Consider the following 144,179-nt stretch of genomic DNA (forward strand, 5'->3'; position numbering starts at 1 on the left):
CATTGTACAAATACTTCATGGCAAAGTTATAAATAGCTTTCAAAGGCAATATTATAAAAGATGTAAAAAAGAGTTTAATTTCTGGTGTCAGTCTCTTTAAGGTATGGAGTTCCAAATTATGGAAAGATCTCTCATCCCAGGTCCTGAGCATTCTGGATAACAGGTCCCATACCTGTAGTAGGTGGAATGTGAAGAAATAAAAACAGAAAATGCAGGAAGAAGGATAGTGGTGGGAAGCAAGAAAGCCATTTGAAAAGAATATCAGAGAGCATGCAACAAAAAAACATAGGAGCTTGTTAGGATGTTGTAAATTGTATGTACATGCATATGGATGCAGGCCGTAGCCTTTTTGGTGACTATACCTTACTTCCTTTATAATCTGACCGGGGGAGAGTCACACACAGGCAGCTGTTTGAATTTGCCACTTTATGGATGTAGTCACAGGACATTTCTCCCTCCTGCTGGTTACATAGTGGCAGTGCAATAATTCCAGGTACAGTACCTTGTTTCTATTGATGGTGGCGGAATGAGTGAAGTTTGAGGTGCTACTGCCTCTCGCAATATAATATGCTTGAGTGCGGTACCCAGCCATGGTCTCTTGACAGTATATAGTGCTTGGTGTGACAGAACCCACTGCCTCTCACTGTATATGTGCTTTGGGTGCCAGTAACTGTAATCTGCCAGTATAATGTACTGTTCTGGTGTCAGTACCGTATATAAAGTGCTTGACATGTCAATACATGTATTATATAATTAACCGTCTCCCTGCAACTGTATGACAGGAAAACCACCCAACTTGACATAGAGGGATAAGTGTAGACACTATGTTGATTGAGCAAATAAATCCCCTTCTATGCATCTTATAAACATATATACTCACATACACATTAGCACATACAAACATGCTCACACAATCATCAAAGCAGTATGTTTTATCACCATTTGTACACTGGACAGACCATTGATATGACAACATTTATTAAACAGTACATTTAAAACCTAATTGATGTCACCTTCTTCAGTCAAGCTTTTAATGCATTCATCTTTGTGCCTCAGCAATCAGAATTGTTCTATAAGGTGTTCAGGGTCAGAAGCCATGAGGCTTGAAAATGTCATGTAGCTCCAATATTAGGAGCTCTTATTTTCCTATTACTTCCGATGTGGGGAGCAGAAATTGCTATTTGCCTCAGGGGCACTCTCAAGGCCTTACATTTTACAAGCTATTAAACATACTTATATTACAGGCTATTAAGCACATCTTAGATTGTGATGAAGTTTAGAAAATGTCAGAGTGAGTATAATTACTAAACTGGTGATGGTGACGGATTTGAAAACCTTATACAACTTGACAAGGGGTCTTGATTTTCTTTCAAATCACCTATTTCCCCTTTCCAGATGTTAACGAAAAGATAAGGCTGCCTAAAGAATGGCTCTGCCAGACTGATCAGAAATAGGGTCCAATCTACTGGTTCTGCTCACCCCCAGATCAAGAAAATATATTCCAGCATTTGCTAAATTGTGCTTTAACAGGACAGAGAACATCTGGAAAACATTAGTGACAATGTGTTATATTAAAGTCATGTGTTGTCCATTCTATTCTGTTATAATTTATGTTGCAATTAACAACATATTTTGTCGATATATTTTCCTAGTCATCCCACCTTAAGTCAGTTTTGGATATAAGGTTGAGTCTGGCTGGGACCAGATGAAAAACATTTGTACAGTGCGCCACGTGAAAGTTTTAAACTGACCTGCGACATTCTCCTAAGGCTGCAGCTATGTAGCACACGCGTGACCAGTGACAATTCCTGAAGAATGCAGTAGGCAATGTTTACTGAGCAACATGCACAAGTATGTGATCTATTGCCAGTACTGTACCCCAATCACATGGAAGCTTGACTGTATGGCAATACCTAGCAGTGAAACCAATTGCTGTGAGTCTTACCTCAACTTCAGCATTTGTCCTTTCCTGTCGGCCCTAAGCAGATCATCATACTATTGATTGAACTATCTCCTAGACACGTCAGATACACTGGAAGAACCTCAAAACAAAAACCAGTTTCTTCTCACAGTTAAAACAGTTTATTGTGATATTAGGCATAGCATGTTTCAGATCACTTATAATTCTTGCTCAGGTGCAATTATGTATACACTCAAATATATACACCCACTTTCTGTTGGATAAGTATGCTTACAGAATAACCATTGCACATTCCCTTGCCTATGGACAACTGCTAAGTACAGCACAAAATGCATAAGGCTGTGTGACATGCCTTATCCATTCCCAGCCGCAAGCACAGGGCAGTGAACCTGCCCCCCCCCATTATTCCGGTAGTTTGGCTTTGGTGGGATTTAATACATCTGCCTAGTCCTCCTGAGCCTAACTAAACTATAACAATCTAGTCAGTGTAAGGATGCTTTTACAGAATTGTAGATGCAGACATCAGATATTTCCTAACCCTAGTCCTTTTTACGAACCCAATTAGTAGGCAATGAATTAAGTCTTCTATCAATTTACTTAGGGGTTCTGTTGTAATAATGGCCAATGTTTCAACACAATGTCCTGTAATTTCTTAGTATAGGGGCATATTCTGAAGAAACAGTATTCTGGCTCTTTAATTAAACTAAACGTGTGAAAAAAAAAGAATATGCTAGTGGTTTATAACTTTATACTTTAGAAGGAATTAGCTTAAAAAAGTAGTGTTTAGGTTAATTTATTTGAACATTTCTTCAAAAACGATAATTGTCCCGCCCATCTGTTCCACTTCCTGCTGCCTTCTTTCCCAGGCTGTGCAGAGGAGTCTGCAGCACGCAGCACTCAGCACACTGCACTGTAGGATGTGAATCAATCAGCTAGGCTGAACTTATAGCACGGATGTAACTAGGGGTAGCGGGCAGGGGGTGGTGCTGGGCAGGTACACTTTGAAGGGTCTTCTGCCTAAACCTAGTCCAGGTTCCCTTGCTCCCTCTGCCACTCTGCCTCTTGTCACCACTCCCTCCACCATGAGACATAATTGCTCATTGCCTAGGACGCCTGTGGACTTGGCCAACCCTGCCAGATAGGAAACTGAAGACCGTCTTTGCTTGTGTGACTGCAGGGCTGTGATTGGATATCCCCCTCCTACTGTGCTTCTGGCATGGGCTGTTAGGACACCTCCACCCCTCATTGGGCTCTTCAATAAGGGCAATATGTCACCTTCAATGATTCTCTTTGTATCTGCAGAATCTGATCTGTCAACCTGAGTAGACTATATATTATAGCCTCTCACAACAAATTTTATCATTGATTAGTGATGAAAGAATCTGCCCTGTTTTGCTTCACTGCAAAAAATGCAAATGCATTAAAATCAACGGGCTTTTTTCTCAAGTTGTTTCTCACACCAAATGCATTAAATTCAATGGTCATTTTTACTTGCTTTTTTTTTTTACTTTTTTTTTTTGCTGCAAATTTTTGTATCTTTTTTTAAATTTCTGCCAATGGCGAAATGAGGAATTGTTCAGCGAATTAATGCATGGCAAAAAAATTTGCTCATCACTACCATTGATTCATCTGTGTGTAGTTCCCAAAAAAACTATGATGAAACAGGAAGGAAACAGAAGTCATAGTAAACTTTATTGTCATCTCAGCAGTATACGAATACACAGTGAGACGAGACGACGTGGCTCCAGCTAGTACATATCACAAAAAGGCACTTAAAAATACACAATAAATATGTAAACATGAAATCTGCAATATATTGGCAGAAATTGGATAAATACATGTGTAAACCTTTAGAATTGTGCAAATAAATTAACAGTTCACAAAGTTAAGTTCTCAGTTCAGGTGTGTCTGGAATGTAGTGGGAGGGCAGGCCGTGAGTTGAGGAGTCTGATGGCTTTTCGCTCAGCCTGGTTGTTCGGGCTTTAATACTGTAAAAGCATCTGCCGGATGGGAGCAGCGTGAACAGTCCGTGTGAGGGGTGTGTGGAGTCCAGTGCAATGCAGGAGGCCTTTCTTACAGCGCTTGTGGAAGATGTCCTGCAGTGGTGGAAGAGCTGCTCCAATGATGTTGCCAGCTGCTCTGACAGTCCGCTGTAGACTTTTCCGGTCAGCAGAGCTGGCACTACTGTACCAGATGGAGATGCAGCTCGTCAGGACGCACTCTATGGTGCCCCTGTAGAACACTGTGAGGGTGGGAGGCTGAAGGCTGGCCCGTTTCAGTCGTCTTAGGAAGTGAAGACGCTGCTGAGCCTTTTTGGTGATTCAGGCGGTGTTGGTGGTCCAGGTGCGGTCATCAGAGATGTGGACTCCCAGGAATTTGGTGTTCTTTACTGTGGAGCCGTTGATGTTGAGTGGTGTGTGAGCAGGGCGAGTTCTCGTGATGACCGGGGTTAGTGCAACAGGGCGGTAGTCATTCAGGCAGGTTACTGAAGATTTCTTTGGCACTGAAATGATGGTGGTGGAGTTAAAGCATGTGGGGATGACCATCTGGTTTAGCGATGTTTTGAAAATGCCAGTGAAGACGTCGGCCAGCTGATCGGCACAGTCTCTGAACACATGACCAGGAATGTTGTCTGGTCTGGCAGCCTTTCCTGGATTGACCTTGGTTAAGATGGACATTAGTAGGTGAGACATCCATTGTGTCAAATATCTGCCTCTGTGTAAGCACGTTGGTAAGCTGCTTCACCCTTCATCCTCCCAAAGACTCTAGTTACAAACCTTTATGACATGGACGGGGTAGAACAAACAAAATGAATAATCAACACTTTCCATAACAAATATCCCTAATATTGGTAGTACCAATATATATGATTACAAGTACAAGTAGTTATTTGATCTCTAATTTTACTGCAATTTACTGGAAAAGATTGCCCAGAATTCTGTTTTCTACAAACAACAGGCTATCACAGTCATCACAGTGAATAGCAATTACTCTGCTTTGGTTACATAGGTTTACACAACATACAAGGTTTTTTTGTTTGGGTTGATGAGTAATTGTTCTACTGATGACTAAATCCTCTTTTTAGCTTTGTTGGCTGTCTGAATCATATAATAGGACATGTGTGGCCCTATCACAGCATATCATATTCACTTTAAAAGTTGGATGGGAGATGTTTTGATTGCCCAGGACAAGATTTTGTTGGTGCCCCCTCCCCCCACTGCACAGGGCATTCTCTAGGCCCTTTTTGTCAGGTCTGGCACAGTGCTGCAATTACCTGGTGCTGTGCCCCTCCCCACCTACCTGGCCCTCTGCTTCTGTCCACATGCTTTCAGATAAAGAGAGTGGCTGGGGAAGGGGAACTTCTCTATGACTGTAGAGGAAGCAGACTCTGTGGTCTGTCCCCTAGGCCACCACCCACAAGATCTGTTTCTTCTATAGTTACGCCAGTGACTCAACAGCTCCTTTTTTCAGAAAGCACATTTATTTTTTTGATAGAAAATCTCTTAGAGGAACAGTAACACCAAAAAATGAAAGTGTTTGAATGGAATGAGAATATAATGTAATATTGCCCTTTACTGGTAAAACTGGTATGTTTGCTTCAGAAAGACTACTATACATTATATAAACAAGCTGCTGTGTAGCCATGGGGCAGCCACTCAAGCACAGTATACACAGTAGATAACAGATACGTTTTGAAGAATACAGTTGTATACTACAGCGCTTATCTGTTATCTGTGGTGCATCCTGTACCTTTTCTCCTTTTTCAGCTTTGAATGACTGCCCCTATTTCTACATAACCACTTGTTTCTATAAACAAAAGCAGTGTTTCTGAAGCAAACATACCAGTTGTACCAGTGTAGGGCACATTAAATTGTCATTGCTTTAAAAAGCTATAATTATTTGGTGTTACTGTTCCTTTAAACAGGTGAACCTCAATATAATAAGACAGACCATCACAAAATGGTCTGCACTTATTGAAGAACACATGATCCCTTGGTGTGCCACTATGGACTAACAGCCATGGGGGCAGATAAATTAGAAAACTGGCAAAAAAATAAACTTTGTGATTAAGAAATTTATCATAAACATATACTGAAACTACTTAAAGGAAAACTGTACCCCCCAAAATGAACACTTAAGCAACAGATAGTTTACATCATATTAAGTGGCAAATTAAAGAATCTTACCAAACTGGTCTATCTATTTAAGTAAATCTTGCCCTTTTACATCTCTTGCCTTTGAGCCACCATTTTGTGATGGTCTGTGTACTGCCTCAGAGATCACCTGACCAGAAATACTACAACTCTAACTGTAACAGGAAGAAGTGTTGAAGCAAAAGACACAACTCTGTCTGTTAATTGGCTCATATGACCTAACAAGTATGGTTCATTGGTATATTTGTGTGCACAGTGAATCGTACAATCCCTTATTTTTTAAAATGGCAGTTTTCTATTTATGATTACCCAATGGCACATACTACTAGAAAAGTATACTATTGTGAAAATGGTTTATTTACATGAATCAGGGTTTACACATGAGCTGTTTTATGCAATATATTTTTATAGAGACCTACAATGTTTGGGGAGTATAGTTTTCCTTTAACAGTCAGTGCTTTATAGGGCCTCATATACCTCTTAGGCCCTCAGCAATTAAAAAGTCTGCTTCTTCTGTTGTTATGTCCCTAATTCCACAAGTATCAATGCAAATAATAATACAGGATAATAATACATAACAGTATGCATAGTATTATATCATCCCTCTATTCCCCATAGAAAACCCAAGGGCTTGTTCTGTAATGCTATACGAGGAGCATTTCACTTCCAGATTACATTCCCCAGTGATGTCGGGCCTTTCCCATCAGGATGCTAGGACATTTTACCAGCTGGTTTATTTTAAGGAGATTATACCATTACATATAGAAAATGATAAGAAGCTGACATGGAAAAGACTAAGATTTAGGGAGACTGAAACTGTACCTCCCAAGAATAAAGGACAAAGCAAACGGGTATTATTTCTAGTTACATAGCTAATTTGGGTTAAAAAAAACAACTGTATACAAAGTTCAGCTCTTCAGTGCATTTTACACCCACATTTGAAAGAAAAACACACATCAGTTATGTACTTCAGTAATCTGCGGGAAGTGCAGAGTTGCAACTACTGAGCTCCTTTGCACTCTGCGCCCACCAGCACTCCCTGAATGACGTGTAAGTTAAGGGGTGGGAAGGGGGAAGCCCATGTGTTTTACCCCAACCACCCCTTATGAAAACAGTGCGGTATTCATTGGTGAAACACAGGCCTTTGTGCTAAGTATATAGCAGGGTACAAAAGTGCAAAAGAACAGGTCCATATGTATCACCTGCCTTGCAATATTAAATGAGGCCCCAAGCCCTTCTTTAAGGTGTTAATGTAATCTGCCATGAAAACATCACCAAGCAGAACATTCCACAGCCTCACGTCCCTCACACTGAGGTGCAATTATATATACATTATATTCATATTTACCTTATACAAATGAAAAAGAGATCGCATTCTTAACAATGACAATTACAGAGCAGTGCCAGTAGCGCTATGCATTGCAGATAAATCACTTATATTTGAAATGGAACACCTCAAATTTTTATAGGAAGAGCCCTCCAAGACATATGTCTTAATCATAATAAAGGAAATACAATCTGTTTAATGATGTGCAAGAATTCCTCTGAAATCAGGTGTGGAATGCAAGTGCAGAAAGCAGGTCCCCTCATGCGTAAAGCCAGGAATGGGCTGTCTAAGCATTCAGTCCACTGCAAGGTTTCTGTGGCGGAAAGTACTTTACCCTATGGGAAACAAGAGTTACAGATTCACTATAAAGTGAGGATGTTAGATCTTTAAGGTGGCTTACAGGCGACAAGTCATCTCTGTATTGTATAGTTTTTACTTTACTGTTTATTTATATTTTGGTAAGCTGCGCATTTATTGATCCCTGCAACAGTCACTGAAATTGTCATTCATTGTTATACAGTAAATATAAAAGAATAATACATTCTAATGGGTAATTAATTGCTGTGGGTAATTAAACGTTTGCAAAGTTGACTTATGTTGTTACTGGTTTTGTGGAAAATGACAGTTACTGTATGTGCTTAGACTGTAGGGAAGAACACCAATCCCCCCCTTTTCTTTTAAACTTGAATTGCCCAAATAAAGAACTCGGAGGCTAACTTGTGGATGAAGGTCGGACACAGCTTTTATTAAACATGTTTTATATAAAGATCCTTGCACCTTTATAAACACATATTTGTTAAACCGACTTAACCCTTTATTCAACTCGAGAAAACACCAATGCCGGCCATTGCAAGAGCAATGGGCATGTGATAACCATTATTTTTTAATAAAGTGGTAAGGCAAGGATCAAAACTTTTTTCGCTGTGACAGTTTCTTAGCAGAATAGTAAAAAATTAAACATACATCAACAAAGTAAAAGAACTGCTTAGCATGTCGAACAAAAAAAACAAAAAAAAACAAAAGGGGGTGGGTGGGTGGGATGCTGCTGCTGATGAACCCCCTAATCTTACCCAGAAAACGCTCGTTGCATAGGGGAGGGAGGCAGGCAAAAGAGAATGCGCACTTGCGCGCAGCACTATTAGAAGAGGACGGCGCCAAGCGATGACGTCATCGCAGTGACGCGCAGGGGGGCAGGTAAGCGCTCCCTCTCTCCCTCACAGTCACGGCGCGCCTCGCTAGGCGCTGCGCCGCATTAGATAACATGAGCTCTGCAGCTACAATTAGGTAATATCAAATAAAAAAACGTAATTGCAAAAAAAAAATGCTACCACAGTGTGCCTGCACTTTTAACCAGGTGTTTCATTCTCCATTGCGAATTTGTGCTTATGGAGCCTATAGTACAAAACAGGGGGCCCAGAGCAGTTGATGGGAAGCCCCACCTGAATGCCTTTTAGGGTGATATTTATGTGTAGAAGTAGTTGAGTTGAAATTGAGCAGCTTGGGTTCAGTCAAACCAGGCACCATGTGACCAGCCAGTGGGTGGATAATTTACAAGTTAGTCGGTGTGTATGCTCAGCTTTCTGTTGCCATGGCACCCTGTAGTGTTTACCTGAGGGACTGCTGCTCAGGACAGGAAGGGCCTTTGTAAGAACAATCTTTGAGATACCACCAGTAATCTTCTTTTTGCAGCTATGTAAACGACACAAAAAGCAACTTGGGGTTAGCATGTTAGGTATTCCCAAGCTTGTTCAATATTTCGATTTTTTTCCCTGGACTGGTGTTTCAGTTTGGAAAAAATTGCACCAGTCCACCAATCTAATTCACCTAACTCCATGACACCATCTTCCCTATATTTTTTTAAAGTTCCCTTGCAGCTTCTAGGCACAAGCCAGAGAGCTTTAAGAGGGCCTTGGAAAATACTGAAAAGATGGCATCACAGATCGTCATAGGTAATAAAGATCCCCAGAATGATGTGTTTTCTGAACAGGAGCACTGGCCTGGGGGAAAAACTATGCAATTTAGTGCCTGTACACAATGGGGTCAGCGACTCCCATTTGAAAGCTGGAAAGAGTCAGAAGAAGGCAAATAATTCAAAAACTACAAAAAAGAATTAATAAAGGCCAGTTAAAAAATAGTTTAGTGTAAAGCTAAAAGATTTCTAAAAGATCCGATCATCATCGTGAGACCACGATTATCTCGAAACGATCGTACCATCATACGAATTGTCAACTACAATAATCATATAGCTATGCCAAACTGTAACCAATCAGATTACTATATTATTAACGTAGTGGTTCACCTTCAAATTGTCTTTTAATATGTTATAGAATGGCTAAAGGTCCCCATAGACGCAAAGATTTTTCTTGCCGTACGTCCGATTTTAGCGAAGTCCGTCAAATCCTTCGAAATTATCGTGCGGTTATTGGGATTCCAACGATTGTACATCTTACGATTTTTCAGCCGACATCTGTCAGAAAATTGATCAGCCAGGTTAAAAAATCTTTATTGGTCCCAGTGCAATCTATCTATGTTTGCAGGGACAAGCAGGCAGCTACCCTTTGTTTTCCTGGCAATATCGCCTGAAATGTTCTTTTTAATGCTCTGTTGGCTGCAGCATCCTAATCGTCTTTTTCTTTAACTTGTATGCTAATAATAATAATGAGCAGTCCCGTGTCTGCACTCTAATAACATTCTCAGCATTTGTAGTTCTTAGTCCAACCCTTTTGCTCTAGTCAGGCCTGGATTTGTGACGAGGCCACAAAGACCTGGGCTTAGGGGGCAACATTTGAGCGGTAGCATGCTGCCCCCGCCACATCCTATGGAGCACCACAGACTCAAAGTGGGACATTCACTAAGATTCGTTATTGCGCCAGAGTCCGCTTCGCCGAGCTTCGCCGCACTTCGCCAGGCGTATTTTCGCCAGCGCTACGCAAATTCACTAAAATCCGAAGTTGCGCTCAGGGGAAGCATAAGGTTGCATAGTTGCGCTTGCGTTAATTCGCCAAGCAAAGCAGAGTTACTCTAGCGATGGTTAATTTGCATACGGCGCCAAATTCAAGTTACAATGGAGGTATATGTAGCAGCACTTCACAAGCCTGGGAAACCTTCAAAATAGCAAATAAAATTTTTATTTTGCCCTACACATGTGCCTGTATAGTTAAGTTGCCATGAGTTAGGAAATGTAGGGGGGAAGGAGGGTAGCCCCAAAAAATTTTTTCAGCCTATCATCCATAAAAAATGAAAAAACGCCAGCGTTTTTTGTGACTATCTACTCTATTGCACTTCGCCTGGTCTGAGGTGGCGAAGGAAGTCTGGCGTAAAAGGTAGCGTTCAGAATAATTTGGGCGTTAGTGAATTTGCGTAGTTACGTCCGTTGCGCAAATTTGCCAGGCGTAAGGGTGCGAAGTAATACTAGTGAGTTTACGCCAGCGTCCGTGAATCTGCGAATTAACAAAAATGCGCTACGCTGGCACATTCACGCTAGAGTTAGGAGCTTTGGCGTTTAGTGAATTTGCCCCAAAGTTCCTCAGTGTTCTGGTGCATGAGAGAGTTCTTGTGCGCACGCGGAGGAGGAGTTGCCTGGGGGGCGTGCATGCATGATACGACCCTGACACTAGTAACTGACTGCCTATGGAATGGGATCCCTTATCCAGAAAACTCTTAAAGGAGAACTATACCCCCCAAACAATGTAGGTCTCTATAAAAATATATTGCATAAAACAGGTCATATGTAAAACCCTGCTTCATGTAAAGAAACCATTTTCATAATAACATACTTTTCTAGTAGTATGTGCCATTGGGTAATCTTAAATAGAAAATTGCCATTTTAAAAAATAAGGGCCGCCCCCTGGGATCGTACAATTCACTGTGCACACAAACATACCAAACAAACTATACTTCTTAGGTCACATGAGCCAATAAACAGTCAGAGTTGTGTCTTTTGCTTCCACACTTCTTCCTGTTACAGTTAGAGTTGTAGTATTTCTGGTCAGGTGATCTCTGAGGCAGCACAGAGACCATCATGAAATGGGGGTTCAAGGCAAGAGATGTAAAAGGGCAATATTTACTTAAATATATATTCCAGTTTGGTAAGATTTGGTTCTTTTAATATGCCACGTAATATGATATAAATAATAATAATATAATATGATATCTGTTGCTTAAGTATTTTGGGGGATACTTTTCCTTTAATCACAGGAAGGCTATCTCCCATAGAGTTCATATTAAAAAAAATAATTAAACTTTTTACAGTACCTTAATGGTAACTAAGCTGCATGAATCAATATTGGTGAAAAAATAGTCCTACTGGATTTATTTAATGATTACATGATTTCTATCAGACTTAAGGTATGGAGTACAAGCATTCTGCATAATAAATCCTATACTTGTACTAACATAAGACTTTTAGGGTTCGTCCACACGAGGAGATTCGGGGAGATTTTGTCGCCTGGCGACTAATCGCCTCATCTTCTGAGCGACTATCTCCCCGAACTGCCTCAGCGTGTTTTCCCATAGGCTATAATGAAAAGTCACCAGTGCTAATGCACACACGGTGATGCGTTTGGGAAAACACGCTGAGGCAGTTCGGGGAGATAGTCGCTCAGAAGATGAGGCAATTAGTCCCCATGCAACAAAATCTCCCCGAATCTCCTTGTGTGGACGAACCCTAAAAATCTTATGTTAGTACAAGTATAGGATTTATTATGCAGAATGCTTGTACTCCATACCTTAAGTCTGATAGAAATCATGTAATCATTAAATAAATGATGGACTAACCCTTATTATTATTATTATTCCACGGTCTTACAACAAAACAACATTCATTCATTTGGAAGCAGTCATGCGTAAAGCTTTAATTTCTCTAAAGTGTTTTAACCAAGCAGTACCTGTGCAACCGGTAAACAGGAAATGTCAATATTCAAAAGGACAATTGTTTGTTTTGTGTCCTAGTCATGCACATGCCTAGTGGAGAGTGGTAACGAGTTAGGGACAGTCTCCTTAGAAACCAAACAAACAGACAGTAGGAGCACAGACATGCCAGGGAGAAACTGGCTCTCCTGCTGCTGTTGTTAAAGCTACAGCAGATTCCTACTAATCCTATCCAAAAAACACATCAAGGACCCTACCGTGCTCCCTTGATTTACTGTTTATTTTGACTGCACCACGCCACCACATATTGGATTTGTAATAGCTATAATCTCTCTGGAAACTTGTGCAATTGAATGCAGAAGTCATGTCTCACACGTAAGTAGAAGCGATTGGCAATTCCAATTGGTTATTTAGTTTCAGGAAACAGGAACATCCCTTATGTTATCTGTATAGGCTGTTTCTTTTTTTGTTCATTTTTGGACAGCTCATAATTCCCCATTTATTTCTCTTTTCCTCTTCTGAATGCTTTATGCTGCAAGTAGACATTACTAGCTTGTTCTTCGTGTTATTTTTTCAAGTCTTGATTTTGGTTATGAATGGGAATAATTCCCGTTTCTGTCATCCTGAACATTTCCAGCACAGCTCTGTAATGGTTTTTAACATGGCAATAATATGATGAACTTGAATTCAGCATGTCTGATGCCCAAAGCCATGCATTCAAGCTGGGAAAGTAATTAGTTAGTTAATCCAATATATGGAATGCTTTATTAAAGGAAATTGGATGTGGTTAGGAGCAAACTTTAGTGGTTTAATTCCTGGGCCTCCATTAAACTTTTGAAACTGCACTGGTTCCTTAGAATTATTTTCATAAGGCAAGGGTCATACAGGCATGTGGCACTATGTGACAAGGAGCTAACTAACCTTGCTGTAGCTTAAAGTACATAAAGTAATGGCACAGTTCTGCCATGGCTTATATGTCACTTGCAGTGCTAACTTTAACCCATATATGCCCAGTGAAAAGTGACTGATCACTGGCATACATGACCTGTAGCTTTACCCAGTGGGTGTCTTGGTGGTGTGGGTGCATGTAATCACCTACACATAATAACAAATTAGCCATGTTATATTTTTATTGGCTATTATTATTATTATTATTATAATCATGTATTATGAAATTGAGATACATTTGTAGAGTCTAAACAATTCAGATGGGAGAAGACCTTTTATTTATACTGGGTCTCTTGCAAAAGTTCTTTCTTTTCAATATTCACTTTTTTATTTGTTATTTCTGTTTGGCACACAGAATCCCCTCTTAAGGGTTATGGCACATGGGGCAAAAATCAGAAATCAAATTTTTCTCTTCATAGTAATAGTTCTGACATTTTTGGTGCTCACATAGGTCAGGTGATTACCACTTGGAAATGCTCAGTGACACATTTCAGTCACTTTACCTTCTTACCATAGCCCTCATGCTACCATTATATGTATCTGGCACTGTATATCAAAATGCAACGTCATAAACAGCTCATACACAGTGATGGAATTCAGTTAATCACATTTGGGCACAATGGGTGGGCCTAGGGCTAGGTCAGGTAAAAATTGGAAGCTGACCATAAAGCTCTCTATTTGGTTTGGCAGCTTAACCAATTCGGACCATATTGTCTGAACATGTATGTCAGCTCAGAGGTCATATCAAAAGACCATCCTGTGTTCCAATCTAATTGCAGTTTTATTTTAAAATCCATCTGTCATGCCATAGAAATACTTCACATGTTCCAATCGTTTGGGTTGTCAGCCAAATGAATACAACTTTAGAATTTGTGAATACAACATGTAAATGGCCAGTACATCACACAGTAATTGTCTGTTCAGCCCACATGCCATTTATAGGATACCTTATAAAACACCTCTAGCAGCAATTAAACACAAAAAGTCTTCAAGTGTGTCCTGTAATGTTTCTTAATAGCTGCAGCAAAGCCTGATGAGTGAGTGTCCCGGCTTTATAGAAAAGGTTCATAACACTAACCGGACAAAAGTTAGTCTTTAAGCTACTTTTATTTCAAATGAATGATATGTTAATGTCATTAGGACATATGACCTGTGTAATTGTAATAACAGTTATACCCTAAACAATTCAAATTAATAGATGTGCCCACCAGGCTATTCCACTCCCAAAGTTCAATAAAAAGTCAATTAAATGTTGTTCTTCCATATAAAGATCTTGTATATAAAACTCACTATCCCCCACAAATTATACAGCTCTTTAAATACAGATATATCAACCACAGCATTCCTTGCCAGCGCCCTCAGTCTGCCAACAACGATCGATAGTGCATCACTATAATACACCTCAAACACACAAGCAAAACGAATCCAACGTGTGTAATTGTAATTTAAATTAAAGTTAATTATGCTTTCTTGGGCTCCTCTCTTGCCCAATGTGTCCTTGGATGTAGCCCCTTTACAGTTCCTATGCTTACTTATGGTGCTTATTTACCAACAACCAAATTTATGTTTTTTCCACTCTTAGAAAAAACACATTAAAATTGTATGTCGTTTTTTACACTGCGAAGCATGGTAATGTGTGGTGTATTATGTGTGGTGTAAATTATTTTTTTACACATCATAATAAATATGCCCCTAAAAGTGCTAGAGGGCAGCAGTTGTATGTAATCCTATGCTGGGAGTCAGAAGGGAGGCATCATTTAAACAAATATTTAAATACCTGTAACTGATGCTCTGTTTTATAGGCCATGCAAGCACAATGTTTATGTTGTACTGAACCATGCAATTGACAGATACTTAAAATATAGTTATACTCATCAAAATTCAATAACTAAAGGGGGAGATTTAAAAGCTGGGTAATAAAAGATGATAATATTCGTTTTGCATTCCTAAATCAGTCCTAAAATTTGTGAGTAGAGAGAACTTCACTCAAAGGTAACAAATGTAAGAAAACCATGGCACAATAACAATATGAATCATATATTTAAATTACCATATTACTTTATATTTAATTAAAGGATTGCCACAAACCTGGCCACGCATAACTAAATTTCATAGCCTGAATCATGCATAGCATTGCCCATGTGAAGGGCCAAACAGCACTGATACATTATTTGGTCCTCTGTTGTCTATTCCATATGAGAATTTCTGACTTCCAAGTTGCAGCTGTTGTATTAAAGGCCAGCCCAGCAATAGGCAGACTGTCAGTGACAGATCAGTATTGAATGAAAAATAAAAGTCAAGAAAAGTTTGTCTATACATTGGCAACAATAATGCAAGTCCCGTTGCTTCTTTCCCGAAACAAATAGCCATCATAAATACTCAAATGCCTTTTTGATGATGCAATCTTTGCTTATTCCATAATGCCTAAAGCAGTGAATTAGCTTTCTGGCACAAAACTTGGTTTAGAACCAGTCATGCACCTTATTTTTAATGACTATTTTCTACTGTTGGAAGAAACTTGTCTTTATTAAAGGGGGTCCACCATGTCTACTAAACACCATGGGGACTCACAGTAACCATTTGGTCCTGACCCATAGGTTAAGAATTCCATGCATAAGCATTATCAGAATGCCTTTTTTTAACTTTTGCCATCTTGTTTTTGTAAAGGTCCCTCTTTGGTTATGATGTACCTGGCACAGCTTCTTCGGTACAACTCAGTTCTAGGACTTTTCACGGATTGCTTCTGCCGATTCCTTGAGGATTTAAGGGTTAAAAATGTCACCTGATGCCATTATGTAGCCCTAAGTAATCAAGATTTTACATGTGCCACAGCATCTTCATTGTGCACCTTTTCTAATTATACATTGATGCCTGTCACAATTTTATATTAACTTGTTTTATGGGGATATCCTCTTATGCATAATTTTGATTGAAAAGACCTTTATTGAAAAGCTCAGTTAAATGTGAAGCAAGAAATTAAATTCTTTCTATTCGCCGCACATTTCCAAGGCATGTACTTGCCTAGTGTGTGGTACCGGATTGATTTATTGAGTCACACTGTCAAACTCTCACTTTTCTTATCATCTGATCTACTTTATCAAACTATCTAAAAACATTATGTTTCGCCAAGCAGAAGCCGTCCACTAGACTCTGGGCATTTGAAGATCTAATGTGCTGCAGCCAGGCTCCTCAATGGGGCTTTTAATAAGTTCATTGCCCTTCACGCTGGTTATATCTCTGTAAGACTTGCCTCTTCTCTCATCCTTCACAGGAATGAACAGATTTGAACACGGGATACATAGCGCTCCCATTAATTCAGTGAAGACTGAGAGAGATTTGCCAGAGTTATTTTTAAAGGTGAAATGTGTGTAGCGATCAGGAGCGTTCTGCCTCATTATATCACAGCTATTCCTTGATACGGCAGATTTGTTTAATAGAGGAGAATCAGTAGATTAAGCATTTATGACTAATCTTCCCTACATATAAGCCTTGTATTATGTCTAACCTGGATAATATATGGATCGTTAGGGCATTCACTGTTAAACAGCTTTTTTTCTGTCAGTTATAACAAGCAGTGAGGCAAAGGTGCTGATTATGCATTCATGGCGATACAAAGACTATCCATTCTTATGAGAATGCTTAAAGATATGCACCGTGCAGACTTTTTATTGATCCCTTTATGGCATGTTTGACTTAGGGTACATAGGATACTATTGTACATATATATTTTTTTAGTGTACAACAGTTAAAGAAGTATTAGAGACATAACATAATGGTGTTTATTTACATGTAGAAATAATAAAGCTATTAGTATGCACAGTGTTGTAATTCTCATATGTACCATAATACAATTCATGAGTGAGTGCACTTGAAAATGCACCCAACCTCTGGTACTGCCCCACAAGCTGACCTAAAAAACAAATGAGCTATTGGCTTCCTGGTTTTTGTTGGCAGGAGCCACCCTATGAATTCAGTTTTTCTATTAACAGACACTTGATTCTACTCAATTCTATTCATTCATTCCTACACTCTTGCAGATAAAAGCATCTACTTTCTGACATCTAACACCATTTTACTCCAACCACTTTATGTAATGGAGTTTAAAAAGTTCTGGTAGTTTGTTTTAAATGTAGCTGTATTCAATTACAGTATGTGATGAGGGCATGTCTCTTGGGTTTAGAGGTTTTGTGGGTCAGTAGGTTTCCTTTTTGCATATATCAGAGGAAATGTTTGTATTCTGCGTAAGACACATTTGCATAACGCCAGTTTTCTCACACCTTCAAGGGACTGGTTTTCTAATTTCATTGTTTCAAGCCCCCTTTGAGGCCAACATTTGTTTATACCTACATTTAGCTAATAACAAGGTTTTAGATATAAATAAACATGGCCAAATCCAGGGGTGACAAGGCAAGAAGCTTAACCAGAAATCCATCTCTTTTAGTGTAAAGAGAACAACATTCTTTTGTGTCTTTATGCATTTGGAATTTAAGATGATTAATGCATCGATGTATAATTTTTGACATTGCCATTGAAATCCATGTAGAAGATGCAGTTATATAAGATATACATTAGCACAATACCATGGTTTAGGTAGGCTGTTTAAGCCAGGGTGATACTTTGTTTTATTCTGTTGTTAGAGAAATCTTTAAATATATTTTATCCCAGATGAGAGACTTTAGTGTATGGACACACATAAGTTTTAAAAAAGCCAACTGCTGCATAGTGTTAGTGCCATTGTGTAAACTTAAAACCGCTAAGTGTATTTTAGCAGCGTGGACCATGCCGTCATTGCTACCAATCTTTCCACTGACCCACAATATATGGATTTTCTTTCTTCTTGTTCCCACACACCCACACATAGTTATCCACTTCATTGAGAATCTACATTTTTCAAGGAACTTTATCTTGATTCCTAAATCCCCAGAATAAATCTCTCCACATTTTTCAAGCATGCTACTCACCTTCTCTCTATCTGATTTATTCTTTGCGTCAGACTAATAAAGTACAATCTAATCCAATACCCAAGACACATACAAAATTTAAAGATGGTATACTGATATTTAAAGGGATACTGATGCCTAGCACACACTAAGGGCATATTTATTATGCTGTGAAAAAACAGCAGGATAATACACCACACATTGCCAGGCTTCACCATCGCCAAAGGCAGTGTAAAATAGCAGCGTCAAATCCTTCTTGCCGGCCGAATCTGAATCCTGCTGAAAAAGGCCGAATCCTGGTCGAATCCCGAACCGAATCCTGGATTCGGTGCATCCTTCGGTGCATCCTCTTCTAGGATCCTTCACCCAGTGCTTACTGGCTGTCTTGACATGTTATATGGGACTGTTTGAGAGCAGGTGCCTTTATGTAAGAGCTGAAAAGGACAAACATTCCTCTACTGACTGGGATTCCCACATCAGAGGGGTTCTTTCCCAACCCTGTGGTTTTTCATTACTGCCTCCAATGTCAGGTTTCCTCTGTGCCTTTGTTTTCTTGCTTCAGACACCAGAGACGGGGAGAATCAGGATGTTCTGCTAGTTCTTAGTTGTGCTCATAAACTGCATTTGAATTTAGCTACAGCAAAAGGTGAGAGGGACTGTCTCTGCTTTAATGTCTGCGTGATAAGAAAGGGGCATTGTGCAGTGCCCCTTAATTACTGTAATATGATACAACACGAAAAACACATACATACTCATAAACACACACATCTACTTTGAATTTGTGCAGTTCCAGAGCATCCCGGGTATCTTTTTAAAAACCGGGAGCCCCTTAACAATAGTGAAATCATATAACCGATAATATGTCTGGACCCCCTTTTGCCGACATGTTGCCTATTTTGTTACAACCTTGATACTGTGAATAGAATGACCCGTGAATTGAAAAGGGACTATATATTCATAAACAATAATCTGACAGATATATGATCTCAGGCTTTTCCCTTTTGTATACACATTTGTTTTGCTTAGCAAGGGTATTATTACATTTCAGTTAGGATTTCGAAACAGTTCTGTGAAACAGAAGAAAACGTTCATTTTAAGCTATCGGGTGATGACTTCAGGTTGAATCTAGCAAATGGTAACTTACTGAATACATTTTTTGTCTTGTTGGTATATATATATATATATATATATATATATATATATATATATATAGATATGCATCTTCTAGGGTGTGCTGAGGTGAAGCCATTAAGAATCTTCTCCTCACAGCACAAACATAGAAAGAATTTGGCAGGGTAAGGCGTCTGCACATTAAAGCTGCCTGAAGACATTCCTAGCTGATGCATTGCCAGTCTCACTATTATACCCAAACAAAGCATGCACCATGGTGATACTGGATCCCATTGCATATATGCAAACTTAGCCCCACCTCAGCTTAACATGCCAGGGACCTGTAACCCCTCCAGCCAACAAAAGCTATTGAGATCAGAGATCTGCAGCTGCCGTGTGCACCAGCTAAACTGAATAGCCAAATGTGTTAATATTACTCTGTTATTCTTCACGTTGAAAGACTTTAGAAATAGAGAGCCAAGTTCATTTAAAAGGATTACATGAATTAAGTATAAAACACTTTTTTCAAGAGCTATTTTATTATCACTATACAAGTAGTTAAAGCTCTCACTATCATTACATACTCAGGCGTGCTAAGGTGCATTGGCACCTGCTTAAAGGCTGCTTTTGGGATCTTTGAATAAACATGGGACAGATAAACACATTAGAAGTTTTTGGTGAGCAGGCAAGATGGTTAACTACATAAAATCATCAGTCAATGAAGAATAGGATATCCTCCAACTGTGTTTCATGGGATTCATGTTTTTGGCCAGGGCAATTTGATCATCCATAAGCTCCTTGGGGGTTGTAATTAAAAAAGAAAAGGTGATATTGCTTTTTCTTTGTCAGCCAATTTCCTGCCCACCTTCCTGTTTACAGAAGAGGTGCTGATAAAGCAAAATAACAATCCAAAGATCACGAATAAGACCTCATATACTGACCTGATCCTTAGTTCAAAGGCTACAGCTTTGGAAAGAGAGGGAGTTGTTCATACAGAGCTCATTATCTTCCTTTAAACAAATTAATCTGTTTGTAAGTGGGGCAGGAGGTAAATTCATTAAAAAACAAAAGTGTTTTCCATAAGTGCTTTATAATATCAAACAAAAAAAATGTTTTTTTTATTTTTTAAAAGAATAGGCAGAATAAATTTTCAATACAAGCCCTGTCTTTCTGTCTATAGGGAGGTCTTATGTTTACTTTATTCTAATACATGCAGTGAGTTTCACATATATCAAAGATGATGTGAAATAAAACAATGCCCCAAATAGACAGATTAATATTAAAAATGTTTTGGGATCTTAACCAAGCAAGTGTTGAACTATTTTGTACAACACCATGGGAATGCTGCTGTTGTGCTCAACACACACACATCTATGCAACCATTTATTTCCTTTAGAGTGCAGCATTGGTCAGTGTAATGTACTTTTAGTAGAAAATCCATACTTATTCAAATAGGCTTTGACTTCAGTCAAAAATCCATTAGATTAGATTAGTTTTAACATGATCTACATGACATAAAGACAAAAAGGATATGGAATCCAGTCCATCCACCTCTTCTCTTCCAGTGCGAGGAATTTATGGAAACTCAATGGAAAGGTAGTTATTCCTACAGCCAGTGAGGGAACTGCTAGTGAAATTAAGAGATGGAAGCTATGGCACATTAAACCAGTCACAGCCAATAATAATGGGTATATTCTTTCTACATGGTTCTTGAAAATAATCATTATCCCAGCTGTTTTACTACAATTTCACACCATATCTTTTTTCATGTAGGTTTTATAACAAGATGTGGGGGGAAGCCCAGCAAGCTCTGTGTCACCTCCTTCAGCAGGAGATGCCAGATGTTCCACCGAAGCCTGAGAAGGATCGCATGGCAGCTGCTCAGTTGCTTAGCACCTTGTACATCAGATATTTGCAGATTTTCCGCAGCCTGGAACTGGCGTACGATCAGATGACACACCCCCAGAAGCGGAGGGTGGTCAGGCTTGTGCTAGATGGGGTGATGGGACGAATCTTGGAGCTAAAGAATGAGCTTGTTGAGTTGGAGATATCTGAGTTTCACTATTTTGACGACATTCTGCAGGATTTGAAAATGGGACCAGTGAGTGTTTCTCTTCTTAAAGTGCCGTCATAATTTGTCTGTCAGGCCACAACCTTCCTTATCACCACTTATAACTCTCATATTGTGTTATAAAGTGGTGTTTGGCCTATTGTCCATGGTATAGCACCATTTTTTTGTGTAGTCATTTGGAAACAGTAGAGATGAATGATGCATTCGCTGGAACAATTCCATAAGTGTGCCTATATCTTGTATAAAGGAATACCATCACACTATTTCATTGTACTTAGCTCAAATCTGCAGGAAGATTATGGTACAGTGACCTTTTATGGCAATTATTTTAAACAAGCTGACTTTGGAAGTTCATACAAAATAACAAATTCTACATTTTAATATCGTTTTGAACTCAGCAGGATTGTGGCCAAATAATTCAGTAGGCTTAATGGCCAAAACAGCAGTGCCATTAAATTTGCACTTAAACTCTGTATTAAAAACCATAAATTGTGTAATACATAACTGAACTGTTTTCTTTTTCTGTTTTTCTTTTTATGAAAATTCTCTGTGGTTTATTTTATGTAACAGAACTTGTAAATCTGAGGCCATATCTAAACAATGTTTAACGGCAATACAACAAAACCAAGTGAATGTTGAAGTAGCCTTATAATATTCCTGTCTGCTGCCAATATCTTGATGTTTAGGGTGATATTTCCAGCAGAATAACTGCATGAGTGCATCAAGTCATATCCTATTGTCAGGTCATTTATTTAAGTATAAAGGATTATGTGACCATTGTTGATATTAATTTATTTTGGTTATTTGCCATAGGAATGCCTTGAAATCCCCATACCAAAATACTTCATCAAGGAAAAACTGAAAGTGTTAAAAGAACGGGAGCGAATTCTTTCAGAGATCTTACAGCGAACTGGAACTCAGGAGTCTGAAACGGTTAGTACCTGTTTAAATAGAACCATGTTTCACATTCATATTAAAGGAAAACTATACCCCCAAAATGAACACTAAAGCAACAGATAGTTCATGTCATATTAAGTGGCATATTAAAGAATCTTACCAAACTGGAATATATATTTAAGTGAATATCGCCCTTTTACATCTCTTGCCTTGAGCCACCATTTCGTGATGGTCTGTGTGCTGCCTCAGAGATCACCTGACCAGAAATACTTCAACTCTAACTGTAACAGGAAGAAGTGTGGAAGCAAAAGACAGATCTCTGTCTGTTAATTGGCTCATGTGACCTAACATGTATGGTTTGTTGGTATGTTTGTGAGTACAGTGAATCCTACGATCCCAGGGGGCGGCCCTTATTTTTTAAAATGGCAATTTTCTATTTATGATTACCCAATGGCACATACTACTAGAAAAGTATATTATTAAGAAAATGGTTTATTTACATGAAGCAGGATTTTACATATGAGCTGTTTTATGCAATATCTTTTTATAGAGACCTACATTGTTTGGGGGGTATAGTTTTCCTTTAAAGTGATTTCCGATGTATAGCTTTATGTGGATGTTCTTCATCCCTACCCTATACAGCTGGTGTCTCATTAAAGCTTCCATTCAGTTAATCCTTTATCTATAGTTAGATATAGCCAAAACTTAGGCCTGGACTATGTCCTATCTAAGATACCAGAATAAGAGCAGTCTTCTGCAGTCTGTAACTGATGGAATTACATGGCTTTATAAATGTGTTGATTCATGGATAGAATTCAATAGGTTTTCTAAATGTGAATCAATTTACTGGTATGCATTCTAATGCTAACATATTACACACGTATAGTATTCCTTCCAGTCCTCCCTATCCCATTGGAGCTTACAATCTGAGGTCATTGTGCATTCACAATGATCAGTTTCAGTTAGATCCAATTGACCTGCCAGTGCATTTTTGATACTGTATGTCAGAGAAAACCCAAGCAAATACAGTGAAACCAAATAGTTTCTATGAAGTTCCCAGAATCAAGGACCCTAGTAGTGATGAGCGTGCATGTATTTGTGGGGAAATGCTCCATTGACTTTAATGCAACTGGAGTGAGAAAAAATGTCACCCATAGACTCTTGATATATTTTGCTACAAAAAATAGCTGCAACAAAAAAGTCACCACAACAAAAAAGTCCCCTATAGACTTTAATGCATTTTGTGAATTTTTCAGCAGTTTTGCACATTTTTTGTCAAAGCGAGGGGAGATTCGCTCATCACTAGACCCTAGCACTGCAAGACAGTAATGCAAACTACTGTGCCACCTGCAGCCAACATGAACAGTTTCTCAGATACAGCAGATCTATGCAACCCCCAATCCCAACTCCTCTCCTTAATAAATCACTTGCACAGCGCCACCTACACACTCCTAGGTGCGCCTCTGTGCAGGAATGTTACGACACATATACTTGAGGAGACAGATAGTGATGGGCGAATTTGCGCCGTTTCGCTTCGCCGAAAAATTTGCGAATTTCGTCTCTTTTTTGGCGCCGGCGCCCGTTTTTGACGCCGGCGCCCGTTTTTTCGACGCCGGCGCCCGTTTTTTTGCGCCGGCGCCTGTTTTTGGCGCAAATTTTCGCGCGCGTTTCGCGAATTTATTCGCTGGTGGCAAATTCGCAGCGAATTCGCGCCTGGCGAATAAATTCGCCCATCACTAGAGACAGACAGAAATGTTCAATTAAAGTACTACTTCTGTGTAAATTGAGAAATTCTGCTGCAGCTACATTGCATTGGATGTGAGTGTGGAGCTGCAGGCTTGATGTCAAAACCCTCTGATATTTGTACTATCCAAATTCTTTGCCTATCAAGCTGTATTCCTGTGTGTCTTCCAGTCTTCTCCTGCTTGTTTATTTACATACTGTCAGGATGGAACACATTTATGATCCGCAATCAGGGATTTGGTTAGCTAGACATCATTTGTTATGCCCACTAGATTCAGCATATAGAAACATAATGGGAAACAATATACTATGTAAATAGTGTTAGCTTCTATTTATTTATACAATAAAGTATGCATAGCTAATTGTCTGCACAAAGCATTCCTTTTCTGCGTCTATGCATTTATACATTTAAATGGGAGTTGTCGTGCTGATTGAGTTCAGTAGAAACATTGCATCATTAGAACATTTCCTCGATTGCACGATTCTGTTGATCATTACAAAGAATGATTCTGGTGCATAATGTATAATCAGATTTAGTGAGAAGGGTTATTTCACTGCTTAATTAAGGACAGTGAATAGAGCTACAAGTGTATTCCAATGTATAATTATTGTAAATGTTCCATATAAAGTAAAACTTTGCTAATTACATCTAAAAAAGGCTAATATATGTATATGTATTATGTATTATATGCAGTATTATGTATTATGTCCCAATCTATAATGGTGTAGCTACTAATGAAGGAAAGAAATAAAAAGTTATGAATATAAAAAGTAGGGGAAATTAAAACAATATTTCCTATGCATGAATTTAATATTGATTTTTGCCAACCCACAAAAGCATTTAGTGGCCCACGTGTGTATGGACTCACAGTCCACCTTTCATCATCATCATCATCTTCATCATTACACTGGCATGTAAGGCAACAACAAAGGCTTTCCACTTCCACCTGTCTTTGGCCAATTTCGTGACTGTGCCCCATGTTTGTTGCAACTTCTTAAGTTCTGCCACCCCTGTATATCTCCATGTCACTCTGTGCTGGCCTCTCCTCTGCTTCCCATCCAGTGTCCATTGAAGAGTAATATTGGTGGAGTCTGTGTTACACCTTGGTACATATCCAATCCACCATGTCCATACCACGTTTAAGCAGGACTTAAAAAATTTGCTATGTACAATATAAATTAGAAGTGCAATAAATAACCTTATGTGTAATCTAATGTTAAATTGGGAAAATAGGAAATGGGAAATGAAATTTATTTTTTTATTTATAAGAATTTAATAATTTATGGTTTTATTATGTTCTACATTTCCTGTTATGGAAATATATCTTCAACAATACAGATAGATACAAATAGATACAAATTGATATTTTACAATTCACCTCTGGGAAACTAAAGGTGGCTATAGACGTAACAATTATGATCTTTCTTGGAAAAGATCTTTCCAAGAAAGATCGTTTGTTTCAATACACACGTGTAGAGCTGAAATGTCAGATATACAGTACAGGTAGAAACAATAGAATTATACCTGTATCTGATGATTCAGCACTAACAATGGCTGATGTTTGGGTCCCTTCAAAGGCAGATTGTTTAACCAGTATGAGCTACATTTAAAGGTATTTTGTATAAGCTTATGGCTGTAAACATGGGGCCCAGGTGCACACGCCCCAGACCTTCAGCAAGGGGAGTCAAACACCAGGAAACTTCAAAAGAGGCTTGGCACAAGCCTGGACCCACATAATAGTGAAGCCGGAGTCAAGTTGTAAAAGAGTTAAAAAAGCTTACATTTATTTTCCATAATTAACAACCAGGCCTGGTTCTTAATTATGGAAAATAAATGTAAGCTTTTGAAGATATATTTCCATAACAGGAAATGTAGAACATAATAAAACCATCAATTATAAAATTCTTATAAATAAAAAAATAAATTGCATTTCCCATTTCCTATTTTTCCCACGTTAAAGGCACCCGATCAAAACTTTCCGTCCAGCCTGATTGACAAGACAACCGATATAGCTTCATGTAAATAAACCATTTTCATAACAATATACTTTTTATAAGTCTGTGCCATTGGGTCATTATAAATAGAAAATTGCCATTTTAAAAAATAAGGGCCACCCCCTGGGATCATAGGATTCACTGTACTCACAAACATACCAACAAACCATACATGTTAAGTCACATGAGCCAATTAACAGGAAAAGTTCTGTCTTTTGCTTCCACACTTTGTCATTTTGTCAAAATGTAAAAAAAAAAATAAAGTCCTCTTCTACAGGTAATTCACAAATTTGAATAGAAATGGTTGTCTGATGTTCATTGTCTCAGCCTGTAACAATTGGCGCAATTGTTGGCCCAGATAAAATGACATGAGAAAGACTTCTCACCTTATTTAATTCCAGACTTTCCCATATAGCCAGATGCAATTCATTAAGAAAAACTAAACTCACTGTCTATCACATGAAAACTCTATTGATGTTGATGGGAAAGAGTGAAACTCAATTAGGAGAAAGGTTTTTTTCTCCACAAATTGAGTCTTACCCTCTAAATTACATTGACTTACATTTCCTCTCATTATTCAAAATTTCATGTATTTGTCTTTGTTTGTAGGTGTTCCCCCTTAAGCCATGTCAGTAATTTCTACTGACTTTTTCTTGATGTTTTGGCTTTGTTTACCCTTCCAAATCTGATGAGATTACATGGTATTTTAATAATTCTAAATTATTGTGCTGGGGCTTGTTGTACAGGACAATAAAATCTGGGTGAACTTTATCTTTTTTGTATGGGTTCCCTGATCAACCTGAAAATACAGCCTATTTGTGCTTTTGTTTTAGGCTCTATTTATGATAAACAAGTTCATATTCTTATGTTTAATTAGTTATCCTGGCAGGCTATTCCACTAATCTATCCTCTTTATTAAATTTCGAAACCTTGCCTTCTGTATTATATAATGCTAAATAACATACACTGTAGTCTAAGAAACAGCCATAGTGGAAAAGTATAATATACAATAGGGCATGTGCAATATGGCATCAATGGTTGCCTTCCTTTTAAAGGGGCACAATCATCAAGATAGATACTCCCTTTGCAGCACGCATATTAGGTGTGATAAATCCAGAAGACAGTGAAGGGGTTAAGTGGTGCTTGGGGGCCTGTAACCTAGTTCAGGGAGTTTTTTTGTGAAGATTTGTACTGCACTTTATCAGGCAGCTCATTAATCCTCTCTCCTCTTTCAGGAATACCTCATACTAATAACTCTCTGGGTGCATGGCAGGAAATATCTGTTTGATTCTTGATCTGTTCCACTTGTAATTTATTGTTAGTCCTTTAAATACTTCAGCTGATTTTTTAGGGAGGAGAAGAAAAACAGTGAGAGAGAAACCATAAAACATTAGTAAAACACAATCATTGCAAAACTACACAGAGACTAAACCATTTTCTTACCAGAACAGAAAAAACAGCACCTTCCACCCTGTAATAAACCATTAGTAGGTACGGGATTATTATTATCCTTTATGAATATACTTTTGACATATTTATGTAGCCCTTATACAGAGATTGTTCATCATTCACATCAGTCTCTGCCCCAATGAAGCTTAAAATCTGTATGGCTCATTTACAAATGCAGTGCTATGTGCAAAGAGCAAAGAGCAAAATTCAGATTGCTGTGTTCTTTTACCCACAGTATAATGGTAGTAAGTAGCATTGGCAGGGGCAGATTCAATATCGGCAAATTTTAGCCATGTGCAAATGCGCTATGAATACACTAATTCACTAAAATTGCGAAGTTTCTTCCTGGGCGACGAATGCTGGCGACTTTTCTCTAGGGTCACTGCGGATGTGCGAGCATATCATATGTGCAAGCGTTCATTTGTGCCTACCGAAAATTTTCTAGTGATCTTGCGCTTAGGTCAATTTGCATACGGTGGGAAATTTAAAGTTGTATGGAGGTCTTTATTATAAATGTTGGTGCAAATGCTTGAAGTTACCAATTTTCATTACACATGTCCAGGGAACCTTAATAAAGACAAGAGAGTTAATATAATTCCCTACACTTGAGCCCACTGTAAAATGAATGTTCCATATGTTATAAAATGTGTCAAGAAAACCAGTTACCCAAAAAAAAGTTAGGACTTTTGCAGCCAATCCCACTTAAAAAAAAGGAAAAGTCACCAGCGTTTTTTGAACTTTAATGCATTTTCGGCACATAGGATATTGTCAGGGAGCCGGGAGCTCCCTCCAGGGAGGTAGTCTGGATCAAGGAGGAAGCCCTCTTGAGGGAGCAAGGTCGCGGTATCCAAAGGGTTAAGCAGAATCAAGGTCAAAGTCCAGGCAAGAGTTCAATGGCAGGCAGATCAGGATCAAATAACAAGAGTCCAGGCAGGGGGTCAAAACCAAGGCAGGAGCAGGAATCAGGATACAGGAAACACAAACAGGAACCCAGGATTAATGGCAGCAAATCCTATTCTTGGGCGCCGTCACAGTGTTTTGGGCGCCCTTTTATGATGAGATCCCGGCACCAGAGATGACATCATCATACAGCGACGCTGCAGCCATGTGTTCAGCATGGGCGCCGCCATCTTGGATCTTCACTGTGACCGCCGGGAATGTAAACAGCGCCGTCGGATACTTCTGGGTCGGGTACGTCTGGCAGTCCTGACAGTACCCCCTCCCCCACGGGGGGCCTCTGGACCACCAGGACAAGGCTTTTGGGGAAACCTGGCGTGGAAATCCCTCACAAGACGAGGAGCATGAACATCAGAGTGTCCTTCCCAGGAGCATTCTTCAGGGCCAAAGCCCTTCCACTTGATGAGGTACTGAAGAGAACCCCTGGAGATTCTGGAGTCAAGGATCTTTTCCACCTCATATTCTTGTTGACCATCCACAGAGATAGTAGGAGGGGGAGACTGGTCAATAGAAAAGTGGTTGGAGGTAGCGGGTTTCACCAAGGAGACATGAAACACGTTGGGGATTCGCATCTCAGGGGGAAGCTGAAGTCTGACAGCCACAGGATTGATAATCTCCAAGATGGGAAATGGACCCACAAACTTCGGACCCAACTTGGGAGATGGCACCTTCAGACGAATGTTTCGGGAAGAAAGCCAAACTTTATCACCAACCTTGAAGAGAGGAGAGGACCTACGTCTCCGATCCGCGAAGGTCTTGTGCACAAGAGCACTCTTCTCCAAATTAGACTTGGTTGCAGCCCAAATAGCGGACATATGGGCCGCATGGTCATCAGCAGCTGGGACATCAGTCAAAACAAAGTCTTGCGGAAAGGCTTGAGGATGTTGGCCATACACAGACATGAATGGAGATCTTCCAGTGGATGAATGACAGGCGTTGTTATGAGCAAATTCCGCCCACGGGAGAAGGTCAGACCAATCATCTTGGCAGAGGGAGACATGATTTCTCAGGAATTGTTCTAAGGCTTGATTCACTCGCTCCGCTGCCCCATTCGTTTGGGGATGATAGGCAGAGGAGAATTGGAGAGCAATACCCAAGACCTTGCATAAGGAACGCCAAAACTTCGCCGTGAACTGGGAACCTCTGTCAGAGACAATCTCCGCCGGGAAGCCATGCAGGCGGAAAATGAATTGAATAAACAACTGTGACAACTCCACTGCAGATGGAAGCTTCCGTAAAGGGATGAAGTGGGCCATCTTGCTAAAACGATCTATGACGACCCAGATCACGGTGTTCCCACTGGAGGGAGGAAGTTCGACTATGAAGTCCATTGCCAAATGCGTCCAAGGACGAGAGGGGACAGGCAAAGGCTGTAGTAACCCGCTAGGGCGAGAATGGCTAGGCTTGGAAGTGGCACAAATGGTACAAGCAGCAACAAAGTCTTTGACATCTTTACGAATAGTCGGCCACCAGACTAGACGCCGTAAAAGTTCTAGAGTCTTAGCAGGACCAGGGTGTCCCGCTTGCTTGGAGCTATGAGTCTGTTGCAGGATAGGCAGACGAAGTTCAGGAGGTACAAATGGCATTCCGATGGGAGTATCAGGAGGAGCAGAAGATTGACCAGCCAGAATTTGATCAGCAAATTGAGGGTATAAAGAAGCGATGATCTTGACAGGACGAATAATTGGCTCTCGTCTTTCAGGAGTACGATCCACCGGAGTGAAACTTCGAGACAGAGCATCGGCTTTCCGATTCTTGGAGCCAGGGCGATAAGTCAAGACAAAGTTAAATCGAGAGAAGAAGAGAGCCCACCTTGCTTGTCTGGGATTCAGCCTCTTGAGAGATTGAATGAACTCAAGATTCTTATGATCTGTGTAGATCGTGACTGGGATCAAGGAACCTTCAAGGAGGTGACGCCACTCTTCTAAGGCAAGCTTGACAGCCAGGAGTTCTCGATTTCCTACATCATAATTATGTTCGGCAGGAGAGAACTTCTTAGAGAAATATGCACATGGGTGCAACTTTCCATCAGAGGGATGTCTTTGGGACAAGATAGCTCCAGCTCCAACTTCAGAAGCATCCACCTCGATGAAGAAAGGTAACTCCGGATCAGGATGGCGGAGAACCAAAGCGGAAGTGAAGGCATCCTTCAGGGATTGAAAGGCTTCAATAGCAGACGGGGGCCACAAGCTGGGTTTACCCCCTTTTCGGATGAGGGCCAGGATAGGAGCAATGCGAGAAGAGAACACCTTAATGAATTGCCGGTAGTAATTGGCAAAACCAATGAATCTCTGGATTGCCTTAGTGCTCAGCGGTAGGGGCCACTCTTGGATTGCAGACACTTTCACAGGATCCATCTCGAAACCCTCTGGGGAGATGATATAGCCCAGAAAAGGAATCTTGGACACTTCAAACACACATTTCTCCAGTTTGGCAAAGAGAGAGTTCTTCCTCAAACGAGAGAGTACTTCCTTCACCTGGGAGCGATGGCTTGCAAGGTCCTTGGAGAAAATCAGGATGTCATCTAGGTACACGACCACAAACTTTCCCAAGAGATCCCGGAAAATGTCGTTCACGAATTCTTGAAAGACAGCGGGGGCATTGCAGAGACCAAAGGGCATTACGAGGTACTCATAGTGCCCATCACGAGTGTTGAATGCTGTCTTCCATTTGTCACCTTCACGGATGCGGATGAGGTTATACGCCCCACGGAGATCCAACTTAGTGAAGATTTTAGCCCCCTTCAGTTGGTCAAAAAGTTCTGCGATCAGAGGCAAGGGATACCGGTTCTTAACGGTGATTTTATTAAGACCCCGGTAGTCAATACAAGGACGTAGGCCTCCATCCTTCTTCTCCACGAAGAAGAATCCAGCCCCTGCAGGAGAAGTAGAAGGGTGAATAAACCCCCGCTGGAGATTTTCTTGGATATATTCCTTCATGGCAGCGGTCTCTGCTGGGGAGAGAGGATAAGTGCGACCTCTAGGACGCATGGTTCCGGGCAGGAGATCAACTGGACAATCGTAGTGACGATGAGGAGGGAGAAATTCTGCAGACTTTTTACAGAAGACATCAGAGAATTCCTTGTAGAAGGAGGGAAGCGTCTTCAAATCTGACGTAGAAATATTCACCCTCTGGATGGGTTCAGCAGGAAGGCAATGCTGTTGGCAGTATGGACTCCAACGGGAAACCTGCCCCGAGGACCAATCAATGATAGGGTTATGCAGGCGTAACCAGGGAAGCCCCAAGACGACTGGAACAGAAGGACAGGAAATAATCAGGAACGATAACTTTTCTTTGTGTAAAGTCCCAACCTGCACAGGCAATTCCCCAGTCGTCATAGAGATAAACTCGGATTCAAGGGGTCGGTCATCAATGGCGGTTACTCGAAGTGGAGGAGTCAATGGAAACAGGGGAACATTCATATGCTTGGCAAAGAGAGCGTCCATGAAATTTCCGGCAGCTCCAGAGTCAATAAAAGCTGAGCCAACAATGGTCTTAGTGGACAGACGGATCTGTAAAGGCAGAAGAAACCTGTGAGAGTTCTCTTGTGACTTGGGAGTAACGCCCCCTACATGAGTCTTTCCAAGGTTACCTTGAAGAGAGGAACTCTGAGGCTTCACAGGACAGGAGTTGGCAAAGTGAGATTGACCCCCACAGTAGAGACAAAGTCCAGCCGTACGTCTCCGGAGTTTCTCCTGTTCAGAGAGACGAGCTCTTCCGACTTGCATAGGTTCCTCCGGAGGAATAACAGAAGGCTGCTGGGGGGTAGGAGGTAATAGAGGTCTTTGAAAGCGAGGAGCCAACATGGGTTGAAATTTCTTGACTCGGTCCCTATCAGCTTGATGTTCTCTCTGACGGGTGTCCACCTTGACAGACAAAGCAATGAGGTCTTCAACCTGCGTGGGTAATTCACGAGAGACCAGGTCATCTTTGAGGCGGATAGAGAGACCATTGTAGAAGGCAGCATGATAGGCATCATTGTTCCAACAAGTCTCTGCAGCGAGAGTACGGAATTCAATGGCATATTCTGCAACACTGCGATTTCCTTGGCGGATCTGGAACAGACGAGAAGCAGCGGTCGCCACCCGACCGGGAGCATCGAACACAGTCCGGAATTCTTGAAGGAAGGCTTTGGAATTATCAATTAAAGGAGACTCCTTCTCCCAGTGCGGAGATGCCCATTCGAGCGCTTTCCCTGCCAGACGAGTGATCACGAAACCAACCTTTGCTCGCTCAGAGTTAAATTCTGCAGGTTGCAGGGCGAACTGAATCTGGCACTGATTCACAAAACCACGACAGGCTTGAGGGTCGCCACTGTAGAGAGGCGGTGCAGGAATACGTGGACCAGAAGTGGAGGACTGTGTAGCCATGTCGGCAGCAACTAGCGTGGGCGTTGACGGCGTTGGAGTAGTCGGCGTCAGCATAGATAACTTTTCCAAAATCGCCTCCAGCGTGCGTCCGACATAATTTTGCCGAGCTTCGTACGCCTCCATGCGAGTATGCAGACCTCGAAAGGCCCTGCCGAAATCTGGCTGAGCTTCCTCAGTGGGATCCATGGCCCAAGAATAATGTCAGGGAGCCGGGAGCTCCCTCCAGGGAGGTAGTCTGGATCAAGGAGGAAGCCCTCTTGAGGGAGCAAGGTCGCGGTATCCAAAGGGTTAAGCAGAATCAAGGTCAAAGTCCAGGCAAGAGTTCAATGGCAGGCAGATCAGGATCAAATAACAAGAGTCCAGGCAGGGGGTCAAAACCAAGGCAGGAGCAGGAATCAGGATACAGGAAACACAAACAGGAACCCAGGATTAATGGCAGCAAATCCTATTCTTGGGCGCCGTCACAGTGTTTTGGGCGCCCTTTTATGATGAGATCCCGGCACCAGAGATGACATCATCATACAGCGACGCTGCAGCCATGTGTTCAGCATGGGCGGCGCCATCTTGGATCTTCACTGTGACCGCCGGGAATGTAAACAGCGCCGTCGGATACTTCTGGGTCGGGTACGTCTGGCAGTCCTGACAGGATATGATGTAAGTGATAGAAGATTGAGGAAGATCTAGCTTCTTTTTAGCACTTCTCCTGGTCTGAGGTGGCGGAGTCAACTCTGGCGAAAGAGGTAAGGTTCAGTAAAATCCGCACTTTAGGGAATTTGCGGAGTAATGATCGCTCGCCAGAGCAAAAAGTCGCCTGTCGATAGAGTGTAAATGAATGCTAGCTACAATCCCATTCGCTATCGAATTGGTGCCTGTGCCTGAAGTGAATTGGCGATGTCCCTGCGAGTGGCAAGTCTGGCGAAAAGTTGCTAGCGTTAGTCACTTTACCCTTTAGTGAATCTGCCCCTTAGTGTCTGATTTGTTTGGTGCAAGTCAATCCTGGTTATTGCTTTTGAGAAAAGGGAAACTGTCACAGGGAACCCTCTGATAGGGTCACTATAATCCCTATAATGTGTCCAAATCTGCATATGTTTTTATATGTGCCTGCTAGTAGTAAATAACTGACAATTTCCTCCTTATCCACCATATCTAGGAGGCATACTATATTTTTTCCTGCAGTGTATATCTTTCATATTATTACATTCAAAGTTTCCCTTACAGTCCTGTTTTAAGGAGACACCAAGGAGTGTTGTTGGACTATGTAGAAGAGCAAAAACCAGACTTCTTTAGCAAAATGAAGACATCATAAGACCAAAACTATAAGTCTAGTTTGTTAACTTTCCATTAGATGAATACATAGGAATTCTGGCTCACTGATTAAAGCATTTACCATGTGTTTTTAAAGCTATCAAGGTGCACAGGCATAAGGGACATGTAATAAATGTCCTCCCACACATATGTATGAAGGTCAGACATTATTGATAGATATGCAGTGTACAAGGTTGATCTCTTCTTTCTTCATGCTCAGGCAAAAGCTGTGAAGCAGATGTCCCTGGATGAAGCTGTTCGTGTGATCCAGGTGTCGGAAAGGGCACGCCAAGGGCGTCTGAGAGCAAAGTTCATGACAGAGATATATCTAGAAGAGAAAAGGGAGAGGCTTGCAAAACTGCATGGCGAGAAAGCTTTAGACCCTGAGGTAGCTGCACCTCTCATTCAGAAGGTAAACCTCCTTTTCTATGGCTATTTACAGTTACCTTATATACAGGCTCTGTACCCATCTCCCTCTAAATCAACAATGAATATGTAGAGTTATATTCATGTCACTTGACCCTGCACACCATTTGTTGTTTCTCTACTTGATAGAAGGTGCTCCCAACTCTATAATTTTGTACAAATGAATATGTAGAGACGCAATCCCCACTCTAGGGGCATATTTACTAAAGGGAGCATTTTCCCCTTGTATAACCCTGCCAAAGTTCACGTGAATACGTCAGGTGTATTTTAGTGATAATATTGCATATGTATAAGTCATACTTATGTCACTGCAAGTGTAATGTGCCAACATTTTGCTGGCATAAATTCTCTAAGTTAATTAACCAGCATATTTTTTCCATAGAATTGTACTGTATAGAGTTTCACGCTGGTGAACTTTCAACTAGTAGAAAGATGCAAATGTGTTCTAATGAGAAGTTTATACTACAAAACTTATTGTGCTAACATTTTAGTAAATTGCAAAGCCAGCTGAAACCTGGCAAGCTTCTATATAAGTCAATGGAAGGCTTACTTTCAACATTCAAGCTATTTTATTGTTGAGATTTATACACATTTCACTTTGTAAAAATGTATGGAATTGCAATGTATTCTTTGACAAACTACTGTAGATAAAGTGGATGTCTTTATAAATTACTTTATTGGGTTAGCACCTCTGTTTACAGAAAGTTTTACTGCAATGTACATTGTTTTGTAGTTGGCTAAAATCTTTAGAAATATTAATTTCTAATTTAACACAGGAAAACCTGCCTAACATATTGGCCATTATGATGATTTATTAATATAGAACTAGCACATTATTCAGCACTTTACAGAATTTGTTCATCATTCATCAGGCCCTGCCCCAGTGGATCTAACAATCTAAGATCTTTATCTTGACCAGGAGCCAATTAACCTATTTGTTATTTTGGGTTAGGAAGCACATGGAGACACAGGGAGAACACACCAATTTTTTGCAAACAAGACTCTGACCAGGACTGAACTCAAGACCACAGCACTGTAAAGCTAGTAAATGCTACCTGCTGATTGGCTGCTATGGGTTACTCCCCCGGTCAAACTTAGTGCCTTTTATTACATAACCCCAATACTGGTCTTATTGATTTTTCACTAACGTTTATGGCATCATGGTGCTGTACAATTCTTCCCAAAGGTATCTCTGGATCTTGCTTTATTAACAAAAGCAGAGGTACCATTTCAAAAGTAGGATAAAAATTACAACAAAATAAATAAAAATGAAAAGGCATGGTATATATTTCTTGACCCAAGTGCATGTGGCCCCTTCCCAAGAAAAGACATATGTGCAACACATTTCAGTGGGGTTTCACTCATGATACAAAGTGAGAACTATGTTTCAGAAAGTAATCTCATCAGGGTTGTAAGAAGAAGGTAGAAAGTAAAGGGGGCTAGGGAGGTAAGGGCAACCAGGCTAAAGAACAGGAGAAGCAGCATGGCTTTGTACTTGATAAAGCACATGTCAAATATGATATTGCAAATATTTTCCTGCTAATAATGTTGTAGGGGATCCTACAATTGTATTGTACATGCCATATAGAACCATTTTCTGTGTTTATACACTGGGGGCATGGATGCTCATGCTAATTTCTCTCCATCTTGTCCATACCGCCTGTATCACCCACGCTCCTTTCCTCTGTGTTTTCCTCAATTGCCACTTGCTCTCTAGAACTCAGGAAGCTGATTAGATTCCAGCCATATCCTCTCTGATTTTCCGTTCTCACCACAGGTCTGGCAAGGCTACATCCAAAGGAAGAGAACCAAGCAGCACAGAGAGACGGAAATGATTTTCCTGGGCATGGTAGGTTCACCAGAGGCCAGTGTTTTTCAGATACATTCACTGCCAGACCACAAACAAAAAATCCTTCACTATTCTTTCAGTCTTTTTCTCCTCTTCTTCACCCAAATAAGAGAACAGACACATTGATTTCTAGCAGCATTAGAATTAGCTTCTTCTAAAGAGGCAGAGAAAATCAGAACTGCACATTTATATACAGTATAAAGGAATTCCTTTGAGCTCTCCATTTAAAAACTAATTTTTGTGCCAACTGAATGAAATAAAAATAAAGAGCAAATGGAGGCCCTATATGAGAAGGCCATGCTCATATGACAGATTGCACTTTTAACATGATTTACAAAATGGCTCAGATTTTTTTCAACAATGAAAAAGATAAAGTCAACAAGTAGGGGCACATGTACTAAAACTCAAATTAATCAATTTTTTTAATGAAAATAAACACAACCAAACTCCCTTCCTTGATTTTAACTAATTTATCAATAATTTTTCAGTGACAAAATGGCATGACAAAATCGAGCGTCAATTCGTATCATACGAGTGATGCACCGGAAACTCAATTTGTTTGAGTTGTCACAGCGAAAACTTAAATTTTTCAGATTATCGGACGAAACCTCCGATTTTTTCGGAGTTTTTTTTTCCAAGAAAAAATCGAGTTTTCCCCCATAAAAGCCTCAACCAGAAAAAATGTATTAAATGGGCCCCATAAAGTAAAGTAAATGTCTTTAATTTCAGTGGTCAGGGGGAACAGGCCCCAAGCTGAGGCTAGCAATAGATTGCAATAGATTGCTGTGGTGTTCCACAATTATAAATTGGAAGGGGGGCTGCAAAGTACAAAAAACGGCACAATCCACTATTTTTTTTGTACTTTGTATCCTGCCTTCCAGTATAAATTAATTGCTGGAGCTGCCTCCATGTAATCGTGAGGGGGGGGATGGAAGAAGAACTTAAGTGTCCCCCCCCTTAGCCACCCCCCTCACTTGTGCATCATTCAGACACACAAGGGAGATGCAGGCTACAAGGAGGCTATGTCCTTACCACCTGTCTATAGCAGGCATTAAGAACAGGGCTGGCCTATTCCTGCCTACGCTGCGCTTTTTTTATCTGGTACAAGTTGCATAGCACAGCCAAACCTGGGGCAAAAGTATTCTCTGCATGAATGCCCTGAGTCTTAATAGTGTCTCTTATGATAGCTATCCATTTACTGATTAGCTAGTAGAGAGCAGTGAGCTCAGTAGCACCTATACAATTCAAATATTTCACGTGTTGTTCTTTGGGGGGTTGCATTAAAGTATTAATCGAATGAAAACTGATGAAAAATATATGTTCTAGGGTGTATAAAGATTTGTAAACTGGAATTTATTTTTTGTAATGTGCTTTTGCTTCTCACATTGGCCCTAGCATATGCATGAAAGTCATGGAAGTTGGACAATTTGTTTTGGAATCAGAACTGTCCCAGTTTTTGGGCTGAGATTTTCTCACTTTGCATTCTGATGCTGAGCTGAGCTTCACATTCACAACACAGTATTCATGGTGCATAATGGTGTGTGCATTTGATACATCACAAAAACCCAATGCCATTGAGCCCATTAGTCTTTTGGGTTGTGGGAGTCCAAATGAGGTAAAGTTCATCTGGTGTAAGCTATTTACTACAGTGGAACTGCAGGAGGCTCGGTGGCCATTGTGATGTCAGGAGCTCATGCCAGGAACTTGTACAAAATTGTTGACTGATTTAATACACATTAAGGGGGTGTATACCCTGCCTGGAAATGCAGCCTTTTGCATAGCAAAGCACTTTCCTTCACAAAATCCTGTTGCAAACCAGGCTGTAGCATTAACCCTTTCTAAAGCATCCTTTCACAGATTGGTATTGCTCCCTTATGAAAGAAGGAATGTATTTCTGGCAACTATGTGCAGAGCCTGATCCTATGGTTATGAGAAGCCAGATGAGGTTGAGCTGGAATCCTGTTAATACGCAGAGCCATTTGCCTGTATCTGATTATACACTGATGGAATTTGAGACATCTGCACAGCCCTTTGTTTTCTGCGTACTTTCTGTATTCCTATTCCATAGGGAGCAATGTTTCAATCCTATCCAGGTACACTGAGGTGAAGAGGTTTCATGTCTATTAATCAGCTCCCGACAAAGCAATGAGGAAATGCTATAGTGGTAAGAAGAAGAAGAGACTCAGTAAAATATATAAACTGAGAGTAGGTGGACATAGCTGAATAAAAAAACCATACTATAAGTAAAAAAGCAATGTAGCCTAAAAAATATGATATGTTCTGCAGCACTTTAAAGATATTATATATCATTCAAATCAGTCCCTGTCCCCAGTGAGTTTACAGGTCCCTATCACATTCATGGACACTATGGTCAGTTTTATGCATGGCTCTATTGGAGTGTGGGAGGAAACTGGAGTACCTGGGAAACTGGAGTACCTGGCATAGGGAAAACATGCAAACCCCTTGCAGACAATGTTCTGGCTGAAATTGAACCCAGGACCCAAGCAATGCTAACTACTGTGCACTGTCCTGCCCACATATAGATAAATGTGTCTCAAGCAAAGGGGTTTGTATACAACTGTTAGCTGCTTATTTCTCCATGTGTCAAACATATTGCATGTATGAATATGAAGGCTGGTTTCACAAATATTGGCTTTATTAGCTGATGAATTGAATAAAATCTAATGCACTTATTGGCTTGAAAATATTACAACAGATAAACACCATGAATTCTACCTATAAATCTGTGTCACCAATGTTTCATCGGGCTGCTTCTGCCACCAAAAAGGTAGCATGTACATTAAAATAGGCAGGTAAGTTGGGACAACCTTGCCATTAACTAAGGTGAGGAGCTTCGTCTGAGATAGCACAACCTGAGGGATATCAAAGTGCACCGTAAATAAGGGTTCTTTTACTACAGGTACCAGCAGTGGTACCCTATAGACTAAGCATTTCACTGCACCCATAAGGAGGTAAAAGCTGCACAGTGTGCAGAACTCATATGCATAAGGGGGTCCTGTACATAACACTTACCTTGAGCAGGGGCTCGGAAGTACATTGAGTCTTTTGGTACTCATTCAAGCATCTTCTGTTGCAGTGCCCAGCCTGATCAAGGTATGCTACTGTATGTCTTTTATTGAGGCCCCTTAATGATTTCTGTGTGCAAGGGGAGGCCAATTTATGCTCAGGGGTGTCCCGCATATATTCATTGCTGTTAGGCGCATGCAGTATTGCATACGTAGACAGGTGTAGCTCTTTGTGCTCCTTTTCTTGGAAGCAAATACTTTTCAAACAAAAACAAAAATACAGTATATAGGTTGCTTTGCACCACTACCCCCTTTCATGGCCCTGGCATTTCAAGTACACTAAGGGCCAAAGACACCCGGCATCACAGGCACAATAAAAAGTCGTAGTGGTAGTTTACAGCAGCCTCTCTCATGTCTGCCAGAATATAAAGATTGCCAGTCCAGCCCTACTCCCCTCTCCATAACAAATAAGCTCTGGATTTCCTGAATAAGACTACCAGTGCCATCTCTGGCAGGTGTTCTTGCTGTTTGCAGGTGGCACATTGCTCAACATTCACTTCCTGGTGCACCAAGAATACACTATGTAAACACAAACTCCTCTGCTTTTATCCTTTATGCTTCTCAGTGTAAATACCAACAATCCACAAAGTAAACTGGGAAAAATGGTCTGCAGCACACTATTCCACCAGACACATCTCCCTTTTATAACGGACTATTCTGCTTTAGGCCAAGGGCAGATGGAGCATTAACTCCGCTGCTCTAAACCTGGGTATTTTTTTCAAAGTGGATCTGTTTCATTCCCCATCTTCATTGATTTAAATAAGATTCGATTGCATACAGTCACACGCTTGCAGATCGGAGGAGTCCTCTGCTCTTCATGCGTGTGACTGTATGCAATCAGGAGGACTGCCCAAATACGCAAAAACAGGGGTTTTCAAGCCAACCTCCACTACACTGCATGTGACTGCACACAAGCGGAAGTGGTTCAAATAAGTAATGATGATAGGGCATGGAGCAGATCCACTTCTCTCAGCTTAAAAAGAAATACGCAGCTGTAGGGGTTAATTTTAACTCTTGGAACTCCCATGCCCAGATAATTCCCAAAGTTGCTTAATGGACCAGTGAAGAGTTATAATTGCGCCTGCTTGGTGCATGCAATGGTTTTATCTATTTCTGTTCCTCGCAATGTCATTTTTCACTGTCTGGTATATGAGACATAAAGCGAACAGAAAAAATAATGTGTATGTGCTAAAAACTAATGTCTTGTACTTAATGCAGCAGCTCAGGATGTAATAGAAAACTGTGTGGCATTAATATAGCGTGATACATTGTCGTCTCGGAATAAAATGACAGACTCTCCACACTACTGTGTATAATGGCTTTGTACACATGCAGGGAGCTTTCTCTGACTTCTGCAGCAGTTTTAAATACATTCTATTTTTATCTGCTGAATTTGCCTGACAAATTATCTCTTATGGACACTTTACATAAATATTTATGCCTCTGTTTGTGTGGGGGCAGAACAGTTTGATTTACAGGGTAATGCTATGTTTAATGACCCACTCTAAGCTTTCTACAGAGCCAGAGACACATATCAAATATAGTGCACATTTAAAGGCAACATGCCGAGTTCTTCCTGTGCTCTGCTGGTCTTGTTTAACCCTACCTTTGCTCCACTAGGCACTTCAGATTCACTGAGTTCTCTTTACTTTTCATCTGTCCCTCTGCCCTTAAGCAGTCTACATACATTACCTTTTCCATTGTGATTCAAGGCATCTGAACAGTAAAACAGTCACTTAAAGTAATGGGCATAGTTTAGACAGATTCAAAACCATTTTTTATATGTATAGTTCCTATTTTTGCATGCCGCCCCCCAAAAAAAATTCGCCAGCGTGACGTTATTTCGGCACTTCGCCGATTTACTAACGGGCGCTGGCATAATTACGCTAGCGAAGGAGATAGATTCTGGCGCAACTTTGCACTCTAACGCCAGACAAATTTTTGCTCTGGCGAAGAGCGTTACTACGCAAATTCACTAACTTTTTGATTTTACTGACTGTTACTTCTATCGCCAGACTTGCCTTTGCCACAGAAGACCTGGTGAAGTGCAATGGAGTAGATAGGAGTTTGTCAAAAAATAGTTGAAATGTTTTCTAAGTCCCAAAAAAACGCTGTCGTCTTTTCCTTTTTACAGGATGATAGGCTGAAAAAGAGCGAAATTTTTTTGGGGGTACCCTCCTTCCCCCCCTACATTTGATAACATATGGCACCTAAACTATACTGTGGGCACATGTGTAGGGCATTATAACAACTCTATATAATTTTATTAAGGTTCCCTGGCCTTGTGTAATGTAATGTATTTGCTGCAGCATATACGGCCATTGTACTTTAGCTGCACGCCGTATGCAAATTAGCGAACGCAAACGTAACTTCGAACTGCTGATCATATTTTCGCTGGTGCAACTTAGCAAGCGTTCGGTAACTTCGGATCTTCGTTAATTAGCTTTGTCCAGGCTAAATTACGCCTGGCTAAGTGTTGCAATGTGAGCGAAGGGGAATTTTCGTAGGTAAGTAAATTTGCCCCATAGTTGCCCCATAGTTCTCCAAATTCAGTTCCATTTTTTTTTCAATAGAGTTTTCATGTGATAACCAGTGAGATAAGTTTTTCTGAATTGAATTGCATCTCAAATTGAATCTTGTCGATGACATGTTCATGTGATAAAACCTTTTCTCATCCAATTGAATCTGGCCCATTAATGGGTAAAATGGTAATGACATAGTAAAGGCAATATATTATTTTTGCATGCCATCCCCTAAGTCCTTAATAAAAATATATAGTTGAATAAAAACTTGCTCCCTTGTTTAGTGGTATACTGGGACACCATTTATACAAACCTGAAAATTATGGTTTCAAGAGATATTGTGCCCGATTCAATTCAGTGAGAAAAAGCTAGCTTACGGTTTATCTTGTGAAAAGTAATTGACTTAGTAGAAACTATAAACATGTTACCATAGTGCTTTGGTAAAGCCAATATATTTATTATTACATTGCGTCAGACAATCCAAACTAACAGTGAGAGGTATCACTTATCACTTATCAAAATCATGCACTGCTAATATTGTTTAAAAAGAAACATTTTATTCCCTTGTGGTTGGCATTTCATGGGCAGCGTGGTCAGAAATGGTCTTATGGTGCAAGTAGAGGGCACAGAGCATGGTTTGCAAGGCAATTGCAATTATTTGCACAGTAGCTGTCAACTGGTATCCATTAATGGAATTAATTATCTACAGCAAAATGGACATGGAAACCTGTTTTGTGCTATTTCTAAACAACATAGGTCTTTGAAATGTCAGTAGAACTGTCAATAACCAAATCTCCTGTTAAAGGTGGCCATAGACTTAAAGATCCGCTCGTTTGGCGACATCGCCAAACGAGCGGATCTTTCCCCGATATGCCACTAAACTGCGTGGCTATATCGGGGGTAATTCGAGCGTTCGGCCGTATGGCCGAACGATCGAATTACGATGCGCCAAGCGGCTCCGACGGGTCGGTCGGGTAAAAATCCAACCTTCCCGATCGATATCGTGGCCAGATATCGATCGGGATGACCCGTCGGAAGCCCCCATACACGGGCAGATAAGCTGTCAAATCGGTCCAAACGACCAATATCGGCAGCTTTATCTACCCGTATATGGCCACCTTAACACTGAACGTGAAGTAATTGGCCAGATCTGTGAAAAATCCATTTACACTAAATGACACTGTGGTATTTGCAAAACCACTGAAAAATCATGGTGAAAGCAAATTACTGAGCCTGAACAGAATGCAGCTGTATTTTCATCTCCCAGATGCAAGGTGACATGAAAGTCATTATGGGTTATGAATAGTTTCTGGTCACTCCATCATTCCAAAAGCAAAGGGAAACCAACAGGGTGCTAATCTTTTATTATAGCTGTTGGTGGTGGTCAAGGAAAACTGAAGGATCGTAAATATTTTATGGGTCTTGTTGCAGGTTATCTTGTAAAGTTTAATCCAAGTTGTAAATACTGTAGTCTTATATGTAATGTTATGTAAATGAGACACTGATGATATTTATCTATTATATGAAGATTCAGTGAGATGCAAGCAGTGGTAGATCATAAAATTGGTGCGGTTAGTAGTACCTATTTCATAAATTGAATTGGTTAAAGAAAACTTTTATCCCAATATATAAGAGAAAGTGTTACAGTTCTTGTAGAATATGAAAATACATCAGATCCTGCAGGATTCGTAGTCTGGAACTGTGCTCTGTATTTTCCTTCTCCACATGCTAGCCTCTCTTGCTGCTCCTCTGTGACACAGTCCTGAACATTTTAATGATGGCTCAGCACTGCTGAAGTTACTATTATGAAGTCTCTGTGGGTGCATTAATAGTCAGTCTTTCACAGCTAATGGCCTTCGACTCTCCCCAACCTTTTCCTTCTCTCATATACTATCTGTGCAGATATGTCTCTCCATAACGGCCTTCTAATGTTTAATGTTCTCTGCCGGTGCCCAGCACGTGCTTGGAACAGATGTTCTGGGTCATTAGCCCAGAGAAGCAAGAGCTAGAGTGGTCCTGCAATTTGGAGAATGTCCATTAACATGCATCCCGCATTGCTTGCCCTCCTCAAAACCTTTCCAGCCATCACATGTAGCAGTGGGAAAGTATGATATATGGCAAGGAAAGTCCTACATACACTTACTTAATGTGCCAGGCCAATTCTTCTCAACGCACAAATATTTTTCTAAGCTAATTGCCTTCCTGGTCACTTTATCATCCTTTTGAGGTCTGTCTCTGGAGCCCAAATGATATTTATCTATTTTCATCTAATAAAAGTAATAGGTTATGCAATATTTTGACCAAATCTTGAACTATGGGTAGAAAGAATCCCTACAGTAGATTAAAAAATATAGAGTAAGAAAAAGCAAGTTATTCTTGATTTAGGCCACTGGTTGGCATCCCACAACCATCTAAATCAATTCTTGTAAGAATGGTGATTAATGAGCAATTTGAAGATTCTTTTGATTTTAAGTATACCATCCTTGTAATGTACTGAGTATGTTATAGACTAGATTTGGTATTGATAGTTTTTGTATTGCTCCTATGGAATATTATACTGTTCTGAAACCTTGTGTTGTTTGAATTGGTGAGCACATTTTCTTCTTTCATTTTCCTTGTACCTTTAGGTGGAATTTTATCCTTTTGCATTTTACATTGTCTATCACTAGAGTTAATTTTATAGTAGGAATGCTATGTTGTTAAAACAACAGCAATATAAAAATGAACTACCGTATACACTTGAGTATAAGCCAAGTTTTTCAGCACCCAAAATGTGCTGAAAAATTCTACCTCGGCTTATACTCGAGTCAATGGCTGTGCAACGCTGTAAGGGCACCAGGAAAATACCTTTTGTTGGAGTCGAGGTTGCTGAGGACCCTGAGGAATTAAAAACTGTTGCTGTACAACATTGTTATGGGAGACACATACCGGTATCTCCCACAAAGTCCACCTTCACTCCCCTCAATAGAAGCGTCTACGTCAGGGGTGCCCAGGACGCCGATCGCAGTCTACCAATAGATCCCGGCAATGTTCCTGGTAGACCGCGATCTGGGCCCGGCGTCAGGTGAGTCCTGTTCCTCACGAAACAAGGGCAACATGCAGTGCGAGGCTTAACGAGCTTGGAATTACCCGCTATCGCTTCCCATTGGAGAAACGAACTTCCAAAAGGGCCAGCAAGGTGCCACGTTGCTGGAGGCGGAAGTGCAGAACAGATGACAACTTCCTACCGGTGTCCTCCTGCTATACCACCACCGTCCTGAACCCCCCTCTCACCCCCCTCTGGCCCGTGGAGCCCGATGCCTTCCTGCGGGACTACCTGAAATCAGAGCTGGTGGCTGCAGCACAGGAGAGTTGCCAGTTCCATTACTTTTGCTGTGGGGGACACGGCACTGCTCCAGCAGTGGCTCACTAAGAAGAGTTGCTGCAGAACCACACGGTGGGCCGCCTGCTGGAGGGCCTGAGTCTAGGGGAGGTACTGCCCGTGTTCTGCTCCATGTGGCTCCTCAACGCCCCCGGGGAGCCCATGCCTGATGAGCTGCAGTTCGAGCTGGAGATGGAGTACAGCAGTGTTCGACAAGTCCGCCTCCCCACCTGTGCGTCTGGCACCTTGCCCAACTACACGATCAGGTACTGGGGGTGGGGTACACCTTGGCTCCTGCCCAACTAAAAGATCATGAGCTGGAGGGAGAAGAGACGAGCAGGAGAAAGGGAGAAGAGCAGCAGGGAGGGAGGGAGAGGAGAGGAGAAGAGCAGCACAGAGGGAGTCAGAGCCGGGCCATTGGTCTGAGCATGGAGGGCTACTCTGCAGAACCCCCCCCCTTCCCCCGCTATCAAGGTAGATCTCCTGATGAGGGCCAGGTGTCGAGAGTAGATCCCAGGGTAACAAAGTCTGGGCACCCCTGAACTCCAACTTGTGTGTCGATTAATGGGGTGAGAGGCCGCACTCTCTGCCAATGTGCGTTCCGGCACCCTGTTTTGCGCTGTTCACCCTGTGAATGCATTTCTCACCCCTAGGCTTATACTCAAGTCAATAAGTGTTACAAGTTTTTGTAGGTAAAATTAGGTACCTCGGCTTATACTCGGGTCGGCTTTACTCGGGTCGGCTTATACTCGAGTATATACGATAAATACATAAGCTGCTATATTGTTTGCCTGTGTCCTTCCACAGACAGATGCAAAACAGTGCCTCTAATGGTCAGAAATATATTTATAATTATGCCTGTATATTCAAAGGAAGAATGTTCATTGCATATTATAAGTATTACCTTTATACTGTATATGTTCAATAGATAATAAACAGGCATAATCCGTAAGTATAGGTACTGTAAGTGAAAATAATGTAGGCAAAGGAACACAGAGATAAGGAACAGCACGGATACTTATCGCTGATGTGTGTTGCAATATTGATAGTTTAGTAAATGATGTCTGGGCTAATTTAATACAAAAGTGCAACCATTTATTCTATTTTTGGAAACAGATTTGTAGACAAAATGAGTGGCTTTAATATTATTTTGTTGAATCAACAGCCCAAAATGTCCAAATCACTGTAAAAATAAGGAAAGTGAAGTTAACAAAAACTATGCAAGAGACAGAAATCAAAGCAAATGATCAGATTACCTTGCTCGTGAAAAATATTAAGAGTGACTTAAAAGCATCATTAATTGGGGTTAAAGTTTCCGAGGTTGAATATTTATGGGGATTTTAGGAACTTTAGATGCTTTTGTTTTAGGAATAGAAGAATAATTTATAGGACTACAAAGCAAGTTAAAAAAATTAGACAATGTACTAGTAGAAGTCATTACAAAGGCAATGATATCTAAAGCAATACACCAGGCCCCATTTTACTAAACACTGCATGGAAGGTTAACACTACAGGCCAAGCTTAGAAAGGGGATACATCTACTTTCTTGCAGACGGTATCTGGTAGACTTGTGTCCACACTTTTATTTGTCTGCCAATCCATAACTTAATAATTTGCTTTCAACATTTAGATGAAACCAAATGCTGCTGGTTTGGAAATATGGGCCAGTCAAACCCCATCCTTGCTTTTTGTGTTTTTTTCATATTGTTTACAATATATAATAATATTTTGCAAAATATATAGCTTTGTAGTTGTCAGTCTTGGGTGTGTTGCAGGACTGTACATGGTGTAAGAAAATAAATGGGCTTTGCAATATGATAGTTTATGATACAAATGTAGTTACTTATCATGCTCAGGATGATTGATATGGTGTCTGTGCAATCTGTATATGGTACGCTTTCCCTTGTGCTTCTTGTGATACTTATTGGCTATGTGATGCAACCTTGGTTCTCTATGTGGTTTTCCAGCAAAAAATGGTATACAAATTAAATATACAGCATGTGAACTACACCACCATACATTGTTTCCTGTTTGGAATATCCATAAAAACATAATGATTCAAATATTGATAAGAGTCTAGAGTAAAAGTGTAAAAACACTCTAAAAACATCAAATGTTCTATGAGGAAATTAACCAAGACTGGGAGACAGAGTGTATATTTAGAACCGGAGGAATAATAATACAAGAGATTGTGCCCTAAAGCTGAAAGGAAGAATGTTAGGAAGTACTACTGTACTTTGTTTAAATGGGCTAAGAACTGCCATGGAGATGGTAACAAGCATTGCAATAAACAGATGTTAAACTGCCTGGGAGAAACACAGGGGTAAAACCCTGGATTAATTTAAAGACTAGAAAAGAAAATTGGCAACTTAAATGCACTTACTGGTCTTCAACTGTTGTTGACTTCCTATCATTAATGTTAAAATTGTTTACAGTATTTATTTACCAGAATATACTCGTATGCCAAGAAAATTATTTGTAGGTTCCGTTGTTTGGCAGATTAATGCAGATATAAATGTTATATTTTTCTTGTTCCTCGTTATTTCTCCAGAATAATTAGATAGCATAATAAATAAAGGGAAATCACCCTGAATGCATACAGATTTGCCTGATTAGGCTGTTTAGTATCCAGTGCCATGCGATTAAGGTTATTTATTTGTTGTAACTTTTGTAACGAATTGCTTGCCTTTAACTTCATTTGGTGAGATTCAGCAGATGTGCCACACAGTGCAGAGGCTGCAAGCACATCATTAGCCTGCATGGTGTACTATCTGGGGGCCCTGCTGCTAACTGTAATTTACCCTCTTGACAGCATGTGCCACCTCTGTGTCTGAAGCAAAACAAACTGATGGAGTCACAGTAGTGTTGTGCAGCCGAACAGCAAACTCGTTTTATAGAAATGGATTGGTGAAGCATTGTATTTCCACAGGGATCTATCTGCCGTCATGAAGCATAATAGTCATAAAAGTCTGCCTGCTTTGAAATATTTTTTTACAAGTACACTTTCAATTGGTATTTAAACTTAATATTTTTTGCTTTGCCCATGTAATTTGTATTGTATCATAATCTAAGTCTGATCATAAGTGACCACATTCTTTCCTCTCCTTTAGTGTTACAGAACCTTTGCATTTAGCTTTAGAAGCAAACAAGCTAGTCTGATGCTGTGCTGAGTGCTGAGAAGGGTCACAGCCTCTCCTGCATATTCTCACTATTTATACCATGCTGCTGTTTGGTGACAAACACTACCCTAGCAGTGGTGCTTTGGGGCCTGTGAACCCTGTAAATGTTATCACAAGTCTGCACTAGGCTGTAGAGACTGTGAGAATTTATATCAGTCTTGGCAGAGATTAGAGTTGGAGGAAGTGCTAGAAGATAAATGCATAGAACTTCACCTATCAGGTTACAAAATATACATGCAGTGAAATTTTCAATATTGGATTATTTTACTTGAAGCACCACTTAGTCAAGGGAGATAAGCAAGAAAAATGATTACTAAAAAATAATGAGATAAATTATATAGATAAATTATACTCTCTTAGTCTCTTAAAACGTATGACATTCTCAGATCCAAAATAAATATAAAGATTATTAATACATTTTATGAATTAATAAAGAATGGAAAATGTTCTTTGTGCTCTTGAATGATTTCATGGGAAACTGGGGTATAGGAGACCAGCAATCTAGAACAAAAGTTTAACATGTATAACAGATGCCTTATAAAATATTAGAGATTACTAAAACACTTGGCATTCAGTCAGGGTCACCTCTCTGAATGTGAAATACATCCCCAAGCAGTTAATTTTGCAGTGAAATGTTCAGCACCTCAAAAACAGAGCGCTCAGATGTAAAGGCAAGGGGTAGGCAATTAGGGAGGTAAGTGCTGTGCCATTTATCCATTGCTTTACAAGAAAAAGAATTTATACCTTTCTATTAAATGGGCCGGCACTCAACAGTTTGCTAAAATCAATTTCATTTTACATATGAATGTATATACATAATACACAAGAGCCATGAATATTCTGTTAATTATATCCTTATGATTCCTAGTTATGTCATCATTTATAATTGGTGCTAAGTGACGTGATTTCTGGCACATGGTACTTAAACTTGTGTATTATATTGAATAACCCTCAGCCTTGTGTTTTTATATAGTCATGTAACTCCTCTTTGACTTATAATATCCTTATATTTTACAATAGAGAGTATGTAAATATATGTGAGTGTATTGATAGGTCTGTATATGAATGTGTGTTTATGAAGGCGAAGAACACACCGACACATCATGAGTAATGCTAGCAGGAAAAGCATTGCTTGTTTATTGCGGATGCAACGTTTCGGGGCGTAACCCCTGGGTTACGCCCCGAAACGTTGCATCCACAATAAATGAGCAAGGCGTTTCCTGCTAGCATTACCCATGATGTGCCGGTGTGTTCTTCTCCTACGTTGTATTTGAGGCTGCCAATTCCTCTATCACCGAGCACCTGGGATTCAAGGTTATTTGGACAGCCAGGGTGTGCGAGGGTAATTCTTCCCTTCTCCTGTGTGTTTATGAAACCACTGGAGGGGTAGACTATTATCATGTTTCAACTACGCAACTATGTAATTCCACACCTGCAGCAAACATCAGTCTTTAAGAATCATTTACAAAAACAAGTGATAAAATGGATGCAGAATTGAGCATGCAGTGAAGTTATTTAGAAAGGTAATTGTTTTCATACATGCTTATTTGCAACATGTGAATATCATTAATGTACACCTTCGGCCTCCTCTGATGAATTATTCAGAAGCACACATATTGCTACAATTGTTGCATCAAAAGCATCAGACATTAATGCTGTTATTATTGCCTTGTACCAGAGGTGACACCATTCATATACAAGTGCAGGGGAACTACTATGTGTCACTACTTTGTGTTCAATTACCAAAATGGACACTAAATTTCTTTCATGTTGATGCATGAAGTGCAAGTTGCAGTGGGATAAAAACTAGCGTGCTCCTTCAATTATACTTGAATTCATTAAAAAAAACTGCATTGTAAGTGGAAGACATAGCAAAGTGCAAAAGTTTAGCTCTTTGAACTACATTTGTAACTGAGCCTTCTTGGTACTGTTGCTTTAGAGCCCTATGGAAAACAGTGAATGGTTTAAAACCAGTTGAAAAACTGGCACTATGACTAATTTTCTTTCAGCCTTATTTACAATAATTTTAAACAAACCATCCATTGTAATCTAATTTTTTTAATCTGCATAACAAGCTCAAAACATATTTGGTAAACAAGATACAACAAGAGGCAATAACCCCTATTTCAACCAAAATAGAACATGTTCTGTTTCTCATACTACACAAGGTTTTGCTGAGTTTTCGTCCGACATCAAGGCCTCTAAATTCTAAAACATAAACTGAGAACAATGTCAAGCATCAGCTAAGAGAACAGCTTCCCCATCCTATTGTTTGGTGATTTCTTTTCATTATATAAGAAACACTTGTTATTTTTCCGCAGGGTTTGTTTGTTTTATTATTTAGTGCTTTTTCCGTATTTTTTTCAAGAAGGAAAGAGGGGGCAGCAGAGTCATTTTCCTACAGTCCATGTAAACAGCTGCTGGCCAGGAAGTTAGTGACAAAGCAATGGCAGTGAATAAGCAGAGGGGATGACAGAAACACGTGGATCTGTGTTTTGAGCCGTGGGAAGTACTCAAAAGGGAACTGCAAATCTCCTGTCTAATCACTCAGAACAGTAGAGGACTGAAGAATTGAGTTCTATTCAAAGCATCTGAACCTGTTGATTTGCTTCCAAGCAGGTGTCTATCATGCGATATCAAAAAATTATTCCAAAACACCTGAAACAAATGTAGTATAAAAAGCTACATTGTATTCTTATTCAAGGCCAGAACAATTTATGAATATATTGTCTATCTTGTGCTTCCATCTTTGTTCAAACAGCAGAAAACATTCCTGTTGCAGTCCGCATTCACAACGTTGTCTTCACACAATGACCAAAACAGAACATGCACATGTTATGTCCTAATTCTGAGCTGACCTGTTGGCCCTACTAAGTTTTGGGGGTAGCTCAGCTATTGCTTTCCTTGTCAATAACAGGTTCTGCTGACCCTTTGGATTACAAATGTGCTTTGGGGGTTATTTAATAAAATACACTAAGTTTGCCCAGGAGCAATAACCCATAGCAACCAATCAGCAGGTAGCATTTACTGGCCACCTGTTTAAAAGCAAACATCTTATTGGTGATATGGGTTGCTTTTTCTGGGCAAACAGTGCATTTTATTACATATGGGGGTAAGTGTTATATTTCTGAGATGTGCAACTCCTTAACTTTCAGCCACCAAGGACCTTTTACACACCATGAAGACCAACTGTTTTGTAGCTAAGGATGTTGATAACCAGGTTGATTAGGAAGTCCTAACTACTATGCAATAAAGGCTATGAGTTTGGTCATATCAACATTTATCTCCTGCTACTACACAGTTAAGATCACTGCAAATGATGGCTACTGTGACAATTCTTGGAAAAAAAATCATAGAGATAACATTCTATTAAATGCTGATGATGATGACTTGACATGATTGGGAATTGTCTATTACTATGTCAGTTTAGTACAATCATCACCCCAGAAATGTTCATCATGTAAGTGTTCATTCAAACTCATAGTAGACACTGCACAGTGGGCAAATTTTTTGTTGGTTGTTAAATGTAAGTATCATATATTCATATGGACTCATTTCAGAATGCTGATTCATAGGAACTAGAGCTACACATGTAAGCTGCAATGTAGCTAGGTTTTCTTTATTGCTATATGTTGGAACATTATTAGTAGGCTATGCTTCTATGTCACTGATGTTGTGTGATAATGCCTGCTTGCACTGGTGCTCTAAGGCTTCTGCCATACAGTGCTGATTTGTGGCCTGTTTCTTGGTCTAAATATCAATCAACCGATTCATTGGCTTTCACTTGCTTCTGTGTCTGCACTCACAGGCACTGCATGGATGATGGCTAGTCAATTTTGCCCCCCTCACCTTTGCTTTTTGCACAGGTATATTTTCCTGCTGAAAAAAAAGGAGGCCGTCCCAATATTCCTGCCACAAAGTAGAAAGTACTGAATTGTCAACAATACCATTGCATGTAGAGACATCTGTGTGAGCAATGATGGGTGTAGTGTTAATACCTTATTGAAATCATTAGAATGGGTGTCCCTATACTGTCAGCTATGTAATAGTGTATTATTGATAACTGGGGTTTATTTCAGATATTTTCCAGATAGTAAAATATTAAGTTATAAGTTATTCTGAGAATAACTTATATGGGTGTGAGTTCATTAATCAAAGAATAAGCTCAAGTGTAGGAATACTAAGGGCCACTGAATTGTAGCCCATAGAATCCATAATGCGAATTTTGATGTGGATTGTGTCCCATGTACCAAAGAAGGATCAAATGACAAATTACCCTACATCCATAGATTAGAATAAATCAAGTAGGCTCACTTTTATACACCCAATTCTACATCCAATTTAGTTAGCCTTTAATGCTGTGCTGAGTGAACATAAATTAGCCTTATGACCTTTGATTTTGTATTTTAACTCATATACACTATAAAGACACATCACCTAGCCAAATATTATTAATGAGTTAAACTCCAAAATAACCTTTTTCATTAAAATATGAGTTCTGTTTATACCCACAGATGCCACCGCCAAACTTCAGCAAGGTTAGCATGGCAGAGGTACTTGCTAGAAAGACAGAATCACTACGTTGTCAACTTCAGGAACAACATGAAGCTGAGTATCAGCATTCTCTGGCTCATATAAAAGATTCCATACGAGAGACAGAATCCCTGGACATGAAGGAAACATTGCAGGACCAGATCCGTCAGTGGTTCATTGAGTGCAGGTGAGATATGTTCTTTAAAATTCTGCTTGCAACATTGGCATTTCTGAACTGCCAGAAAAGTCATTTTGGGCAACATCATCTTCAACCCTTGGGGAAGTTTATTTATTTTGCACATACTGAAACTGTCTTGGTGAAGACCCCTTCTGGCCATATATACTTCTGGCCAACCAGCAATAGCTGCATCTTCTGTCTTTTCTAAAAAGGATAAAGCAGTACAATGTGGTCTATGATCAGGGTTTTTACCAGAAATATACATTTAGGGGGGATTTAAAATCAGAATTTATCTCATAATTAAAATAAAAAAAACATGTCCAAACTCTCTTGCCCAATTTTGTCTTATTTATTAATAAAATAACACAAATAAATCTGATTGGGGAAAAACCTGATGAAATCGAGCAAAACCCCAAATCGTAAATTTTTTGGACTTTTTTCCCGAATCACTTGTTTTTTCATGTTTTTTGCTCAAAAACCCTGAATTTATCGGATTATCCGGCTAAACCCAGTGCAATATCTTCATATTGGGATAGAGATATCTCCCATTGATTTATACAAGATAGCAGATTTTCGGATTCGGATAGCAGCATCAGGGTATAATAAATCTTGAAAAGTTCAAGTTTTTTTTTCCATGAAAAATACTTCTTTTTGCCCCAAAAAGCCCTAACAGATAAATTCAAGTTTAGTAAATAACCCCCTTAAATGAAAGGGACTATGTAATAGCATCTATTCCATCTGGTATGCAAACCTTCATAGCAGATGGTGATGTTTGTCTCCAATGCTAATAAATATGCCCGCTAGTGTATAAGGCTCATTTAAGTTCTCAGTTTGTTTAAAAATGTAGCCCTAAATGCCAATAAATGAAGAAGAAATGCATAAGTGAATTTAGTCCTTTTTCTGAAAAAAATACCAATACAGGCATCCAGATACCGCTTATCCGGAAAGCTCCAAATTATCGTTGTCTTTTATAGATTCCATTTTAATAAAAAAATTTACATTTTCTAAAATTATTTCCTTTTTCTATTTAATATTAAAAAAGTACCTTGTACTTGATCCCAACTAAGATATAATGAATCCTTATTGGATACAGAACAATACTATAGGGTTTAATTAATGTTTTAATGATTCCTTGGTAGTATGGAGATCCAAAATATATTGGACATTGATATAAATATATAGCTTAAGGCACAAAATATTTTTGACCAGGGATGACTTTGACGTAGTTAGCCAGCTTAAATATATTGCAATATATGGACAAACAATTCTTGTTTTGTTTAACGGGTAAGGCATTTTAGTGTGAATTTTGTGGTCACAACCTCATTGCATCACCGCTTAATGTTTTTAAAAAATCATTGGTGAGCACAACTTTCCCTTGTTTGTTATAATTTATACAGTAGCAGTGGTCAGCTCCATGTTGTAGCTCCCACCCTTCCCAGCTATAGTCTAGTGATCCCACTGGTGTCTAATAAAAGGGCATCCAAGATTGGGAGTTATACTTTGAAAGCAGCTAGTTAGTTACAGGTAAAACTTAGTCCCTTTATAAAATGTATAATGAAGCAGTAGAATTCTTAATGAATCCGATGCAAGTTGAGTGTAGGAACTGGCCACACTGGGGATGACGTTGACGTAGTTGGCCAGCTTAAATTTATTACAATGTATGGACAAACAATCCTTGTTTTGTTTAAAGGGTATCTTAAAGGAGAAACAAACCCCTTATTAAAAAAAACCCTACCCCACATAGAGAGCCCCCTCCCTCATCCCCCCCAGGCTGGCTGCTACCCCGGGCAAATGCCCCTAACTTTTTACTAACCCCTGGGTGCAGATTCAGGGATCAGAGTTCATGGCAGCCATCTTGCAGGTCTTCATGTCTTCTTCCGGTGCTTCGACAATTTCCGTCAATTTCAGCGCATGCACAGTTGTCGATAATGCGGGAAATTGCTTCAACTGTGCAAGCACCGCTACGCCGGTCTCATTCTCAGATTACCGAAGACCCGGAAAGATGGCTACCGTGAACTCCGATCCCTGAATCTGCACAGAGAGGTTAGTAAAGAGTTAGGGGTATTTTCCTGGGGTAGCAGCTAATGGGTTAAGTGCAGAGGACCTCTTGTGTGTGTGTGTGTATATATATATATATCCCCTATATTTTGGGGTATAAATGGTGTGCAGCAAACTGACACATTTAGAGCCAGTACATTTCCTAATAATTATCAAGATCCATGCCCCTTTGAGTCATAGTTAGCATGCCCCCTGTCAATCAAAGGGTTATTTGTAGTATTATGTTATACTGACCATATGTATCTTAAGTGCTGATCACAGATAACAATTTTCTGAGGGGCTTACATCCTCATATCTTTGCTTTGCCAAATACACAGATGGGTAAAGTTACTCACCAGCAACAACCAACAGCTAACCTTAGGTTATAAAAACATCTCCACCTACTTTCAAAATAGTCAAATCATTACAAGGCTGCACTTCATAATGTACTAAGGTCACTTGAGATTAGGCAGTAAATTGTTAGTGCGAACAATTTGAAAAGCTATCTCGAGGGCAAGAGAGGAGTTGATTTAGTATGTCCATAAAAACAAACCCTACCAGTCTGAGATTTTATGTTTCAGGCTCCCATGTGGATATAATAAAGAGATATCAAAACAAAAAGGATAGCTGGCTGCTAGCTAGGTGATGACACTAATATGAAATTCAAAGTGCGTAACGCAAAATTGTCCTTCCATGGAAGCTTTAAAACTGTCATAGACGGAGCATGAAAAGAAGTTCATCGTCCTCTGTTACTGAGTCACTGCCATTTCTTTCATATCGACAGCATGACCCATGAAACTGAGCACAGAACAGCTGCTCACCCACAGAGAAACATATCTACATACACTGGGAAAATTGACACACATATAACAAATAGACATTGAAAATAACACAGCTGAAAAAAATATTTGCAATATTGTTCCTTTCTATTGCACCAAGGACTTTATGCTCATGTCCAAGGTTTTCAAAAACACTTGCACTGTTTCATTTGTTACTTTTGTGTCTAGAAGTTTATGCTTCCAGCCTCTTCTGGCTTTGTAAGCCTCATTTGTGAACATGGCAAATTTTCAGATGCAAATTGCCATTTCATTTTACCCACAATGCAGCATTTTCCAACAGAATATGAATGCAAATTAGCATACTTTTGGCAAATCTCTCATATGTTGAGATCAATACAGTTTTCAACTAATTTTATTTAGAGTTGTCACTATCAGCATGCAAAGTTAAAAAGTACTAGCATCTGATTCATGTGGCACATGTCAGTATGTTGATGCAACTTGTTGGCGCAACACACTAGAGCAGGGATCCCCAACCTTTTGAACCCGTGAGCAACATTCAGAAGTAAAAGGAGTTGGGGAGCAACACTAGCATGAAAAATGTTATTGGGGTGCCAAATAAGTGCTGTGATTAGCCATTTAATAGCCCCTATGTGGATTGTCAAACTACATTGAGACTGTTTGGCAGTGGACCTGGTTTTTTTTATACAACCAAAACTTGTTTCCAAGCCTGGAATTCAAAAATAAGTACTTGCTTTGAGGCCACTGGGAGCAACATCCAAGGGGTTGGAGAGCAACATGTTGCTCACAAGCTACTGGTTGGGGATCACTGCACTAGAGGAACCCTGGAACTAGAGCCGGACTGGGAGTAAAAAGCATCCCGGGGAAAAAAAAATCAAAGCAGCCCACACACAGTTACACACACACACACGCAGTTACACACACACAGTTACACACACACAGGCACACGCAATTTGTGCAGGTTTAGACTTTATCGATATCTTGTAAAACTTAGGAAAGCAAGTGTTTAGGAGTTGTAGTTCCACAGCAGATGAAAAATACATGTGCAGACTTCACCCAAGGATACAAACAGCGATGAAATACAGCTGGCAACATTTAAAAGTAATTACCAGAGATACCATGTGACATGGCCCTGTGACATCTGAGAATTGTTCCAAACCAGGCCAGATATTATGACAAATATGAAATACATACATTATAGCTGTCCATAGACGTGCCAACGTAATCATACACAATTAAACGCCATAAAACCTCTAAATGGAGTGGCCCTTCGGGCATTCGCCCGATCGGACAGATTGCCAGTCCGGGCCTGCCTGGAACTACCATTATATATAAGTTAGCTGTAGTTCCAGGGTATCCCTTGGGTCAATGTGGACTTGTGTGCTATTCATCACAACAGTCTGGGTAGAAACACTACAGAATTGAAGCAAGTACCTTTGTGAATGGTGCGCTGAATTTTGGTGTTCATTTTAGTTAGCACTTTGCTTGCATTTGCATAGTAAATAAGACCTGGTGATTTACAGGTATAGAAAGAGACAGCCAGAGACCAAATGTGATAAGCATTGCCATTTCCTATGCAATGAGTACACTGGGGAGCATTATGGAGCCTATATTCATTGTGGTGTTATTTCACATAATAGCACTATCTGGATAGTCAATTTTGGCATGATATGGCATAGAAACATAGCCGTATTCTGTAAATAATTTATAAAATGTAAAACTGCAGTCTATTCCGTTTTGGACATGTAAAGCACAGGACTCCTTTACTAGATTACTCTTTGACCCATTCCCCTTTATTTAAAGACAGATAGATGGCTTACCCATAGTCCTCTTTGATAAATAAGTTATAAATCAACTATCGTATAGAATATATTTTCTCTATGGAGAAGATTAGGAAAGTTTTCCATCGAAATGCTATGTAACCATTTCGTTTAGTGATCTGTCGACCTGAGACTGGATTAAATGTGCTGTAACAAGTTCATCTATCCCAAAACCTGCAATCATTTTTCTTCTGCCTGTAATGCTGTTTCATTCAAATTCCTTCTGACATGCCTGGTAGACATCAGAGGAAAGTAGCTGCAGACTAAAGCAGGTTTCAGAACTTGGCAATTAAAGCTTCCAAGTGGATTAAGATACACAGTTTCAGGATTCATTATAATAAAACTAAAATCCATTTTAAAAGATAAGAATTGCACTCACTATGATTTATAAAACCAGGGGAAGCATGGCCTTACTTTTGACCCCAGCATGTGAATTTGTAACAATGGGATGGCGTTGTCCCATGGGAAAGGGGGAGTTTTTTGCTTCCATCATCATTCCAGCAGACTGAGCATTTTATTGGAAATCTTAAACAGCCTGGGTGTATAAAATGCTTCTCAAAAAGCTGTGTATGTATTAAGTGTACATCCAGTAATCAGCATGTCTGGTCACAAGCATCTCACCCCTTACCCTATCCCCTTATGTCCAACCTGAATACTCAGTCTGAAAGTGGGATATTAGTTAAGTGATACAGTGGCAGAATCCTGATTGTGATTTCTATATAAATTCTATACAATTTTGTGTAGCAGCTAAGCCAACTTGTGCTTATGTGGCACTCTACAGGGCTTTCTTTCTACTGGTGACATCCTTGCTGGATCCTCCATTACACCTTTATCTATACTCTATAAGGACTTTTTAAAAGGGACCTGTCACCAACATAAAAATGGTAAAATAAAAATCCTTTTAAAATGAAAAAAAAACATTTTTTTTTAATTAAAACATCCATACTAGTTATAATCTTGTTTATAACTCTCAACTGTCAAGCCAAGGCATATATGCAGAGCAGGCAATTACTTTCACTTTTCATTCTGCACTCATTCTATCACTGCACTCCCCACATTCTCCCTACATCTTTAACATCTAATTTTGCACCAGTGCATGGGCATCAAGTGCCCCATTTTGGTGCATAAGCAAGACTTCACCATGATCTAAAGCTTGCCTTAATTCTGCTTTCTGGTTGCTGTAATTATGATTTCCAAGACTAAAAGAAACAAGATTTTATATAGATTATATATAGTTTTTATATAGTGTAAGTGAAGTTTATTTTGCTTGACTAACATCATAAAATAGGATTTGGAATTATTTCTTAGGATGACAGGTTTCCTTTAAACATGTTCAGTAGTGCTTCTGTATAAGGGCACTCATGCTAAGCCATACATCTGCTTGATGGTGAAAGAGAGAGCAGTTTGGCTAGTAAGGCAATGACAAAATATATCCAAGCATACAACAGCAAATATTGCAAGAAAACATCAGCATTATCTAAAAGGATATTGTAATGTGATGTTAGTTTTCCTTTACTTCTCATTCTGGTTAGTGCTGGTAATAAAATCAACCCATGAGTGACCTTTTTAGATACATTTTATGTACTTTCTTCTCTGGGGGTCCATAGATGTATAGGTCTTTAGCACCTATAAAATATTTTTTTCAAACCACCCCTAAGCAAAGGGGGAGAGCTGGTTATTGAAGAGAGCCAAAGGTTAAAGATTTGGAGTCTCCCAAAACACTTCATGATGATATCTCCCCTCGAGTACTTTATACAGTTTCTAAATTGTACTTGGAGTTTGTTTGTGGGAGGGAGATGATAGAATGAGCTCAGCTCTTTATTAATTCATTCTGCATTACATTTCCTCCGAGGCTGAGCATCACACTAAATATTTTTGCACAACACATTGCTGGAAAAGTACGAACTTGCAATGTGTTTTATAAACGTTGTGGGATTTATCTCACGTAATAGAATTTAGCCTTTAATCCTTACACAAGGAAACAGGCAGGCAGTTTTGCTTCAAGGATCATTATATGTGTTATGATATCCAGAGAAATATAGCTAACTATTGGGTATAGTTTAACATATTTATTTGCCTTTTTTAAGTATACAGAGTTGTATAATAAATTGTTGTTACAGCACTCCGTTATATGAAAATACCAAAGGAAATATAGGTATATAAAGTTAAAGTAAAACATATCGCTAAAGAAAATTACCTTTTAGTAATACAATAGTAACTGTTATTCACAGGTTACCATAGTTGGTTCACTATATGCTTTTTAAAGGGGAAGTATATTTTTTTCTGAAAAGTGGAATGTTTGATTCTTCTTGCTGACTAAAAAGGAAAGGCCTGCCATCTATGGTAGATTATTTATTAAGAAATTATTGTGTGTTAAATCACAACGTTTGCCTTAGATTCAGTGACCCATACCAACCATTCAGCAGGTAGCATTTACTACTCATCTCTTTGAAAGCACAGATCTGAGTGGTTGTCATAGGCTACCAGACCTGGTACAAATGTTGTGACTTTTAATAAATAAACCCTTCTGTTTTGTCATCAGCTTATCTGTAGGTGATGCTGTTCGGATCTTTCAGCTGCAAAACCTGCTGAGGATGCCATTACTATATTCACTAGTTTAACTTACTATTATTAATACTTATTCATATTATGAGCTTGGTAACAATGTCCATCTGTATATTAAAAAGCAACTATAGCCCAAAGAATTAGCCATTTGGGCACTCTAGAGCTATACTGTATGTGCTTTATTATAGCTGAGTTGTATAAGCCATGTGATACTCATTAATGGAGCAATACTTGGCTGTATCACATACTTTAAGAAGAGCATTGTGTAAATTGTATGTAAGCTTGTATGGAAACTCTGTGTGTGTAAATCACTTTGCAGATATATTTAATGATATTCTCTTCTTGTGTTCTATCAAATTGGGCAGTGACTGATCCAACCATTTGGACCTTGGGCTTTTTTATTGGAATTGGGTGCAGGAGCTAACGTAAAGTGAAAGAGATCAGCTCTATTGCTCTATTTATTTGGTTTCTTAATACTGTGTATATAACTCCTTTGGTGAAACTATTGTTTAAATTATTAATGGTGAGGCGGGTGAAAATTGCAATGTTTTTAGCCATTTAGCACCATATTATGTGATCAGCACCGATTCTGGCATTCAAATCCCTTTATGTTTCTCATGAATACAGTGCTGCCTTCACTTGGCAACAATGTATACATGATGGAAAGTCTAAAGAAAGACACTTGGGTTCCACCAACATGTTGTGCAGGTAGGAGCCACTATGCTTGATAGCTAGTATGGTGCTATGCATTCACAAGGGCACTGTAGAGCTATCAGTCTAGTGGTCAATGTGCTTTATATTATTTTTCTGAGCAGTTGTCCAACACTTGCCCTGAATCTTACAGATGAAGGAAATGAGAAGGAGTTGCACTACACTTTTCAAAATAGTGTTTTGCTAGTTACACTAAGGATCCTTATGGTGTACACTGCTAAAATATTGTCTCGAATCTACAAAATGTGTGTAAATAGAGACAATTAGCAATTGTTGTTTCGATTCCTTCCTATGTATCTATACACTAATAAAGAACAGAGTGCATTGCTGATGCACTGATAGTGAACATTTCCCCCTCTAGCATCCATTTCAATATCATTACACAGATAATAATCTCAAAAAACTGTACCATACTGCTGAGTATCTTGATAATGGACAGACTGCTGTTTAATGTTGCTGGGATTCTAACAATGGATAATAAGCATGACACACTATGATACAGAATATTTATGCCTTGGTTATGTACATGCTGTGCTCAGTGATTACTTGCATGCGAATAATAAAAGCCATATGGTGTATAATAATTATTCTAAGAGATGAAAAGGGGCAGATAGTAACTGAATATATGAGAGAATATAGCCTGTCTGCAGTATAATATGCCATCAGCAACAGGAACCAGACACAAGCAATATAATATGTGTGAAAGGTATAGAATGCCCCTTTCCTAGCAACTTTGCAATTAGTCTTCATTATTATTTATCTTGCTCTTTTGCCTCCTTCCAGCTTCCAAATGGGGTCACTGACCCCATCCAAAAACAAATGCTCTGTAAGACTGCAAATGTATTGTTATTACTGCTTTTTATTACTAATATTTCTTTTTGCCTCGTACTAAAAGTTTATTTAAAGTTGAACAACTCCTTTATGAGCAGATAAGAAGCCCCAAAACAATGCAGAATGTTTTACTAAAACAGACACTCATTCACATCCATATTGATTTATTGATTTATTGATTTATCGTATGCGTGTTGCAATGGCTGCAACTTGCATATAGGTGCACCACTCCTTTTGGTGTACAAATGATTCTAGCATAGGCAATGACGTGTCTGCAGAATGGTGCAGAAGTTCATACAGAATCATGTCTACACCAGGACTTTGGCACCAACAGTGATATCAGAGCATCACAACTGGCATGACAATTCAGTATTTAATGCTCAGCTGATATCACTGCGTTGCGTTGTAGGTCTTGGTTCCTTGGTGTGGTAAACTACTTTACTGCACTACTATTACTATGACTGGTTAATGGCTCTAGGCTAGTTCCTAACAATGCTGATTGACGCTTGCCTTGGCCTGTGTCTGAATCTTGAAAATGATCATGAATAACCCTTTTGATACACCTTAGGACTTTTGCCTTTCAGCCTGTTCCCCTGTGTCTACTTCCTTCATAGAATTTTGGCAAGAAACCCTTAGTTCCTAACAAGATTCCACATATAGAAAACATTGTTTTATCAGCCATTCAACCACAGTTCGAAGAATATATAGGAAAGTATACAATTATCCAAAGTGTGATTTTGCATGAATAAATGCTTGAAGTTATCTAATGTGCATGTTCTTTATTTTAGATTTTGCTAAGTGCTTTTGGACCAATGCATAGTGCTCACTGACAGATAGCATATATCCATATTCTTATTGAGTAAAACTGACCAGTGTTCCCTCTAATTCCTTGCTGGCTACGTAAGCACAAAAATTCTACCATCAATTTTGCAACCTCACCCATTTAAAAAAGGACACTTGCTGAATATACATGCAGCAAGTTGGATACAGCATGTGTATTCAATAAGTTTCCTCTTTTAAAGGGGTGACATAGTAACCCTATATAAGGAGAACTTGCCAACCTTTGTTCCATGGATAGATTAGCATCACACTAATTCTGGGAAATATCAATGTTATGCATTTTATTCATTCACATTATGCAAACAAGTATATAAGTGTAATTTTGCCAGACATCTTGTGTATAAATGAAGTGTGCAAAACACCCCAACTTGTAGAATTCTGGTGAAGTCACGTTTTCCAATTTATTTATGTTTTCCCACTTTATATTATTGGGTTTTCTTTATTGCATCCATTCAAATTCGAATCAACAAAGTTAAAAAATCTACAATGGCGGATATAAATCAGAACAGAAAGTACCTCATGAAGTATATCTCTTTGTTTTCATATGAATAGACAATATTTGTGGGCTGCTACTTAATTAAAGGATTTATTGGCTGGCACCCACAGGAATCATTGTAACCCTCACAATGCTTCAAGGATATTTTAGATAGGTACTGAAGCAAAAAAAAACATTATCCGCAAGACAAAGGAGGAAAAATTCCTGACATGCTTCTGTAAGCAGAAAAAGCTACTGAATGAATAATGCATGTCCCAACTGGGGACAGAAGAGAGCTAATGAGTGAGCCTGCGAACACAAGGCTGTTGTAATAAGTGACCCAGACAAGCACTCCTCCTGCTTCTTCTAATTAGATGCCACTCAGATCTGTTCAGCTAATCCTTTTACATGAATGTTTACCAGGTGGAATTCCAAATCAAGTACTTCATGACAAAATGAGCATACAATGTTGTTAACATATTTTTCCTGTACAACCTATTTTGGAAAGGAAAGAACATTGTCAAATTGATATCAGTTGAAGATATTGGGCCTATATTAAAAGTTATAGGCCTTCCACCATACTGCAAATCTTGACATTTCACAATTATCTAGCAACTCAATATCAGTTCGAATGTTATACTCCCAATATGTTTTCAGTGCCTCCTTTTTGTAGTTCTATGGCTGTCACTCTAAATAAAGTGCAGCTCTGTCCTCCAACAAACAGGGTACAGGACAGACACAAAAGAATGCCCTCCATTGTAGAAGAAAGCTGGCACATACTTTAATTAAAGAACTGGTCACTAATTGCTTTTAGAAATATATCTTTGGTGAGTAAATATGTTTTATTTAATAAAAGTAATGTTAGCAGGTAGTTTTGTAATCAATAATTAAAATGCCATCTGTGCCATAAACCAGAGTAAAGTTTCTGGTACTAACCCATAACCCTTTGATAAATAAGGCAAGTTTTTCAATGTACAACAGATTTCCTACACCTTTTGATGGAGCACAATGGCAGAAAATGTTAGAACATGGATATTAGGCAGGATCAGCGGGGCACCATTCATGTACCAATAATCGTACAGAATTTTTCATACAATATTATTGGTATGTAAATGGAAATCTTAAGTGTAAATGACTTTCAAGGTTCAAGATTGTCCATTCTGTGCTTATTTGCTTATTTTTGTACTGTTTCAAGAACAGTTTTATTAACAGAATTAGTACACAGTCACAGTGAAAAGTGCACATCTTCTTTATAAGGCCCATAGGTGTCCTGTGTTTAAGGTGCTGTTGTCTTTACTCACTATGGGAGTGCACTGAGCAATTCATATGATTTCTGAGATTCACTGAAGGTACAACGAAACCTTTAAGATATTTATTATATATATAAACGTTGGCCTGTATGTGCAAGATGAATGCACTTCTAGAAAAAAGACTAGCAAGTGGGAATAATCACATTGGTTTACTATTTATGCACTGCCTAGACAGCTGCTTGTCTCCTTAACCTCTGTTGCACCTCTGGAGCTGGGCTTTTCTTTTTGTTTTGACATGAATCTGTGTTTTATTATTATTTGAATTATAATTTTATTATGCTCTTCTACATGAAGGGGGTTATTTACTAAACTTCATTTTTTCTGGCCGAGGCTTTTTAGGGGAAAAACTTACATTTTTGTGAAAAAAAAATCACATTTTTCGAATTTTAATTTTTACCCTGATGCTGCTAAAAGTCAGAATCTGAAAATCTACCATCTCAAACCGCCAAGGTCATGTAGAAGTCAATGGCAGATGCCCCTTTTACAATTTGAAGATATAGTGATTTGCTCTGGGTTTCGTCTGATTCAGGGTTTTCGGACGATAACCCAAAAAATCGAGTGGTTCATCAAATCCGAAAAACTTGTACGATTTCACTCTATTTTATCAAGTCTTTTCCTGCACCAATTTTTTTGCGTCATTTTATTAATAAGTAAGTTAAAATTGAGGATGGGAGTTTGGTCGAAATGTTGCTTTTGATATACAAATCTCTGTGTTATTAGTAAACTGTGATCTTGCTTAAATAAGTTCATTCCCACCTGCTGAAATAGTATATTCACACTGAACATTATTATATATATTAAATGAAGCCCAGTTCATTAGAGAGCCATGGTACTATATTGGGGTTTCATTCACAGAAAACAGCTTTATGCATAAAGCCACAAATTTCAAAGGCTTTTGTTGTCAATGGAAATACTTCTTCACCATGATCTCCTTCAGTGAAAGCACAAATTATACATCTTGGATTTTTCTCATTGCTTTTGTCTGTGGCTTCAGACAATTAATTAGAGTGAGAACAGTTACATTTTGAAGCCTGTAGCATATAGGAAGGTATGCCATAAGAAGAATACTACTGTCTGTGTCTCCCCAATTTACCATAATTCTTCTTTGTTGAATCCTATAATCCTGTAAACGTGTAATATCCACAGAAGATCCTATTAAAACTCACTGGACATCTCATTATGCCAAAACATGCAGATATTTCTATCTCCAAAGCATTTCTTCATCATGCCTTGTAAAGTGAAATAGTAAAAGTTATGAAATCTCTTAATGACAACCATTTGGAAGAGTGACTTGGAAGGACCCTTTTCCTTTCCAAAGAAGTCACACATGGGAATTCCTAACATCTGGAATCAATGCGGTTTATAGGGTGACACTGGATTTGTAGGTGGAAAGGGACTTTCATGGAGCTTCTGAATGTTTAGATTTATGGGCTTGCTGACATTAATGAACAGCACTGAGAGAGGCAGTCTATTTAGGCTGAGACGGAAGCGCCTAAGATCCTGTGTTTTCTAAACTAAGTTGAATAGGAATAAATCAAAAATATTGTAAGTGAGACCTGTAAAGGACCACTGGACCTCCACTACTTAGGGTCATTTATCAGTCTTTCTTCATCGGTCTGGTGAACATTTAGATGTAATGGATGTGACATCTGCAAACTTCCTCCTTTTGCTTCCTGTTCAAAAACTGGCAAAATTTGTTTCATCCTCCAGCATATCTTTATCCCAAATATAGAAAGATGATTTTGTCAGTTAGATGGATTGTAGTACATAGTTCATTATTTATATTTATTGCAAATTTCAATTAAATATCTCCAATATTTTCTATTTATTCAGACAATATCTGGGTCTAACAAGTATCTTGCAGAGAGTTCCATATGCAGGAAGCTCTAAATTATGGGACGGCCATCTCTCATAGAATTCATTTTAAGCATTTATTTCTAATTTTCAAAAATTATGTCATTGTTCTAGTAATAAAACAGAACTTTTTACTTGATCCTATGCTGTAAAAATTCATATTGGCAAAACAACACTATTGGGTTTATTTAATGTTTAAATGATTTTAGCAGTCTTAAGGTATAGTGGCCCAAATTACAGAAAGATGACCTATTTGGAAAACTCCAGATCTCCATTTGGATGTTTGTTTAATTTAAATGTATCAATTCAAAAAGCCACTTCAGTATCTTCCTTCAAGCCTACAACAACCCATGCTAAACCAGATAGCAATTTTATATTCAGCATAGCATATATCAGGTTTTTATAATATATATATGTGAAGGACTTCAGTTCTAGAAATACAATCACAGGAATTTCCCATGGGAATACTACAGTTGCAATTAAAGATAAAAAGTGCATGAACTTTCTCATAGAAACAAAGATTTGCACCACAGTACTGGCAAGAATTGCCATGTGTGCATCTTTTTCTACATTTGATTTTAATAAATTACATTTGAGCAGTTGGATTTGTGTCTTAGGACTGACACAATCACTAACAGGAATTGTCACATATGCATATAATGGTGCACATGGGATTGGGATGATCAGAGTTTAGATTGTGTATTCTTATTTTCATAAAGCAACTATGGGATTGCTTTGTTATTCAGATGCAGAAATATGGGCCCGATGCCTGCTAACATCAGTTAAGAGACATGAACATTACAAAGTTAAGGTTACCTCGAAAAATGTTGAGTGATCACATTATCTTCATTTTGATGAATGGGGGTAAGGCCAAAAAATCCCATTAATAGCCTTCAAACATAACTGTTGAAGCGGTGAAGTGCATCTGGTTTCCAGAGTTCTTTGGCATATATATATTGTTTACGTTACATTAAGAACATCTGCTGGTACATTGGTGTTAAATACTGTGATTGCCCTATAAACTCTAGTTATTGTTGTATTTTTACCACTCTGTTCTGGATAGTTCTGTTATGGTAGAGATTACCAAACACAAGTTATATTAGCCAAAGTATGAAAAGCTACAACCAATACTGATTTCTCAACAAGCTGATTTTTATCAAAATGGATGCAAGGCTAAGCCTCCATTGATAAATGCATGCAAGTCCTCATTAGCACTCTCTAGGGTCATTGCTTTACCCTGGGGAACATATGCTAGAGCACTAATGGGTGCTAGTGCATAGCGTTGACTAATGCAGTTAGTGCTGTATTTGTGGGACAAGCCATAGGTGCTGTGAAATGGCACACATAGGCCTTCAGCCTTTCTTCAAGAGCTCCAAGAAGTGTGCAAAGTGCAAAACATGAGGTCTATTTTTGCACACTGCATGATGCATTGTAAATTACCCCTACTATACTGTATATCACTAATTACATAATTATCAGCTTTGGTTTAATAATGTTTTGTAATTATTTCCCACTGTATTCTATTTTATCAAGTGTTATTGGTGTATTTATATATTTGTTGTGCCATTTTTAACCACTTACTAGTATTACCTATATTACCTTTCGATAGTAGTCATTACAGCCCTAAAATCTATTGAATCTTGCAATACGTTACATGAATATTTTTTACAAGGGACCCACAAAATATGAAAAATGTTAATGAAGCTAAACTTCTTCTTAAACTTCTTAGACACTTATCAGTAGGCCAGTATGGCATTTCATATAAACACCAATAAAAGAGAGACATTGATTGCATTATGTATGTAATTTCCCTAGCACCACATTCTCTGCTTCCAGGCCTGGACTGGCTGCTGTAAATTTCCATAGACAGTAACTATTAGTGGGCCTGCCTGCTTCTATCATTTCAAACTTCCACTATTCTACTGCTGCCACCAATTGCAGGGGGTAGAAAGAAATAAGAAATAACTACTTAAAGCTGGGCCAATTTCATCTTTCTTCGGAGGTAACTTATCCATGTTTTGGCTCAATAAAAAAATAATTACAATTATTCATCCTTGTGCTTATCACACAGCAGGATTGGTTATACTGTTTTGTGCAGCACATATATAGTCAGTGTTTTTCAAGATTACACTTCAAGATCCTTGTGAGAACATTTTAATTAACGTCACAGCCTATTTAAGCAGCTTTTGCAATGTCTGTAAGCACATAAAATCCTTGCAAATTAACACATGAATTTTAATCCATAGGTGAGAACCCGAAGCTTAGTATTTTTCACGCTGCATTCACAAGTAGTTCATAAATGTCCAAATATTTCTATTTATGGATCAGTTAACCCATTTTCCATGTAACTATTTCAGTTCTTCCATTTTGGGTCACATTCATTTATACTTTACTGCATCTATCTATTACCTGACTATTACAAATCTTAAATCAGCAGAACTATTAAAGGGAAATATGTGATATCTTTGTCTTGTATTTTCCTTTACATAGATTATAATTTACTATGGCATAGTTTATTACTGCATAGTTGCTGTTGCACACTTCCATGCATACAAATGTCTACCGGCAGATACGATTTAGATTTTGTATACTGTTATTTCATGATATTGATATCTACATATGTAATTACTATTCTGATGGGAAAAAAATAACACAGTATTTTAGATGAATTAATCTGCTTAGTTTGTCAAGATGTTTCATCTAAGCAAAGGACTTGTGCTTGGTCACATCTTAGATATGATAGTACACTTGCCCACCTTTCATCTGTGCCATGGCTTTAAATCTGTGTTGAAACATTCTTCGTAGAAAATCCTGTTCCCTTTTAACGTATTGGTGCATATATGAAGTCAATAGTATTTATTACATTTTGCCTACACTATACAGTATTTCCCTTCTATGGAAAAAAAACTATAGCCCTTAGAAGACCTCTGGCTTAGGTATGGTTCCACCCCTGTAAATATGAAGACATCCAGCTGCGGGGGTTGAAAGTAAAATATGCAAATACATATGTAAAACATATATCCATTTATGCAATCCTATGCTATGTGGTTCTATCTTTAGATAAATAGCAATGATTCAAATACAACCTAATGTTCACTACATGCAGTCCGAATTTATAAGAAAAGATTGCAGAGTTAAAAACTGTAGATGCAGTTGTCTGAAGGCTACACATGTCTCCTCAAATTGTCCAATGAACAGAAACTGAAAATGTAATTTTTTTTGACATACAATTCTATGCAACAATCTTCCAGAAAGAAAATCAGCTTAGTTTAACAGATCCATAATGTCAATTTATTTCTGCAATAAGGTTGAAAATCCAAGTGCTTTAGCATATAGTATTCACTCCAACGGAGGCCCTAGGAGGGCAGGAAGGGGGGTGATACAGGTGTGAGCTTAATGATCAGTGAAGTAAATAATGAACATGTAGTTAGAAAGAAGGAAATCCACCAGACTTGGCATGAAGTCCCATTAATCCAGAAGGATGTTTTGCTTTGAGCTAAGTCAGGTGAAGAGAAAGCATTATCAGATCTATTCTTGCAGGATCTGCAGCCCTCATTAGACAAGCGTAGGGGTTTTGTTACCCTTGTTTCTCTGTTTTTTTAATGTTTTTAAATGAAATACTCCATAGAAAAGGTTATCTGGGTGAATGCATTCGGCGTGTTGTGTTTTCAGTATATTATATGAAGTGGAACCGCACTTTAATCCTCTCAGCAGGAATTAAGCCAGAAACACAAAGAAATATGGAAGGAAAACCACAGATAAAGAAGCGTGTAGCCCACCCACAATTCCACTTTCTCTGCTTGCCATAAAAACCACAACCTCTAGTCAATAATTTGTCATATTCTTGTAACATTTCTAGTGTGTTCTTTCTGTATTTCTCCAACCACCCCTGTTAAGTAAATCATTTTCACCAGCATGACAAGGGTTTATTTGCAGTGTACTTTCTAGTGTCTGGTGACCAAATTTGTGAGGTTTTTTGTTGCTAACTAATAGAGCTTTGCTGGTAGCCTGACTGGTTCTGTTCCTAGGACTGACTACTCCTTACATTTGTGTGCCAGGTTATGACTTGGATGTTTAATCTACTAAAACACTTGTACAAGTGATAAAAACTGCTAATAGCCACCATTCATCAGTTTCTATTAAAAGGTAATTGCTGTGAATTGTCCAGGAAAATAGTTCTTGGGCAAAACACAGGATAAGCGGGACCTTTAGAAAATAATGCAGAATAATCCATAGAGTGAATTGCCAGTATGGGTATATTATGTGATAATTAACATCAGTCACAAGACACTGATTGATTAGAGAGGAACAATAAATTAGGCAAGGATGAAGAATTTAACCAATATGCAGTGAGGCTTTAGGGATATCACTAGCAACTGGAGACTCCCTCTGCTCACAGCCCACCCATTGTGTAGTAAGTGACCCTGGATTGACTTCATTACTTCAAATATGTGCCTTTAAAAAGGTTGCTGCCTTTTTTCCTAGCTTTCCATCAAGATTATTGTCAAGACAATACTGACCCCATAACTTAATCACCATCATCTGCTCACCTTAAGGGTGATGGTCTGTTACGTATGTATATATATATATATATATATATATATATATATATATATATATATATATTGAAATTGGGAGTCAGCCCTGGTTGGTCTATCTGTACCCTGAGCTCAACAGCAACTGCTCCTTCCTTAGAGAGTCTTCTATAAAACTAAACTGCATACTGGGAAAGTTTAAAAGATACATATAGCAGATGTTTGATAAACTTGTTTGACAAATAGTTATTCTTTACTAACAGTTATGATGTATTTATATATTTGAGTTCTGTGAGTCACTGATTGTTCTAATTGGATAATTCCAGCCGTTTACAATCCACTACTGACAAACAGCATGGTTGAATGTATTGAAAAAAAGAAAAAAACGTATTCTAAATGAAACTTTTCTGTGTAAAAAACTATAAAAATAATTATTACATATCCACTATAGTTTAGTGTTTTTTTTATACAAGATATGAAAAACTGTGCCAAAGTTTAGTCTGTTCACTTGTACATATTTGTATGATAAAGCATAGATTTGAGAGAGGTACAGTATATCCCAGTTTGGTGGAAAGGATTTAAAAACTTTACAAAGTATTTCGTTTTTTTGGTGCAGAACATGGGAAACTGCAACAGTTTGTGATGACGATTATGACAACCATAAAACCTGGCTAACCTCAGTGGGATAAAAGCTCCTTATCTGCTTTTAGATTTTATGTTTCGATGCTTGAAAATTGTGTGGACTTGCCTGATTTACCCTAGAACAGGTTTCTAATCCTCAGAATAGAAGGCAGGCCTGTGGCCAGACAGGGGATAAATCTCAGTGCAAGACGGAGATGTAAGGAACCTGTCTACAATAAATCAGCACACCATAAGTGTATTTTGGAGGCAGCATATGGGTCTGTGCTAAAAACTTTTTTACATTTAGTGAGCAGGGTGGAATTCTCCAGAGTGCACTTTGATTATGATATACCTTGTTCTTAATCCTTATGTTATTCCTCAAGCATTACATGTGAAAAGGGAGTAAAACAGATTAGTCATACCTCTATTCTGGTGTCTGCAACAATGTTTCCCAAAGATACAACCATTTTATTTTTACTTTTGAGCTGTACCCAACCTTGAACCCAATATGTCCTTTTTTGGCAATGGCATTTCAATAAGACAATAATAAAATGACACTAATTGATACAGGACATTAGTTGCAAGAAATATGGCACATATTGTTTTGAGGATACCCACATAAAAGAGCAGGTAGAATATCAAATGGGCATGGTCTGGATCAGGGTCATAGCTAGGAGGGGGTAACTAGATTTGACTGGAGTACATTGAAGGTGTCTAAAGCTCTCTATAGCTCTACTTGAATACATAGTGCTGTATATTTTTTACAAGACATGTAAAGTACAAACAGGGAGGATAAACATTGCTATAAATAACTATAGGGTTACAAATAGTGATGGGCGAATTTATTTGCCAGGCGCGAATTCGCGGCGAAGTTGCACAATTCGCGAAACGCCCGCGAAAATTCGGGGCAAAAATTTGCCGACGTCAAAAAAAAAATTCTGAAAAAACGGACGCCGGTGTCAAAAACGGGTGCCGGCGTCAAAAACTAGACGCAGGCGCCGTTTCGTGAATTTTTCACCATTTTCGCCGTTTCGCAAATTTTTCGGTGAAGCGAAACGGCGCAAATTCGCCCATCACTAGTTACAAAGAAATGGGGCGACACTGGAGGGATTAGGTTCCTAAAGTTTACAATCTGTCCCAGTTTTTAATTGGTTTTATTGGGTTATTCTGTTATTCTGCATTTAAATAGTTCTTCACCCATCCTGCATGCAGCAAATTTTCATTGGGTACAGGAAGATGTATATCTAAAGCTTATATGTTGAACATCTCTAAAATGGTCCTGTATATGTGTATGTGTTCAACTAATCACAATTTTTGTCCATATGGACACAATATCTTTTGTTCGCATGCACATACTAAGTACAGGCACGAGACCTCTTATCCAGCAACCAAATATGTGTATTTGTCAAACATATAATTACCGTACTAATAAAAACTGAACATGAAGACACCCATAGTCTTAAACATCTATTAAACTAATACAGACATAGAACAAAAATGCAGAAATTGGGTAATGCTGATAATTTTACAGTCATTAAATAAGTACCAAGCCTTAGTATTTGCTATCCACAGGCTATTTTATCTCACAACCCACGCATAATACAACATGGCATACATTCAAATAACCCTACTTATAATATTCCCCTAGGCATAAAATATGGTGAACAGCATAACTTTCACATTTATCTCAAAAACACGTTTTCATTCTAGATATGTTTAATGACAATAAATGATAAATGTCCTGTGCTAACGACATAATGTTAAGATAACAGCTAAAATGTGAATGCAGCGCCATTAATCTCGTTAAATATTTTCGTTGATCGGTAAATATTATGACATCCAAGGGTGATTACTATATAAAGCACTATAAATGGTCGTTAGCCCTTATTTATGAAGTCACGTCAGTAGTGACGTATTTGATGGTGCCTCACTCTTTTTCTCTTCACATAGTTTAACAGGTTTGTATTTATTTTTTTAACATTTTTTTTGTGAACCAAATGTATCCCACAGCAGTACAATCGCTCTTCATAAAAGCCATGATGAAAGAGTTTCGGGTACTAATTGTGTTTTGCGTGACTAGATTTAGCCATGAAAGTAAAAAAGACATGTGTGTTTATAACATTTGGGTCAGTGTTTCAGGGGCAAGCAACTGCTAAGTATACATATACTACACAGAAAAAAGTAGAGTGTATAGAAGTCACAGGAGAAGGACTCATCTGGGTTCGCATTTACAAATCCCTTTGGCACGATTGCTGAAGCCATGAAGAGTGCTTATGACCCATCCACTGAGAATTTGTATTGGTGGGATTTGTGCAACCTGTTCTTTGCACCTTGTTCTAAATCTAGTGCAAGGTGCAAAGTGCCTTTAATACATCTGGTGCATTTTAGAGAAGAATGACAAGCAGTTGCATGGAGGTGCTTCTAAAACAGGTTACTATAGTATAATTAGCCCTGTAGAGTGCCTAACATATAGTTGTAGATGCAACCAACATCCCACCATTACCTGTGTTAATTAAAGGTGCCAGGACTGTAAGACCTGTATACTTTTTATCAAATTGAGCCAATTTCATATGATCCAGTAGTGGCACAATATAAACAATATTAACTGATTTTTAAAATGTTACATAAGGTTTTTTTCCATTTGAAATCTTTGACATTGCCTCCACTGATGGTAACTTATATTCATAAACAACAAACATCTCAGCACAGGGACTTCCACCTTTGTGAGTAATATTTTATTTTGAAAATATTTTGTTTGATTTTCATGTTAAACAAGTGATAACAGTATGACAGCAAATATAATGCAGATGAAGAAAGACATGTTGTAATTGATACAATGGCATAGTGTTATTAAAAACTAAATACCATTTAAAGAGACTGACAACAACTAACTGAAATTAACTAAAATTAACTAAGCCAGTGGATGTACACATATTGAAAGAAAGAAAGAAAAATGTCCATTCGTCAACTGGAATGTCTAAAAGCGCATCTTACAATTGGAGAAACCGTCCTATCTGTTCACCTGTATTAGAGTTACAAGCTTCAAGATAAGGAGACCAAATCAGTTTAAAAGAGTCTTTGGAATTATTTCCTTTGGTTTTGGTTAATAAGGCCAACTAAGCTGGTTCATAAAAGAAATAGCATCTGCTAAAGAGGGGGGTTCTTTTTTGTAACCAAGAATTAAATAAAGCTTTCTTGGAAGCAGCTAGAAAAAAAACTGTCAATAAATTATTTTCACGGGAAATAAAATTTGTGTTAGAAACTGAAGAAAATACTATATTATCTAGATGCAAAAAAGCAAAGCACAGAGATAATTTAATCTTTATCTTCAATTGATAATTCAAAAAACCAGTGATTTCCCTCGAATATAGATCAATCTTTGCACAGGACCATAGATAATGAAAAAGTGACACATTAGTCTCGTCACATTTAGGACAGTATGAAATAGGGCTATTAGAGGAATTTTTCAAAAAACAATTTTCCATAGCCTAGGTGGATAAGCTTAAAATGTTGTATCCTCCAACTTTCTGCTAAAATTAGTTTATTATAATCCCTAATAGATTTTACCAAATCTGAGGGAGTTATTTGACAATGCAAAAAATTAAGACCATTTCGTGGAAGGTTTTGATAACGGGTGTAAATCTGAACTATAGGCATTCCAAAATGTCATAGAAAGAGAGCTAATAGAGATCAAACCAGGGAATTCCAAAAACTCTGCCAAATCGTCTGCAAGCTTGTGTTCAGCTAAATCCAGGTTTTTATTATTATGTAGCATATTAGGACCGCATTGACACGCTAAATAATAGTATCTATCAGTATCCTGAAGCTTGTATTGTTCTTTGAGTTTTGACCAAGGCATTAAGGCTTTCTTAAGCGGATCAAATATATCTTTTACCAAAACCAGTGACTTTCTCTTAATTGAAAATATAAAAGTATCAGTCTTTTGATAATCTGAAGGTTTAAGTAAGAGTTTGGCTGGCATGTAAGGGGTTATTGTATAGCTATACCTATGCCGAGAGAATAAATGTTTCCACACAAATATAGAGTCACGATAGATAGGATTCCTCTTAAAGTCATAAGGAACATTGCCCCATTTGCTATGCAAAACAGATAAAACATCAAAAAAGGGTTCTTAAAAGATCTCAATGTCAGGGTTTGTAAATGTATTGCCTTGAGAGGTCCACTCAATAAGATATCTGGCGAGGGCTGATAAATTAAATGCTCTGAAATCAGGAAGGTTTAATCCTCCAAGCTTAACTGGAGCTCTCAATTTATAGAGGACAATTTTTGCCTTTTTACCCTTCCAAATAAATTTAGTTAAAGCAGAGTCAAGTTTCATTGTGAGTGATAGACATTTACTTGTACTATAGCTGGGAAAGTTTACATTAACCATAATTGATGGTAATATGAGGCAATGCCAGGTTTCATCTGTGAGAAACATTTCAATTCAATATAGCATCGTTAATATTAAAGGTTGTTTATTTATCCCCTTTTTAATCCTGCATTATGGAAGTAGCACATGCACTGCTTTTGAACCCAGACTAGATTAGAAATCTGTCCTTGCCACAGAAGATCATTCTTGGAACTTTAACAGTATTAGGCTCTCCAGTTTGCCCTCTAGGTATATAAATTTTGGCTTCATTGTTCAAAATGATCTCTTGTTCTAGCAACTTCTGTGCCTGAATGTCTAGTATGCAATTATAAAGGGAACCCTACAGAAAATTAGATTATAATTCACAAGTAATAGCCCATGATAAAAGGGTTGTGGGAGAGGAATGTTGGTACTTGTTCAGCATAGGATGTGTTGATAGAAAAAGCTGATAAATAATGATCATGCTTTGTCCTTTGGCTCCACATTCCCTTGAATAGCAGATGGGCTGCTGCAGGTCAATGAGCCATGTTATGTCAGGCTCTACTCCTAGTAAGAAGATTCCATGGAATGAGGCAAAGGTCCCACATCCCTTTTTTTTCTCCTCAGCCTCCACACTCACATCAGGTCAGGATCTACCATCAATAAAGGAACACTGCCACAAATTTTGAAAGTTGCAACAAAAGATTCATCATTGAAGAACTGGATGTCAACATCTTAATCCTCTATGTGACCAGTATACTGGTATTCCTCACGTTCAGTTAAAAGAGGTCCTAAAGGCCCCCCAGGAGTCTTAATGCACCAGAGAGTTTTACTGACATCACCCAGAAGTAGAACATCTCCCTCCCAGACCTACTATTACTTAACCAAACACATCTTCTTTTAAAAAGGAGTGTTTTACAGCAGTTTATTGTCTCCCATCGAACCATCACTTATTACTCCATCAACATTAACCAAACATAGTTTACATCAACTGCCATTTACACAATCCTATTGAAAATTACACAATCCATATTGCTTGGGCAGCTATATATATGTTATTTCAAATAATTCAAACAACAAACTCACTCATCAAGTTCCTTACTAAATCACCCCATATTCTGTCATCCACCCAGGCATAAGACATTACAACACAAATGAAAAAGCTGATTGTACTAACATGCACATACTTTAAGTACACTCTTGAAACAATCAAAGGCTGTCAGAAACAATTAATCTTCATAATGTTCTATTGAAAAGCCTTAGACTTACACCCATATCTAATAAAAGGCAGTAAGTTTGCCCAGAAGCAGTAACCCATAGCAACCATTAAGGTTTATCCATGTAAACAGGTGACCTGTAAATTCTACCTGCTGATTGGTTGCTATGAGTTACTGCTCCTGGGCAAACTTACTGCCTTTTATTACATAGACCCATTATTGTCTTACTTTGGCAAAGCTGATGCCATTTACTGAAGACACAATAAATAGCAAATGAGTGGCTGTGGTTGACCAGAGACATACTATTTGCATGTTGCATTGAAAAGCAGATATTTTGTTTGTTTGCAACTAAATTATTAGATTAATTATTGATGGGTAGTAGAGGGCAATTTGTATATGTTGGCTAGATTACTGGGGAAGATTTATTAAAATTCTAAATTTTATAGGCTTTTTTCCAAAAAAACGTTATCTCTTTAAAATTTGAAAAAACAACTGGAACACAGTGAAATCACATTCTACCCTTCAATTTCAATTACTGTTCAAAAATTTCAAATTAATAGAGAAAACAAATGGAAAACTAGCTTGCAAATTGAAAATACAACTCCCATTTATTTCAAGGTGTATTCAAGTTTTTAAAGAGTTTTGTGCTAAATTCATGATTTATGTGGCAAAAAACTCAAATTGGGGTAAAAAAATCTAATTTTATATGTTGCTAAATCTGCTTTTGGTGTTTTGCGACTGGCAAGTAATCATTGCTTCCTGAGATAAATGAGATAGTCTTTCGGGAGATACACTTTTGCATATAATAATGGCTGTGGTCACGGTGTAAACGTACCCAGTGCTGGATTTCAATACTTGGAGCCCAGAGGCCTGCTACGGGCCTGAACGTACCTAATACAGGTATGAGATCCATCTATTAGACTAAAGGTATGACAATTCAAATTATAGAAAGATCCATTGTTTGGAAAATCCCAGGTCCCAAGTATTCTGGACATTAGGTCCCATACCTGTTTTTCCATTTATCTGCACTGAATAGCACACTGAAAAGCACAGCTGCCACTTTAGTGCAGCAACACAGAGCGGAACAGAGATCCGCCCAATAAAAGTGAAAGCAGACATTTTCGGGTCAACCTCCATTCCAGGTTACTGCACTAAAGCAGGAGCTGTGCTTTTACCATTAAATTTGGGGAGATAACAGGGATAGTTAGATAGGAACAGAGATGTATAGTAAGTTTCTGCTGAACACTGGTGAATATAGAATATATCACAGCATTAAAGCTCTTAGTATGTTTTCAGCCTTAATGGATTACCATAAAGGCAATCCAATCAGTTGCATGGAGCCCATGGCTTCCTGGGGTCCCAGAGGTCTGGAGAGGCGGGATGGAGGCAGCGCTGGAGTAGTTGGAAACAGGCCTGGGGTGAATCAGGGCAGTGCTGGGGAGGATCGGAGATGGGGAGGGTCACCACTTCATGGCCTTCATGAAAGTTAATCCACCCATGCCCTTCATTATATGTTCAGGTATGCTGGGAGTGTAGATCTACAACATTTGGGTTTAATGACACTGTTATGAAAGTGTTACATTCACATTATGCATATTTTATTTTTTTCCTTCATGCCTTGGCAATCAGCATTAGTTAGTGATGGGGAAAGTCTGATTTGTATTCAAATTGATCAAAAGTTTTGCATAGACTGATGTAGGTTCATATGGTTTTTTAATCAAATCCACTAGGCTTAGGCTGCATTAATCTGCACTGGAAACCAAAGATCTGTGCCAGCATAATCAGATTAAAATATCATTCAAATGCCAGTGCTTCAAAGTGTCTATATGCGAGCATTTTTGCATAAATTGCATTATCATCAAATGCTTTCCCTAATCATAGCACAGCTTGGCCCCAATCTCAGCTACTTACATAGATTTTAGTCATGTGACATTTAACCCTTTCATCAATAAAAGATTCCTGAACAAAATGTTCAGTTACTTGGAAAAAACTAATTTAAATAAATGGTTATAATATGACTTTTTTTAGTGTACATCTGTATTTTTCAGCCTTTCTAGCATATACCCTGGCCCTTAAAGTCACATATTTCCTGATGTAAATGATGTCCAGTACCTACAGACATGAAGGTTTTTGTGAAACATACATCATGTTAAATGGAGAGTATGTCCAGTCTCATATACAAACCTGTGTTGCACACAGAACCTTTGGTTTAAGTTTACAAAAGCACTTTATGCATGGAAAACACTAGCACATTAGCCTATGTTTTTGTAAATATGTCTGTCAAATGTGCTTTGGGAAGATTCAATACATCTTGATACATACGTTTGTATGTTTCTCCACATATTTACACACAATCTGTTTAGCATAACTGCTTATAGTAATTGGCTTTGCACTATAACAAAGGGTTATAAAGAATCTCTTCTGCATAATACACCTTGGGCCATCATATGTGCATGTAGATAAATTATATGGGGACACAATATATTACTCAAGGGGCAGGGTACATAGTAAAAACACAGGTACTTTGCACCCTGCCTCGTGGATCAGCACCCAGAATGCAGCACAAAATCTGTCCTTTCTGCATGAATACCTGTATTTGGCACCCCTGTATTAATGTAAATTAAATGTTGTACCCTTGCTCTAAACCACAGCAAACAAGACATTTACATTCACTGTTGGTTGAACCAGGTGTAGATTGGTTATGTTAAAATTTGTTATGATACTGTGTATCACTGGAGAAATGTTAGTGTATTTTGTAACATAATCTACTCTAAAAAGGAATTCCCTGCAATGCTACATGTTGTTTTTGTAATGATAGTTTTAATTTGTTTTGAACATACTTAAACAGTGCGTATCTTCCATTTATTTCCAGATAATTCCTTGGAATTTTATTGTTTGTTCAATTCACAACACATTTTTTCTTAGCATGTTTAAATTTACAGTTATGAATGGGAACATTACTTATCTTTTAACAGGAAAAGAAATATCTTTCTAAAAGTAGGGCTATATTTTGCAGGCATGCAACAGGAAAATTTCCCGATTTCCCAGATGAAGACGATGGTGGTTCCAATGTTATCTTTGCTCAGAAGACTCCAGAGCAGGTATCACAATTATAAAATCTTCAGATACGTGGCCAAGCAGGGCACCTGAATAGTTCCCGATGGGCCTCAAAATAGGAACATTTCATTTAGTCCTTTGATATTCCTACCATAGGCCTAAATAACATAAATAATATTGAGCACTTCATCTAATATTCATGAGAGTGGACCATTGATATCAGATTTCTGGTGGGCCCTACTGGTTTCATTAAAGGAGAAGGAAACCCCCCCTGGGCGCAAAAATCCCTCCCCCCTCCCCTGTGTTGCCCCCCTCCCTCCTCCCCCCTGGCCTACCTGTCCCCCCGGGCAAATGCCCCTAACTTGTTACTCACCTCTCTGCGCAGGTCCTGTCCACGGAGCTCACAGGCGCCATCTTCTCCCAAGCGGTCTTCTTCCCGGATTAATCAGCATCTTCTGGCGCATGCGCAGTAGGAGCATTTACCGGTACGGATATACTGCGCATTCGCCGAATGTCACAAAGTGAAATCGGAAAACTTTGTGACTTTTGGCGCATGTACCGGTAAATGCTCCTACTGCGCATGCGCCAAAAATGCAGATCAAAGCAGGAAGGAGACCGCTTGGGAGAAGATGGCGTCTGTGAGCTTCGTGGACAGGACCTGCGCAGAGGGGTGAGTAACAAGTTAGGGGCATTTGCCCGGTGGGACAGGTAGGCCAGGGGAAGGAGGGAGGGGGGCAACACAGGGGAGGGGGGAGGGTTTTGCGCCCAGGGAATTTCCTTCTCCTTTAAGATATTGTGGCTTAAAGGAGAACTAAAGCTTAAATAAAGAAGTATGGTACAAATTATATACATTGGGGGCTATGTAATAAAAGATACTATGTTTGCCCAGAAGCAGTAACCCATAGCAACCAATCAGAAGGTAGAATTTACTGGTCACCTATTTAAAAGCAAAGATCCTATTGGTTGCTATGGGTTACTGCTCATGGGCAAACTTACTGCCTTATATTGCATATGGGGGATTATGTTTAGGAGTTTTATACCAGTCCAAGGGAAAAACAGCTTTTTAGCAGTGAAGATCTGTGCCTCTAAAAATGCCCCAGTAGTTCCCCATCTTCTTTCCTGCAAAGTCACTGCACATGTTCTGTGCTGTTGTCAGTTATTGGGCTTAGGGACAGATGCCCAAGATACTGAATATATATATATATAATATCACAAAATAAGGCTGATTAGTAAATAATTCAGGTTATTATTACTACATGGCAGCTCAGAAACAACCAGCACAATTAGCACCAGAATTTAATTGCATCAACCCATTTTTTACTTGATAATTTGTGACAGAAAACCTCTAAGCTTAGCTTCTCCACGGCTGCTCAAAGCACACTGAGAATCACAGTGTGTCACAGACACAAAATCCAAGATGGGAAACTGCTTTGACAATTTTGTAAGGCCTAGATCATTATTACTATAGAGAAGCTGAAACTATAGGCTGGTTCAATAAGTTATATTCGAACGATTTAATCGATCGAACGAACAATTTTACTTTGATTTCTAAAAACGTAGCCAAATCTTGGCTATAGGTTCTAGGAGGTCCTCATAGGCTAACATAGCAATTCGGCAGGTTTAAGGTGGTGAAGTGTTGAAGTCAAACTCTTTTAAAGAGACAGTACTTCAATTTTCAAAGTCGAAATTTTATACTTCAAATCAAAGTCGAATTTAGGCCTATTCGATGGTCAAAGTACCCAAAAATTAGTTCGAGATTCAAAGTTTTTGAATTTGAATATTCACTTCGAATTCACTTCGACCCTTAGTAAATGCGCCCCATAGTGTCCTTAACGAAAGCACTCATGGCAAATTAACACCTTTTAGGCGATATAAATATAAAAGAAGAACTTTATTAATCCATGCTTAATACCATATAAAATATGGCATTTCTAATGATATTTATTTTTAGGAGTTAGTTCTCCTTAAGGGTATGGAAATTACCATGTCCTGTGAACTAAGCAGGCTGCAAATAGTTAGGCAGATATGAATAGGAAAAAATGTACGTACAAAGGCACCATTCCACATGCAGCAGGTGAAAGAAGGCTTTACAGGGGTAGGATAGGGAAATTAGTAGATGTCTGGGAGTTTAGACTGCAAGAAGGAGTATCCCGAACAGACCCTTGAGCCTCTAGCAATGTTACTGCCATGCCTGTTATCAGAGGAGATTAGATGTTGGTTTCTGCTTATGACCCTGTGTGACTGCTTTGCACACTATCTTGCCTTATCCCCAACTTCAACATTGATATAAATTTAATTTAAGCTAGGTAACCTCTTACTTTTGTCTCCGTTGGCCCCTTCATTGAGTTATTAGTACAAACATGGCCATGTATGTGTAGGAGTACTAACCACTACCTGTTGCTTGGCAAGTTAGGGAATGGTCACAGGGGTACCAAGTACATTAAAACTCCCTCCAAGTTGTCAATATTTTCCAGAGCAATAATTTCCTTCTCCAGCATCCCAGCTGCTGCTTGTTATTTAATATGTCTGCACAATAAAATATTGAAAGGGAACGCAAAGCATTGTAATGTTTCTAACTTGTACTTCTGTATCCTCTACCCTTTCATTGTTATTATTTTATTTCTGTTACTGGATCTCTTGCTATAGGGAAATGGTCGGGATTCTAATTCCCCCCATGCATGTTACTGGCCCACTTCTGCATGTGCTTTGTACTCCTGGCTCCTGTCTTTGATCCCACGAGTGATAATAAGTATCAAATGGTTGCACATGACACTCAATACTCCTGACCACAAGTGAGAGGTGCCTTGCACTCATTCAAGCCTTCTTACGAGTCAGCTGCTTTGTCAGGGGTCTCCACCGAAATCCTATTTCATTTAGTACTATGAGCTTTTGTTCAGAAGGCAGATTTTTTTGCAGATTCTGATGTCTTTATTTACCAGTTTAAAATATTACAGATGTTAGATATTTTCTGTCCAGACCAATATAAAAGAGCTATCCTTTTCTAAAATACTCCACTTAGATGGTAATTATCAAGCAGTTCTATTTATGTCTCTCCCCTACATTATTGATTAAAAGAATACAGAAATGCTGAATTTCTATACAAGTCATTCTCAGCTGAGCAAGCTCAAATAATTGTCTGCTGGGTAGCTGCACACGTTTCTGAATAACTGAGCCAGCATATTTTGGTTCTGTTATCTACCCTATGACATGTTCATTGCAAGTGCTTTTGTGCTTCTCATCTGACTTATTTCTATAGCCCTCTCACACATTGATGTATGGGGGCTCAGACTGCCATCGGATTTATTTGCTAGTTAGCATTGAAGTCAAGCTTATGCTAAGCAGCTTTCATTATTTACGGGGAGGCAGGACTTTGTACTCTTTTATACAAAATTTAAGCTGGTTTTTAAGACAAAATGTAGTAAATGCAGAAAAGAGGTAAATAGACATTTCTCAGAAACAGCAGATCCATGCACTATCTGTCCTCAAGTAGTAGGAATGTCCAACCTTCCTTCCTTTGCATTACAAGGATGTTAGCTAATCTTAAACTAACTTACATAATAAAGGGAACCTATTATATTAAGGCTGTTTCCCCCACCGGAGGTATGGGCTAATAGAGTTGCCTCCGACAACCATGTTAGCACTCTAAGCATGTGAATAATAGGGAGCTCGCTTATTATGCACATACATGTGCCATAGGATCAGAGGTGGAGTTATACATGTGCATAATGAACAAGGCTGGAGACTCACCTATTATGCACAAATATGGCCACTCACAGCGGGAGCTCCCTTCCAGTGCAGGTGGCATAGTGCTCTATAGCTCTCTAGTGCTAAAAAAGTGTTGTTTCCCCATAACAGGAGTGTCGCTCTATTAGCCTGCACCTCCAGTTATGGAATCAATTTTGCTGTGATAGGTGCTCATTAAGGCAGGTGTGAGGTACAGGGCTTCCTAGCATGGCAGTGCTCAGCACCTTGCTTCTGATATAAAAACAGCAAGCAGCACAATGGCACGTGACTGGCTGCTAATAGGCATACGTGCTTTACTGAATGGCAAAATCATAGCACAATTTTAATAAACAAGTCACTGCATTTTCTCCTTAGGTAAGTGCAAAATACCCTGTGGAGCCCATTTATAAAATTTAAACTGGAAAATCCTAATGGATTCCAAGTAGTTTGAATTTTAAGAAACTGCACCAGATCATTAAGCCCCAAGAAATTAACAGTGCAATACAATTAACACAATGCATGTTAATGGGGTAATTTTGTGATTTGGAACAGTGCTTGCTACACTGGAATAAAAGGAGCATGTTATAACTCAATGAATCTGTATTTTCTTTGACCAAGCCAATGCTGTTCCTAAAAATGTGTATGTAAAGTGAATACCTGCATGTACAGTATAATGGATATGTGTATGTAGAAAATGTGGTAAAATCTTGTTGTCTTTTTTCAGGTTGCAGCAGAACTTGCTGCCAAAGAGGAAGCCAAGGAAAAGAAAAAAAAAGAGAAAGGGAAGAAAGAGAAGGAAAAAAAGAGTGGGAAGAAAGGAAAAAATAAATCTAAAGGGAAGAAAGGAAATGAAGAGGTGAGAATGAACCTAATGTTCAGTATGAAATTACATCTGATCAAATCATGTTCTTTGTTTTGATTTCAAATGTACACAAAAGAATTTAAGTTTTGTATTTCCCATATATGCAGTTTGTGTCTCAGCTTTATGTTGCTCTACATCAGGATGCTGCTTTATAATCAAGCTCCAGATGGAGAGCAAGGCACAAAATGTACACTTTTAACACACTGAGGCTGATTAACAATGGCAGGTTCTAAACTGTACAAGTGCAGTTGCCCATATCAACCAAAAAGATATTTGCTTTCATTTCATTTTCTAACTGGCACTATCTCTACTACCTCCCATTGTCAATTACAAGTCACTGACATACTGAAATTGTGCACTGATGTCAATGGCTGATGTTAATACCAACATAAAGACACATGTTTTGTTCATAGCCCGTTGTACACAGCATCTTGCTGGCTTGCTGCTACATTGTCCCGTTACATGCACCCTTCCAGTCCCTGCTGGTCAATTGCACTTAAGAAAATGAAATCAAACACCCGTGGGTTACAAGAGTGAGCAATGCTATTTGGTCTTTAACAGTATTCCACTATGTGGGCTGTACTGAAATCTTAGATAGTTATGGTATGATTTTAATCTTCTAATAGGCAGAGGCCTGCTTGATTGTTGTTTCTTTAAGAAAAATTGCCCTTTTTCCTTGTACTTTTCTGATTTTGAGGATAACCTTTGTAATTTAGCTCCAACTTGTAACAACAGGGAATACAGTACACTAGCCTATACTACATATATATTTTAAAACTCCAGACAGACCATAAAGGTCTTATAAAACAAACCTGAATCTGGAGATAGTGTTAGCTTGTGATCTAAACCCAACATTGTCAACGGGGAAGAGAATAAAAATCATAGTGGTGAGTCTAATGAAAGCTGTTTCTGATGACAAGGTGTGGTTAGGTGTTTCTCAAGCTATACAACTGGAAATTAAATATTAAAATATTAGACCACCATATTCTTGTTAAAGAACATTTATGGATGTTGATCTATCCCTTATAAACTATATCTAAGCAGGAGCTAATACCTTCCAGGATGTTTTCATGTAAGGGTGTGAGATCCAACATATACTAAAGCTGAAATGGAACAGAATATATGTTTGCCTCTTGTGCTCAATGACACAGACCAGCTACAGAGAGAACACTGGCTCATGGGAGGTGAGAGGAAATAGGCCAATACTGAATGGGTGGGCCCTGCAGGTCAGAGAGGAAAAATGTGGTTACAGTTTGATGTTAATCTCCAAAAGTATGCATTTAATCAACATGTAACTGTAGATCTCACACCACATGCCCCCCTCCAGGCCCCAGGATAAACAGAATATTGGCTCCATATATTTCCCTCAAAGGATGAGGATTATTAAGTATTATTATTAGGACTGTGTTTCCATTAACATTTCCCTACAAATTAAAATGGATTATCCAACACAGAACTGAGATTTAGCATGTACATGTTTTTAGCCTTCAGATGTCTGGTTATATACCTTGTTGCTGCCTTGTCTGGCTGCTTCATATCTCTTACCCTTAGGGCACTGCCTTCTTCTTCTTCTCTGGCTGCTGTCTTAGGAGGTCGGTCCTCTCTGGTTCTTCATATACAGTATTGCTTGTATCACTGGCACATTTAGGCTAATGGTGAACTATGTGTTTCCATGGTTGGTGGGAAAATGCTTGTCAACACCCACGCATTTTATCTGGCAAAATCCATGTGTTTGAACAATGATTGTCCATTCAGGTAAATGCAGGTTGCACAGGTAGTGAAAATGTAGAGAAAGCCTGGGGTATCATTAGCCTGCCTCACAAGAAAAAGTTGGAAAACAAAGTGCAACATATGTTTTCAACTGAACATTTGCTTTACTGCTGGAGGGAAAGCATTTTTGGGAGATTTGTAGCCGTGTTAGCACAGCTTTAAAGGAGAACTACACCTGAAAAATGAATATTATTTGAAATATACTAGACGTACTGAACCAGAATAAAGGTGCAGTATCTCTATAGTAGCAATTATTCAGGCCTTCAATGTTGTCACAGGAGTTTCCCATCTTGGATTTTGTGGCATGCCCATGCTCAGTGTGCTTTGAGCAGCTATTGAGATAGGAGTCACCAGAAATGATCAAGGTAACATTTCGTTTTCCAGTCATATAAGCTGATGCTATTGGGCTTATTAGTAAATTCTGATGTTAATTGTGCTGGTTTCTGAGCTGCCATGTACCAATTATCTCAAGTATTTACTAAACAGCCTTATATTGTGACATTTATATCATATATATTCAGTTTATTGTGAGTTGGTCCCTAAGCTCAGTAAGTGACAGCAGCATAGAGTATCTGCAGTGAATCAGCAGAAAATAAGATGGGGAGCTACCTTTGAAGGCACAGATCTTTACTACTAAAGGACTGTGATTGCCTTGGGCTGGTATAGAAACCCAAAACATATTCTGTAGCATTTCTACCTTACGTCTTTAGTTAAGCTTTAGTTCTCCTTAACTGCAGGTGACAAATCTTCCCATGTGCCATCACCTTGCCTCTATATACATAAAAGGTTTATGAATACATGGTCCTTATTTATAGGTGCATTATTAAGAAATGACTGAAAATGAAACAATTCCAAATATATAATAATGTTATCCGAACAATCTCTAAGCAGGCATGTTTAATTTTCACAAGTTCTATAAGTTCTAATTTGCAAATAATATTACTTTTTTGGATGTAGATAAGAAAGCAGTAAGAAACAATTGAGTAGTGTAGATTTATACTACCATGTCTTGTCGTAGTAACCTTGTTTCGATTTTTTATTTCTGTTTTTTGTTTAAATGACACTGTACATTTATTTAAATTTATTTTAAATTCTCTGTAGGAAGATGGGTTTTTTTTGCTGCTTTTCTATGTTTTTTAGATATAATCTTTGGCTTAATCTTTGAAAACCAAATAGAAAGAGATTTAAAATAAACACCTTATATATACATGTTCATCCTACACTATTAATTTTGATATCTGACATATTGTTGGATGCTTTTTCCTGTTCTTTTACAAGTATATTTGTGAAAATGTACAACTTGTGCATTTTTGGCAACATGATCCATATCTGAAGCCCACTGGCTTCCTGGTTATTCCCTAGAATCTTGCTCATATCTAACTTCTGTAGTTGCACTTGATCCATCTGCTTGTTTGGCACTCAAACCCTGCCTGAACCTCCCTAATACTTGTTGATATTTCCTTATCTGATCTTGCACTTCTTGTTAGCTTTCTGTAGAAGGGAAGCACCTATATACACATTTGCTCGACATGAGCAAACTTATTTCCTAATGTTGTGCCAATGTTGCACTCATGGAAAACTGTGTTTCATTGACTACCTCAAGGGTAAGTGTGTTATACCCTCCCTGCTCTAAACTGAAGACTTTTTGAGATGGGTCGAAATGAGTTGGGTGGTTAATTGCCCCTTTATACTTCACTCTAAAGCTCCCCATAGACGCAACGATTCTTCTTCCCGAACGACCGATTTTAGGGAAGCCCGACCAATTATCGTGTGGTTAGTGGTATTCGAACGATCGTACATCTTACGATTTTTCGGCCGACATCTGTCGGGAAATTGATCGGCCAGGTCAAAAAATCTTTGTCGGTCCCAGTGCAATCTCTCTATGTTTGCAGGGCCAAGCAGGCAGCTCCCCTTTGTTTTCCTGGTAAATTGGTCTTTTTAGTTGATGGTAAATTCGTACGATCGTACGATCGTTCTGAGAAGATCGTGGTCTCACGATCAGGATCTGATCTTTTAAAAATCTCAACATCTATGGCCAGCTTAAGCTGCGCTTCTTGCTTCTTTACTTTGCTTACTTTCTCCAGATCTTCATAATTAGCCTGTTCCATAGCCTTCCCAAACCTATCTTATATTATGCTTCTTTGGCTGAGGACATATTTGCCTTCTAGCCCCCAGCATTTTTGTATTCATATCTAACCACTTGTGTATTCCAGTGTTTGTTATGGCCATTTCCACTGTTTATGCCTTATTAGGATGCTAATTTAGCCTCTTAAAATGTTCTTGCATTGCTTTACTCATTAGTGTTCATAGCAATCATGGGTATGATTAGATATAAGCAAAGAGGGGTGTAATGCAGAGCATTCTTTGACTTTTTATGTTGAAGCCCCCTTTGGAGTCTGTTATTTATTCTGGAACCCCTCTACCATCACCATGACTATAACAAGGTTGATCTGACAGGCACCACTGTGAAGTTTCATAAGCGACTCAAGCACAAAAGTACAAAATTTGTACTTACTGATGTTCAGGCTGGGCCCTACTGGATCAACACTATAGTGATATATACAGTACATTAAACATTAATTTAAAAAATCCAAATCTGGAATCTTATGGAATTTTTTCTATTTTTTATTCACACTTGCCATAAGTAAATACTGAATGCACTTCAAACTGCAATTTGCTAGTAGCAGGGTAGACAACTAAAGGTTCTAGCAATACACTTGTGCAGTTATAACTGATGGTACAAAGAGTGCTTACTTATATTCTCATATGAGACATCTCATATGAGATTTGTCAGGTTATGGAAAAAGTGAAGTAATTTAACATTTTTGGCTGTTTTGCACTCCTACTGCAGCATCTAATAACAATATGATATTTTTAAAATATGAATATACCCTGTATTTTTGTCTATTAATTTTTAGGAGGAAGAAGAGGGATGGAAAATGAGCGCTAGTACTTTTCTTCCTGACATTACTTCAGCAAACCAGACATATCAAGGTAAATTATGAAAAGTCCAAAGATATTATTCCCTGAAAAGCAGTGAAATGAGCTGGTGGTTAAGAAATTAAATTTGCTTTAAAAGAATAAGAAATGAAGTAGAATAAATAATAAAATGCCAGTCTCCTCCTGGGCTGGACCAATAGCCCTCCTGCTTTGTCCAAGCCATCCATGTTCCTGTTCTGAGTTTCTGTCCTTTAAGTCAGTTCATGCCCTGCCCATGTTCTCCTCTGGTTTTAAATCTTGTGTTGCTGACCCAGAAATCTACAGTACATTTCAAGTTTAGTAGTAGTTATACAGCACATTGGCTACTCCAGTTTCACAAACCATTCTGACATAGTGAGAGAGAGAGATGGTAAGTTCCTGGGATATTAATGCAAAGCAGAGGAAGTTGACAGAGATGGAAATCTCTATTTGTACAAGTTGAAACTGGTTCTGGAGGAATAAGTTATTATCAATATGGTAATAGAAATGAAAATACATTAAGAAATAGTAGAATGTAAAATAGAAAGTTAGAGAAAAGACAAACATTTGTGGGGAGGCACTTACTGGAAATAGATATATAGAAATATATATACATTTTATTGAAATACATAAAAAGTTTAGTGTCAAAACTGTAACTTTAGTTGCCTTGAGTGGCAGGAGTTTGGAGAACTGCCACAAAATTGGGATACATCCAATATGGCTAACTCAGTTTAACCAAGGGTCTTAAAATGGTCGTAACTAGTAATAATCCTAACTTCAATGTAGTCTTAATAGTTGGTTGCCTGACCTTTTTAGCTCCTCAGTTATTAATTGAGTGGATTCTACTGTTGCATGTCGCATATAACTCTCTTTGCTGCTATAGTGACTAAAAAGTATATTTCAAAATGTATTGCCAAAGTGAAGTCCACAAATTGCTTAATTTTTCGAGTAGTGAAGTGATAGTTGTCCAGGCATACAGTATCAATGTACAACCGTCTACACTGTATATGTTTAATGACCCAGAATACAGGAACTGGCAATACTGACCTGGGTGGTTCCTAATGACCTCGTTTTCTTTCAAGCCTCACTAATAATAAAAAAATTTTGATTTTAATTTCTGTCTTTTGTCACCGATGCTTAAGATTGATGCAAAGTGTATTTATTTCCCCTTTTCCTCTCTTGTTCTGTCTTTCCCTAAATATATCAACATTTCTCCATTGTTTCTTCTCATACAGGTGTTTGGCAGAATCGGGAAGAAGCCTGGAACCTTCACCAATCCCATGATCCAGAGCTCATCAAAGAAGAAAAGAGGAAGGAAGTAGAAGAGGAAGTTAGAGTACAGGTGGACATCATCACTTTTGCTTCTGCTTTTTTCTTCTTAATATGTGTACTTTCATACATATTTATATAATATTTATATATGTGCCTGTGAGTGTCCTCATATTCAAGTACATAGGAGCCCATGCATATTTAGAATATACTTTGATCATTATCATATGTGTATGTATGTATATTTGTTGGGATAAATGAGAACTTCCTTCTACAGGTTGATGAGCTGATGAGACAGGAGCTGCTGAACCTCAAGCTGTCAGTGGACAGAGAGAAGAGCAAAAAGAAAAAAAGCAAGAAAGGGGGAAAGGTGTGTCCAAAGCATTGAGATTATTTTATTGCTTGTCAGGCAACTATTTGCTCAAAAATACTTTGTATTAGGCAAAATTTTTTCAAGTCAATGCATGCATTGTTTTGCTGCATATATTTTTAGTTGCCTCATAAACTGGAAAGGTTCTGAGATTGTCCCCATTTCTAGTGCATTGGGGCCAGAATTAACCTACGGGTGACCCACCACTGACCCAACTTTGTACATTTGATGGGCGAAGAGACTAAACTAGGAGAAGGTTTATTCAACAGTATCTAAGGGAGGTGGGATGTCATAAAAAACAATGCCACCTATTTTTTATTTTCATGTTAATATATGTTTTTGAAGCTAGAATGCTGTCAGTTTTGTCTGAACCCTTCAAAGCAGTTTAATGAGGAAAGAAAGCTTAAAATTCCATCCATCATGGTAGTACCAGTAGCTGCCTGTCACTGACAGGACTTCAAAACCCCCACAGCCCTTAAGCAATGTCTAACAGTTAAATGTATTTGTGTACTGTAACATTCACACCTCCTTAATAGCAAAACAAAGCAAATACGGACACAAATCCCACCCAATGCTGGCAAACATTTCTGTAGTGTTACAATAACAGCAGATCAGTGCTATACATGTGTGTGAATGGTGGTTATGACTGGCATCTGCTATATTCTATTGGAAGATAAATTATTTAAACCCTACTCTTGTTAACCATTCACTCACTAAGCTCATCATCTGCTTTTTAATCTATCTTCTATGATTTATTCACCGTATTTATTTAAAAGTTCTTCACAATTAAAGTCAGAGGGGCACACAAAAAAGTGTGCAATGTTTCTATGTTAGTACATACTTGACATGGCTAAAATCAAGATGTTTTTTGTTTTAGAAAAAGAAGAAAGGGAAAAAAAGTGGAAAAAGAAAGAAAAAGGAAAAAGATCTTACTCCCAACAGGTGAGCTAATTTTTACAGTGTAATGAATGCAGGGGATCCCAAACTGTAGGGTTGCCCCCAGCTTGGGCTTTGAGCAGTGATAGCAGGGGATTATACTAAATGAAATTTAATATATGTTTAGTTCATCTGTTATCAGCAAAATCTTGTGCTCAACTCCCATCAAACCTTAAGTCACATTGAGCATCAGTATAAAAATGAGGTTGCAGACGTTTGTTATTATTGAACATGGCTTACCAGTCAATCAGAAGCAAAACTATTTTATTTGCAGGACCATTGATTCTCTTTATGAAGAACTCGTCACAGAAGGTCTCCTTATCAAACCAAAGCCTGTGCAACTGTCAGATTATCTTGGTAAGGCGTAATACGAGCTGCCCCCATGTTTCACGAGTAACATCATTCTTATCTTCCTGATTAATATGATATATGTTTCTATCCCACAGGTGAATACAGCTATCTTGGCACCACTCTACGGCAAGCAGATATTGAGCCAATGCCATCACTAAGTGATGTGAAACAGCTGCTAGTCCTTTATGGGATTCTTCCACTTGGTGAGAGCAGAACTAGATAGGATATTTGTCATTGGTGCAGGGGACAATAGGATCCTAGGATGCCTCTTGAATCTCCTGTGGAGCATATTTTAATAATGTTCTAACAGCAGGCTGTCTGTATAATTAACTAATGAAACGGATTTAGCTGTGATTATGAGCAGATACATTGAAATGTGCCCTGTCTGTGAATTTGAAGTTCTGAGAACCATTGCTTTGGAATGTCACTTTTACCTACCTCCCGCTTTTGTTTATTTTAGTTGTTGATGTTGTGCTATATATACTGTCATTTCTGTACGGGGTGAAACCAAGAGTCCAACTCTGCTCAACCCTGAAGTAGCCCTATAAGGTGGAGCAGGCATTTGTCAAATGATCACTCTGTTGCACAGCAGCTATGCCACCACAACCACATACCATCTCTTAGGTATTTATAACCACAGACTGGACATTGTTAGCTTTTTTCAAGCAACCCAAATGTCTCTGAGCTTTGTGCCTGAGTTTCCTTTGATATAGGCAGAGCAGAGACATAGTATTACTTCATACCAGGCTCATGTTTAGCAAAAAGTTATCTCCTCATCCATGTGTTTCTCAGAAGCTACATGAGAAATAACTCTAGGGATTCACACGTCAGACTGTTATCTGAGTAAATATTTGAGCGGCTGCAGGATTCTTCTACATTTGAATTGTCTGATAATGGAATTGCATCTTTAAGAGAAACCATACCCCAGTTCTCTATAAAAATACAACACATAAAAACTTAAAACAGCCCATATGTAAAAGACTACTTCATATAAATAAACCATGCTCTTAAAAATATACTTTTGCAGTAATATCTGCCATTTGATCATTTTGAATAGAGAATTGCCATTTTAAGTAATAAGGGCTGCTTCTTGGATTTCACATCAGCCAATGAATGGACAGAGCTCTGTTTTTTATTTCCCCTTTTTTATTAGTACAGTTAAAGCTGCATTATTTTTTATCAGGTGATCTCTGAGGGTGCACACTAGTGATGTGCAGGTTGACTACTGGGTCAGATAGGTTTGAGTTCAAATTTGGGAAACCTTTGCAGGTTTGGGTTGGGTGGAGGCCAGACTGAGTTACTACACTTCTTCACTGCACCCAAAGATCCACTGTCTTGTAACCAGAGGTGTGTGGACAAGTAGCATATGGAGCAGGAAGAAATGGCTGGGTGCAGGTCCTACAATGGCAACATTTTGCAGGTTAGGGTCAAGTACAGGTTAAGGTTTTACAGGTAAAGGATGGGTGAGGGTTGAGTTTTTCCTCAAGCACAGGGTCCATCAAAATGACCAGTTTTTATATACATTATCATTTATTAAATATTATGTTTAGTCTTTGTCTGTGTATATGGAAGCTGGGCTATTATGGTCTGTTTTCATTGGAATTGCAACAATTTCTTTTAATATGTTGGTTCTTTGTTGATATACTTCCTCTCAGTATATATTACTCTCTGTGGGATTTAAATCATTTGCTCAGTGTCTTCCGTCCCGGCCTGGTATAACACATGAGGGGGTGGCTGTGTAGGGCAGGTCAGGTCTAGGCTGGATATTATCTTTTATCAGGGAGCAGGTCTTGGTCCTGTTTCTCAGGGTGTTTGACAGCTGTGAGAGAAGGGAACAGAACAGGATAATGAGAGGCAGATGTGAGTCTCTGATGTCAGCCAGTGCAGCTAATAAACACACGAGATGTGAAGTGTGTCAGCACTTTATCATATCACATTCTAAGGCTGATGTGCCGTCTTGTCCACTGAAGTTCAAACAGTAAAATTAATGATTATTAGTGGTAATGAGGCAAAGGTAAATGAGTTGTGAAGTGATGCTATTTAATTTATCCTGGTAAAACAACTACTTGAGAGACATGAATGAAAAAAATGTGTTTCCACAACAGAGAGAGACCCTCAGTGTTATTAGGGCCCACAAATGCTGATCAAGGTGGACCTGGCATACTTGTACATACTGTTTACCTTGATGTCATTTTGCATGGTTTCTTAAGTTAAATGCAAAAGAAAGTCACCTAAATTGTTAAAAATGTTCTCCACTGGAGGAAGGGACATACATCTCAACCATAGACCGTATCTTCTCAGTGACAATTATGTCACACCATATCAATGATCCACCATAGGATTAAGTATGGCTTATGGTATTGTTCACCCTACTTGTTGCCTGTTGTTGCCCAGGCTGTGAGTCAGTACATGAGAAGGCTCCTTCAATGAAGACATTGCTCCTGGCAGGACCATCTGGTGTGGGAAAGAAGATGCTTGTGAATGCCATCTGCAACGAGACTGGAGCCAATCTGTTTAACCTGTCACCTGCAAACATTGCAGGCAAGTACCCAGGCAAGAGTGGCCTGCAAATGATGCTGCACATGGTGCTAAAGGTATGCCTGGCAGGATGAGTATAACATTGCTATAAAATATGGGTGGGATTTTGGTATCATTTTTTTAATTGGAGCCCCATTTTACATGTTGCAAACACCTACCACCCAGGGGGCTCAGGTGACCATTGGGCTAAAAGTTGGGGGTCCTGCTAATTTAGCACTGCAAAATATGCTGGCGCTATATAAATAAATGTTAATAATAATGTTAATAGTTGCATGAGCCCCCATTATTATTGGTGACAGCTGTTCCAAAAATTGCGCATCCTTGAAATGATGAAACTATAGTACATTTCATCAGATTGTCCCATAAAGTGACACTGCAAGGTTAAATCTCCCAATCTCTCCCCTAGAAAGACTGTAGGGGTCATTTATGAAGACCCTGGATTGAGGGTGGCAAAACTGAGCCAAAAGTCGTTCAAAATAGCAATTGCATCCCATGTATTGCACCCAGTCAGCATCTTGCACTAGATTAAAAAATGAATGACATGCAAGTTATGGGAAGGAGAGGATATCCTTATTTTGGGATGTTTCCCTTTAACTCCTTTAGCAGATGCAAGCATGGTATATTTTTCTAATAAAGGGGAAGCCTAAATCTATAGATAGACTGGTGTTTTCACATACAGTTGTTCAGCCTTCAATACTAAGAGTAGTTTTGACAGTCAAGTTATTAATATAGACCGAGTTATTTAACCAACATTGCCAGTATAACACATTTATTAATGTTCCATTTCATACTGGCAAGCAGCGAGATAATTAAGGCCTACCAGATTGTCTGTTCTTAGAGAGACATTCTGGATTGGACTGTTATTGGTTAATTATTCTAGGGTTTGAGCAGTACAAGGCAGGTTATTAATCAAGAAGGATAAGGAAGGAAACTGGCCAGTTTATTAAGGTGAACAAAGTTTGCTAACACAAAGAGGCATAATTATGCTGGGAAGATGAGATAGGGAGGAGACATGCTGGCACCACATAGTGCTTGAATTAAAGAGTTCTAAGTGTGGGGAAAAGATATTTATACAGTGCAAAGCTTTACAAACTGTGATATTATGGAATAATTAATTAACTAAACAGAGTACAAAGCAGCTGTGTTTTCCATAATCAGCAAACTCCTTTCCTGATTTATTATCTGTCAAAGAGGAACGTGAATTAATGGGACCCACACGCAGGAAGAGGGGCATAACTGAAGACCCATGGGCCCTGGTGTGGGGCCCCCTCCTCATCATCCCCAGACATCTATTTCTCATTGATCACATGCTTCTTAATTGCAATCCCTACATCCACCCATGTCCTTCAGCTACTGAAGGATACTAGGATAACCAATCTAATTATTTGCATGCACTGGGCCACAAAAGGTCCTAAGCAACCTAGAGTGTTCTGGCTCGGAAAAAAAGCTGCTCAAATGATTGAAATGCCAATAATGAAATCTGCTGTGTGGCTTTATTGCCCATGGACATGTCATTATCATGGAGACTAAATTTGCCCCTACACTGGAGGGATGATTAAGCAACTGGGAGAATATTCTCACATATGCATGCTGGTTGTAAATCAGATTAATACTTACCTCTTAACTCCACATCTATTAATGGCAATTTGATCGCTGCTGCTACTGAATGCTAGCAGTCAATCACTGTTGGTCATTCCTTGCAATGGGACTACTGACTGCAGTGGAAAGCTGTAGCAGCCTTTAAACCATGACTGTTTCTCTGTTGTTATTCAGACTTAACTGCTGTGTCCCCCTTATCAAAGTTATAGAGATCTTAACAGAAGGCTCAGTAAAGGTCTATGATTGTAGGTAGACCTCTAGTGGTCTTGAAAGTGAATTGCATTCATTAAACTCATAAAATAGACATCTGCTTTTTTCAAAAATGTTACTTGGCCCAGAATCACAGATAATATGAGCTTTTCTAAAAGGTGCACTTACATTTAGTTTTGAATCAAGACCATATACACAGATGGTTTTAATATTTGGTACAAACATTAGCATTCTCTGACTGCTATTAGATTAAATAGAAAGCCTAGATTAGGTAATACATATTGCTTAGCTAATGCATAGCTTTTGCATTATATAATGAACTATGTTGTTAGATGATATAAAGCATGCTGCTGAAGTGGATTTGTACTCAATTATATTACCTGAGAACATTAGTGATCTATAAAAAGAAATACCTACCTCTCTGCTACAGAAAAGACCACCAATACAGAAATCTACGAGACCACTCCATTGCAGCCTGGCACACTATACTGGCTGAACGTGTGCCAGACCTTTGTAGACTTAAACAGAAGCCATGGATAAAACTAACATCATATTAAAAATAAAACATGATTGCAAAGGTTTTCTCCTGTATGTCATTTTTCCATTAAAATACTGTTAGAGCTGTGCACAAGAAATGTAATAATATAAACATTTTCAGTTCCACTGTCTAAACTTACTATGGATGTTACATGCACATACAAAGCTACTTGTGAGCTATTTCCTTGCCACTGAAATTCCCTCATTTTCTTGCAATGTTTGTGCGGCACAAGCCAAGAGAAGAAAAGTTGGCACAGGTATTGGCCCACTCCTTTATGGGTGTCGCTTGCCTCATTGTATTTTACAGCTGGATGTGTGATTTGAAAATCTTGTCCTTAATTAGCAACCCTGTGCATATTTCACACTTGTATTCTGCTGATTCTAAGTTCCCTTTCATTGAGGTTCATTGTCACTCTGCCAAAATGGATTTTTGTGGATCACTAATCATTAATGACACAGGGAATTGCCATGGGTTTGGCACACTGTTGCAATCAAGCTCTGCTGAGTAAATGGAAGTGATCCGAGGAAAATTACAGAAAGCAAATATTTGATGTGAGCTTAAAAATGGCTGTGAATTTGTCAATGTAATTATTAACCTATGTAACTACTGAGCTGTAAAGAGAATTTTAAATGATCTCCTGCAGTAAAACTGAGCAACACTGCCCATTCACAGACAAACATGTTGGCCAAATTGGCAGCCTATTGGACTTTTGTATGAGCCCAAAATCAGCCACTCTCCAACTGATATCTAATCTGGGTGTGTTCATATAGAAATTGAGGCTTGTATATATACAGATCAGGAAAGCTAGCTGCTATCAGTCGAGCATTGCTTTAGGTCCATTCATATTATCCATATGATCCTGGTCTGCACTGCACATACCCCTTATATGAACAGACTGGACAAAGATCACATTGATTAAGTGACATGGCCATAGATCACTTTTTTGTTTGCTTAGCTTTATCTTTCCTTTGTTCATGACAGGTTGCGCGCCAGCTACAGCCATCAGTTATTTGGATAGACGATGCAGAGAAAACCTTTTACAAGAAGGTGCCAAAGACAGAGAAGCAGGTAACCTGTGATCCTGAGTTCCAAAACAAAATCAGTAAATTTGCTGTTACTAAACATACAGTTATTACTGTTCAACTTTGACCCCTTGTTATTATCCTTCAATTAGGGTTGCTACCAAAGCTTTAACTAAAGATAGGCAGAAGAGGCATGAGCCTAGGGGCACAATGGGGGTTTGAGGGTGCTAGCCACATGTCTCTGGAGAAAAGTTTTCTTGTGTGATGTTGCTTTAATATAATAGAGTTGCTGAACTACATCTCCTAGAACACTTTACCCATTGATAATCTGTTGTTTATGATAGGCTTTGTAGTCCAGTTAAATCTGAGTAAAGTTAGGTTGAACAGTATTGTTTACATCCCATTTAAAAGGTAACTATCACGAAAATGAAAATGTTATATAATCTTCAGCACACTGAAATACGAAGATTTCTAAATATAATCAATTAAAAATTCTGTACAATTTCTGAAATAATAAAGTTTATCTTCACTATCTCTCTTAGCATCTGTTTCTCTTCATTCTCTCTTCATGCAGCAGTTGGGTGTCAGATAATCATTGACCGTTAGATCCAGTATATCTTATAGTGGGGCTTCCTTTTGCCTAGAAGATGTATTAGAGCACACTATATTAAAATCACCAGACAGTGTGTCTCTCTACATGCAGAATTTGTGTAAAAGACAGTTATTTTGTTAGATTTTGTTTGTCCTGGAATCAGTTATTTGAGCTCTAGTTCATCTGCTAGCAAAGGAAGCCCCCTATAAGATATATTGGATGTAACTGTCAATGAATATCTGACACCCAACTGCTGTAAAATGACAGAATGAAGAGAAACAGATGCTGAGAGAAGAATAGTGAAGATAAACTTGATTATTTCATAAATGATGCAGAATATATAATTGATTGTATTTAGAAAAAATCTTATTTCAGTATGATGAAGCTTATATTTTCATTTTCCCAATTGTTCCCATTTAAGAACCCTATATAACAGGTTTGACTATGAAGAGAGCTGTAGGCCAGCAACATTTAGGTCAGTCATGAATAAGCAATACTGTTAACAAAATAACCTGTTTGCACTAATATGCTGCTCTTATAAATTGAACTCCAGGAAGCAGCGGTTTATGGAGTCTGAATAATTTTACAATGAACAGTGCTAAATAAAATAAAGATAATAATTAGCAATTCACTGTTGAAAAACTGCTAGTGCATCAGCTTTTGGGGAGCAGCAGTCTTCACTAGGGTTAATGCAAGACCAGTGGTTCTGCTTGAATGATTCACTGCCCTCTGGTGTTGGTTAATTGGAAATGACTCATTAGCAAACACAATGGAGAATAGAAAACTGGGTTAGGAGAAATTCTAAAGAAAGTACATTTTTACATAGGATTTGCACATTGTTTATCATGGGCTAAAGCATGCTGGAAGATGTATTCCACTAACATATGTGATTGATTCTTAAAGCAACACTGCTATGGTGTGATAAAGCTGCTGTCTCAAGGCTGAGACTCAAGACCAAGCTTACTGTTGTCACTACTACCCTTAACCTGTTTTCATTTGTCCCATCTTCCATTGCTCTCCCTCTTCTACCCTATTACTGTTTCTTAGTTGGATCCAAAACGACTAAAGAAAGACCTTCCCAAACTCCTAAAATCGCTAAAGTCAGAAGATCGCATCCTTGTCGTGGGGACTAGTCAAAGGCCATTCGAAGCTGACATCAAATCTTTCTGTAAAGTTTATAAAAAGATTATCCTGATCCCTAGGCCAGACTATGCGTCAAGGCTAGGTAAGCCCCAAAGCTATGGAAATTTATACTGGCTGGTTCCCTTCAATACCCTGATAGCGGAATTGGCAATGCATTATAATCCCATATCCCCATGGGGCACATGTATAAACACATAAACACAGTGAATCAGCTCATAGCCTTGAACAATCTACTAAACTACAGGTTAGAAGCTGAAAGCAATTACATGATTGGTTACTGAATCAGTACAACATTATCTAGTTTTTGTAAATGAGCCCCTAGCAGCACACATATCTCTCACCAGCATTAGCCTGTTTTATTGTATAAGACCATAAAACATACAATGCCAAGGTTTATAAATTACAGTTATTTGTAAATGTGAATCTTTTGGTTATAATGTGTGCTATTATTTTCAAAACATTCAGGTCTGACGTGGAAGTGTATTTTATATATATGGAAATTGATAGGTGCTCCATTTATGTGAAACCGTATGTACTCTCGTGCAAACAGACTCCAAGCTTGATCGAACGATTTTACTTCGACCGCAGGATGGTACAATTTTGAAGTATTTTTAACTTCGAAATTCGACCCTTGATAAATCTGCCCCTTAATGTCTATCAAGATAGATTTACTAGAAATAGTATGACATTTATGGCTTACTTAGTGATCAGCTTAGTGCTATGTAACATTAGTGTTCATCTCAAACTCCATTGCATGTTAGGTAATGTTTGGAGTTGTGATTTAGGAATAACCAACAGAGGTTGCAGGTTCCAGCGCCTGAGCCAAAGAACCCGTTTGGATGCATCAACCCAGAACCAATATTAAAGCAATGTAATGTAATCTTCTATCACTCACAGCCTATGAACTAACTGCCTCTGTGTTTCTCCTCAGTTCTATGGAAGCAGCTGATCACCGTGCGAGCTGACAGTGCCAGTGCCTCAGTGAATATTAGTGCTCTGGCTAAGATCACTGATGGCTTCACCCCTGCTCACATTGTGCAGGCTGTGGAGAATGTGCTGAATGATAGAAGAGTTGGGCAGCTTTCCCGCAAGCCACTGACTGCTGCTGAGTTCCTGAATTCACTCTGCCGTCAGGAGCCAGTATATAAGGAGGAAGAAGAGGCATTCAAGGTGGGTATTTTGTGCCTTATCCATTAGGATGAGTATTTAGGGAAGAGGAAAGTAGAAACAAAGTTCAGAGTTGCTGCGGGGAGCATAGTAACATAGTAGGCTTGAGGCTGTACACAGTAGATTATAGCAGTGAGCCAAGAGTAAAGAGGGCCAAAGAGCCAAAGCAGGTCTTTAGTGTCTTAGGAAGATTGGGTAGCTTGTATGCATGCTTAGTAATGAACAGGTAGTTACTAGAGAGAGCCAACAGGTATAAGGAACTCTGAAACAGCAGTGCACAAAAAATAAAACTAATATTTTACAAAATGTGTTTTGACAAAAAATTTCAGGTGACTTGCTAGGCAAGGAAATGAATATCAGTTTTATTTTGCCATCAGCTTTTGTTAACACACAATATTTAAAGGAACCACATGAAACAACTCTTTCTAACAGAAGTGATGTATTTGTCCCTGTTTGGGCTACAGGGTTGGTATGCCAAAACACCTCTGGGAAGGAAGAGAAGCAAAGCAAAGTCCAGTGGAGAGGAAGATACGGGGAAAGACAAAGGCAAAGGAAAAAAGAAAGGAGCTAAGAAAGGAAAAAAGAAATAGACTGCTCAACTGTCAGTATTTTACAGCTACAGCTCTCTCACAATTCAACAACAAGATTAACATAATTTACAATAAAAGATCACAACGAAAATATGGAGCCTTCATGTGTTCTGTGGGAGTCACAGGCTTTATTTATAAATGTAACTTTAATATTTAATGACAGGCCTCAGTCACAGACCCCAGACCCTTTGTGCACTGAGTACCCCACAATTCAGGGTTTGGACATCACCTGAAAGAATATAATGTGCATCAATATTAGGGATGCACCGAATCCACTATTTCGGATTCGGCCGAATCCCTGAATCCTTGGGGAAAGATTCGGCAGAATCCCGAACCGAATCCGAATCCTAATTTGCATATGTAAATTAGGGTCAGGAAAGGGAAAAAGTGGAAAAAATTCCTTTTTTGTGATGAAAAGGCACATGATTTGTCTACCCACCCCTAATTTACATATGCAAATTAGGATTCAGATATTCGGCCAGGCACAAGGCCGAATCCTGGCCAAATCCCAAACCGAATCCTTGATTCTGTGCATCCCTAATCAATATTGTTACATATACGAGCACAGATTGCAGCAGATGCTACTTAGCGGGTACCTACTGTTCAATTTTTGGGGGGAAATAATGCATTGTAAAAGGGCCAACTGACTTTTAACTTCCCCTGGGGACACATTTATGAAGTTCTGCACATCACGTTGCTATGTTACTGGCCCATGAAAGTCTTTGAAATCTTGTTTGATGCCCAGTGATGGTAGCCCATTATATATTTTAGTGACTAGTGAGGTCAATTCTCTGTGCTGGTGAGGCATCAGATGTTCCTTCTACTGTATATCCAGCCTGGAGCCTGCTATGAAGAAACCACAGCTACAGTATGTGTTGTAGTTATTGCTGGAGGTTCAAAGATGGATTGCCTTCAAAACTGACTTTATTAATCCTGCATATCCCTTCATATAATCAGATTAGCTATTCCTGTGGCCTCTGGACAGCTCTTAGCCTTTTCACTAGTAACATTTATATCAGACTCGTCATATACAGGGTCGTCAAGTGCAGTTCTTGAAGTCATCCTTTAACAGTATAAATGTGTGCTTGGTCCTTGCTAAATTTCCCATGCTGAAGATGTATGCTTTAGTCCCAGCAAATGATGTTTTCTCTAGGGCTTGCATTTATATCTTCTCAATTTAAGGGGCACCTGATAAATTTATATATTTGAAATATACATCTTCACAATGTGTGTTTGTATGTGTACACACAGATACGTATGTAAAATGTACAATGTGATACGCGCACAAACCAGCAGGGAAAATACCTGTCTACCTTTCATCAAGGCTATAATGGTCCTTAATAAATTATTTGTATTTTGTAGCTGCTTAATTAATAGTGTTCATTTATCTTGCACCACTGGAGAGCAGCTAGTACATCATGGGAACAAGATGCAGTGACAGAGCTCAGAGGAGTCCATACGGATCCCTGATGGAACAAGGCGTAATCACATAATCCTTTGCCATGCATTAGACTATTCACAATTTAAATGCAAGCTGCCATGTCCTGTATGGCTAGCAGTTAAATGAGTGGAAGCACACATCATATAAATATAAAAAACTAAGTTCACTATTTTGCTTTACAAAGTCAGATTTTGACTCCTAAATCCATGATATCAAATGGAGCTCATGGTCAATGTAGGAAGACATGCTAATAAAGGTATATTAATTAGCATAATTCTTATATATTTTTGTTAAAGGTCATATTTGTGAGAATATTTCCTATTTTAATCAACTTATTATAGAGATTGCGTGCTGGAGTAGGAAGAGCTGTACAAGTCTGAAGGGTTAAAGGACCTGATCACCTAATCCGCAATGATTAGTGTTCCTGCAAGAACGACGTGGTGTTTTAGTGTTAATGTATAATGATAGATTAATAGGAGGTGGAGAACAGTGCAGTTATTGCTAAGTGCTTGGGGCACTGATGAAGTACAGTACAGCTGTGCTTGACAGAACTGTGTGTGGTCAGGACTGGAGAAGTTTTGGGATTACAGGGCAAAATGGAGGTGCCGACAAAAAAAATTCTGTACTGAGATGAGCGATTTGGAGTGCGGTGATTACAGGGTGCTGCCCCTTCCTCCATTCTGCCCTTGGCACAGGAAAACTGACACAGTGATGAATGGGTACAGATGTGTCCTCATTGTTCAAAGTCCCTTTCTCTATAGTTTGGCAAGATACAGGAGGATCTTCTCCTCCCTCTCTGTCAACCTCAGTAATGAGAGGGGTGGGAGATGATGCAGGTCCTAGAGATAGAACACAGGATTCACATTATTAAAGATGGGGCCACAGGACAATGTTTTTCACATGAATACTATTGAGAAAAAACCCTGTGAAGGCACTTGTAGATAATAACATTTAAGGTGTTGCAAGCAATGCCAGTCAGCAGCAGCAAGGTTTCGCCTTGTATTGAGAATAATTCTTCCCCTTTACAAAGCACTGGTAAGGTCCCATCAAGAGTATACAGTGCAGTTTTGGTTTTGAGTCATTGGAAAGGATTTTATTTAAGTCCAGTGAAGAGAAACTGAGCTGATATAGAGTATGGAAGGTCTTAGTTATAAAAGAAGGCTGGCCCAGATTAAATTGTTTACAGTAGAGAAGAGGCACTTAAGGGGAGACACAAGAACTATGTATAAATAAATAAGGTGACGCTACAATAAATTCTCTGATGTTTTATTCACCAGTAGGCTCATGCAGCAGACATAAGGGAATCCACTGAGATTAGAAGAAAGGAGGTTCCATCTTAAAATGCAGAGAGGTGAGAGTTGTGATTTCTGCCCCTAAAGCTGGCCATAGATGTAAAGATTTTTAAAAGATCTTTTCGTTATCATTAGACCAAGCTTATCTTGAAACGATCGTTTAAATGTATGATTTGTCCATCAATAGGGATGTAGCGAACGGCGGAAAAAATGTTCGCCAACATATTCGCAAACTTGCGTCAAAAATGCGAACGGTTCGCGAACGTCGCGAACCCCATAGACTTCAATGGGAAGGCGAATTTTAAAAGCTAGAAAAGACATTTCTGGCCAGAAAAATGATTTTAAAGTTGTTTAAAGGGTGCAACGACCTGGACAGTGGCATGCCAGAGGGGGATCAAGGGCAAAAATGTATCTGAAAAATACATTGTTGACACAGCGCTGCGTTTTGTGCTGTAAAGGGCAGAAATCACACTATGTCACTCAGGTGATGTTTCTGGACACGGAATGTGAAAAAGCTCACACAGCTAGGTGGCACTTGGTTAAAGACTGGGCAAACAATGCCTGCAAGGGCAACGTACGCAGACGCGAACAGTCGAAACAGTAATAAAATACTATTTATATTATTGTCATTATTGTTATTATTGTTTATATATTTGTTTCTTGACATTGATAGATTCAGAGCACTAAGGACCTCCCCTAACTTCCCTGTACTGTGTTTAATCTGAAGGTATTGGATTTGTTTATCTAGTGTTTTAGATTTTGTCCTAGGAATAAGCATTTTGATTTGATCTGACCTTCAACTTGTTGCCATGTGTTACAGTAATGGGGACGCCCATGTCACCTGCTTCTAGAACCAGTCATAGCTCTGAGATTAATCACATCCCCTGGCATAGCTTGAATTCAGCCAGCGCATACTTGTTCTACTGACCACTTGTCTGTGACATTTCTGTGAAGTGGCAGGTAAACTCACTCTGAATCTTATATACAGTAATACATACCATAATATGTTTTATAACGGAACAACTCATAAGTCCCATAGAACCAAGCCTGCATTTTCTCTTTAGGAATGTAAACTAAGCCTGAAGATAATAATGTAACGTAATAATGTGTATTTTTATTTTAGTTCCAGTACAAGTACACTCATATATTATACTACACACAATCCTTTCCCCTTTTATATTTCTTACCGATTATTTACCCAAATACGTTGAATGAATTCCAACGCCCCACATTTCTTTGACAGTGAGTTATTTGGTGTGCATTCTAATGGGTTCATTTGTGTATTATAAAGAAGAAGAAAGGTGCCAGGAGAGCAGAGGAGGGAGTTAGATGGGCAGAATATGGCTGCTTTGACAGCAAGGAAGAGAACTAAGATATAAGAAAAGGGAGGCAAGAGAGAAGTAGATAAAAAGTTAGGGGGGGATAGGAAATCAAACGAGGGACCTGCCTGAGGTTGTAAAAGAGATGGAAGAGAAGGAAAGTTTTAGTGAACAGGTTTGGGTTTCTCTATTATTACACAAAAAAAGTGAATGAGGAAGATTGGGGTCCAGGTCAGGCCAGGAGACAAGGCAGATAGGATATCATCTACCTGGGTAGTACAACTCTATGGCAGAGGCCTGAGCTGCTTGTGTTTGCTTTCATTGCTACAGGCAGTTTAGTGCACCTTGGTAATTAATATGGGTGTCTTGGCTGACTTTTCATGCACTCAAATCTTATCTCAGCATTGCTCTGCATGATAGTGGAACTGTTAAGCCTAAGGACCAGATGATATGGATTCTCCACCCATGCTCCACTTCACTTGTGCAAAATCTTGCATTTTAGCACCGAAATCCACCGTGTATGTTCGAGCTGGAGCTTCCAGACATGAACACTGAGGAGGATTCTTCTGCGGATTTCAGCAGGCTGATTTCTGTTCCGTCTGGCCCTAGCCTTAATACAGTGTGGGTTTTTATAACTGCCATTTATACAGCCATAACAACACATTGAAAGGAGCTGAATTAGTATTTTGAATTATTGTTCAGAATATTTGTTTATATTATCTCTGATAAATATACATTTACCAAAAAAAGACAGGATTAATGTAAAATGTTTATAAACAGAGCTTTGTGATGTCACTTGGGTATTAGCACTCGCCTGGGGTAATGAAAGAATTCGATCTTAACATCTACAGTTAGTATGGGTATTGGTTTATATTTGTGAGTATATCGATAGGTCTTTATATGTGTGTATATACTGTATATGACATGCACAATGAGATGAAGCAAACGTCAGGTGCCTCATCATGTAGCTCCATTCATCAAAATAATTATGGCAACTTTTTTCAATAAAATAAATGCCAAGACATAATGAGCCATGGGGTACTGGGTGGGCTCTGCAGTGTCAGGAATAATGTATTGTTTTAGCAACTGGTCTGGAAAATACTGGACATAAAGAGGAATACTCTGCAGAAGAAATACAAACCCCATAAAACAGCAGCTCCTCTTTCTGTTTTTTGGCGGCGGGACTTTGATAAGCACACAATTAATTCTGGGTATTAAGACCTCGCTGCTCTTCCCTCAGCAAACATTTTCCCTGGCTCTTATTAATATCACGGGTTGGGCTGCAGCCTCTGCTTGTTTTCTGACATGAGGTCACTGTTTCCAGCTACTGATTACAAATATCTTTTGATTCCTAGTAATGCGTTAACACCCAGTAACCCCCCGTCCCCCCCGTCCCAGCTATGTGAGCACTCACACCACCTCTCTTTGCTCTTCCATTCCAGAAACTCTCCAACTCTCCCAGAAACATATTATTATAAAGAGAAAATATAAGAAGGGCAGAAGGGGTAAATAGTAATACTTAGCTGGGCCTCTGTACATATCAATCCTTATGCTCCTAGATACCTCATTTGCTCCTCCATTGCAGAACCCATTGAATTGTGACCATTATATTTGCCTAGAATTTAATTCCTTTATACTTGTGGAAAATCCATTTTGATCTCTTCAGTTCAACTGTTACATAGTTTAGTATACTTTTATTCCAACAAACACATTTTGAGGGGATATTACCATGTGTGCAGAGATACTGGTGCCCAAGGCAAGTGCCTCATCTACCCCCTCCCTCCTGTTCTGCCATCACAGTCCCCTCTGTCTCCTGCTCCCACTCCTGCTCGCCCTTTCAGGAACTAGGACAGACTTTTATTTTATTTTAATTGTACCCTAGGCAGCTGCCTACTTTGCCTACCCCTAGTTCCAGCCTTTCACGTGTGTTCCTGCAACTACAATTGTTACTTGACATTTGCCAGTAATACTTCTGCTTATTTTGTAATATTTCTGTGACCAACCCTGGGGAAAGTCATGGAGAAACAACACAACAAAAAACCCATTGTGCTTTCATTAAAAGCTAATTATGTTTAGGGCTGTCGTCAGAAATCATGGGGCCCCAAAATACTAGACTGGCACAGCCCTCCCTCCTATGAGGTCTATGTTATTAGCCCATTGAATACACCGAGACTCCAATGGATTGGGCCCAGCAACTAAGTAGAATGGGGGCCTCAGTTTAAAATAAATGCCTGATAGACAGCCCCCCACTGGGAATAAGCCCCTATTGTCTGTCCCTTCCTACAGTGGCATTGTGTGTTGCTTCATTAATTAAATCTGCCTCTATATTGACACTGCACTTGGCTGTTTGTGTAATACTGACACACACTTCATATTTTGCTACATTTTCAGCTTCATGAGAAAAGACTTGCTAGCAGGGGCGCTTCGCCAATGAGGAAAGTGTTGAAACTCGCCTCAGGCAGCAGCTCCCCAATGGGCACCAGGGGCGGCAAAAATACAGCTCCTGGTACTTTAAGAGCCAAATTTCCTTTTTTACAACTATGCTCTCTGTGCTAGTGTCCTGGCCCTTTCCTCCCCCCGGACCCCCTCCGGCGCAAAAAGGTGAGTGCATGGGGGAGGGGAGCGGCAACAACTGCAAGCTTCCTCAGGAGGCGGAGGGGCCAGGATCGCCCCTGCTTGCTAGCCCAATATATGCGACTCCAAGCAGCAGGAAAGTTATCAGTATGGCAGCTAACAGGGAGTGGGGCAGAGGGTTTCATTCCCGTTATTCTTAATACAAGGGACTATATTTATAAGCAATTTTCCAATATACAGTCACTACAAATTGTCAGTGGCAAAAGTTGAAGTAATTTGTTTTTCCTTTACTATTCAGCAACGCCGATTTGAAAGCTGCAAAGAGTCAGAAGAAGAAGACAAATACAGTGGAACCTCAATTTTATATCCCCTGATTTTAAGTTTTTCATCATTTTACATTGTTGTTTTGTGGTCCCATCTGTATACTATGCATAATGCATTTCCCTGATTTTACATTTTTCTGGATTTTAAACCATTTATTCTGTTCCCCATAAAAATTTAAAATGGGGGTTCTACTGTAATTTAAAAACTAAAAAAAAAGGTCAATTTAAAAGATGCTTAGAATTAACCATTGTATAACATACTAAAAGTTCACTTACCGGTACTGTTTTAATACAATGGAATTTTGTCCTGTGAGAATTAGGTGCCTGGCCACCAGTTAAAAGTAACATACTGAGTAGCCCTACTGTAACATGTCTAGCATTTCTCCCACATTATACCATTCCTTCCATATTACACAGTGCATTTATCTCCTCTCGTGGCACTGCACCAAGCCAGCCCCATTATAATATGCCTTGCTCATTCCCCTCTGGTGGTATATCTCTACCCAGACTGCATGATTTTCTTCCTTTGATGGAAATAAAAACCTGTGTGGATTTACCATGCAAAAAGGTTCCAGCTGGCAGGATTATCCCAGGGATATACAGTCAGTCCCAGAATAAACATTCCCATCAGTGCATTGACAGTGGAAGCTGCTGCTTTCCTACATAGTTACAGTCAGTGAGGCTGGAACATCTACTGGGAACCCCAAATATAATGTGTGGGGGGAAATCTTGGGATGACAGCAGGTCCGGACTGAGAATTAAAATAGGCCCTGACATTTCAGGTACACAGAGGCCCAATCAGCCCAGATAGAGGCCCAAACAGCCCCCACCAGCAGGGCCGGAACTAGGGGTAGGCAAAGTAGGCGCAAAGGTGGAGGGGCACCAGGCACGTACTTACTCCTACCCCTAGTCTGGTCCCTTCTCTGTGACCACCTACTTGTTGTCATCTATGCGCGATATCGCGTTGCTCCATGCATGCGCACAAGTGTCTTTTTGCACATTCGCACAATTGTCTTTTCGCACATGCGCACAAGTGCCTATTCGCACACCAGGATCTATTCGCGCACACGTGAGCATCTAGCTCGCATGCATGCATGCACCCAGACGGCCCAGCAGCCGGGCAGACTGCCTTCCCAGCTTGGCCCGGCTCTGCCCACCAGCCCACTAAATACTGACTTTCTATGGGGCCTTATAGCAGCCCCTTTGGCATTTGCCTGAACCCACAGATTGCCAGTCTGGGCCTGGATGACGGCTTTGTCTTCCAATACATCTCCAAAGGGGATCTAGGGGAAGTTGTGATGTTCTTCAGAGAATCCTCAGACATAGTGAATCAAACAATAGTGATTGAGAAAGATGAGATGGCATTGCCAGAGCCAGGGTATGTGATTTCCATCTCCCTGTGTGTCTGTATGTCTTCACCCATCTTGCCCTGGGACTCAACTAACTAGATTGCAATTGTATCTATGCTTATCTTAAATAGTTACAAATGTATCTAAGCGCAGATGAGGCACTGCATTTTGCACTACTACAGATGCACTATAAAATAATGGGCTCCTTTAATTTGTGCGTTTCTTTGTGCTTGAGACAGTATACAGCATAATAGAATGGCCAATTCTAATCAACTTTTTAATTGGACTTCATTATTTATATTATTTAGTTTTTATAATTATTTGCCATTTTCTTCTGACTCTTTCCTGCTTTCAAATGGGGGTCACTGACCCCATCTAAAAAAACAAATGCTCAGTAAGGCTACAAATGTATTGTTATTGCTACTTTTTATTCCTCAACTTTCCATTCAGGCCCTCTCCTATTTATATTCTAGTCTCTTATTCAAAATGCATGGTTGCTAGGGTAAATTGGACCCTAGAAACCAGATTGCTTTAGTTGCAAACTGGAGAAAAAAATAATGTAAAAACCCACAAATAATAAAACATGAAAATTGTTTCAGAGTATCACTCTCTAAAGCATACTTAACTTCAACTCAAAGGTGAACAACCCCATTAAATATTTACACACAATGTTCACTAAGGTGAAGATTCACTAAAATTTAGTTTCTCTGGAAAATAAAAATTGCTCTTTAGCAAGCATTTCCCATAAATCACCATTATAAGAAAATGTACCCATATTTATTCCACCTCAGAACAGCTTATTTTTGAAAAACAGCAGAATGAAAATTGATTTAGTAAATTGCAGGAAAATTTGACAAAAGAATAATCACACGTAAAAACAGCAAGAAACAATGATTGTTCCTGAACATTTACATGAAGCAAAGTTTTGAAAATGCATCACTTTTTCTAGAAAGCTTGATTTTTATGTTCTAAAATGTCTGTACAGCTTTAAGGTGCTGTTCAGAAATACACGACATCTGAGGCATTGGAATGTAGGTTGTTTTAAACGCTGCTTTCATCTTTATAAAAACAGTAAGAAAGTCAAAATGCCCCTAATTGTCCACTTCTAATATTATTTAATATAAAGTGCCATATCCAAAGCTTACTGGCCTGTGTATGGGACCCTTGGGAGGTCCTGTCTTATTAATATCAGGCTGAAACTCCTGATGGGTCTCCATACAGTCCCATTATGGTTCAGTCTTTGGCCTTGTGACAAAAATATCGGTCAAAACCTGGGTTTAGATTATGGACCCTTAAATCCCAAGCAAGCGTATATGCATTATTGTAGGGTTTGCAATATGTTCATAAGTAATAATTCGATTCAAATGGTATTTTGTCAATGTGAAGGAAATTCTTCATTTCCATGATTGATGCCTTTGTTGCCCCAGCCGAATATTTCTATAATTACACGAGATGTGTCCATTGTCACTGGACTGTGTGTTGGCAATAGGCTCCTGGTCTATATTTATAATAATGCAGCAAGAGAGGAATGCAGGCCTGGGCACAATGCCGACATTAATAATCACAAGCTTTGTTTTTGTCAGCATGTGACCTGGGACCCTTTGTTGCAGTTATCACCTCCCCTGTGTTTCTCATAAACAGAAATATAAACACACACATATAGTGACCTATAAATACTCAGCAGGTAGCAGGGCAGCCTAGGAATCAGTGAGGGCAGAGCTGGTGTTCAGATGGAGAGTGTCAGGAATCAAGCATTGTGCAAAGTTCAAATCCTAAAGGATAACACAGAAATGGATTTCCAGGCTCATCTGGGGGCAGAAAATATATTCCATGCTGCTCTGGAAATTGGAGATCTGAACATTATCCAAATACTAGGAGCCAGGCATGAAAACTGCGCGTTGGAGGTCAAGGGAGGAGAACTGGGGTATCAGGCACAGCCCCCGGCAAGGTTTGGCCTTGCAGGTACTCTGCTTGTTGACTAGCTTGGTGGGATTAGAATACGACAACATAATAGGATTTATTTACTAACATAGGTCTTGAATTGCACACGTAAAGTTTTCAGTAACAACCAACCAACAACTTTGCTTTCATTTTCCAGTTTACATTAGACTGGCCAGGGTTGCAGGATGCCTGTAGGGTTTGGGGCACATGTTTGGGCATAATGGGCTGTGACATGGACAGGTCAGGATCATAGTCAGGTGTGGTATTCAGTTGGTCTTTTTGTAAGTTGGCAGAGTCCACCTGGGCCTGCTGGTACCCCTTGGAGGGAAGTGCCTTGAATTTAACTCATTTGGGGCTCCAGGATTTCTGATGGCACTTTCACTACAGTAGATAAAGAACAGCTGGGTATGTGATATTCTGAGGAATTGTCTGGCATTAGACAGTCCTGAGGAGCTGTGGAATATATTATTGGGTGGAGCCATGTGTGACTGGGAGCAGAATATGTTGAAAATAGGGATATGTTGAACTTGGAGTAGTGCAATGAGCCAAAGTTACATGTTTTAACAAAAATGATCTGTGAGGGCAAATTCATAGTTCATATTCATAGTCATAGAAGTGGAACTGTATATAATCTAATGAGCTAGCATTACCTATGCTTCTGTCCTCATTCAGACTTCTGTCCATACACTCCCCAGTAATACAATGTTTTACACTCTTTGAACATTTGCTTCCCTTATTGCGTTTATTATCTCTAATTTTATCTATTACTACCCCTCAGGTCTGTGGACCCTAGAATATACACAAGAGCTCACCACTCCACTTTGCATCACCAGTGCCCATGGCTACAGTGAATGTGTTCGCTACCTCCTTCATCGCCGCGCTGACCCCAATGCTGCTCCTGGAGGGAGGTCACCCCTACATGAAGCTTGTGCTGGGGGACATGCAGACTGTGTCCAATTACTGTTAGACTATGGAGCCAACCCCAATCAGCTGAGTGATGATGGACTAAGCCCGCTACACTACTGTGACACCCTTGGTTCCTTAAGGTATGAAAAGTGGATCACTGGTAATAATAAAATGTATAATATAAATACAAAAAAAAAAATATATAAAATAAATGAAACTATTTATTAGCAAACCTGGCTCCAACCACCCAAAGTTTCTTAAACCCACCCTATTTATCCCACAATACCCCTAACATAAATTCTCACATATCAGACTAAAGGTAGAAAATCTCTGGATTGATATAGGGGATTGTGGGTGTTTGTTTTTGTGTATTATGATTGGGTGTGTGAGTCTGCAGTATAATTACCTATAATAATGTGATTAGATGTGGAGGATGATGACACACTCACCAGGGCAGAATTATGGATTCAATTCTACCATGGCAGAATTTGAATTTCCAACTTAATTTCCTACTTAATTTTGAGTCCAATTCTGTCTGTCTTCCTAGGTGTGCTGAGTTGCTGTTAAGCCATGGTGCAAATGTGAACCAGGGCACAGAAGAAATACTTGACTCTCCAATTCACTTGGCTTCTCAGCTTGGCCTTCTTGCCCATGTTCAGCTTTACTTGCGCCAGGGAGCCGCCATTAATTCAAAGAACCATGATGGAGTTACCCCTCTCAGTGCTGCATGTGGGGGAAAAGAAGGCAATGAAAACAACCGCCTGGAGCTGTGCCGTATCCTCCTACAGGCTGGGAGTGACCCTGAGATCCCAGACCAGCAAGATATAAGACCTTTGCACCATGCATGCAGGAGGGCTGATAGCCAACTAGTAGAACTTCTCCTTGCTGCCGGGGTGGATGTGAACGCTGCAGACTATAATGGAGTTCTGCCTCTCAGCTGTGTCCTGCAAAATGCTGAGCTTCATCAAGAAAAGAGACCCCAGATCATTGTACGAGATCTGCTCAACCATGGAGCACGCTGTGTCTGTCCAGAGGCCTTCGGCAAGGTAAAACTCAGTACTTATTCATTTAGGTTCTCAATCTGTCGTCTCATGAGTAGGAACTTGAAATTTCAGATGCTTTTTTCTTCTTTCTCTGGAGCAGCTAGAAGTTAATTTGACTTTCAAGTTCAGACTTTGAAAGTCTGAACTTGATGGATGTGTGTTGTTTGTTTTTTTAATATCAACTATTATATAACTTTGAATGTGTTCTTAAATGTTTCCCTTTTAATGTTGTGTTCATCTGAGTTAGTAAGTTTTAAACATTTGTGTGTTTAGCTTTAAATATATGCTGGTCTTTAATCTTCTATAATTTTATGCTGAAATATTCAGGTACAGCAAGTGTCTTTTCTGTAGAACATAAACTCTCAATTGAGTGATTACCAGATGCCACATGGCTTTGATACCAGAGCCATCGGCAGGAATTGAACCCAGGTTTTCTAGAGTCAGAGGCCATTCCTTCTCATTATTGCAGCAAATCAAGTCAGACATTGTGATGTAATAAGAAAAGGTTGATGTTGACCTGCACAAAAGCTACAAGCCATATGAAACCTATTAAACCAGTCTAAAATCACAGAAATGTAATCAAACTCTGATGAGACATGAGCTGACATGTAGTTGGAAATCACACAAAAATGACCTACCCCAGTAATGAAAGCCAACCATAGCAGAGATTTTACTGCAAACTTACAGTGGGGAATACAAAAAAGGTCTTTGTTGAATATTGACTTTATAGAAGCCTGTCCACATGTAACAAGGAAAAATGTACAGCAATAAAATATAAACTAATAAGTCACTAATACAATTTCTTTTACCTGAATTATACAGTTGTATTGGTAATTGAGAGTCACATAAAAATAGGGATACTGTCATTGGAAAAAAGAGTTTTTTCAAAACACAAGTTAATAGTGCTGCTGCAGCAGAATTCTGCACTGAAATCCAGATTTTTTTTATATTTAATTTTGATATCTGACATGGGGCTAGACATATTGTCAGTTTCCCAGCTGCCCCGGTCATGTGACTTGTGCTCTGATAAACTTCAGTCTATCTTTACTGCTGTACTGCAAGTTGGAGTGATATCACCCCCTCCCTCCCCCCTCCCAGCAGCCAAACAAAAGAACAATGGGAAGGTAACCAGATAACAGCTCCCTAACACAAGATAACAGCTCCCTGGTAGATCTAAGAACAGCACTCAATAGTAAAATCCAGGTCCCACTGCGACACATTCAGTTACATTGAGTAGGAGAAACAACTGCCAAAAAGCATTTCTCTCCTAAAGTGCTGGCTCTTTCTGAAAGCACAGGACCAGGTAAAATGACCAGAGATGGCTGCATACACACCAAAACAACAAAGAAAATACACTTGCAACAGTGTAATCTAGTGTAATTTAGAAATAAAAACTACATCATAAAAATCATGACAGAATCTCTAAATAAAACAAAAAAAACTTTAAACTGCAACAGTTCAGTAACCCATGCAAGAATGATCCCTGTGCAACAGAAATAAGGATTTCAGTTTCCAGAGATATGGGCCATGTAAGAACTCAAGGGTTCAAGGGATCCATTATTTGGAATGCTTGTGACCTGGAGATTTCCATACCTGTATTCTTAATTAGGATAGCTCTAGTGTAACTCAGCGGGGGGCTTTATTTTACTTTTACCTTCTACTTAACAGATGATGTTAGCAGGATATGTGTTGAATGTCCAGGATTGAGTAAACAGAAGACATGTAAGGATCCCTTGGTAATGGAATATTAATTTAAGTTGCCATTTTGCAGCACTGCCACCAAAAAAAAAAAACCAATGTGGTCTTATAAATTTAAATTCACCTAGAAAGAGAGACACACTGTATTGGACAACCACAATAAACAGTGCAGGAGCAGCTCACCTTATACACAGCAATAGAGTGCAGAAGAATGTTTGTTGTGTATTTGCACAATGCGCTGCACGCAACCCTGCTTCTACATGTACAGCAAATGCTGCATAGATCAGTTCAATATTGTCTTACCTTCATTTTTATCTTACATTTTATTCAGAATAATATGACAAATACACAAATGTCTAAATGTCTTTACAGGGCCTAGTGGTTAGCATGAGATGTTCCTATCCTCTATTCAGTTATTGATGCTTCTCTGTGCAGGTGCTGCGCTTTTGTTCCGGCCTCCCAGATATCATTGCAGTGCTGTACAATACATATGTCAACCTGCACATCTGCAGCCGATGGAAACTGGAGATTCCACAAGAGGTTTTCCAGGTCAGGATCTTTTAGTTCAATTAAATGCTGCAATATGTGCCCCACCCCAGTCTGTCCTTCTATGTGTATTTCCTTCCCACCAACCTGGCCCTTGCCTTTACATGTACTGGAATCCCATGCCATGTATATTCTTCTATTCTATAAACGTTTCTGCCTCCAACACTTTCTTCTTTTCCTCCAACATTTGTTCTTCTCCCCCAGTCACCCTCTTTCTCCCATCAGTGCACTGGAGTGATTCAGATCTAGTTCTAGCAATAGTTGTTAGCAGGAGGACAAATCTGTTGCTTTTCAAGGTGCTCAAAGACATGGTGGAAAAAAATCCTGAAATTTACCATGTGCCATAGGGTAGGAATGCACAAAATCCACTTTTTCCAGATTTGGCCAAACACTGAATCTTCTACGAAGGATTCAACTGAATCCCAAATGGTATTTTAATTTACATATGCAAATTAGCATAATTCAGGGGGGGTACTTGCATTTACATCAGTATACAAAAACACCTGATCTAAAGTCACATGGTTTTAAGAGTTCCGATTTGGTTTGGACATGAATAGGACTTCTTTTTACAACTGGTGGGATTCTGAGAGTTGTAGTTAAATAACATTTGGAGGTCTCAAGTTTCCCAGACCTGTATTGAGTAAATTCATTCTTCCATCTCTGGCACTAACCACTGAACTCTGCAGTCTTGTCTGTTTATTTATTCATGTTTTGCATAATCCTGCCTCCTTACACTGATATCATATAGTTCCTTTCCGTGTGATTCCTTCTCATTTTCACTCTTCTTCACCTTCTATTTCTCTTCCTCTTGGCCTCGCACAAGCACAGTCTCACTAATCTAATGGCACGACTTTAGCCTCAGTCTGTCTCATTTGTTTGTTTTCTCTCTCTTATAGGCTCATGAATCCTTTTACACCACATTCTTCAGTCTCTCTGGCTCTGTCCGTTCCCTGCAGCACTTGTGCCGCTATAGTCTCCGTAGACATTTGGGCGACCAATGTCATTGTCTCATCCCCTTGTTACCAATCCCAAAATCCTTACAAGATTACCTGCTCCTGGTGACTGATGGGAGTATAGTGTAAGGCCCCCACCTCCCCGACTCTGCTTCAGGCTTTTTCTATTTATTAGACACCTGAATTGCTTTGTTCACCCCAGAGAGCTACGGTTTGTGTAGAGAGAATTCAACAAGCTCCAAATGTACAGTTTTCTGTATTTTTTTCTAATACAGAACATTAAGAAATAATCTTTTTATAATGTGTTACTTTTTTTAATGAATTTCTGTTAGAAAAGCCCAATTTTGTACAATTCTACCACTAGGGTGACATTGGTGGAGAAGTTTAAATACATGCGGTGGTGCACGGTATTTGGGAAGGTACAATTACAGCTAAACATGTTCCTTCCTCTGCTATAACTGCCCTATAACAGGACAAGAAAACACTTTGTTATTAATGGACACAAATTAACTGCTTTTATTATGTTCTTCAATTTTGTGTTTTCATTATGTTTCTACTTTGCTGTATGCAGTTCATGGAGTTCATATGTATATATGGTGCTTAAAGGAGGCAAATACTAAAAAAAGGCATTTAAATCCATTTTTCCCATAATTGTTTCCCTTGACAGCTTATTGATTAATGGAGGGTTCCTGAGCTGGAGGACAGAGGGTACATTTGCCACTGAGTCTCCCCTTATTGCATAGATCATCATGATGGACCTGTGTCTCTTTTTCACTGTCGCCAACAATGAAACTATGTTATGTAGTATTTAGGAACCCTGTAGTTTTAGTGTATTAGGCACATCTGGGATCAATCCCCCATCAGATAAACTGTTACAGTGATGGGATCAGACTGAGGAGCCCACCAGGGACCTGCTGCCTATGATTGTGCCTTGTTGCTGGGACTCGTGGATCATGCCTGTGCTTGTAAATAAACTTTGCATTTTGATTGATTTTGAGATCTTGTCTCTATTTTCTTTAACATCATTCATATAAATCAACCCTCGCATTGTTAGATAGGTGACTGCTATTAGTGACACGTGGTGTGGAGCTGTGCAGGTGGAGTTTCATTAGCACTGCATTCTGGTCTATAATACAATTACTTGGATGCTCAGCTGTGTTACCAGTGTTACCAGTGATATCACAGGAGGTCCCTTTCCGTCACTCAGTGCCAGGTCTACAGTGTACATAGGTCATTACTAGCATAGATATTGTTATATATAGTTGATATATGTGGGTGTATATATACCGTATATATCTATTTGCACTGGGGTTCATTTGGAGGGGTTGAACTTTTTTTTTTTTTTTAGTTCCACTATGTAACTATGTAACTACATCAGATAACGTTGTTCTAAGCAACTTTGTACTCCATTGTGGCCCAGCCTAAAAAGCTATTTAAAATACAATGTTTGTTTCAGGTGCTATTCTGGAGGGCAGCTCTCTTCCAATAAGTAATTTGGAGTCTGTATTGATGGAAACATATTCCCAATGTATAATCCTCATCAGCATCTCGGAAACTGGTTTCCTTGGCAGCAGATGCAGAAACAATGCCTCTTGTCATGCTTTCTCTTGTTTCTCCAGCAGGTGTCAGCACAAGCACATCAGAGAGTGCAGACTGTAACTGTTTGGGTTCTAATCACACACAGGAATTGTACTAATTAAAATATTGATTAAGCAGAGCTCCCTCACTTTCTTGCTATACTTAGCTCCTTTCCAGGCTCCCCATGGGATGAATTCATTTATATGCACGTTAAACTATTTCAGTTCCAGGTCATCCACCAATAATATCATTTTAAAGACTTCATCTTTCAGAGACTATTCCATATGCATTAAATCTACCGATCTGTAAGTGGATACTTTCCTGTGTTTCTTTTTCTGCTCCTTTGGTCACCAAATCATGTGACATTTGTATAGTACATGTAGATTAGTGCAGTATGAAGGGTAAGTAGCTTCATTGTTTGATCAATTATCAACATACACATATTTGAATAGCAATGTCTAATAATCTCTAAATGCACATAAAGATTTTATGGAAGGACATGAAATTATACCAGGAACAGTACACACCTGGGGTGACAAGAATAAAAGCTAAAAACGATTCGATGTATCTATACGGTGAATGTCAAAAAGAAACAGAACAGGTGCAAATGATAACATTTAGTGTAGATCACTACAAAACAGTCAGCATTTATATAATAAGTAATAATGGTGTATAAAAAAAATCAACATTTTGATTCCACTAAAAATGGTCAAAAGTGACCTCATGCTGATGTCATAATAGAACAAGAGTCCCTAAAGCTTCATGGTGAGCACACCTTGTGGGAAATAAAAAATGCAGCAGTATATGTTTATATATTCTCATCCTGGGTAACTTAAAGAAAGAAAGCAATGCACTTCCACAATATACACTTACATATAATAATATAATAATATACATATGCTGTCATGTATACTTTACATTTGCATGTCTATATAGTTGGGCTGCTATGGTCATGTTAGTTGTTTACAAGTCTAGTTACTTGCTTCCTCTATTGCAGAATAAGGGAAGAATGTGATTTCCGTAGAGAAGAAAAAACTCCAGATCTGGATCACCATGCAGATGTCTGAGTATAATAATACAGTCACAGTGATTTCAGATTTCATATATTAAATTGCTGGTTCTCAGAAACCAGGATTTGTGGTTGCTATTTCCTTATTTATTATTGTTTGTATTATTTAGACTCGTGGTCCAAAATACAGTCATGACATCTATTATTCAAAATACTTGAGACCTGGATTTTTTTCCCTTATAAGGGGTTTTTCCATAATTTGGATCTCCATACCTTAAGTCTGCTAAAAATCATGTAAACATTAAATAAGCCCAATAGGATTGTTTTACCACCAAATGGATTCATGCAGTTACCATCAAGTGCGAGGCACTATTTTATTATTAAAGAAAAAAAAAAGGAAACATTTAAAAAATGAAATACAAAGTGCTTTATGTTCTTATATTTTAAGGCAGAGCATACCTTATCTCTTCTGATGGTCGGGTTTCAGTGAAATATATTACAGACAGATAGATAGCTGGGTACCGTAGGTAGAGATCCTGCTTGGACCCCCTGCTTGTGCCTCTAAATAAATACACAGGCAGACCTTGTTTTCAGTTCATTCAGATTTGCAAGGTGGTCATTAAGGCTGCTGTTAGATAAGCAAGAGTTAACTTCCAGCTGACTATAAAGTGCCCCGATTGATCTTTATTCTGCCTTCTTGTAAGGATTCTGAGTATCTAATGTTCCCTGTGATTTACTGGAGCAGCATTCATTAGCTATATGAAGAAGCAAAATATACTTACTGTATAGCAGAAACTTATTTGCACATATTCACAAATTCGAAATACTTACAGAGCCACTAGAGAGCATACTGATGGAGCAACCTTAGGTTTGACATCACTTTGCAATGATGCTCTATATAAATGGACACATGGGATAAGGTGAGCCCTCTGAGACAAGTGTCTATGGAAGGTTTTATCCATCTGTTTATGCTTATGAAGTGAATGTTCCCAGAATGCAAAAACTACCCTCCATAAAAACCTTAAGGTGATGTACAACAACTTCTAGAGTGTTGATTGTTTCTTGGGTTTATTTACAATAAACAGGTGCAGTATTAGACAGTAAAAGGCAGAATTGGTTTCATTTGCTGGTTGTGCTTTAAATGTTCCTTTGAATGATCCCCCTATAAGCACTGGACTTTCACCCAGTTAAGGGGTACATGCCGTTGGTCTCATGGTGCCTGAACTGGATTAAAATGGAGAAAAAAATGTTCAGGCAATATGCGTCAGGCACAGTTTGGCTGGAATGCCCATTACTTGATCAATAAATAAATACACATTTAGGGGCATATTTATAAAGCTGAGCAGAGAGCAGCACAGAAATACACTTCTCTGCATTCCCTTTTACACAGTCCATACATAAACTTACCATCAAAAGATGATTAAGTATAAACTGATGTGGCTAGTGATATTACAAAGGTTTCCGTGCCAGTTTACTAGAGTTTGCTAATTTCTTGCTATACAATCCTTATAGATATTTAAATTCCATTCTATGGTAAAAACTGAGTCTGATATACAGCAGTTACAGTATATATTTTTTTAGCAAGAAATGAAAAATATATATAATGACAGATACATAGATTTGCAGATAGATAGATAGATAGATAGATAGATAGATAGATAGATAGATAGATAGATAGATAGATAGATAGATAGATAGATAGATAGATAGATAGATAGATAGAAATGAGTATACACATGGCCATCAGAGTCTGCTTCCCAGCAGAACAATCTATTAATGGTTGCCGTGTCTCCCAGTCCGACAAGCACTGATCGCTTAGTGTATTGATAGCCCGATCATCTAAATTGATCAGATTTCAGTGATTCATCTTGGTGTACGGCCTGTGTCTTGTAATTATCTGGAATTAAATAGCTTTTATATTCTGTACCAGCACCATGTACTAGATTAAATCATAAAATAAAAATCCTGATATTTTAACATTGATTGAAATTTTCCCTGCCAATATCTCTGGTTATTCTCTAGTTTTTTTCCCCTCTCCTTTCCTGGGTTAAAGGCAGTGCAGTGAATATGTGTAAATATTTATATTTTTTGCACCAGTAGTATTATTCATTATGAATTGAGCCCTCCATGGCTTTCATGTTATCTATTATCATCAGACTGTGGGGGTCTGTGCCCACAGGATGCTGCCACATCAGGGGCCCGAACACACACACCCCACTCTCCACTCTCCACGGGCCCCCAGCCTCAGCTGCACTATGGCTCACTAAGGCAAGACTCAAACTGCAAGCTTAGTAACGCTCTTATAGAAACATATTACATATTCATGCCACAGTATCTCCGTTCACAACATTATCATATACACCAACATGGTTTCCATTCCTGTATCAATAAGAATATATCTGGCGATACTCTGATGGGATAGTTTGCCCAGTAGCAGTAACCCATAACAACCAATAAGAAGTTTGCTTTAAACAATTCACCAGTAAATGCTTGTTGCTGATTAGTTGCTATAAGTGATTAGACCAGTAGCAAACTTTGCCTCCAAAAAGGCGTGGATCAGCTTTAAATTATTTTTTGATTTAAACAGTGATATACTGAGACAATTTGCTATTGGTCTCCATTATTTATGTTTATTTATTCTCTATAGTTATTTAGCTTTCTGTTATGCAGCTCTTCCATTTGGGATTTTAGCAGCAATATGGTTGCTAGGGTCCTTTTTACTATAGCAACCAGGCATTGGTGTGAATGAGAGTGACAGAATTCAGAGGACCTGAATAGAAAGAGAAGTAATGAAAAGTAACAATAATAATAATAAAACTGCTGCCAGGGTCAGTGACCTTCACTGAAATCTGAATGGGTCAGTAGAGCACAATGTGCAATCTTACATTATTTGTTTTAAGGTCTTTCATTGCCTTTTAATGTGCCAGAATATAATCCAGTTCTATTTCAGCTGTTTAGGGTCCTAGTTCCACGTGTCAGTCTGTCTTATAGCCTTCCATGTGTTTTTGTGCTGTTCATGATTGTTGTACTAAGTCCAGCACCAGTGAAGATTTATGGTGAAGAACTGTCGTTTATAGATAGTTTCAATCACATTGGCAGTATTGTATGAAACAATGGTTGCACTGAAGATGACATCAGAAGGAAGTTCAGCAAAGCTAGAAACATTATGACTGTTATCAACAATGTTTGGACGTCAATTCAATACAGAACTAACACCAAACTACACCTGTGCCAGAGCTCTGTCTTGTCAACACTGAATTATGGCTGGCGTATGACCGCTGTCAGCATTCCATTCCTCAAATAGGATTATTTGCATTCTGCGTTTTATAATTTGGAAATTCACTGTTAACGCGACTAGACGTAACTTTTTGTTGCCCTGTGTAACTAGCAACACCTTGCCTCATGGCAGGAGGGGCTCTGGTCTATAGTAGCAGTGGGATAATAGTCTCTGGGAAGGGAGTGTGACTGTGGAATAGCAGGTATAATAGGGAGAGATGGTGCCTAAAGTAGCAGTGGGATAATAGTCCTGGCAGGGAAAAAATAGTTGTAATAATATGATACTGTGATACAGTAAATCAGTATAAGGCTATATTTTACGGTATATCAACCTGTAGTCTGTCAGTTTAAATGCAACTCTGAGTACCACCTACAGCTGAAGGTACATGGGTTGTACAGTCCTAATTTATATAATGTATTTTATATAAATAATAAGGCCCCACACAGTTCTTTCTGCCCCAGGCCCATACTCCACTCATTACATCCCTATTACTTATATTGCTTTTCCCATCAAGCTAAACTAGTAACGTGCATTGTTATTTTACATGGATACATTTAACTGAGATATCTATCTACGCTTGCCTTTATACCATGTTAAGCACATTTCCTTCTCCCCTTTTCCTCTGATGGAAGTTTGAAAGTTAGAACAACATTTAGAAAGAATAATTGTTCTTTTCTTGTTTTTTTTCCCCAATGCAATCTGCCTTTTGTGATTGTCTTGAAACAATTATTGTGTATCAGCGAGCGGTGAAGGGGGGTTGTGGAGGGGGGGCAGACCCATTAACCGGTAATACAGAACCACATAAAAATGTGATTAGAGCTTCTAAAAGGAGCGCAGTGGGTTCCTGGTTAACACAATGAGATTCCTGGCAAGTGAGGCATGGACTCTCCTCAATGACATCCACTATCTTGCACATTTACTTCCAATTAAATTACTGAGGCAGCACAGACAGCAATGAAAACACGTCCAGAGCGTTACTGGGGAGGAGAGCGCGTGCCCCCCCACCACCACCACACTAATGAATCTCCCTGAAATGTCTCAAACTCACACTTTGTACCCAGAATAGAGAGCTGCTCACTCTAGAAAATGATGTGTAGTTTGTTTTATCAGAACATTAAAGGCGCCTTCCCACCTCCATCCTCTCGTTATGAGAACGGATCCCAATCTCCCCACCAACACATCGTTATGTCATACTAACCAGAACCTTTTGCCTAATTTTTTTTTTCAAGAACAGAATTTATTCCCCAGCACCATTGTTACACACACACGCACCTATATATTGAGACCTCTGTCTTTTTATAAGAACCAGGGAATGGATGCCATGCTAACCCCTATTTGTAAAAGAATATGCAATTGTGGCTACCAGGGCCCAGGACAAACTACTCATTATCATTTATAATCCAACCTGAAGATGAAAAAATCAAAAGGGATATTGGGAGTTGTAGTTCAATAACAACTGGAGACTATAGGGGTCATTAACAAATACCATGGAGACACATGCAAGAGAACTAAGAGGTACAATGTCCAGGGTCTGGCTGAGCTGGATAAAAGAATCCAATTTGAGGTGCTTGGGGACAGGCAAGTTAGGGGGACAGGAGTGGGGATGTCTACACACACCTCTCATGAATACTGTGCTGCCAAATACAGGCAGTGTTGTATTCATCTGGCAAACACAAGTCTTTGAGCTGTGTTTTGGAGCTTTGATGCTATTTTTAAAGTGCCATGCAGGGCACGAAATGTAGAACATGGAAGATTATTTGCACTTTGCACCCTACAATGTACTTGATCAATGATTTTTTGCATATCTTCATATTAATATTCTCACTTTCCCACAGTTACAGCCAATTTGTTTCCTTTCCTTTTGCATACTACTGCACCCCACCCAGAAAAAGCAGGGCCTAAAACAGCACCCCAGTTTGCACCTCCTAAAGACAGCTCTGTAGGCAATGCACCCATTATCTCTGTAACAGATCTGGCTTCCTTTCCTTACCTTATCCCAAACCTTTACTTGATCATCTTGTAAAACTTAATAAAATTATTTAAACATGAAAAAAACGGAAACCTTACATTTCTGCAATTGTCACTTCATTAAAAAGTCACTAATGATCAGAATGTCCAACGATGCCACACCAAATATATACTGTATGTACTGTCAATTATATAGAACAAATGTGTCTGATCATTAATTAGAGATGTTTCTGTGTGAATTTTATTTTTGTGCTCAGTGGAAGAAAATTCTACTTTTTTCCATTTAAGGGTATTGGTCACACCAAAAATAAAAGTGAACCCCCTTAAGTGAACATTACAGTTGATAGTAATTATATATATATATATATATATATATATATATATATATATATATATATATATATATATATATATATATATATATATATATATATATATATATATATATATACTGTATATATATTTTATATATATATATATATATATATATATATAAAAAAACACTGAAATACATAGTATTGCAAATACAGACAGAAGATATGGCAGGTAAACTGGAAACAGGTAAAATATAAAGAAGAAGGATATAGAGAGACGTTGGATTAGAGTGGGGGAGACGAAGAATATGCTTTCATTAAAATTATGTCATTTATGGAGAATTTAATGGTGTAAATTTAGGACAGAATATAAATTTGTTATACAGGATAAAATCTATTAGTCGGATTGCTTGGGACCTGGAGTTTCTGGATACAGTATTTTTTTAAAAATTTACAGTACAGTACAAGGTACAGGTATGGGACCTGTTATCAAGAATACTGGGCTTTTCTGAATAAAGGATCTTTCCGTAATTTGGATCTCCATACATTAAGTCTACTAAAAATCCTTTAAACCAACAGGATTGTTTTGCCTTCAACGTGAATTCATTATATCTTAGTTGGGATAAAGAACAAGGTACTATTTTATTAATGTAGAGAAAAAGGGAATCATTTTTAAAAAATGTAAATGCAGTCTATGGGAGATGGCCTACCCATAATTCAGAGCTTTCTGCATAACACTGTTCTGGATAACAGATCCCATACCTGTACTGTCTATGTTTTACAGAGTAAAAGCAAATCTGTGAATAAATAAAGAATTGTTTACAAAAGGTGTAATAGGAAATGGCAGTGCAGTATGTCTGACCTTCCTGTATAATAGTTTAATAGCAGGGGAAAATGAACATGAACAGGGACATTCCCTCTATGATGGAATCCCAGACAATACTGTGGAACACAGCATTTAGCCAGGGACACAAAGGGACATATTTATCTAAAGACACAATAAACCTACAAGGAATATCTGCTAAATCTATCCCTGATAAAATATCCCTGGTTAATATTTTTTTGGGGTAGTGATCAGATAATTATTTGTTTCATGTCTTAATAAATATACTCTATTTAAGGATATTGTACAGAGGGAAAGCAATGGAACCCTGCTGTGTGGATTGATGTTGGAAGCACCCGGTATTTGACCAATTGTCAGTTTCAACTAAACGTCAGCTTTAGCCGCACTTGGCACAATTACATGTAGCCGTCAGTGACCCAATTATTTATATGGAAAGGCCCCCTGAACAACTCACAAGTGCTACACACACACACAGAAAGCCACAGACCTCACACACCAACATTAATCTTTGACACCCACTGGTTTAAATGAATTCAGAGCTCATCAAAGGAGCAGCGCAGCGGTGCAGGGAGGGGGGAAGGTCTGGGGTGATCAGAGGGAGGTGATATTAGGGAAGATGCAGCTCAGATATTGATGTTTGAAATGATAGATCATGTGAGAGTGGCAGATATACTATTTGTCTAATAGCCCTGCAATTAAATCTCGTGTAAATGACCCATGCCTCATTTCATCCTAATCTATGGAATTTTGATTGAATTCGTCAGCTCTAATTGAAAAATACTGCACTTTAATGTCTGCATTGCAGGCCGAGTCCTGCTGACTGTAATAAGGCTCTGACCATGTGACCCGACAGCGCGGTGTCTCCGAGTCAAGCAGACAGGTCACCATAAAACAGCCTTGTACCCATTACAGGGTCCTGGACAAACAGCTTCCCTATTACTGGAATCTTATTAGCCCAGTAATGCCTTATTGTTGGATCAAACTGTGTGTGTACTGAGAATGCTCTATAATTGCTCCAATTGGTCCTTATTCCTGCAGGGGTTCAGGATGAGCCTTAAATTGGTAGCCAGCTTCATAAATATTGTTCTGGCACTAGTTTGGTTACTCCAGTAAAGCAGCTCTTCTGGCATTTTGCAAACCAAGAGAATCCTTGCCTGGTTTTACAATCCAATTGGTGGAGTATATCTGGCTGATCGATCAGAAAGAGCTAATCCTTTCCTAATGGGATATTCTAGTCTTCCTGACTGATATTGGAAGTGCTGATGAGAAAAAAATCGTGAATGCTATCATTTGGGACATTGACTCAAGCAGCCAAGTACCCAAACATTCATTTTGTTATAATTTGTCTGCAATTATTTATCACAGCAGAATACCAAAGATTACTTATAGCAAGTGCTTTAGACTCATCATGAATCATCAAACAGTTTTGGCACCTACATGCCCAGCAGAACTTCCAACTCACAGTGTCGCTACCAGACATTCGAAGGCAGGGTTTCTATGTACCTTCAATGGAAAGATTTTCCCACATAGTTGAGGAAAGTATCCTATTAAATAATAATATACTACAAATGATATGACTTTGGCAAGCTGGAGGCCAATATCTGACCCCATCTCTCCAGCTGGACAGCCTGTGCTAATGCATTGTCACAAAAAGACGCATTTGATGTTGGCAAGCAGACAAAAGCTATGAATAAACAGATACACAGACACTAACTGTCAGGGAGCCCATAGACACCCTCTGTCACATGTAGCTGTGCCTGTGCAAGCCTATACTGACAGTTTGTCATGCAGAGATCTGACTCTGACACATGCAGACTGGCAGATATAAACTGAAACACACTGACACAAGCGGACATTGTCATGCCGATAAACAGGGGCCCTGCAGGTCACTCACACAGTGACACATTGTCATGTAGCAAACTACCATACATACAATGACATGTACTAACTCAGTACCACAGTCAGGGGCAGGCAGCCATTAGTGGTAAAAGGATATAACTTTATTGGATCCTTCCATTCCTGGGGCCCTAAAAATCATGGTACATTATGTTTAGTAAGTGCCAAGCACAATGGTACCGAGGCCTAGAGGCCTTTTCTAGCAGTATCTCTTGCACAATGATAATTAAACATGTAGTGGCCTGCCAGGATGCCATTGGGCCTTTACCCTGTGGTAGTGCTTTTCAAAGGTATTTAGCATTAGACCAGAGCCCTCTTAGCTCATAACAAGGTTACAGTTATATGACTGTATCAGCTACACTTTCAAGAAAATATATATAAATACTTAACAAGGTAGCCCCAGCACTCTCAATATATAACCACCTGAAAAAATATTCTTGCACAACTGAACTGTAACTTTCTTAAAAAAAGACACTTTTAGTTACAAAGTTTGTACAAAGGATGCATAATCTGACGCGCCCCATCAAGGCAGTGTCCATGTGCCAGTCCTATCCTAAGTGGAAAATAAGGTGGTACCTTTGGGGGGGAGACAGACCATACCTGCTTTTCTCTTTATTTAGTATGATCTCTTCCAAAGACATCATTAGGCGGTGGTTGGGAGATCGAGCATTTAAGGAGAGAGCCACCTCCCCAAAAATATCAAATTTTTAAACAAACAAGCTAAAATGCCGCTCCTCACCTTTCTTATTGGGTACAAGTGGGCAAGGCTTAATTTACAAATTAACAAGGTAGCCCCAGCACTCTCAATATATAACCCCCTGAAAAATATTCTTGCACAACTGAACTGTAACTTTCTTAAAAAAAGACACTTTTAGTTACAAAGTTTGTACACAGCATGCATATATACAGGGCAGCCAATATGTCTTCTTACCAAGTATTGCTTTAATTGACCTTCAATTTGACCAAATATGTCTCTGGCCTTCAGATAGAGACCCCCCCCCAGCCCTTAAACCCCCTAAAAGTGCCAGTCCCACAATTATAGAATATGTCAGACAGAGACGACTACAGAAAAATTCTGGTTATGTTGCAGTCATCTAAATGTAAACATCTAGTAAGTAGTGCATTTCAGCATTCTGTAGGAAATATATTGAACTGAAGAAGCGTGAAACGTTTTAGTGCCGATTACTTAGCAAGCCCAATTACGTTAGACTTTCCACTACTAAATATCATGACCTGGACGAATTCATTACTTCCTAGTGTATATTCCTATAATAGATTTTGGTCCCTGACAAAGTAATGTAATTGCTATTGAAAGCAGAATTTGTCTGGCTGTTCTTATTCTCCAAGGTTTTCTTCGTATACCATAACCTATGTACAGTATATGAAATTGTGCTATGCATGTACTGTATGTATCCTAACAAGGAGTCTTAGAACTACAAGGTGACTATTAATATCCTTATTTTGTACAGATATGGGACCTGTTATCCAGAATGCTTGGGACCTGGGGTTTTCCGGATAAGGGGTCTTTCCATAATTTGGATCTCTACAAATAATGCCATAAATATTAGTTTTCTTTAGAGAACACTATTATAGATCATAAGGTATCAAAGCACAAAGGGTAAACTCTCCTTGAGCAAATGTGTCCACTACACTACTTTACAAAACTCTCCAAGGATTATACCACAAATAGCAAATTGGGTTTCAGAGCATTCTAGAGACAATTCCATTGCCCATCATTTTCAGCAGGGAGAGAATTCTGCAATGTGAGAGAATAAAACGCTACGGAATGTGCCCCAAAACACTGAGCGCACGATGGCCTGTGGAGTGAGACCTTAGAGGCTGCACATATTTTGCACAATGTGTAGAAAACAATCAATATCATTACTCAGAGATCCACTAATATAATAAGAATTGGCATTGTTACGGTTCAAAGAGGGAGGGCCTCGTGCCTAATGGATTGTTAATTATATATATACTACGCGAGACTCTGTACTGTGACATGAGTAATTATGGCGTTTCTCATTAATTACACACCATTGCCTGTGGTCATAATGCAACCACATTTAGGAAGATGCCTGCTTATACCTGATGGGATTTTAACTGAGTATAAACCATGTCTGAGATCTTGCCATTGCCTTGGAAAATGCATATATTGTTTTTTTAAGTGTTGGTTGTGACCCAGAAATATAACCTATTCTAAACATTCTTAATTATATTGGGTTGATTTTTTTTTTCATATCACATTTAGAGTAAATCAGTGGTAATAGACCTGCAAACTCTCATACAATACTTACAATGACCTCTGCAAAGTCAATTATTGAAAGAAAATGAATGAAAAATATTTGAAAGAAAATAAATAAAAGTGGACCCAATAAAGATTCTTGAGGGACCCCACTAAGAACCCTATTCCAATTAGAGAATGTAACATTGACAACCACCCTCTGTACCTGATCCTTTAGCTATGGGTTTATTTATTTACAAACAGCATAACCAAGCCCAACAGACCTTAGTTTAAAAACAGTCATTTTTGCAGAACTGTATAAATAAATGTTTTTGAAACATTTTTATTAGTGCTTGGGGATACACTAGATTGTGTGTTAAGCTGCCAGACACAAAGATCCGATTGTACGAATCAATGTACAATCGGACTTTCCCATTTCCTGACCTGTCACTAACCATTCAGATCAAAGTCTTACCATTCCGACCAAATAAAGTAGTTAAAAAACAGATCAGCTGATATTCTGCCCCTGACAGCAATCGTACGATAGTTATGTCTGACAAAGCTAGTGACAGTCTCCCACTGGAAATCGCACGATCGGCAATACACGCAGAGATATTATCGGCAGCCGACAGAAATTTTCTAACCTGTCCGATTGACCAAACGACCGATCTCCATCGGACGAAAAATGCCGGGTCTCTCCACAAACGGTCCGAAAATCGTACAAATCCACGATTCATACGATCGGATCGTTGCGTCTATGGCCAGCTTAAGACTGTGGACACATGTGTATCTACTGAGCAGTCTCGGCACAGTTTTTTTTTTTTTTTTAAAAAGCCCACCACTGTGTAGATACGCTAGCTAACAATATCGGCGGTCAAGACCACGGAGCAAACCACGCCGAAACCGATCAGTAAATACGCATGTGTGTGCATAGCCGTAGGCATCTTGGCCTGTGTTTATCCATGCAGACCCATGGGGCAAATTTCAGCACCAAGATGCAAACTCTGTCATTTCAGATCCAAAATCCACCACACGTGCCTGCACCCGGGCCTACTCAATGGTTCTGGTTGCATTCAAGGAAGGGGCTGATTCTCATCATAGGAGCAAATTCATGGGTTGTGTTTATCCACAGAACAAGTACCACTATGTGTGGCACTAACCTCAGCGTCATGTGCTATTATGACAATGCACTAGACACTAGTGGTATCATGTTGCAACACAAGGTGGCATGGTTAGGCATGTTGCCTGTTGCTGAGACTGAATGAATATGAAACTTCTTTGATTTTTAAAATGTGTTGCTTTTTCTGCTTGGTGGTGGTCTGGTGACTTGTAAAAAGTACAGCCTAGGTGTCCAGGACATTGCTCACAAAGAATACTATTTGTACAGGTGTAGGATCTGTTATCCAGGATACATGGGGCCTGAGGTTTTAAGGATGAAGGATCTTTGTGTAATTTGGATCACCATACCTTTAGTTTATTAACACTCACTGAAATATGAATTATGCCCAATACAATTGTTTTGTCACCAATATGAATTTGCACAGCTTACTTACCATCTAGTACAAGTTACTGTTTTATTATTAAAGAAAAAAAGAAATAAGGTTTAAAAACTTTTAATTATTCAATCAACGTGGAGTCTCTGGGATATGACCTTTCTGTAATTCAGAGCTTCCTGGATAATGGATTTCTGGATAATGGATCCCATACCTGTATTATTATAATTTTCTGCAATTTCCCTTAATTATTTCATCAATCAGAAAACCACCAAAACGGCTTTTTCCTCCCTACATAACATTGATTTTTACCAAAAGCACTAGAAAACAGTGTTTTACAGAATGAGCAGTTAATGGTCCCATACTTCCTCTGAGAAAGAGAGCTAGTTTACAGTGTCTTCCAGACAAAAAAAAATCATGGGAAAATATATCATATTTCATGTTACATTGCTGATTGAACTGGATAACTGACACAAATACTCTATAGCAAAACAAATAGTAAGAGAATTTTTTGTACATTCCAATTCTAACTCCATGTGTGCGCCAGTGCTCATATGTTCTTACACATTACTAGCTGTGTGATCATGGTATTGTCCCTGTGCCCTTGTCTTTTTCAAAATCCTTTAAGTGGGACCAGACATGGACTGGGAGTCAAAATAGGCCCTGCCATTCCAAGTTGACAGAAGCCCAAACAGCCCCCTAACAGGACACTATATGGTAACTTTCTATGGAACCATACAGCAGCCCCTCTGGCATTTGCCAGAACTCACAGATTGCCAGATTTTAGCTGTAATATTGGTGTAGAGGCATCTCAGTGCATTGTGCCTGATTCTGAGCTTTGAGAAAGAGCCAGCACTTCAGGATGGGACTGCTTTGAGACCGCTATTGTTTCTCCCCTTCTCATTTTATTTCACCACTACCCAAGTCTTGCCCCACCTAGAGGTAGACATGAGAATAGCACCTGATCAGAAAAAAAACAGGGTTTTAGGGAGCATTTTTAGCAATGCAAACAAATCCTTCAGCAGAGGTGTCAGATAGCTGCTATATGGTTAGCTACCCATTGTTCTGTTGATAGGCTGCTGATGGGCTTCTGGGGGGAGGGGGTGATATCACTCCAACTTGCAGTGTAGCAGTAAAGAGTGACTGAAGTTTACCAGGGCATATGTCACATGACAGAGCATCAGGGAAACTAACAACATGTCTAGCCCCATGTCAGATTTCAAAATATAAAAAACATCTGCTTGGTCTTTTAAAAAAACAGATTTCAGTGCAGAATTCTTCTCTTAACAGATCTGTTTTGAAAAAAAAACATGTTTTCCCGTGACAGTGTCCCTTTAATATTTTCCTCCATAAATCCCTGGCTCTGCGAGCATTGCATTGCTCATTCTAGCAAGATGTCTGGCCATACTGGTGACAAGAAATGCTTCAATCCATTTCACTGGTATTTCTGGCTCTGTGATATCCACGTTTATGGGGTGTTATCAGTGTGAATGAGCTCACATCACCACAAGGGTTTTGAGTGGAAGTCGCATATCACCGCAGTGACCAATGATTTAGACAATTTGACTACCACTGTTTTCCCCCAAGTACAGAATAGTGATATAACAGAACTAAGGCTGGTGGTACAGAGACCACTTTTCAGCTGCCGCATTTCAATCAGCCGAAAAAGCACATAAAATTGATCCTTGCCAACTTATTCCTGACTAGAGCTTTTATCAGCTGAAAAAGTACCAGTACCGGGACTGTATGATATTTCACATTCAAGTTAAGGGGGGGGGAGTCTTGGTTGATTTTCAGCTATTAAAAAAAATGGCTTTCCAAAAAGCTTTTCATATGCCATCAGCTTAAAGCAGGGCCAGAACTAGGGGTAGGGGTAGTAGGCACGTGCCAAGGTTGCACAGCTGGGAGGGGCGCCAGGCTAGTACCTTCTCTGCCTCCTACCCCCTAGTCCTGTCCTCTCTTGCCATTCTGGCCGGAGTGTGCATCCTTTTCCGCATACTCGCACTTATTGGGTGCTTCAACCCACCAGGTTGCCTAGGGCGCCTGGCCGGCCTGCCACTGGTTTAAAGCTGCCCATATATGGACCAATAAAAGCTGCTAACTCTGCCCTCCAGACTGAATTTACATCTTCTGGGCCCATGTATAGGGTGCTCAGGGCTGACAACCTGACTTATAACAAAGATCAGACAGATATCTATCAGGCAGGTTTGAAAATCCCATTAAGAACCACATTGACGCATTTATAAAGTCCTCATCCTACCAGTCCCCATAGGCCAGCGGAATGCAAGAGAAACCTACTAGTGCTTTGTCAGTCATCTCGGAGTGGGTCAGCATGTCATTTTGACTTGCTGATATTACACAAGAGGGGATATTGTGCTCATTAGATGTTTGTGCTAGCTATGCGGATAGGTCAGAGTGATGCAAATAAAGACAGGTAGGTGCTGTTATGTCAATGTATATAGTAAAAACAACATCCATTGTAACATGCGCCCGGGTGCAGAATGTGTAATGAGCAATAGACACCTGAAACCTGAATTTCTTTATGGAGATTCAGCCCCTTTATCTCTATGGACAACAACCTCTTCCTGCACTGTTCAAACACAGTTTTGATCACAGGGTAAACGACTGTCCTCTCTTCATTTGCACACCCTTAATCACTTTGATGATTACCAGTAGAGGTTCCCTATTTTGCCTAATTGTTGCCTGGAGGGAAAAATAGGGGGGTGGAGAAATCTCCCATAGCAAGTTAGAAACTCTTCACCCTTTCACCTCTCTGCTATTGTTTACAGGTAGCTGGGATTTCCATATTATCTCTCATCTGACTATCAATAACCCCCAGCCAGCCAGCTTCTCATCTCTTTACCTCTGAAGCCCTAATTAGAAGCAGATAAGATGACAGGGATCAAATGGTCACCTTCTCACCTCCGAGCTGCCGTTGAATAGATTATCTGACTAGGACCTAAATATCACTGGTCGAGCACATTCTCATGTCATTTATTCTATTTACTTATAAAGCAACAGCGCTGCCCTGTACAGATGATTACAAATGATTTGCACTTGTACATTATCACAAACCAATAGAACAGTTATTAAAACCCCTTTAAGGGCAGCCATTGGGGACTACAGGGATAATCAGTACTGTGCCCACTCATTCCTATGGCAATAAAGATCTTTAAAGGGCTAGTTCTACCTCCACAAAAGATATAATTTTTTTAATAGTATACCCCCAAAAAAAATTTTTTTATTGCACAATAGTTACATTATTATTATTTTTATTATTATTATTATTATTATTATTATTATTATTATTATTATTATTATTAAGAGGCGACATATTCCACAGCACTGCACAGGATAGGGTGGAAAATTAGGCTAATTTATCTTTTAAAATCAAAATGTTAGAAACAATATTGTTGGTTAATCTGTAGGAAGGGACAAATATCCTGAATGTTAGGGGCCCAACTTGTTACTTGCTGGAATCTTTTGCCTGGGGAGTATGAGATGGAACCATACAATGCAAAGTGTTTATATTTTGGGGAAAACCAGTTTATACCTCAATCAAAATGCATTGCTTTTCAAATATCACTACAGGTATATTCACTTAAAACCATATTGTTCATGTAGAAAATATCTAAAAATAATGTTGTTTATGAATCTTTTATATTGGTTAGAAGAATCCTTTTTCTATTCTTTTCTTTTTGTTCTACTAATTGAATATATCAATGTACATTGAATGTAAATCTGTTTTTTTTCCTTTTTTTTTGCTTTTGTTTTATTAAAAAGTTAATAAATTTGAATTTTAAAAAAAGTGTACTGCTTTTAAACAGAGTTGCCACCTCAACTCTCTAACGCCACAAACATTAAATTCATAGCCTATTCATCAGATTAGTAGTAATTCCCCTTAGGCTCACAGTGTAATGAAACCTTCATCGCCTTGTTCTTTTGTGAAGTTATGGATTCTGGGATTTGAAGTCGCAAATAATGGGTGGTACACAGATTGTTTGGAAAGCAGAGGGACTGCTTCATTTTACAGTATTTTACATGGGAACATGATAATGGAAGAGTTGCATTATCTGCTGTTAGCCAAAGGGGGTGGAATCAGGTATGCCTGCATTTATTTTAAAAAAATTGCATTTATGAATATAAGTTTTTGGAGGTTCAGTGTTTATACAACTTTTCTATATATGCCTAAATGACTGAGATTGTGTCAAAAAAGGGGGAATAATTTACCTTTAAAGCTACATCATACAATGATTTTTTTGACAACTCCATGAGTGGCTTTACCCGTTTCAGAACATGTATAAAGTACATGTAAAATTGCCTGAAGCCCTTGTGAGGCAACCTCGAGCGAAAACAGAAGTGACACATATGCCATCCCACTGGGGATTCATTCCGGTGAGAAGGCACTTCGGGGAGATTAGTCGTCCGCAGTAGCAAAGATATATAGTTGCCTATAAGTTGCCTCACTAGGAAACTTCAGGCGACTTCGGAAAACGAATCGATCCGAGTGCCATCTTGCCGGCAATTTAGATTCTAGCAGACAGGAAGGCTTTTCAGGGAGATTAGTTGCCCAAAGAAGAGGCGATTTGTCGCCGGGTGACTAAATCTCCCCTAATCTTAGCGTGTGTTACTTGCCTAATAGGGTTTTGCCTGCCAGTAAATGGGGACGGTGACTTCATAAGGCTCCACCTACTGGTGTCTGAGTGGATTGATTTTATGGTTTGCTGTTTAGGTTTCGAAGGAATTGGATAATTGAGTGCTGATGATGATTGAAGTATTTAGTGACATAATTAACCAGTAATCTCAGCACTTAGCTTGGGATATTCTCTCCTTAACCATCACTTTTTGTTTGATTTTAACACGATTTAATTTTACTTCCCTGTCAGTGCCAGTGGTCCAGGGACGCTAGAGTTCTCCAAGAGGAGCAAGAGGATTTCTCTTAAAGGTATAATTTATGCATGTTTGTACAATCGTATGTCGCAATCTTCTGATATGCAACTAACCAATCAGATTGAATAAAGAAACAAATAAAGAACAAATCAGACAATGTTCTGGCTATGACAGCAATCATAGGAAAGTCATGTCTGACAAATAATAGTGACAGTTACCCATTGATATCATTAGATATCTGCAGATATCTTCTAACCTGTATGATCAACTTAACGACCAATCGACATGTCACGAAAAATGTCAAAAAAATCATACAAAATAAATTTTCGTGTGACTTTATCTTTGCATCTATGGCCAGCTTTAGTCTTTCTGTATAGTAGTAACCCCCAGAAACCAATCACTTGCATTTATTGCTTCTCCTGCACTTGGGTTACGGTTCCAGAGAAACTTGAAGTCAGGTTTGTGAATTTCCCCCACTGAAACCCATTCAAAACATTAGCACTGTTGTTGTTACTTGTGGTTTCTCCCCCAGCCATTGCAGATAACAATCTGTTATATTATCTCACCCACCTGCTAACCTGAACAACTTGCTTTGTATAGTAATGGTTACTAGGGCTATTAGTGCACGTTTTATGTTCCTCAATAGAATTAGTACTGTCCCCTCTGTGCCCTGGCTGTGGTATTCCTAAGGCTTAAGCTGGCCATAGACGCAAAGATCCGATCATACGAATCAACGTACGATCGGAATTTCCCATCTCCCAACCCTCCACTAACCATTCAGATCAAAGTCTTTACCATTCCGATCAAATAAGAACAGATCACCCAATGTTCTGCCCCTGAAAGCAATCGTACGATACTTATGTCTGACAACACTAGTGACAGTCTCCCTCTGAAAATCGTACGATCGGCAATACACACAGAGATATTATCGGCAGGCGACAGAAATTTTCTAACCTGTCCGATCGACCAAACGACCGATCTCCGACGGACGAAAAATGTCGGGACTCTCCACACATGGTCCGAAAATCGTACGAATCCACGATTCGTACAATCGGATCTTTGCGTCTATGGCCATCTTAAGGATAATGCCAGACGAGACTGCATAGAAAAAGCCAATCTGCTCTCCTCCACTCACTCCTCTGTGTTCAGCAACATAGAGCGGATTTCAGTGCAAAAATGCAATCTCTAGCATTTTGTGCTGAAATCTGCTACGTTTGCCACGTCTGACATTAATCTAACGTCACACATAAAGCTGGCCATTAGTGGCGTAACTAGTTTGCCGGCCCCCCTGCAAAAAAATCTTCAGAGGGGCTCGGCGCACTCCAATCCCCATCCTCCTGCCCACTTCCTGCCATGCCTCCGCCAACTTTGCATCTCCCTTCCCCGCTGCAGGTAAGAGAGCAGCTGGGGGGGGGGGGTTCTTGTTGATACAGAGAAAGCAGGCCACAGTCCGGGCATCCCTGTTCCATGGCCCTCTCTGCGACTGCAGAGTCTGCTTTCTTTTACACCACAGCTGACCATAAAGGTACAAATATAGCCTTACATCGGATTAATGATCATGCAATGCAATCTCCTGACCTACAACTAACCATTCAGATTAATTCAGACAGCAATCATATGAAAGTAATGTCCAACAAATAGTAGTGACAGCCACCCATTGATATTGTCAGATAAGCAATACATGCAGAGATATTATCATTAGCCAACACAAATCTTCTAACCTGTCTGATCGACTTAAAGACCGATCGCCATGGCACGAAAAAATGTCGGGATGATCCGCACACGATCCGAAAATCTTAGGAAACCAAGATTCGTATGAATTTATCTTTGCATCTATGGCCAGCTTACAGCACTTTGTGAGGCTCATTTATCAACACTGGGCAAATTTGCCCATGGGCAGTTACCTACAGCAACCAATCAGTGATTAGCTTTTTAAAGCCAGCTGCGAGTAGAACAATGAATGCAGCAAGCTGATTGGTTGCTATGGGTTACTGCCCATGGGCAAATTTGCCCAGTGTTGATAAATGGCCCCCTGTGTGTTTTGTGCAATGGCTAGTTGCAGGGCTGGTCTTTGATGAGGTTCAGATAACTAACTAATTACCTTTATTCTGTTCACTACCTCTGCATATGAGGCCAGGTTGAAAACTGATGACCTCGTGGGTCAACATAAGCTGGCCATATATGTTGAGATCCATTGTCTCCTATTATTGTCATTATTATTATTCTTTATATAGCACCTCCACTGTTCCCAGTGGAGCTTACAATTTCAGGTCCCTATCACATTCACACACAGTAGGGTCAGTTGTATTGTGAGCCATACAAGCACGATTTAAAAGTAGGCTGGCACAAAGACTCCAAAATATGATGCAGATAAAAAAGAAAAAAAAAGAAAGCCACAAAAAGGAACATCTCAATGGGTGGCCTAACGCGTTTCGTGCCCTGTGGGCACGAAAGTGAAGTCCAGTCTTTGTGCCAGCCTACTATTGAATCATGCTTGTATGATATTACCTCCCTCAGCTAAAGGTCTGGGCTTGAGCACCTGGACCACCCGTCAGTATTGGTAAGTGTACCTTACTGCTCAACCATTCACAATACTGGATACATTTCTCCCTTTTCCCCCGTTACTATATTGTATCATGAGCCAATTAACCTGCTTGTATGATTTTGGAGTGTGGGAGAAAACCCAGGTATTAATAATAGGAACCCAGCACTGCATGCTCCTCATGAAGGGATCTCTTTTCCAATATGACCAGCCACGTGCTAGGCTACAAGTTTATCCAGTCCTTCATACTTTGGGCAATCAATTGAGGATCACGTTGGTGTGATTTTCACTTTTCAACTCCTCTGTCAGATATTGATTGAGCAGGCTGTCAATAGGGCCCCATACACATATTGGCCCATGTATGGCTTAATTCAGGCCTTCAACCAGGCATTTCTATTTTCTATCACAAAGCCTAGTTTATAAACAAAATAGAGAAGGACAAGCACATAGTGATGGGGCATTCTTTATACATTTACATAGATTGCTTATTAATATCAACACTTACACAAATCTCCCCATCTGGACACAGCAATTTGCAAGTTGCAAAGCATCTTTCTGGCCCAGTTTATTCAGCCCCCTTTATGCAAGCCTGAAAGCATCCAATAGACTCCCGGAGGTAAGGGGGGGCGCTTGTGATTCTGGCTTTGAAACTCTTTCTCCTGCAATTATGTAAAGTAACTATTGACTCTCCCTCAGGAATCAAAAGCCCCCAGCCCTGTCCCTTTTCACAGCCTGCCTCTCATGTTTGGCTTTTCAAAGCTTCTCCAACATGGATTCTTTCTGCAGAACAAAGGAGAGGACAAAACAGTCCCTAAACTTGTAAATTTAATGTCAAAAGAATAGAAACAATTTGAATGGTAATAAATAACGAGGAGCAGATAGCAACTGGGAGAGATCAAGTGCTTGTAAATGGCACTACTCTGTATCAGTAACTCACTATGCCGCGCTTAGGCTGGCACACTGGGCATAGTCCTATGTATAATGGGGATCCTCTCACTGGCACAATAGGCTACACTCCCACGTGGGGGGGGGTACACTTCTAAGTAAATAGTCGTGTAATAATAATAATAATAATATAATAAAATAATATATAATATAATAATATAATAATAATGCTATGAAAATAAATATATCCTTATAAATTGTGCTTAGTGATGTTATTTGTTATAATCAGTGCATAGTGGTGCCATTTGTGTCACATGACTCATTGGAAATATGTAACCCTTATTGTAAAATATAAAGAAATCACCAATGGGTTCCATGACATTTGTAAAGGTTTCTCTCTCTCTAATTTGACTCTCATTCTTAGCAATCATATGTAAAACTGGTTCATGATTTAGACACACTGCACACAGATATATTGTGTTGCTCTATAGGGGATTCCCTGCATTGTATAATATGGGTTACTGTGTTAGTGACCTTATGTGGATAAAATGTGACAGGGGTTACACATGAATTATTCCTTATCCCTGTTCCCCTATTAAATTATAATGATGGTGTTTTAGAGGCAGTCTCTGGTTGAACCATACACACCTGTCCCTCGGTATCCCCCAAACCTTCTGCCCCAGATGTGTTGGGAAACATTGTGTCAGTAAATGAGAGATAAAAGGAGTGAGGAATCCCTGCAGAAAGCCCAGAAGATGAGAGACTGCCTCATTCCAACAGGGAGATAAAACTAAGTGCACAGTGGAGTTAATTCTCTCCGCTCTTTCTGTACCATTCAGGTGGTGAGTGTCATATCCAGAAAATGACTGAAATTGACGTGGAGAGAAATGACCCCTTCTGTCTCTTGCTGGGATCCTCAGAGCCTTTGTACATTTGCCACAAATAAGCCGACAGATCCCAGCCCTGAACATCCAAAGGATTGTACTGGGTCTGATCTGCCGGGTACAATCTAACACTGATTAATCTGTTCCTGCCCAGCATCAAAAACCTCAAGTCAACCCAAAAAAACCTGAGCCCTGGAAACGTTACCTAATTGTTCATCCCCCTCCACTCTGCCGGCTGACAGACACATTTACTGAACAGATGACACTCCCAGCCATCCACAATTAAATGATCTCTAGGAAAAATTGTACATTCATTTATTTGTGTCCAACAGACCCCACATGTCTTGCCCTATTAAATCCCAAACAGCCTTCTTTTTTGGTGACTCCCCCATTCAATTCACACACATCATGTTTGACAAAATGAGTCTCACGGGGTTTGGATGGAGATTAACAGGGACCTATACACAAGCTCTTCATCTGCGCTTTAGAATGACCCCAAATATCCAAGATCAGCCACATCAGTGTATTTTTTAGAGACATGATTTATTTTTTACAAGACTGAATGTTTTTTCACATTTTAAATTTTATAAGAATAAGAAACAGAATAAATTAACCACAAAATAATCTGAAACTCTTGGAATATTTAAAAAAAAAGTCTGTTGTTCAAATTAGGGGCTTTTGCCTCAAAATAACAGAAGCTGGAGAAGATGCCGGGATGAGGAAACATGGCCCCTGGTCCAGTTCCAGAGCTCGCACTATACTTCTGTCCATATCAAGTCCAGAACAGGAGAATACTATAATGATACTTGGAGAAGTTTAGCTCACCACCTATAAAAAAAGTGGCCACTTTTAATTTATCTATACATACATTTAAAGCCCAAGAGGAATTAACATTTAGCCTCCCAAGTGCAGAAGTTACGGTACCCCTATTTAGAATAATAAACAGTATCTTGAAAGTCTTGAAGGTAACTGGTTCAGTCTTTTCATTGTTGTGTAGTCCAGGGATGCCCAACTCTTGATCTTGTCATTGTGAAGCTACAGAATTTTACAACCGATCTAATCTGTCAAGGGATTCTGAGAGATAGTTGTTGAACAAATTGAGGGTCACAGAATGGATTTCTCTGCTGTTGTTCATTGAACATTTCAAGGTCTTGCTTGCTCCAGCTGCTGGTGTTGGCTCCGTATGGCAAACCTATTGACATGGACTGGGATAGGCACAACAATTTTGGGGTTTCTAGAGGGCTCCCCAGTTTTGGAGTTCGTATTGCCAGCCTTGACCCTCTTCCACTTGGCTCTGCGGTTCTGGAACCATATTTTGACCTGGACCTCGCTGAGTTTGAGCACATGTGCAATCTGGGATCTCTCTGTCAGGGACAGGTACTTCTTGCAGTGGAACTCTTTCTCTAGTTCCAGCAGTTGTTCACTGGTGAAGGCAGTTCTCCTCCGCCGGTTCTTGCCTGTGGAGCTGGTGTTGCTGTTATTAGAAGGGTTTGAGTTTTGGGGGCTTTCCTCTGGGGTGTCCTCCTCTTTGTGGGCAGTTTGGCAGGAGATATTGTCATCTGAACTGTAGTCCAGGTCACTGTCCATCAGGTAGGAATCCTCCTTGCCCTTTCCTTCTGCTTCCTTCCCAGACTCCTCTTTCCCCTGCCCACGGACTGGACCTGCCAAGCACAACATGGGAATAATGTTACACACACCAGAATGATTCACATTAGGAACACATTAGGTCACATTAGGAAATTACTATTTTCCACTTGAATATTGTAACATATATAGCTAAATTATTCACTGGGCTTATAAAATTATATCATGAGCACACTGTTAGCCACAGAGATCATATATTGAATTGACCACACTGCTGTAAACACTGGTGTTATTTACATACACATGGGAAAACTGTTGCTTAGAGCAGTGCTGTCCAATCATATACGGAGAAACACTCTAGTTTTATAGACATACACAGAAAAGCATGCTAAAATACACACCTGTATTCTAAAATATGTACAGAATAGAGTACGAATAAATTAATATACAGTGTTACCCATGCAGGGGATATATACATACACAAAACAGGAACATTGTTTCAGACTGTTGGAGTATATACTTATTATGTGCATTCTGCTATATAGTGTTAAATTATATACATGTACAGCAAGGTTTTAATGCAATTCACATGAACAAGAGAAATACACTATACAGATATAAGTACAAATATTGGTTGTTTCTAAACAGATTTATATAGACAAAGTACAAATGATTTTTATATTTGTATTATTATCATTACTATTACTATTATTATTATTATTACAGAGAAAAGGGAAATTATTTTAAAAAATGTGGATCATTTGGATAAAATGGATTCTATGGGAGACAGCCTTCCCGTAATTCATCGCTTTCTGGAATTCAGGGTTTGAATAACAGATCCCATATATATATGTATATAAATACAACCACTTTGTATGTTCTAATTGCATTACAAAAAATGTTTTACATATAAGAGAGATAAGCAAAGGCAGATAAAGCATGGATATATAGAATACAGAATATGCATATGTAGCTGGAAATAAGTGAATAAGTATTTATTTTAGTATTTATTTAGGTTTTCATATTATTTCATGCGGTTGACTGAGTAGTGCTTTTCAGGGTATTTAAAAAAAATATGTGCAAATTAATATTTGTGTCTGTATGTTATTTTGGGTTGGATTTCTATGTTATATTGTTGGAGATGACCGTGTATAATTATATAAAGTAGCACATTATCATTGAAAATAAAATTTAATTTTGAATCAGTTTATTTTTTCCTGCCCGTTTCATTTAGATATATAATTTTAGAAATTTCAAATTAATATTCTACAAAAAAAGATAACACTTGAAATAGCTGTATAATTTAATATTTTTACTAATTTACAAATTTATATATATATACTGAAAATAAACTCAGGGAATAATTTTCCTTGAATAGAGTTTTTGTTGTTCTGAGGATATATCATAGGCATAGATGTCTCACTACTGGCCCTGTTACCCATCTCTAGATACAGGTTTTCTTCTGTGATTGAGCCATATACAGTAGCATGTATGCTGATGGCTCTCCTGAGTGGTGTAAATAGGATTAGGGCTAATATTGGGTTTAGTGCCTGTCTGGAA

The 144,179-nt window shown here is 39.0% G+C and overlaps 3 protein-coding genes across 3 annotated transcripts in view; 2 read left to right on the plus strand and 1 right to left on the minus strand.

The window, feature by feature from the left end:
- The first annotated feature begins 12,394 nt into the window (after window positions 1-12,394).
- Window positions 12,395-101,940, plus strand: iqca1.L (IQ motif containing with AAA domain 1 L homeolog). The gene is made up of 19 exons (XM_018236072.2): window positions 12,395-12,646; window positions 21,043-21,370; window positions 22,154-22,273; window positions 34,277-34,468; window positions 36,260-36,331; window positions 52,994-53,199; window positions 80,171-80,255; window positions 84,659-84,790; window positions 89,485-89,560; window positions 90,760-90,866; window positions 91,071-91,163; window positions 92,041-92,105; window positions 92,374-92,456; window positions 92,546-92,653; window positions 94,845-95,044; window positions 98,317-98,403; window positions 99,997-100,174; window positions 101,024-101,262; window positions 101,724-101,940. The coding sequence occupies exons 1-19, from the start codon at window positions 12,636-12,638 to the stop codon at window positions 101,847-101,849; spliced, it is 2,508 nt and encodes an 835-aa protein (XP_018091561.1). The 5' UTR covers window positions 12,395-12,635; the 3' UTR covers window positions 101,850-101,940.
- Window positions 101,941-111,833: 9,893 nt separating this feature from the next.
- On the plus strand, window positions 111,834-118,225 carry asb18.L (ankyrin repeat and SOCS box containing 18 L homeolog). Its single transcript, XM_018236073.2, has 5 exons — window positions 111,834-112,109; window positions 112,867-113,134; window positions 113,542-114,040; window positions 116,171-116,284; window positions 117,178-118,225. Exons 1-5 carry the CDS (start codon window positions 111,878-111,880, stop codon window positions 117,361-117,363), a joined length of 1,299 nt encoding a protein of 432 aa, XP_018091562.1. The 5' UTR covers window positions 111,834-111,877; the 3' UTR covers window positions 117,364-118,225.
- Window positions 118,226-141,559: 23,334 nt separating this feature from the next.
- Window positions 141,560-144,179, minus strand: part of gbx2.2.L (gastrulation brain homeobox 2, gene 2 L homeolog) — a 4,400-nt gene continuing 1,780 nt past the window's right edge. Inside the window, exon 2 of the mRNA NM_001087947.2 lies at window positions 141,560-142,696. Within this exon, the coding sequence (NP_001081416.2) occupies window positions 142,179-142,696 (518 nt within the window). The 3' untranslated portion in view covers window positions 141,560-142,178. The remainder of the gene's footprint in view (window positions 142,697-144,179) is intronic.

Source organism: Xenopus laevis, chromosome 9_10L, assembly GCF_017654675.1.
Source record: "Xenopus laevis strain J_2021 chromosome 9_10L, Xenopus_laevis_v10.1, whole genome shotgun sequence".
NCBI classification, from domain to species: Eukaryota; Metazoa; Chordata; class Amphibia; order Anura; family Pipidae; genus Xenopus; species Xenopus laevis.

Coding starts and splice junctions, on each gene's coding strand:
- iqca1.L (XM_018236072.2), top strand. Junction 90,867..91,070: donor AAGAGGAAGTTAGAGTACAG/GTGGACATCATC, acceptor TTCCTTCTACAG/GTTGATGAGCTGATGAGACA. Junction 95,045..98,316: donor TGCTGCACATGGTGCTAAAG/GTATGCCTGGCA, acceptor TGTTCATGACAG/GTTGCGCGCCAGCTACAGCC.
- asb18.L (XM_018236073.2), top strand. CDS start 111,878: ATGGAGAGTGTCAGGAATCAAGCATTGTGCAAAGTTCAAATCCTAAAG. Junction 114,041..116,170: donor GTCCAGAGGCCTTCGGCAAG/GTAAAACTCAGT, acceptor TTCTCTGTGCAG/GTGCTGCGCTTTTGTTCCGG. Junction 116,285..117,177: donor TTCCACAAGAGGTTTTCCAG/GTCAGGATCTTT, acceptor TCTCTCTTATAG/GCTCATGAATCCTTTTACAC.